This window comes from Fundulus heteroclitus, unplaced genomic scaffold (genome assembly GCF_011125445.2).
Source record: "Fundulus heteroclitus isolate FHET01 unplaced genomic scaffold, MU-UCD_Fhet_4.1 scaffold_47, whole genome shotgun sequence".
NCBI classification, from domain to species: Eukaryota; Metazoa; Chordata; class Actinopteri; order Cyprinodontiformes; family Fundulidae; genus Fundulus; species Fundulus heteroclitus.
In genome coordinates this window covers 1913718-2037615 of record NW_023396890.1, presented here as the reverse complement: position 1 = coordinate 2037615, position 123898 = coordinate 1913718, and the positions used below count along the sequence as shown (strand labels likewise).

At 43.9% G+C, this 123898-nt stretch overlaps 2 protein-coding genes across 3 annotated transcripts; one reads left to right on the top strand and one right to left on the bottom strand.

Moving 5' to 3' along the window:
- Window positions 1–19486: 19486 nt before the first annotated feature.
- Window positions 19487–49905, bottom strand: cpped1 (calcineurin-like phosphoesterase domain containing 1). Of its 2 annotated transcripts, none has more exons than XM_036132117.1 (6): window positions 49434–49905; window positions 45039–45257; window positions 38872–39044; window positions 36490–36633; window positions 36251–36383; window positions 19487–20244 (listed from the first exon to the last, which is right to left on the bottom strand). In XM_036132117.1, exons 1-6 carry the CDS (start codon window positions 49495–49497, stop codon window positions 20018–20020), a joined length of 960 nt encoding a protein of 319 aa, XP_035988010.1. In that variant the 5' UTR covers window positions 49498–49905; the 3' UTR covers window positions 19487–20017. The 2 variants fall into 2 exon arrangements, with proteins under 2 accessions (XP_035988010.1, XP_035988009.1); XM_036132116.1 differs by lacking the exon at window positions 19487–20244 and adding an exon at window positions 34706–34953.
- Window positions 49906–54578: 4673 nt separating this feature from the next.
- Window positions 54579–121191, top strand: shisa9a (shisa family member 9a). The gene is made up of 4 exons (XM_036132040.1): window positions 54579–55522; window positions 57621–57727; window positions 109892–110074; window positions 119632–121191. The coding sequence occupies exons 1-4, from the start codon at window positions 55008–55010 to the stop codon at window positions 120498–120500; spliced, it is 1674 nt and encodes a 557-aa protein (XP_035987933.1). The 5' UTR covers window positions 54579–55007; the 3' UTR covers window positions 120501–121191.
- The last annotated feature ends 2707 nt before the right edge of the window (window positions 121192–123898 follow it).

Below are 123898 nucleotides of genomic sequence, written 5' to 3'. Positions count from 1 at the left end.
AGACCACAAACTTCTCAGCAGGGGACGATGGCCCTCACAGCTTTGGGAAAGAAGCCTTTTCTGAGTCTATTAGTTTTTGATTTATTTGATCGTCTTTTAATTGTAGTTGGGAGGAGGAAGAACGTCACCCCTATCCTAGCTCCACTGGCTCCCTGCGCTTCTTATAGTTAATTTTAAGATTCTTTTATTTGTTTTTAAACATGCTCTGGCCCCATCTTACCTCTCTGAGCTGCTTCCCCACACTCTCCTGCTGCTCGTGGCCTCAGGTTGACCAGCTGCTCCTGCAGATCTGCTTAAGCTCAGGGGAGACATCCACAAACTTCTTCACCGTGTCTGTGTGTGTGTGTGTGTGTGTGGGGTGGGGGGGGGGGGGGGGGGCTGGGGACAGCAGGACAGTCCTGGGTGAAAAGGTGAGGAGAGCTGGGCTGAGGACACAGCCCTGTGGTGTTCCTGAGGATCAGTGGTGATCATGTACTCAATATAAGTTAATTTGAATCCTTCAGTGTGATTGGGTTAGTCTAATTATATTTTTCTGTGTGTGAATTCTAAGTGTTTTTCAAATAAATAAACTAAATTAAATTGTAAGGCGATTTCACACAGCACGCCACTGTTTATAAAATGAATAAACAATGCTAAAATTACAATAACAAGGGCAATGCAGAAATTAATCCTCAACTGGTAAAATCCCTGCAGTTATATATTTTAATCATGTTAATAATTCTCACCATTTCTATTTGTTTTTCAGAAAACCATATGTTTGATTCTGGTTTTCTCGCTTCTACTCACAGTATATTATGTTTACGTTGCCCATCTTTAATGATTTATGTTTCCGTCTCTTACTGTATATTATAATACATTTTTCTTTGGTGTTGACCTCAATGAGACCTAGCAATAATAATCTTTATTTTTATCCTGCAGCAGGCTGTCATTGTCCCAGGGTGGAGCATCATAGGAAACAGAAAGGTCTAAAAGAATAGTTCATTTGAATAACTTAAATGAGATCCTACACTGCAAAAACAGATGAAACATAACTAAAAATAAGTTAAAATTTTCTTGAAATGAGTGTATTTGCACTTTATTTGAGTAGGTAAATAAGATAATCTGCCAATGAATAAGATTTTTGAACTTAAAATAGGAATAACTCATATCCATCAACTTATTTTAAGTGCATTATATCTAATTATCTTAATTTAGGGGTAAAATTACTCTTTCCATTGGTAGATAACTCTTTACCTTCTCAAATCAATGACAAATCCACTCATTTCAAGAAAATTTTACTCATTTTTAGTTCTGTTTTTGTAGTGTAAGCAGCTGGACTATCGAATGAGTAAGGAACTTATTACTAAGAAGATTGGAAAAACATGAAGGAGCTGAACCAGTGAGGGGAAAAGCAGAGAAGAACGTCCAGGAGAAATAAAACCTAAAAGTTTATGTGAAAACATGGCAACAAGTGAACCAGCTGAGTAGGAGAGCCAATAAAAAGACTTCACTAATAAAAATGTTGGAACAAGAAACACTGGAAGGATCCATAAAACACACAAAATCCCAAAGAAACTCTAGAATAAAACCCTTCAGATCATGACGGGTCCAGTGATCTGCAAAGCGAGAACTTTTCTTTATTTTGTGACGTTCCAACCTCAGACTTCAGTGCTTTTCACTGGGATTATATGTGTCAGAGCAACACCAGCATGAACAAACCCTCTCACTGTGAGACACGGTGGAGGCAGCATCATGCTGTGGGAATCAGGTCAGAGCCGATGGAGCAGAACCAGAACCGTCCTGCAGGAAAACAGCGTTTATCATTCCTGCAGTACAGTTCAGATGAAGGACAGCACAGGAATCTCACATTCTACAGCCTTCAGTGCGTCAGCGATAAACAGAAGATGACGAACGGCTCTGCTGGCATCACCTCGCCGACGAGCCAGCACAAACACATCAACAACTGTGCCCACATACGCTGAGGACTCGCTGGATGCACCTGCATGACCGGGCCAACAGAGCGCACTGGAGCGCTTCGCTTCACCCTGCAGGACGAGCCTTCCTCTGGCTGAGGGAGCACGCCTGTCCGGACAATCAGCAGCCAGACGTCCGCATGAAAACGAAGTGGCCAGGATGAGACCGTCAGCGGAGATCAGACAGAGGGAGAGAAATGCAGCATCTTTGTTTTGACTTCATGATGAATGAAATGGAATCAAATGATCCATAAACCAGCTTGTTGGGCACGTCCTGCTTCCCCAGATGACGCGTCAAATCAGTGGGCAGATGTGAAAGATGGTGCTGAGAAATGGGCCCTGCTTCTGCTTCGCACCGAGCGAGACGAGTGAGAAGCTCCTGGTTTGGCAGCTGAGGTGCATCTTGATATCACGGTTGGTGTGGCAGCGCTGTAAATGAGAGGAGAACAGCTTGAAATTGATGGCAGCCTGGAGGATAAAATAAGATGAGATATTTAACACTGCCTGACTGACTGCAGAGTAGGAGGAGGGGAGAGAGACGTAAGAAGAGAAAAGAGCTGAAAGGCGCGTGCATCCCTCCAGCCATTAACAGGGAAACCAGAAAACAGCCTGGTTTAGCTGAGAAGGGAAGGCTGAGGCAGAGAGACAACTGGGCTCTATTAGGGCCTTCCCTCTGAGGTTAAAACATTTCTCTGGACCATAAATCAGCTGTTAGCGTCTGTTTTTAGGCTCCCAGGAGCCCGTCTTCCTCAGAAATAAACTGAATGAATAGTTTTCCCATGCAGGAAATAGCAGCTTCTGATGCTCCCAGTGTTGGTGACCTTTACTGCTCACATCGTGTGTGACAGCGCTGTCCGTTACACCCAAGGTGGTTTAGTAGGAATTATTGGAACCATTTTTTAAAGGGTAGGTGGAACATTTAGTCAGTGAGAGAGAGGAGATCAGAGGAGACTGAAGTCAGAGTGGGACTCTGTACCCGAACCCTAATCAACCAGTTCAGCTTGATTTTTATTTCCAAAGCGAAGAGGAAGAGCGTTCGTTGTCTGAGATCAACGGCACTGAGTGAAATGTTGACGATGGCAGGCGTAGTGACCACCAACACCTCAGCTCTGACCTTTGTAGTGATATCAGCACAAACCATCTTCCACTCTGATTAAGAATGAGCAGAAGACCTTCATGGTGACATCATGTCAGGCTAAAATAAACCTTCATCTCACAGCTTTACGTCTGAGGCTGTTTGTGACGGAAGCTGTTATGATGAACTGAGACACCTGTGGACATCATGTCTAAGCATTTCTTGAAGGGAACGATCTTTTTCGACTCAGTCAGCTTTGAAATGAATGCATTCTTGTCTGTTTCTTGGCCGGATTGCTTGTCAGGGAGTCAGACTTTGAGCTGATTGGTGCTCTAACCAGCGGTAGATCCTACCTAGTTTGGTTTGGCACCCTCTGAAAATACAAACAGAATTTTTCTCAGGATGCCGCTGGTGTGTGGTGGCTTTGTCTAGGAGAGAAACCCAGCTAAACATCTGCGCTCTGAGACAGCAATACAACATCAAGATGAAAAACAGAGAACATATAGAAGAAGCTTCTTTGGGCCCCTTTGAATTTGGACTAAGTCACCAAAAGAGGTATTCTTTAAAAGGAGACAAGAAAGACAGGAAAATGTTCTCTATAGAGGCAGAACATGAAGTTACTGGCAGCAGTAGATCAGCCAAAACAGAAAGGTGAGGCTGGATGTAACTTCTGTAGAGAGAAAAAACAGGGAGAGAACATCAAGTTAATCTCTGCAAAACCTGCAAATAATAATTAACTGGAGAGCAGTAGGAGAACTCAGCAGAGAGAGAGAAATAGACCCTGATGTCCTCCAGCAGCCTAAGCCTATAGCAGCATAACTATAGAGGTAGCTCAGGGTAACATGAGCCACTCTGACTAGAAGCTTTGTCACAAAGGAAAGTTTTAAGATTAGTCTTAAAAGTAGACGGGGTGTCTGCCTCACGGACCAAAACTGGGAGTTGGTTCCACAGGAGAGGAGCCTGATAGCTAAAGGATCTGCCTCCCATTCTACTTTTAGAGACTCTAGGAACCACCAGCAGACCTGCAGTCTGAGAGCGAAGTGCTCTGTTAGGAACATACGGGGTAATCAGAGCTCTGATATATGATGGAGCTTGATTATTAAGGGCTTTATACGTTAGAAGAAGAATTTTAAATTCTATTCTTGATTTAACAGGAAAGTCTTAACCCTTGTATAAAGCCTGGTGTTCACATAAGTTATCATGATTGCCGTTCAATCAGTCTAACAAAAAAACAGCCAAACATCCGCCCTTACAGCCAACAATCATTTAACAACACAATAAAAAGGATATTTTTTTTTATTTATGTGTGATTCGTCCTCCAAGCTGTGAAAGTTGTGGTGCCCAAAGTCCTCAAGATAAAAACGGTGGCAGTCCAAGACTTAAAGTTGTGGCTTTAGTGGGGGGGGGGGGGGGGGGGGGGGGGGGGTGATTGCTGCTGGTGTTGATGGAGGAGCCTCCTCCTGTTGTTTCTCCTCTGTTTCTCCAACCAATGGCTTTGGCTTTAAAGACGCTCTGTTTGAATCTCAGTGCCTTCTTGTTGCCTCCACCAGGGCTTTGTGATTGGCTGGGTGTGTTTGTAATTTAAAGGATTAACTGAAAAGCTCTTGATCTGCTCGGATTTATTCGTTAAAACATTTGCGATTGTCTCCATTTCCAGATGATATCACCTACTGCTGCTGCTGTAGTACAGCATTAAAGAGCCGGGCCCTGCGGCCGGCTGGACCAACCATCTCAGGGTCAAATTCAGAGAAGCGTGACTCACTGAAAGCCTTTCAGCTCTGAGAGGGGTCACTAAGAATACAAACTAAAATAACAGCTGAGAGGACGTTCAGCAGCCCAGGAGCTGCTGCACAAAGGATGGCTCAGCCCTTCTTTTCCTGAAATGTGTCTCCAGATCCTGGTTGTCTGAAGCGGTGAAGTGGCAGAGCTGCTGTAAAACCCCAGATATCTGCAGACCACCCTCACCGCGCCGACGCTCTGATAAGGCAGAGGAGCGTTCAGCTCTCAGAAGCAGGTCAATCAGCCTCGGCTGTAATTACACACACAAAGCGACGTCTTTGTTTATTCATAATGCCGGGCATTGATTACCAACAGCAAAGAGACCTACGCCGTTTCCTCGGCTGTAATTTCCATATATTATCGAGGACAAAACAAGAGGAAAGACCGGCGGCGGAGAAGAAAAGGCGCTGCCTCGTGGTCGACCTCGGCTCGCAGAAGCAGCGCGGGAAACAATGGCGGCGAGGCGAACGCGTGGCCAGCACCGAGGACACAAAGAGGATGGGCTGCCAGTCACAGACGCCGCGGCAAATCACAGCGACAATAGCAGCTGATAAAGGGAGCGCTTGTGAAAACCATGAGGAATAGAAGTGAAGCGGAGAGCTGATGGATGATAAACGTGGAGAGTGAGGAAGAGACATGGAGTCCAGCGGCCGAGTCTGTTGGACGGCCGTCTGCTGAAGGCTGGAGGCGTCGCAGCTTCACTTCCTGCCGTTTAGTTGCTTTATTCACACCTGTGATAAAAAGCTGCCGACGTTCAGAGGCAGATTTCAGCGTAAAGTCATCAGAGATGGATCAGAGATGGTCCTGATGATGGAAAAACTACACACTCTGTTCTTTGGCTCTTTGTTTCCATCATCTATTAATTTAAAACGGTTCAGATGGAAGGCTGATAGTCAAATGAACTCGTTCTCTGCTGTGAGTTAACGTCATTAACACCAACCCCCCCGTGACATTTTCACCATTCTATCATTTCATAGCTCAACCTGTGGAAGTTGGGTCAGATGGTTTTAAAATGGCCGTCTTCTCCCTCCTCTGGGCCACAGGTTCTGACCCGATGTCTGGTTGAATCTATCCAGCAGCTCTGCCTGCAGCTTTCAGTGTGGAGCAGATTTCTAGCTCAGGCGTTTTACTTTGTTGGCGAACAGAACCAAACGGAGAAAAGGTCCGATCTTTGGAGATCCTCAGAGCTGCAGGTCTGGGAAGCCTGCAGGCCTCAGAGGAACTGCTTACATTCATTCTGACCTCAGATCAGAAACACTGAAGGAGAGAACGACGCTCAGTCTGTTTGAGAGAACGAGAGGATCATGAAAGACGTGCAGAATAAATATGATTTCTCCTAAAAACAAATCCTAGACACACCTCTGCTTTTGAGAGCCTTAGAATTTGAGAGATTGATGAAGTAAATGAAAGGCAGGAAAGGATTTGAACCAGACCCGTTTCTCCATAATCCCTCTTAATCCAACTGTTAAACAACCGTAGGAAGTTTGATGTAATTGAGAAGATGAAAGCCCAAAATATCCAGTGTTGGGGAGAAATCTGTGGATTAATTAGGATTGTTGCTGCTGTGTTTGTGCTGAACGGTGCAGCTGTTAGCGTGAACGCAGCGAGTAGCGTGTTTGTGAATTAGAGGTACATAAGAAGCTAATTGTCTCTGCGTTCCACCACCCAAGTGGAGCCGGTGAATATCCACCGCCATAAGAAGCATGTTTGATTGGATTTCCCTGCTTTGATCACACAGCCTCTATTCTTTGCCCAAGGAGGCAGAAATGAGGAGCGCTGAATACACTTAAAGTGTTAAAACACGCGTGCAGCATTCAGGGGAAGCGGCGCTTTCCCCTGAATGCTTTCCTGGATCAAGGCCCACTTTGGTCCCCAGCTTGTTCTGAAGTGATCGTTTACACGGATGTAGAGAAGTTCTCCTGACTTCATTCACCTGATAAAGCAACATCACTGCGTTCCTGCTTGTGCCGTCCATCGTTCATTCAGGTTTGATTCCTAGTACTTCACGTGTTGCTGGAGTCTTTACGTCACCAGATGTTTGACTCTCTCCTTGGACCCTGGGAGTCAGTGAAGATGTGCCAGAAGCTTCTGGTTCTTAATGAATAAAACTTGGAGAAACGTGGACCAGCTGGACTCGCTAAGATCAAGACTTGTTCTGGGTTTGACAACGAGTACCAGCATCACGACGTCTCCAGAAAGTACTCCTGGGTCAATGTGAGCTTCTGTGCTCTCTGTGTCTCTGCTCTGTCTTCTCTACCATAGAAAGTACTCCTGGGTCAGTGTGAGCTTCTGTGCTTTCTGTGTCTCTGCTCTGTCTTCTCTAACATAGAAAGTACTCCTGGGTCAATGTGAGCTTCTGAGCTTTCTGTGTCTCTGCTCTGTCTTCTCTAACATAGAAAGTACTCCTGGGTCAATGTGAGCTTCTGTGCTTTCTGTGTCTCTGCTCTGTCTTCTCTAACATAGAAAGTACTCCTGGGTCAATGTGAGCTTCTGTGCTTTCTGTGTCTCTGCTCTGTCTTCTCTAACATAGAAAGTACTCCTGGGTCAATGTGAGCTTCTGTGCTTTCTGTGTCTCTGCTCTGTCTTCTCTAACATAGAAAGTACTCCTGGGTCAATGTGAGCTTCTGAGCTTTCTGTGTCTCTGCTCTGTCTTCTCTAAGCCCCAGTGGGTGGAGGCAGATGAGCGTTCACACTGAGCCTGGTTCTGGTTCTGCTGGAGGTTCTCCTCCCTGTTAAAGGGGAGTTTTCCTCTCCACTGTCGCTTCATGCATGCTCAGTATGAGGGATTGCTGCAAAGCCATCAACAATGCAGACGACTGTCCACTGTGGCTCTACGCTCTTTCAGGAGGAGTGAATGCTGCTTGGAGAGACTTGATGCAACCTGCTGGGTTTCCTTAGAGAGGAAACTTTCTCACCAACCTGGAGGATCTGATGGAAGCTGACTCTGGAAAGAGACTTGAGATGATGGGATGTGAACTGATGCTATAATTGAATTGAATGATGCAGGGTTTAAAACGTGGCTGTAGTCTTTTTAAGCAGAGCTGCAGAACAGCTGTTCATCGGTTCACGTTCTGGTGCATCAGCAGTTTATCTTTGGGCCGGGTCTTACAGAAAGCCTTCAGGAGATCACTTCCTGATCAGAAGCCCAAACCACCTCAATGACTCTTTTCAATGCGGAGAAGCTCCACTTTGAGCTCCTCTAAGGCTGAATCCAGCCACCTGGTGAGATAAATCCAGAGCTTTGCTTTTTGGCTCGGCTCCTTCTTCACCACCACAGACCGGATCAAAGGCAGCGTTCCTGCAGACGAAGCCCGATCCGTCTGTCCATCTCCTGCCCCATCCCACCATCAGGCACGCTGACGCCAGACCCATGAAGGATAGTTGAAGCATGCGCCATTACGGCCTATTTAGCAGCATGTCGGTCAACTTTACAAAAACATGTTATAATAGAAACCCGGAACATGTTCTACGTCAGCAATAATATGTTTCCCCATAAAATTAAATCATGAATAAGTCGTTGTTCTGAGAAGTGCTTCGTGTCCCGTTTGAAGAGGCTTTTCTGACTGTGGCAATAACCCCAACCCTAATATTAGTTAATATCTGGATGACTGAGAGACTTCACCAGCATTAGTTAATATCAGACAATTAACCATCACCTACCTATAAATGCAGTTCTGGTCCAAACCTCTGTTGCATATAACTGGGCTTCAGCAGTGATGGAGGCGGTGCTCTGTAATGGTCAGATGGAAGAACTGGGCAGAAATGAGTGAAACAGAAGACAAGGTCCAAATAGAAAAAGATGCAGAACGCCTAGAGAAGCCTCGAGGGTCCATGAAAGCCCGGTATGAAGGAGTTAGAGATGGTTCAGAGCGCAGGACTGGACTCACAGAGCAGAATAACTAATAACTAAAATGTAGCTCAGAAGAACCTCAGAGTCGGTATCACTAGAGAACTCAGTGGGTTCATTCATCAAAGGTTCATCATGAAGGAGGCATTTCTGCAGCAGGAACCTTTTCCAGACCCCAGGATGGTTTTCTGGAGCATCTGCTGCAGGACGGAGGGCTAAAGGCTCGACAGCTTCACCACAGAACCGGCCCGGTTCCTGGGAAATCGCTAACTAACCAACTATCGACAGGAAATCTGCTGGAAGCACCACATAAACACAGATTATATGCGACGCTGATCAAAGCGTATCCACTGTTCTATAATCATTTGCTCCATGAATGTGAGAAGTGGACCTGAGGACAGAACATTAAATCATAGTTTGCATGAAAGCAGCCTGTGGGGAGCTAAAACACTGATTTCAGATTCATCCCAACGAGTCGTTGGGTTGGAATCCAGCCTCAGAGCGAGTGGATCTGCTAATTGTGACCTTCTGTTTATTCAGTATTTAGACGCCTCCCTGCTCTCCATCACCGTCAGCGATGCGCAGATCAGCGGCTGTCAGTCTGGTGTGTTCGCCCTCATCTCAGCTGGAAGCGTTCCTCCACAGTTCAGGGATGTAATGTCATACAGATGGGTTACCATGCAGCGCAGCCGGGCAGGTGTTAGTGGGAAAAACCCGCTGACTGACAGGCGAGAAGTGAAAATACTCTGCTGATCTGTGAGTGGAACTAAAACGCTGGGATTTTGCAGCAGAACTTACTGCTGAGCGTCTGACAGCCGGTCAATACGGCAGTTTTAATGGACGGGGCGAAGAAGTGATGATGTCTGTGAGAGTCTGAGGGAGAGGCAGGTTTCTGGGTTTTCTGTACCGCGCTCCTCCTGCTGGGTTCTGGGAGGCGTTCCCTTTAATTCTGCCGGTCCTTCTTCTTCAGGAGACTTATTGATGCCGCAGCAGAGAGCTGAGCGTTCTGATGACGGCAGGAAATCGAGCTGCAAACTGCTTTCCTCGCAAAAAAGGGAAAAACTTTAAGTGAGTTAGCTGCAGCCTGCAGAGAAAAAACAGAACTTTGCTCGTTTATCCGAAATGTTCCTGGTTCTGTTCTGGACCCCCCCTACTGTCTCATCCAGCTCCGGTTCTCGCATTTATCTGCTTTTAGTCAGCAGGTGGCTTGTTGTTGTGTCCAAAACCAACTGTTGAAACAATCTTCCCTCGTCTGTCGGAGAGAGTGGGAGTCCAGTTGGTGGTGTGAAGAACAGTATTGTGGGTAAATGTCACAGAGAGCCATCTGTTCCAGATCTGACTAAGTGAATAGAGAAATCTATCAGCATCTCTAACAGTTTGTCGGGTTCAGACAGAGACAGACAGCAACAGAGAGACGGAGACACGATTTTAGGCCCACAGTCACCGTGCAGCAGTGCTGCTCTCTTAATGTTTAACGGCATAATTACTCCTGCCTGATTCTAACCGCTGTGGCGCTGTCTGAACCCCACGCTGGCTTCTAGGAACGCCGTGATCATTCACGAAAGCTGCAGACACCAGGCCCGGTTTCTGGTTCTGTGTCGGCCATGTTGGAGAGGTTACATCATGTGGGATGGGTGGCAGAAATGAAACGTTTCTCCCCATTTAGGCTGAAATAGTTTACATTTAGCCTCAAAGTTCACATTTAAATGTATTCATTCATATTTATATGAATGAATATATTAATAATGGATGAAGTATATATATTGGGATGTATTTGTACAGCTTGAGCGTCTTCATTTAGTCACGTTAAGAACAAACTCAGTGTGTTTTACTTATGCAGCAGAAGTCTGTAACCTGCGGCTAACGTCCGCCAAAATGAAACAGAACCGAGAAACGTTTTAAAATGTAGAGGGAATAAAAAAATGCAAAATATTCCCCCAACATTTTCACAAACAATGACACTAACAGTGTAAGGAAAGGTTTTTTTTTTATTAAGTCATTCTTTTTTTGTCAGTAGGTTGCAAACCATGTGTTTAACCTCATTTCAATAAAAATAGTGTTTAGTGTATTAAACCTAAAAACATTATATATATATATATATATATATATATATATATATATATATATATATATATATATATATATATATATGTCATATTATTCATTGTCTATACCTGCTTTCCCATGCCTTGGTCCCAGGGAGGGGGGACAGTCCATCACACAGAGAACAAACAACCGCACACTCGCACCTCAGAGCAATTTAGAGTCCAATTAAAGTCTTTGGACGGTGGAAGCTGGAGTACCTGGAAAAAAAACCTGTGCATCCACCTGGAGACTCCCTGCAGAACGACCCCACACTGCAAAAAGAGAACTAAAAATAAGTAACATTTTCTTGAAATGAATGTATTTGCCCTTGATTTGAGCAGGTAAATAAGATTATCTGCCAATGGAATGAGTATTTTTACCCCTAAAATAAGATAATTAGACATCCTGCACTTGAAATAAGATGATGGAGATGAAATGTTCCTATTTTAAGTGCAAAAATCTTATTCCATTGGCAAATAGTCTTATTTACCTGCACAAATCAAGGGCAAATACATTCATTTCAAGAAAATTTTACTTATTTTTTGTTCTATTTTTGCAGTGCAGAATATAAAAACAATAAATTAGCTTGTGTGGCTCTAAATTAATTTAGTTTAGCTGGACTGAAGGCAAAATGTCTCCTGCGACTGACCAACACAGGTTAGTGCTGAAGCGGAAACGAAGAAATCAGAATATGGGAAGTGTGGCGTGTTTAGTTGTTTAACCTCTCAAAGTTCTGAATACTCGTCTCACTGCACTTCCAGCTTTGCACCTGTGGAGAAAGTCTGACTCCGTCTGACTGGATGGAAGCGCTCTCTGTCGGATTTAGGAAATAAAATGAAAATACCCTTTTCTATCCTGCTAGCAAGCTAGCGTGATTCTGGAGAGCGTGCTAAAAAACAACGCTGGCAGTAATGAGGAAGAAGAGAAAACTTTTTCTCTCTTGGTAACATTGCAGTGGCATCAAGTTAGAGAAGTTCTGAACAAAAGCAGTTTTACAGAAACAAAGTTGAGTTTAGCTTCAGCTTCAGGCTCAGCGGGCAGAAGACGCTTTTCTTTTCTCTAAGTCAGCTGTCTGAAGAGTCCAAAAGCATTTCAGCAGCAGGAAAATGGAGCAAAGTTTAGCCTAATAGCTGTTGTGTCAGTCAGCTGTCTGGCTGCAGAACAAAAGCTTTAAGAGGTGGAAAAATGTCAGCGTCTCCTTTCACACAACAGCAGGGCTCATGCTGAATGTCACAGAGGCTGAAGAACCGTCGCTCTGGACCGCTGAAAGAGAGAGAGAGCAGCAGAGACACGTCAGCTGACTCCAGACCAGCCGTCAGGTTCAGTCACACGTAGATACACTCATTTCCACAAAAAGGATTCCTGATCAGCACAAGGTGCCTGAGAAAGTAGCCAGAGGCTGCTTGTAGTGGCTCCTGTACTGAAGGTGTATTAAAGACATTTCTGATGATGATGTGGGCCGGTACCTCCACAGTTTTACTTTAACAGTGATTTAAAAAGGTGTTTCACTCTCAGCTTCAGCCGTTACTGAGATCGGATCAGTTTTCATCATCTGGATCAGGGCTCTGCAACCGGCAGCTCCAGAGCCACAAACGGCTCACTAAATAAATCATACGAGGAAATATTTAAGTTTTTTGTTTCATTTTGTTCTGTGCCCCGGGTGAATAAACCCTGGGCCCTCCCTGGTACTGGTCCAGAACCACCACTGGCTCTTGAGCTAAAGGCCGTCGCTGTGAGGCTTCATCCCTCAGATCTGGGTCGATATTTCCAACAACAGGATTCCAATTATTCCTTCGGCCTAAAGGTGTTTTCAGCAGAGATTGCTGACTCCGCCCACTTCCTGTATAGTCAATAAGATGCCAAAAGTCCACAAACGTCCACAAACTTCTCATGAAAAGGTATTTTCAAACAGGAAAACAGTCTGTTGCTGTGATGGACTGGGGGCTTGTCCAGGATGCCCCCCCCCCCCGTAGCAGGGATAGCTAATGGACGACGGACGGAAACCTTCTGACTTTTTGGATCCAGGCTGACTTTCAGCATCCCTCTATGCCTCCTGTTTTAAAAGTAGTCGTGTTACAGAGGTGTTTTTTTGTTGTTGTCAAAAAGTATAAAATTACACATATGATCTGAAAACCATGTAGATTATATTTATGTTTCATATTTTCTACCTTTTAGGTCTCAGACACACAGGTGAGCTCCTGTGTTTATCGGGAAAACGGCGTATTTTCCTATCATCTGCTGACAGATTCATAGAGAATGAGTCATTTTTAAAGCGCTAATGAAACACTCAGCATACAGCTGCAGCCAGTCAGTTGGGCTGAAACTGATCTGAAGCATTAAATGAAGTGAATCATGCAGAACATTGACCCGACCGAAGGCTGAATGATGAGAGCACGCTCCAGCTTGGCGGGCCATCGCCGAGCACCGATCCTCACCGGCTCCCCCCGTCTGCCCCGCTGGGCGGGGGCCCGGGGGACAGGGCCCAGATGGCTGGCTCTGTCAGTGGGCTCACCTCCATGATGGTGGCAACCTGACGTCAGGCCGGGGCTGCGAGCGCCAGCTTTCATTTGGTTCCCCCAGAACACCTGTGGGCTGTGTGGAGAAGGCGAAGGGGCGGTGGCGCCGGAGTCGGACCCAGCATGTGTCCCTCAGTCCTTCAGAACGCTGCGCTTTACTCTGGTTGCATGAAGACAACAATCCTGTTTTAGATGCACTCTTTATCCCGCCAAGATTTAGTTTGTTTGCCTGTAAACACTCATTTCCTTCTTTCAAAGCACCATAAATGTGACATATGTACAGAAAGTTGATCAAAAATACATTTTTATACTTCCTTTAATGCATTTTTGTTCAAACCTTTGCAAATGGTTGGTTTTTCTGAGTCTCCAGGTATTTAAGGTTAAAAAGGTTTTAGGATTTGTACGCTGAGATCCACCAGGCTGGAGTCGCCACATTTCATCTCCTGACTTTAGGTTACGATGCGTTCAGGTGTCAGACTGTGTGAGGGACACAGATTACATCTAAATCTGGCTGATGGTGTTGATTCGCTGGCTTTGCAGCAATCGTCTGCCCTGAGCAAGCACGTGGCGACAGTGGAGAGAATCCGCTCCCTTGGGACAGAAAGGAACCCTCCAGTAGAACCAGGCTCAGAGGTAGCTGTGGCCTCCTGCAACCAGCTGGGAGGAATGAAAGGAGGCAGGAAAAAACAACGGAAGCACTGAACCAGGAGTACTTTCTACTGGGCCACGGAAGCAATAGGACACACAGAAACATTGAGCCAGCAGTGCTATCACAGAACAGCAGAGAGAGAACGCGTTAATTAAACAGCAGCAATAATTATAAGTAAAGCGTCATGGAGACGTGACGCTAACTGTTCCCTGAGTAGATCTAGAGTTAGTAGATTTTCTGCACTGCAAAAATGATGTCAAACAAAACTTCCTGTAATATTTGTCACTATAAATGTTGCTGTGGGGAAAAGTTTCCTTGCTGTGAGGTTCATGTGGGACATTTATTGAGTTAAAGTTCTTCATAACGGAGGTTTTCAAGGCGACATCTTGAGCAGCGGTTCTATTCCCAGAGGTCTGAGGTGAAAACGGATCAACTGGAGGATGCGTCAGCCGCCGGGCAAGTGATCAATTCAGCCAATTTCCCCTAACCGGCAGAGACTGGTGAACGGCACGTCAACCTGAGGTTAGCATAAAAAGTTACCCCCCCCCCCCCCCAATCAGGCCGTACATGAAGGCGTCTGACCTGAGACCTTAATGCAGTTCAGACATGTGGGAATAATTCCAGTGTTGCAGGAATCTGTTTTTAAAGCATTGAGGTTCACGTTGATTCAGTAAACAGGAAGCAGCTTTCTTCTGTCACAGCTGAGCAGCAGGAAGGGCAGCCGACTGCTGCCTGCTAACACGGATCCCTGGGATCGCTCTGCTGCCGGCTCAGCCAGAGACTTTGGAGTCCTGCAGCAGTTCTGCAGTCAGATAACGTCTGAACCAACAGATAAAAAGGATTATTTTAATATGCATATGTGTGCTAAACTTCTTCAGGTTTGGTGCTTTGCAAACACCTGCTAATTTTCTCTTGAGCCCAACTGTTAGACAGAAACATCCATCCTTCACCTCCTGCAGGGCCCACTTTCTGTTTCTTTTGATTCAAGCAGAACCGGGACTTTTGTGCACCGTTAAATCCCGACTAGATGGTTCTAGCTTTCCTAGTTTGTAAATGAAGATAAATTAGTAGCAATAAGTAATAATCTTAATCATAAATCCAAATCAAAAAGACAAAGCCTCGACCATTTCATCCATGAACCTCAGATGAATAAATTCAACCCTAACTGGGTCAGAGCTCGGTGCTGAAACCGGTCCATTTGAAATTTTCCTCCAGTAGTTTGGGTTCTGCTCTACAGGAAGGAAGATCTCATCATTTATGGCTGAGCTCGGTACCGAATGGCAGCAGAAGTTCTGGTAGAGCTAAACCCTGACCATGACGATGAGACACGTATTACTGTTACTGATTCAGGCAGAAATCTCATTTTACAGGAATGCAAACCAAGTCAAAATAGAAAAGTGAATCAGTATTCTGTTTATTTTGGGACAAATTTGCTGAATTTCTGTTTAGTTGAATATAAAATGTTTGTTTAGCTCAGGGCTGGACGATAATTCAATAACGATGTACATCTATGAGAGTCAATAAAAAGTTCAATAGAATAACAGTTTTCCTTCCTTTTGCATTCTAGTCACGTAGGCTAATAAGACATAATTATTCCTCCCAACCAATCACAACACAGACCCAGGGAGGCTCCGCCCCCTTCAGAGTTCAGAGAGCACGCATTCTTTATTCTTTTTTAAAAACTTGGAGTTTTGGTAAAATGTTGGTTGAATAAAGGATTGAGTTTGAATTCAGTGTTTATTGGTACTTTATCTAAAAATAGGTTGCTAAGCAACAGCATAAAATGGTCAGGGATGCACTTAAAATAGATGTTTTGAATTTGTTGATAATTATCTATATCGATCAATATTTCAATTTTATCATTTTTTTTTTCTATACCGTCCAGCCCTAGTTTAGTTGATATAAACTTTATTGCCATTAAACCAGATCTTTATTTCCACCCGTTTATTCTTTATTGTTTAGATTGATTTGTTTTCTGTTTCCTACAGATGAGGAAGATTATTTCATACGCAGTAAAATTAATCAGTGGTTTTAAAATTCAGCTTTTGGTCCATGGCGTTCTGAATGGGTTCTGGTCCGGTAGGATCCATGTAGACCCCTCAGTGTTTCCAGAACCAGAACCAAACATCAGGAGGAAGCATTTGGTTCCTCTGCTCCTCAGATCTGGAACAAACCTCCGATGTTCAGAAACTGCTGGTTTCCCTAAATCTCTCCTGAAAACATTTTGATCTGCAGAAGCTTTCGACCCATTTTAACGCCTTTTCTCTTTATTTTTACCCAACGCTTGCTAAACTTTACTGGTTTTCTTAACGTCTTTCTTTGGATCTCGTGTGCAAACGGCGCCAACTTGGTTCCTAAGGAACGGCTGGAAAAGAAGCAGAGCAACACAACGCAGTGATTAGGTAAAAATCCACATTTATTATAAAAATACATCCAACAGTCACAGTGAGTTTGGAGGTTTGTTAGTGTGAGCGAGAGCCAACCTGAGGATATAGAGACAGGACTGAGACAGGAAGTGAGGGAGACGGACACGTCAGCCCCCAACCCCCCCCCCCGTCGCTCAGGGCGAGCCGGAGTCTGGAAAGTGTCGTCGAGTCATTTAGGTCACATGGAGGAAGTCCTTTAGTTGCTGAAATGTTCCCTGGTGACCATCAACACATCCCATAATTACTGGGAAGCTCTGATCTGAACCCTTTAGACAAACAATCAACAACAAGACGACTCCTAAAGGTTCAGTTTTCTGTAAAGACTCACATTTGTACTTTTCTAGAGGATCAGACGAACAAACGTTGCAGAGCAGCTTGCATAGACGTTAAAGGGGAAGTTCACAGGTCTAAGAGGCTTCATCAGAAGAAATTCATGTCTGTAAATAATGATCCAACGTACAGAAGACAACTTAAAGGTCCATAACGTAACGTCTGCATAAAGCGCTGAAACATGTTCAGCCGTCTGGGTCCAGAATCAGAGTTTAAACTGACGGCTGCCTGACGGTGAGATCTAATATCTACAACTGGATGAATACATTATAAAGCTGCTGGTCCTCGGTTTCTCTGCAGAACCCATCCTGGCTAACGCAGCGGCCTGTTGAGCTTCTAGTGTTTCTGGGCTGCAGGTGGACGGTTCAGGAGTTACCGTCACGTCAGGATAAGCAGGACGCTGGTGGATTAATGGCGTAAAATCCTAATCTTACACATTCCTAGGCCTGATAATTAGATACAGAACCAAGTTATTTCTACAACATCAAAAGTTATAAATGTGATCTGAGCTGAAGTTTGTATCTGATTCTCCTGTCGTCGTTTTCTACCTTTTACCGCCGAACATGGAGGGAAAGTGCAGCTCCATCTGAAACGGTACCATTTAATGATTTCATTTAAAAACTACCAGCATGACTTTCTCCATCATTTTCTCATCCACTCTGTAATAAAGCCTGAGGGACGCTGAAATGCTCTAAAGTGCTAGTCAGCGTTTTTTTCACTCCGTACGCTTAGATTGTGCGTTACTGGTGGTAAAGATGTGTAAAAACTAAAAAAATAAAATGAATTCATTGCTAAGTGATCTCACCCTGGTTCCCACAGCCTCACAGATCCTCCACCAGACTAAAGGTTGGAGCTGATATTTGTTTGAAAGGAGCGTTCCCCCCTTACGTTAAAGTCCTTCAGTGAACGTAACACGTCTCCATTTGTGCCGGTAGGACAGAGAGAGCTCTGCTCTGCCATGATTCAACATGTAGTGGTTGTGAAGGAGATGCTCTCTGGCCGTGGCCTCCCTCACCCTCCTGCTCACCCTTCCTGGTAACCGGTAGCCTGGTGAGACCATCCTGATCTCGCGAGCTTTCAAGTTTTCACTCGCAGATCAGTCTGGCTACTCTCCGTTAAAGAAAATTTGGAGCCGTTCACCAAACGAACGTCCAATCAGCGTTGGCTTTGAGGCGGGTTGAGGTGTGACGCAACGAGAAGCGCGACAGTTCAGTCTAAACAACATGGCGGCTTCAGCCGATGAAACTAGCGTTAGCGTGGCTATCGAGCAAGTTTTATCGGAATTACAGAGTATTTCTTTGCTGAGCTAACGAGCCTTTACCTGCAGCAGCAAGAGTAGCTTGGCTTGTGGTTGTGTTTTCGTCGTCGCTCTGTTACGAGCGACGACGAATCTGATTGGTTCATTTGGCCCGTCTATCACCAACATAGGCCAATCAGCTAACCAGTATTTTCGCCCCTTCCCAAAATTACTTCAACGGAAGGTTTCCAGATGGATATGCGGAACAAATCTATCTGGCGGAGTCAGGTTAGGTAACCGGACCCTTCACTCTGGTTCTGGTCCGGTTCTGGTGCCAGAAACTATCGTCTGGCTGGAGAAACGAGCACATTTAGCTGAACGTCTACACCAGGGGTGTCCAGCTCCAGTCCTTGAGAGCCGGTGTCCTGCAACCTTTAGATGTGTCCCTGGTCTGAAACGCCTGAGTCAAATAATCAGTTAATTAGCAGAACTCTGAAGAACCTGACTGCAGACTGAGGAGCTAATTGTGCTATTTGATTCAGGCGTGTGGGACCAGGGAAACCTCTAAAAGTTTTAGGACTGGAGCTGGGCACCCCTGGTCTACACTAACGTGTCCTCAGCAGGGAGATGATCAGGGATCGGAACCACAATAGACCAGTTCATTGTTATTGTTTTGATGCAGGTTTTTCACGTATGCGCGGCGGACTGGTAGGCAAAAGGCGAACCCAATGGCAGACACAAACAGAGAAACTGACGAGTTCTCCAGGTATTTTTCTTCTTTAGATAACGTATCACAAGATCGTTTTAAGAGTAAGTTGATGGTTGATGGTATCAGATTACCAGATCCACACAGCAAAAGCCTGAAGGGACGGAGCGAGTCTGAAATGCTGGCCAAGGGTTTCGTACCGCGACATTTACAGCTGCCTTATAAACACAGCAGGCCAGTACAGACCAGAGAGCACGAAAGCCATGAACCCACTGGACGGCTGCAATTATTTTATATCAGGACATAGACACCAGCAACCCCCGCGACGCCATGAGGGATTAAGCGGTCAGAAAATGGATGGATGGATGTTCAGACATGTTTGTGTAACTGGAGGACACGACTTTGTGAAAGCCAAGCTATCCCCATCCCAACGGGCCAACAACCTTTTCAGGTCTGTATAAATCTCAGATCTAAATATTTTAGCGTAGTCACTGTAAAGTAGTTCTAAACCAACAATTGAATATAGATTCTGTTACTGGATATATTGTCTTATTAATCCTTTTCACAGACTAATGCCAGAGGGTTTGCATACATTGTACATGTACGTATATTATTACGAAACAAACGTTTACGTCTTAAATTAAATATATATCCTAATTTTTTTATTTATATAATGATTTAAGTAGAACAATGACTAGTGCAAAATTAAGTTGTATTTAGCGGAAATGAAGTATAGATTGCAAATTCTGTCGTGTTATGATGTCTCCCCCAGTCCATTGGGAGTGTCTGCCTGCATCCTTTTCATTGAAATTATCCATTTCTTTCTTCGTCCTTCGGTAAACGACAGAAACGTACATCCAACGATCTGGAATGCCTCTGTGTGCAACCGGGAGCACAACAAGTCGTAGGCATTGTTTAGATTCCAAAAATAAACTAAACGTACGCTCTAAATCACCCGTTTAGTCACGGTAGTAGACGGTAACAGTTCTGCTTTTGCCTACCCGCGGGACCCGGATGTAGCGCTGACGTCACGCGTGAACTGGTCTATAAATGTATAACTAATATTTTCTGACCATTTATCCGCATCATAAAAGCTGAACTCCTGCAGCCCATCATCACACCTGACTCACCTCAACGTCAGGTTTCTCCTGCTCTGACTAAATTAATTGTTAAGCATCGGGTTTCTCCGGGAGGGGGGGGGGGGTGGTGTCAGGAAATCAGGCCACTGCCACAGCAGAACTATTCATTTAAACATTTAAAAGCTTTCTGCACGTCTACCAGAGGAACAGTGGCTGTGGAGGGTGCTGCATATTTAGTTTAAAGGTTAAAGGAAGCATTAAAACAAGGAAACTTTTGGCTCAGAGACGTGAACCCCCCCCCCCTCCCGAGCTATTAAGGTGTTTTCCTGGCGGCCCTCAGGCCTGCAGGAGCTTCCTGAGCTCCTCGTCCACGCCGCGCTCTCTCAGCTGCTCCAGGCTGTGGTAGCGGTGGACGACGGCGTCGGCGGTCACCGCCACCACCCTGACGCCGTGCGGGTCGTCGCCGAGCTGGCAGCCGATGGCCGAGCTCACCACCATGTCCAGGCCGTCATGGCGGCCGCCGGCGTTGCGGTGATAGTGGCCGGAGAAGACGGCCTTCACGCCTGGAGCAAGAGACAAGCAGATGGAAGAGAGGAGGTTAAATAAAAACAGATTTAACTCTCTTCAGCAGAAGGACGGAGTATGAACAGGCAGAGCTAAATTATTCATTTCAGGCAGACCTGGACGTCTTTGACAGGAGAAGAAAAGTTGTAATTATTGCTCTGCAGCGTTCCAGCAGGGAGAACGCGCTGCAGGAAAGCCTGACCCAGACGTTTCCATGCAGGGAGAGCTGCTGCATCTTCAACGAGACGTGCAGCTGACAGGAACAACCACGGCCCCAGAAGAGGATGAAGTGCTGAGTCAGCATTAGAAACAGGCTTTGGTCTCCTAGAAGCCGGCACACGGCTTCTCCTGACAGGAAGGAGCTGTTTTTGGTGTGAAGGCCGTGATCAGCCGTCACCAGAACACAAACGTGACCCAAATCTGTGTCAGCAGCAGAAGCTCTGAGAGGACAGCGGCTCCACGCTGGGACCGCTCAATTATTAATGCTCCATAGAAGGAAGTGGATGATTTCAGCTCGCCTGTGTCCACGTTAAACTCATGACGCCTCATGGCAGGCGTCCATCTTTCTGGGCCTGCAGCCAGCAGACATGTCCTCCAGGTTTCCAGGTGAGTCCAGCATGGCCACGTCCTCCAAGTCATCCACACCTGGGTTTCCCACTTTCCCACAATAAAAATAGAAAAGGAAGGTGTGAAAGGGGCAAAAGGCATGATGGGAAACCCCAGATGGTTGGAGAAATGTTCTCCCAGACTTCCTAAGCTCAGACTAGACGGTCCCACTGGAGAAATGAGAAAGAAGTCAATCTGCAACAATGTTGACGTAGTTTTATCTCATGGTGTCAAACCTCCCACAGAGGAACCGTGCATATGTACGTGTGTGAGTACATCAGCGCGTCTCTGATGGTCCCACGCTCCCCAGAGGCATATACGACATTTTAGTGGTGCGTCTGTGTTCAGCTTTCCCTGCCTGCTGCAGATCAGTCAGACTTTCTGTTTGCTGGTAAATTCAACTAAATATCCTCCAATATAAATGCACTGTCACGCCCCTAAAGCCTTTTAAGAATTTATCTTGTTACAACCTCAAACCTTAACACCATTATTTGTGAAACTGTGGAGCCAATAGCAACACGATTCCAAATTCAATGCAAGACACTCGTTAAACGTGAGCAAAAAGCAGGATTTACTGCAACAAGTGTGCAGTAAATTGTCAAGTTTTTAATTTCCAAGCAAAGAAATGATTTCACTGCGATTAAAAATCCGCCGTTGTTCGCTCTAAGGACCTGATCTTCGGAGGATAAGACGAGCAAAGCGGATTTGGTCCGGCCCTTTAAACGAATAAACTGCAGGAACTGCTGTCAAAGATCAAATTAATCACACAAAACAGTTTTTAATAAATAGTAAACTTCTGCTATTTAACTTTTTCTTAGCGAAAAAGTCAATTATTATTAAAAAACATTAAGAAAAATGTTGTTTTGTCAGCAGAAGTTCTCTTCATAAAACGTTTTTTTGTCAGCAGAAGTTCTCTTCATAAAACTTTATTTTATGTCTGAGTTTTAATAAGAAAATATTCCAGCTGATAATTATCAGATTTATCATTATTCTACCGGTTCCTGTGTGTTAGTGACTAAACCAACAGCTGAGCAGAGCTTCTGCAGCTCCTGTTGACTGAAATTTACATAATTTTCTTCTAGTGTCTCAAAGTGCTACAAACAAGAGTAAAAAATTTTAAAAGTCCAACTTAAAAGCTTATATCAATCATAACACCTGGAAAAGCTACCGTAGGCTCACATTTACAGCGACATTTATCTCTAAACAGCTGATTTTACTCCACCAGCTGCTCACAACAGCTGCTTGAGCAAAAATATTACAAACCAAGGAAGCCCAAAATAATTTAACCCGACATTAATGCTTCTATCGCTGGAGATCCCACCAAAGCTGCTGCTCTGAAAAATGATCTTCATTATGATGCAGATAAAAAACATTACAGTATTTGGTTCATATGTGAAAAGAGTTTATTGGCTATGAATACTTATATTATATAATTAAGATGTCTGCACATGGACGGCCTGCTTGTTCCATGACAAATCAGACCGAGCATGACGTCTTAGAAGCTGCCTGAGCCATCAGAGCAGAGCTAAACACAGAGAGGCGAACTCATGGAAGCTCTTCCACTAATCAGGAGTCAGCAGGAAACACCATGAGAAGCTGAGCAGAAGCAGAGCTGACTGCAGAGACATAGACATAATATAAGAGTAGACGCGTCATTGGGTGGGTTCTGCCTATGCTGCGATGCGTCAGAGCGTCCGCCATCTTAAATGTGGCAAATCTGCAGTTACTCAGTAACTTAAACAGTATCAGAGGGACTTTAATCTCTGAATATACTTTGTATTTGTAGTATTTTTGTTTTTGTAATATTACAAGTTTATTTTCGTATCCCTTTAGCTTCACTCTCCTGAATTTATTCTCCTAAAGAATAAAATAAAATATTTAAAATAATCTAACGTGGCCCTATTACTCCAGGAGTGAAATAATTCTGCAAACTGTGACTATTCTGGAAATGTTCCCCCTTAATTCTCATAATATGATGTTTTTATCATAACATTATCACTTTTGTGTTTGTTTGTTTTTTTACTTTATTGACCTAGGACTTTTTTTTCCTCATATTATTAATTTTACCTCTTTAATACTCCCCCAAAAAGTCTGTTCCTAAAGGTTCATATATGACACGGTTTTATGAAATAATGAAGACAACAATGTTTAGATTTAACAAATTGATCCTTATATTCATAACACATACACACAATATATATATATATATATATATATATATATATATATATATATATATATATATATATATATATATATATATATATATATATATATATACACACACACATATAGACACACAATAAATAAATATATATATATATTTATTGTATGTATGTATGTATGTTTGTGTGTGTGTGTGTGTATCTTCTCTGATTCACGTTCACAATAATAGATCTCAACTTTTTTCTGCCACATACAATATGGCGGTGAGGTTGACGTGCGAACCTGCGCCCTATGACGCGTCTACGTATATGATGTCTGTGGTAGAGAGGCTGAATCCAGGAAGAGGATGATAAGCCCCTCCTTCATCCTCTTCCCACTAAAACTGCTGGAATACTTTCTGTTCGACAGACCTGATCAAACCAAGCACGTTTTAGCACTTTAATTCTGAGATGTTATTGAACTAAAGGGTTATTTAACGTCTTCGTTTCTACTAAAACCAAAAGGAAAACCAAAGGGACGACAGCGGCAGCCTTAAGCTGTAGGTTAGAAACGAGCCTCCTTCAGGAATGTGACGGGAGATTCATCGTTTCACCTCCTCTGATCACAGGGACGAGAAGCGGCTCTGAAATCCTTCTGAGAAGTGAAACTGGACCTTCTACACGGTGTGGAAATCAATCTGCTCAATGTGCCGGCTTCTTTCTGCGGCCTTTAAACAGAGAAAAACGATTCTAAAGAACCCATTTAAGTCAAAGTTCGTCCTTTCTGGAGCGGCATCATCACACGGCTTCAGGAGTCCAGCTGCTTTCAGTCGATTGTTTTCCAAAAGACGCTCTGAGGATGAAGGAAAACAAATCTGAGAGAGAAAATGATTTTCAGCGTCCAAAAGCGTCGTCTGAGTGGAGAAAAGATAAACGGGCAGGAGGAGGAAGAAACAGGCCGGCGCCGCCGTAATGGAGAGAGAAGATGGAGTTGACCTCTGAAAATGTCAGCCAGAACATATGAAGGGAAAACAGCATCGTTTCATATTTAAATGATCTCAACACATTCAGACGGTTCATATTTCTGCAACGATCCCGTCAGGCGCAGCGTCTCTGGATGGAAAAGTGTTAAAAGCCCAGCAGAGGCTACCTGATGCTGGGAGAGGAATAAAACCAGAGATACGATGGTTCTGATCAGGTGGAGATGTATTTAAATCCATCAGTGGATGCTTTTCTATGAACAGAGATGTAAAAATGTGTTTAGGTGATATTTCCCGTTTCAGACGTTCGCTCGGCTTGCTGTGAAGAGCTGTGGGGGAATATTTGCTTTAATTTAAATCTTCACGCAGCACATTGCAACATAAAGGTGCTGATTGTTGCTTTTTTGGGCCCAATAAGTTCTAAAGTCGGTCAAAGTGATACAATAATTAACCGGATCATGGCTCAGAATGGGGATGTGTGACGCTGCAGGAACCTTGTCAGCGTTTGAGGCGCCATGACCCGTCCAGAACACGAGGAGAACTCACGGTTCTCACTGAGGAACAGCAGAGTACGGCACGCCTTCATCACATCACTGGAGCGTTAACATCGTTTAAAGCCGGCCACTGGCTCGGTTCTGCCGGCTGGAGCGGCCCGGTTCATGGTGGGCCCGCTGGTACCAGCGGAGAGAGCAGAGGATTATATGCGCCTTGATCACCATGAATGAAGTTGCTCTTCTGCAGCAGAATAATCCCATTCAGCTCAGAACGGAGAACAGTTTAAAGCCCGGCTGGTTTTCTGAAGACAGAACCAGAACCCAGCAGAACGGCACCGGCACCGCTTCCCACACGCCGTTCTGTCTGGACCTTTCCAGCAGACGCCAACAGAACCATGAACCTGCGGCGCCGTCGAGTCTCAGAGGAAGCCGGCGCTCACCTGTCAGGCTGAAACGGCTCCGGATCCTTTGTGCTTTCCTCCGTTCCTGTTCATGGTGACTGAGGGGGGGGGGGGGGGGGGGGGGGGGGGGGGGTATTAGGGAAGGCAGAGAATCTCTAGCGTAAGCAGTCAGAGAGATGAAAACATATTGGATGCAAACGGAGGAAAATTACCTGGAGTCAAATTGAATTGTGAGGTGTGGGGAGAAATGCAGAGAAAGCAGCGAGGACCAATATCCAGACTATTATGTGAGCGTTAGCGCTCCTCTATGCAGCGATCATCTCAGGCTGCTGCTGCGTCTAAATACCACAATAGCACGCTGCAACTAGACGAGCAAACAACACATCTATTTAGGTCAGATCTCTAATCATCGTTTCCACAGTGATCCTTTTATCTCAAGGTCCCTGAATCTGATCAGATGGACTCTGGACTCTAAACCCTCTTCTGCATCCTGGGATCTTTAAAAGACTAATAATAGCCTTTTAAATCAAAGCTGAAGTTTTTTATTCAGGCAGGCTTTAACCCCTAAAACTGTCTCTGTTTGGTTTCATCTGGTAGTTTTTATCCTGTTTTAGTTGTTAGAAATTCATTTTATTGAGCGCTTTGGTCTCCATTGTTGTGGAAACTTCTACAAATACATGATGGATAGACTGAAAACATCCACATAGGACCACATGTGGCATCTGGGCTATAAATATGAAGAAAACCACGTCTGCCCTAAATACATTTATGGCAGAAACACTTTACCAGTATTCATAAGACCAGTCCCAACAGGACTCGCAGCTCCAATCCCATACTTCATGAAATTACGCTTAAAAGCTCAGATTTTAAAGTAAGACGTGTTATTCTAACATTTATTCCTTGCAGGAAGCAGCGTTCTCTCCTGAAGGTTTTCTTGAGTCAGTTTAATAATGTGGCGTTTATGCTCCCCTGACCGGCTGCGTCACGTCGGCCCAACGGTACCTCACAGGAAACGGTTTCACCGCGGCATTCTGGGTAACGAACAAGTCTAAGGCTACGTTCACACTGCATTTTTTTGTGAAATCAGATTTTTTTAGCGTCGTCGTTCATTTCCAAATGTATGTGATCTCCTGTGTGAACTGAATTCATACACCTTAAGTGTCCCGCATGCGCAGTAGAGGACGCGATGACGTCACACGTAGCAAAGCGTCCTCAGTGTTTGTGGAAGTAAACATGGATTATAATGCTGGTGCGTATTTTGCAGTCATTCATTTATTTTCTAACTAGAGCTTTCCCTCCATTGACTGCTCTCCTCATTGTTGTCATTTTTCTTCCAGTTTCTGCACAGTAGGATGCAGAATAGTGACGTTTGGCGAGTATCTGTGACGTACAGGTCGGATAAATGCGACGCGGCCGTACAGACACAGGTCACATTTATAAAGATCAGATACGCATCAGATTCAGGACCACATATCCAAGCAGCCTGGGTGGCATTTGAAAAAATCCAATCTGTGTTGTTCAGACTGTCATAAAAAGATCAGATCCAGGTCACACATGGGCAAAAAAGTCAGAATTGGGTCACTTCAGGCTGCAGAGTGAACGTAGCTCTGATCAGAGCAACCGAAGGCGGGATCTCTGTGCAGCTCATCTGATGTAGGCAGGGCTCTGCAGCTGTTTGCCATGAAAGGAAGTCCAATATGGCTACTCTACAAATGCAAGTACCCCCCCCCCCCCCAACATACAACATATGGACGCCACAGCATTCAACCTTTAATCGTTTAAAGTTTGTTGGAAACCACATGGTTTAATTTCCCTTTCAATGACAAGTTCACACTTTCTGTTGGTCGATTCATTGAAAACAACAAAAAAAAAAAACATAAGTCTGGTCCCGGTGCGGGGGGGAACATAGGTCTGGTACCGGTGTGTGTGTACACGCTTAAAGCCTCCAGTTCACGCGTCTATTTGCCACCAACCACATTTCTACACGCCTGTGAATCGTGATGCTGATCTGCTGAAGCCCTGAGAGCAGCGATTACTGTGATTACGGCTTTCAGCGTGAAGCTGCTGCACAGAAACATCGACGAGTGAAGAACTTCAGGGCTGAATAAAAACCTTCACAGCAGCCGGTTTACAGAAGCATCTCTGACGGATTTATTTGCACGTTTGCTGCGAGTGAAAACAAGCAATAAAAGCTGCTCTTTAATGCGAGCCACAGCACATTAGTGACTGCCGGTCCAATTAAAGGCCGACGCCGGCCCACTAACCGCGAGGAGGTCGTGGCGACAGACACTTTGACTACTGTGAGCGACGAGGCAGTGGACAGTTTCCAGAGTGGAACGCTCGCTCTGATGAACCAACCAGACTAATTACGCTCACAGCTCGTCTACGTGAAGCTGGGCCGCGGAGATAAGGCGCAGATAGCGAGGGGGTCAATACGTCACGATAAGTCACAGCATGTCTGTGGAAAACAGTCAGCACAGCAAAGATGGTTGGCTAATTCAGCAGCAACAGGCTGAGATCAGGGAATGAATGAATAAAATGACCCAACAGTGTGACGGGAACACAGAAGCAGCTCAGGAACTAAATCCTGTCTGGAACGGCCAGAACCTCGGTGATTTACTCAGTGGGCCCAGACCCGTGAGACCCACAGCGTGTGAAGGAAATAAAGAACTACCAGAAAACAACAACTGTGAGGCAGCAGAGCATGAAAAATGTCTCCGTTTTGAAGCACGCTCCTGTTTTATTGGTGCAGAGAACGGGTGCGTCATAAAGAGCGCTCAGTGATTTTACACAATAAAACTAGTAATACTTCAGCTGCTGCTAACGCCACATTCGTCTTCTGGACTGAATTATATTAGCACTAGATGCTCAAATACAGAAACGGATCCGTGTCAGCTGCTTACTTAATGAAAGCCTCGGAAGAAAAATGGGCTTTTGCTCTACGGCTTAACAACCTCCAGACTTCCTGCACACTCCTCTAAGCTGCTTTTGCATGATTCCCAACTCAAAGCGTTTATTGGAAACAGTAAACCCACGCATGCATGGCTGAACCCGAATCCACTCTGATTTATGGTAATTAAAGTGACCGCTCAGGTCAGATGAGCTTCTGTGTCTCTGCTCTGTCTTCTCTAACATAGAAAGTACTCCTGGGTCAATGTGAGCTTCTGAGCTTTCTGTGTCTCTGCTCTGTCTTCTCTAAGCCCCAGTGGGTGGAGGCAGATGAGCGTTCACACTGAGCCTGGTTCTGGTTCTGCTGGAGGTTCTCCTCCCTGTTAAAGGGGAGTTTTCCTCTCCACTGTCGCTTCATGCATGCTCAGTATGAGGGATTGCTGCAAAGCCATCAACAATGCAGACGACTGTCCACTGTGGCTCTACGCTCTTTCAGGAGGAGTGAATGCTGCTTGGAGAGACTTGATGCAACCTGCTGGGTTTCCTTAGAGAGGAAACTTTCTCACCAACCTGGAGGATCTGATGGAAGCTGACTTTGGAAAGATCTTTTAGATGATGATGCGTTGTTAACTGATGCAATATAAATACACTTTAACTTTATTGAATAGATGTTTCACACTTAGCAGCAGACAGAACTTTATTTTATTTTTTTATTATTATTATTTTTATTAGTCAGCTGGTCTGATTCTACATTCTTGAGGAAAAACAAGAATGTGCCGTTTTAACTCATTGTGAATTTTTCTCTACTCCACACAGGTTCAAAATTATACATACAGGCCTAAATGAACACATAGACCCTCAGTAATATCTGGTTAAAAAGCTTTTAGCAAGTTGGAGGGAAACCGCCTGCCTGTTGTAGAATGTATTTGTTTCTACAAAGACAAAAAGAAAATCACAAAAAAGATGACAGCCTCTAAGCAAGAATGGTCCCGATCCGTCAGAGTTTGACCCAGAAGCTGATATCCAGGACCTAAAGCCGGTGAGGGATCTGCTGACTCCAGAAATATCAACCCTTTAATCCAGAACCCAACTTTATGGCCTTTTGCATCATTATTCTGCACTGCCAACGTTGCTGAACGTTTATAATCCATTTAAATACTCAACTGAACATTTAGTGCACTTTTGCACCAATATTATTTTGCACTGACCCCATTGAACTTCTCAAATTAATGCCTTTTTTTGCACCATTATCTTTGCACTATAAACATGGTGGAACATTCTTCTGCAAACTTTTTTAAAAGCTGTTTTTCTCCTCCACTGTTACATACTTATCACTGCTGCACTCTATATTGTATTTCAATTGCAATCTCATTGCATTGCATTTAAAATGACAAAGTTTGTCTAAATCTGAGTCTGATGTGTTTCTCGATAAAAGCATTTAAACTTTTTTAATCATAGAAAAGCTGCAGGTCTAACGGCACCAGAGCAGCAGAATCTGCTGCAGAGTCCGCCATAGGAACCTTTTCCAGTCTGAACAACAAAAACCCGACGCTGACAGAACTGATGAGCAGAACAGAACCGGGGAGCGTGCACCGTGCCGGCATGACTGGGCCGAGCTGAGCCCTGAGATGACAGCTGCTGTGAACCGGCGCTACATAAATACACTCAACCAAAGTGAATAGTGTTGTGGGGGTGTCTCCAGTATATTTGGATAGGTTTTGCTTTAAAATGATTTCTTTAACAGTGTTTTCTCAGACTGTGGCGGGATGATATATGAGCCTCCGACGCCACCAGACCTAATAATATATGGCTGAAAGTCTTTATTGGCCTCTGCGGTAACGGCTGTGATGAAGAGCGGAGCGTCTGGAGGCTTCATATCCCCGGCTGCAGCACCGAGGCACCGGCAGCAGAAGCAGCAGATGATGTTTGCTCAACGGTCGGGTAATATGAAGGAAATAGCAGCGGGGCTGACGGCTCTTCAGATGTAACATCATTTACCACAGAGAGAAAATGACCCTCACACACAAACAGCAGAAGACCGCCTGATTTCCTATAAATAACCTGTCCTAGTTATCCGGGAATACTCGCTCACATCTATTCTGCTCAGGAAATGCAGCCGCTGGGATATTCTTAATTTGCTGCCACGTGTAAAAATCTGAGACATAAATCAGAGTTTATCACTTTAATTCATGTAAAAAATTAGGACACCCTGTGAAAACCTTTGTTTTTCTAACATTGTTGGACAAAATGTGTATTTAATATTCATTTTAATAAAACTAAAAGACCTTTTAAATTTTAGTGGTAAATGTAATTTTATAAATGATTTCTGGTGAGAAATAAACGAGGACACCCCCCCACATCGCTTCATGTTAAAAATGCCACTTCCTGAATGTAACAGGAAGTGCTTTTATTTTATCAGGGACAGGCTGCCTTTGCTTAGAATTATTCCGTCGGCGTCTAACTACTCCCGCATACTTTAACCGATTTCAACAATTTTTGTGTCAAAACGTTCGGCTCGTTCCCGGCATGCCTGCTATGGCTCATGGTTATGCTAACTTTTACACTTTTTAAAATATTTCACTTTTTGTGCGATTTTTTTGGCTGTTCCCATTGAAATCAATGCAAATTGCTTCAAATTCCTTCACATTCCTCCAAATTCTTCACATTCTTCCTATACTTCCAATTCTTCTAATTGTTCTTAATCTTCAAATTCTTCAAATCTTTCACATTTTTCAAATTCCTTCAAATTTTTGAAAATTTTCAAATTTCTTCAAATTCTTCAAATTTTTCAAAATCCTTCAAATTTTTTGAACTTCTCCAAATTTCTTCAAATGTTTCAAATTCTCACATTTTTTAAATTTCTTCAAATTTTTTCAAATTCTTCAAAATTTTCAAATGCTTAAAATTTTTCAAATTCCTTCAATTTTTTTTTAATTCTCCAAATTTCTTCAAAATTTTAAAATTCTTCTAATTTTTGACATTTTTCAAATTCTTCAAATCTTTCAAATTCTTCAAATTTCTTCAAATTTTTCGAAAATCTTCAAATTTTACAAATTCCTTCAAAGTTTTTCAAATTCCTTCAAATTCTTGTATTTCTTCCAATTATTCAAATTTTTCAAATTGTTCAAATCCTTTCAAATTCTTATTTTTTTTTTTAATTTTTCAAATCTGATTTCAATGTTTTCTGCATCTTCTGCTCAATCATTCTGCAGATTAGCATTCTCACTTGCTGTTACGTAGGAACAGCTTTTTCTAGTTCTTACTATTTTCTACATATTTTGTTATTTACTATGTTCATTGCATTTTTCATATATATTTACTCTTTACTACTAAGAAGTTTAAGGTTTTAGATCTCTCTTATCGTTGCAGAAGGCCTGCAGAAAGCAGAGAAATATGTTGTGACTATAAAAAGTGTTTTTATGAACTCTATTCAGCCATCTGGAGTGCTTACGAATAACTGAACTGTGTGAACTGTTTGGTTTTATCTGGAAGGTCACGGTTGTTTTGCTTCTCCCGACCCCGTAGCTCTACAGTGGAACCAGGGATTCCTCTGCCTAAATAAAAAGAGGAGGCGACGGATTTGCTTCAGAGTAGGGCTGAACGATTTTGTAAAATAATCTAAGTGCGATTTTTTTTCTTAATATTGTGATTTAATGTGATTTTTTTTCCCCAGTTTAATTTATCATGTGTTTCAAAATATATACAAACAACAAATCAATTTGTTTCCTCGCCATGTGGATTAGTTGCTAAAAGACCCACAGCATCTAAACTCAGAGCAGTAATGATTGCGTTCTGCCTACAATATATTTCAACCAAAATTGCAATTTTGATGTTTTGATTTTTCTCCTCATTAACCACAAGCAACAAAAATGGCCTCTAAATAAAGATGTTTGTAAACAAGGACTATTTTAAATATGAACTTTTAATGTTTCTATTAATCAGAATATTGTTCGAGAGAACAGCTTTTAATTTAATTAGACATCAATCCTTGTTGAAGATAAAGTGCAACCAACAAGCAAGTCTATGTATTAAACTGATTGACCTGTACTTAATGCTTTGTATGATTATATAAACTCTAAAACAAGTAATAAAATTAGATTATCTCACTGCTGCAACTGTCTTCCCTTCCATGTGGAGGCAAACCCACTTTAAACATTTTACCAACACCTAATGGACGTGTCTGATTCACTAATTGTTAAATAGCCAAAAATTGCAGACCTCTGCGATTTGGAAATTGCGTTTTTTTAAATCTCGATTATATTGAAAATGCGATTAATTGTTCAGCCCTACTTCAGAGTGAATTTGGAGATCTGTATTAAGCATCTCCGTTTAGCTCTCCTTGCAAGATTTATGAAAATTACCTCTTCTGTTGTCTCTCCCCCTTGTGTTTGTTTAATAAATGTTTTAGGTGTTTAAACCTGACATTTACCTGTTTTTAGACTCAGTGACGGCGTCCCACAGCAACATGTTCAGCCAGATTAATGAGCAGCAGGAACACGGTGGTTCTGGGTCTGAAATTAGCGCTCAGTGTGGGAAACGCTGCTGCGCCTTTCTGCCTCACAGGAGAATAAATGTTTTTCCCAAAATATTTGTGCATTTGAAGTCGTTTGTGCTCCCGCCTGCATGTGTGACTGGCTCACTTCCTGAACTAGGCTAAGCTCAACCATCTCACTGTAAGCCTGTAGTGGTGAACAGCAGCCAATTAGAACCTCACTTTTATCTTTAGTCTTTCTCAGGGTATTTTTTGAGCTTTTCTGTTCGTTACAGAGATTCATAATGATTGAGCGCCTGGTAAAATGTGTAAAAAGCCTAAATAAATTCATGCTTGAATGCAGAAGCATGATCTCACGCTGAACATTTTACAAAATAAAAAATTGGCAGTTTGAGTTCTTTTATTCGGTGGCAGAAAAATCCCACAGTCTGAAATAATTTGTGCACCAAATTTCCAGTAATTCTGGACGGTGCTATGGAAAAAAAGTTGATAAATTAAAATAAGAGCTTTCTTATAACGGCTTAGCTGCTCATTTCTTCTACTTGGCTGACTGTTCAGAACCTCCTCCACACCCTGAGGCTTCCGGCCTCCAGGTAGAAGACCAGACGTCCAGCAGAGAAGAAGACCTACGGCTGCGTTTTCATCACTTGTGGAAACATCGTTCATTTTAATCATAAAGATGTACTGATCAGAGTATAAGGGATAGACGTGTTAGAAAATCGATGGATGGATGGATGATCAGAATATTATGGCTGATTGATGATCTCAGAGCATCGACCCACCGGTTCTGATTCGGACAGCGTCTTATAATATATATATATAAAATCTGCTCTGCGCCCTCATTGGCTGGTCCTTCTGCGAATCCCAATTAACAGCCAATTAACAGCCAATTAACAGCCAATTAAAGCCGCGATGCTCCAGAGCAGTAACGCAGCACAGACAAAATCAGTGCAGGACTAGGAGAGCATAAATGGGCATTTTAGTTGTTTACAGTTGCTCAAGTAACTCAGCAAAGCTCTGTGTATGTCAGTAAATACATTGATAGATGTCATATTATCCAAATATATCATAAATTTATAAAACACATCTAAAGAAGTACTTGTTTAACCAAACCAGTGTAATGCTGCACCTTTAATCCCCATGTTCCACACGGGGTAAGAGAATACTGCGGTCAGCCGTCGGGTCTAAAAGCAGCAAATGACAGAACCTCCAGACTCACAATCAGAAATACTTTAATAATCTCAGAGGGAAATTATTTAAAGTTATTACTAAAAAGGTCAGGATTAAAAACCCAACGGTGCTGGTTCAGTGTCATGTAGAGGTTTAAAACCAGACTGGCAAACCTTCCAAATCCCAGTTCTGTTCAGAAGGATTATGTATATTATTATTATTTATAGATAAAAAATATTATTGAAGAAAATGTTCCTAGATGGACCAGAACCAGAAGATCGGATCGTTGACCCAGAATCTGATAAAAGAAGTGAAGCAAAGTGTGACAGAAAAGCCTTTTAGGTTCACGGATTACATTTAAACAGAACATGTGGATTATGACCATTTGACGCTATAAAAATACTTGTTTTAATTGATTTCAAAGTGCTTCATGTTGCATCATAATTGCTAGTTACTGAGTTACATTTAGTTTATTTTCTGACAGGTTCAGGCGCATTTGTTTGCTTGTATATTTGTGTGTATACATTTTAAAGTGATTTAAATCATTTTTGACATCTGGGGTTGAGTTTTTATTTTACTTTTTGTTATAATTGCATTGATCAAGTTAAAGAGAAAAGTTGAATAAATACTTTTTGCATTTATATCGTAATTACTTCTTTTATTGATTTATAGAGCCTTTAAACAACCAATCAGACAGCTAACGTGCTTTAAAATGAAAGATTAAAAAGCAGATACAGATTAAAAACAATAACTAAAAGTTAGCTTATTGGTGAACTTTACCTGTTTCTTTCATAGAAGCATAAGCAAAGGAAGCGTAATATGGATTAAACTGAGCAGTTTTTAGTAAAACAACTGAAATAATAGCCAAAGTCTCACCTTTACCTGGATGCCTGCAGCTTTTCACCCCAAGTCTATTTCACTTAGTGTGGTTGGGGTGAGAAAACAGGAACGACTGCCTGTTTTCCTTAGATAATGTAGATTCTCTGAGTTTTCCACCAATCAGCCAACATTTTCCCGTCCAGTGATTGAAAAACATTTGCAGCCTTCCTGTTGTCTCATTAAAGCCTTGCTCTCTCTTGCAGCCTCAACGACCCGCTGGTCTTTGTCCATCTTTGCCTTTTATGGACTCCTTCTTTATGGGATTTTCAGTTTCCCTCCACCTGCTCCCAACGCAGGCCGATGGAGCTGAAAAGCAGGCCGCTCCATTTCATCCCATTTAAAGTGACGATTACTAGAAAGTGTGGATTTTATTTACAGTTGCATGTTGTAATCCACTTCTTGTACATATGTCTGCTTTGGTCACTTCCACAGTGACTCACGGCTCTGAGTGGGAGATCTGGAGACGGTATATGACGGCACAGATGTCACAGTCGCCTGGTTTGGAAGCCGGTGGGTGTGTGTGAAGGTTCCCACACATGCTTTGTCAAACATACTGGCACCTGCTTTAAAGCAACCAATCAAACTCCACCATGGGCCGCTCATCCTGCCCAATGGCTGCAGGACATCCTCCACACACCAAGGTGTGCCGACGCCTTTTAAACATTAAACATTATTTACTCAGCATTGGACTGATGGGTTAAAAGCAAAGAAGAAATTTTGTTGTAATGTATGTTTCAATGACAATAAAGATGATATTACTATACTGTTACTACCAGATGCAGCAACCTGCGGCCCAAAATGAAGCCTTCCTGAAGTCTGCTCTGTTTTTTTTTTTTCTATGTAATAATTATATAACCATAAACTCCCTGAAAAATAACATCTGTGTTACCTTCATGCTGATGTAGATATGTAGGTCACATCCATGTCCTATATGTAGTCTGAATCTATAACTGCTGGCAGTGCATATGTGAACAACACTGCAGATAAGACCCCCCCCCCCCCATTGTAAAGAAAGCTGGTTAATTGCCCTTTAATGCTGGAACCAATGCTCCCCTGGAGGAGAAAACTATTGTGTGAGCGAAGCGCCTAGACATCTTTGTGTTGCTTTCAGCAGATGATTTATATTCAGGTTGCGTTCAGGGATAAATATGCAACACGCTGTTTGTGTTTGCATGCAGGAATACGTCTGCATGTCTTCATTTTGGTGGGAAGTCGGTAATAAATGATTCATTCAAGGGTCATCGGACCAAAACGGGCCAACACGGTCAAACAGAGGCGGCTTAATGAGACTTTACTGTCATGATGGAAGCAGATAACTGACCCGCTGAGATGGAGACCCCTGGTTCTGAGAGGGACGTAAAAACACAGGAAGAGCGAGAAATGTGAGGAATAACACGTTGTTAGGAAATTAACACCACTTCCCAACACAGAACCGGTCCGGATGAGAGGTTGTGTCACTCGTAGACTATCGTGTCAGAACCTCCCGCTGCAGGCTCACCGTCCTTGTTGGAGCTTCCTGGCTAAGTAGCCTTGTATCGCTCTCTGGTAAGCCTCCAACAATGGGTTTTGATGAAGGAATTATGGGATGTGACTGCAGTAATTGATTAGCGGTGCGGCGTGTGTGAGCCAGGAGCGTCTCTTGTTCTTCCGGCTAATGGCATATTAATTCCTTGGGCTCAGATCCCAGTTCTGCCTCTCTTAGATATGGCTGGAAGGAGGAGCTTTAGCGGCAGCGTTTGCTAAGACGTATTAAGACTGTGGCCTCAATCCATCTTCATAAAGGAAAACACAGCTGCTATTTCAGGGCTGGAAAGAAGAGCGATGGCTTTGACAATAAAACCTCGATTTACGGCCCATATGGATCAGAAACAGAACATATTTCTGCAGATTTCTCGTGGTGAGCAGACCACTGGACCACGTGAGCGCGCTCCATCAGAGCTGCAGCCTTACCGGCTCTTTTGAACCTGTCCAGCAGCCTCCGCCGGACCTCCTTCTGCAGGTTGAAGTAGTCATCTTCCTCATCGGGGCTCTTTAGGTACAGAGGAATGTGCTGGAAAACCAAGATGTGCTTTGGTTTGGGCTCCTAAGCAGAACAGAGGAAATAATGAATTTCAAACCAAGGTCCACACGCAGTCCACCAAGACATGATCTCATAGATCTGCATGAATCACGGAGTCACGCCGTCTCACCGTAGAGGAGGAGGAGGAGGAGGAGGAGGAGGCCTTGCTCAGCTGGGCTTCCAGCCACGTCTCCTGAGCCTCTTTCAGCTGAGGGCAGGCCGAGGCGTCGTAGAACAGCTGGGAGTTCAGAACCAGGCAGAGAACGCCGCCCACCTGGAGCAACAGCAGCACCAGAAGGAAAGCATTCAAACAAACTCGTGAGCCAAACCCGCCGTGCTTCGCAACACATTCACGTCTCCGGGTTCTGTGAGGTTCTGTCACGGCAGCCGAGCGTCAGCGGTCCGGCACGACAGAACAGCACAGAATGATTCTGAATCTGCATCAGAATCATTCTGGTTCTGAAAGTCTACACTCTGAAAATTCAGCCCATTCTCCTCTGAATAACTCAGACTGGATGGAGAAGATCTGCCAACATCAGCTTTTGGCTTTTGCCACAGATTCCCTGCTGAATTCAGGTCTGGACTTTGACTAGGCCATTCTAACCCATGAACCCATCCCATAATGTCTCTGGCTGCCTGATCAGATGCTAAAATCACCTGGCTCCCCGCGGCGTATTAATGGTTACGTTCTCTCTATGAAGAACGTTTTATGTGTGAACAGTGCTGAATGAATAAACGGATTTATTAGATCCAATCACACACAGATGAAAGCAATTTGCTGCACATGATTTTATTCTAGGGTATCAAAGAAAAGGGGAATGAGTGTTTTAGATTTTTATTAGTAAAAAAAGGTTTTTTACTACTCTTCCTCTCACTTGGCCCCTCACGGCCAATCAATACCCAGGAGGGAATACTGAAACCTTCTATTCTGCATTAATTTCATTTCTATCTGTTATTTTATGGCACACCTGCAGCATATTTCCCTTTTTCATCAGCTGTAATATTCTCCACGCCTGGTAGCTGGTTAACGATGAGGAGGCAGACACAGCAGATCATTTGCAGCCTACATGGGGAGACGAAGCTTTACCTTTCAGTGTTTGAGAACCATGAACATATTGAAATAAGGAAAATGAGTCCAGTGAAATAAAACTGCAGGCACACTTCAGATCTGTGACTAGAATAAAAAATAATAACAGCAGCTAGATGTTTCTCCCTGAGGCTTCTGGGGTCCATTCTTCGTACGTTGCTTAAAACATCCGAGATCAAATGAGACATCCAAGATGATTTCATCCGGCTAATCATGATCCGGCTAATTGGGTTCTTCCAACACACCTGTTGTTTATGATTAGTATGGCTGGATTGAGTTATCTGAGATAACTGCGTGTTCATGTGTTTGTTTAAAAGGGGAAATGTGTCGATAGTAGAAACAATGATCAGCAGCGCTGCTATTGGCTGTTCAGCATGAACAAAGAACGCCCACAGTTTTTCTCCCAAGCAGAACACGAGCTTGGAAGGTTATGCCGAATTTGAGTCATTAATTAAAACACCTCAAAGTCTGCTAAAGCCAGGAGAGAGGGCTGGCAAAAATCAGCAGACAGATTAATGCGTAAATACTGTCCATGGTAGATGTTTCTATCACTTTCTACAGTATTAATTTTTGCTTTTTAATAATTTCATATTTACTTTGTTCTTTTATGTCAGAGCCTCCACAGGAGCCACTAGAACATGGGGACAAGTAAAAGTGAAATACAAGAATATTCTACAAAATGGTAGCCTTTCATTATTATACTTTATTTTAAAAAGGCACTTTTTCCCCAGCCACCAAGAAAAAGGCTGAAAAACAAAAAACAGGTTATTTTACATTTGTTGCATGAGGAATGTTTCACCCTTTCTTTTTCTTTCCCAAAATTACACAGGGGGCCATCCGTTCCCTATATAAACGGCTTCTTCAACAAAAAAAATTGTATTTTGACCTGAAAAAACTGAAATTAAGAGGAGAAACTTGAAAAAGAGAAAAACTGCAGTAGAGATCGAGTTGCTTCAAAAGGACCTTCAGATTAAGTTCTAAAACACCATTTGATACATAGTAGTATTGCTGACTTTACATAACTATCTCTTATTGCAGGCAAACGATGACTTGCTGTCTTTTCTTTATAAAGAATTGTTTAAATAAAACGACAGGAACTAAGTGTATTTGTCTTGTCTTTTATTAAACATTAAAAAAATGGTGTTCCATAATTCTGTCCCGTCCTCTGCCACTAGCTGGACAGACTTCCTTATCTCCTCTGCTTATAAAGCCGCGATCTAATCCTGTTTACATGAAATAAGCCTGCTGGCCAGCACATGTTGCTATGACAACAAGTCCAGGATGAGTTTCGAAGAATCAAACGATCCAAGATCATGCCAAATCATCAACAATCAAATCCAGCTAGCTGAGTTAGCGACGTATGAAGAACGGACCCCTGGTCTCCAGCAATGATGGGTTACTCTGTTGCATCTTCTCTCTCCTTACCCAGAAGCTGAAGTAGTCGTCCCCCCAGGCGCCGCAGTACTGCTCCACCGTGCTGGGGGTCGGGGTGTTGCCCAGGTCATGGTTGCCGCTGACGAACACCAGCGGGATGGAGGGATCGGTCCCCTTTAAGGCGTCCTTCAGGTCTCGCTCCTGACCTTCTCTGAACGGCGTTCCTGTGGCGAGTAGAAAGGATCAGAGACGGACGCAGAACAGCGGTGGTTCTGCCATAAATGGAACAACGTGAACTGATGATGTTTGGTCCAGATGAAACGAGCCAAACGGAGACCGTCAGACCGTGTAAGGCGCTGCCTAAAGGAACCGGATCAGAACCGGATCATCTGCAATACTAATCACCACAGGGAGGGATCTCAAGAGCAATGTTCTGGTTCCGTCTTCTCACACTGCAAAAAGGGAACTAAAAGTAATTAAAATTTCTTGAAATTAGTTTATTTTTCCTTGATTTGAGCAGCTAAATAACCCTATTTGCCAGTGGAATGAGTATTTTTACCCCTAAAATAAGATAAATAGATATCCTGCACTTGAAATAAGATGATAGAGATGAATTGTTACTATTTTAAGTGCAAACATCTTATTCCATTGGCAGATAATCTTATTTAGCTCCTCAAATCAAGGACAAATACACTGATTTCAAGACAATTTCACTTACTTTTAGTTCCCTTTTTGCTGGGCATTCCGAACTGGATAACCTGAGCAACATTTTAGGAATTCTGCAGCATTCCATCAATTATTTGCCTAAACAGCATCAGACAGAGGAGGAATGGCGTTAAACATGTTTTAGCTAAAATAGTTTGGTTGCAGTGGAGGAGCAGACAATGCTGTACGTCTGGTAACTGATGAACAAATGAGTTATTCTCTCCTGACAGAACATCTTCAGCTTGATGCTGGGAGGAAATGTCTGAATTTTATAAAGTAAAGTTTGCATAGTGAGCTGATGTTGGCGTCTGTTAACTTTTAAAGCTAATTTAGCCTCATTCCCAGCTCCTCTCAACAAACTCTGGTTCTAAAACATGTTCACTGAATCCTTTTATTGGTTATTGGTTTCAGTTTGTTCATCTGTTCCCTTTTATAGTTTATCATAGTTTATTATTATAATAATACATTTCTGAGCTGATTGGCTTCAGCTCCTGATAATCCATCGTCTCTGGGGTTCCCTGGAGTTGGACCGGAACCAGAACTGGGAACTTTTCATCAGTAAAGGTCTAAAGAGGGGAGGAGACGCTCCATCTCTGCCTTTTTTTTTAGTTTGACAGGAAATGGTTTGGTCTGGGCCAGCGGGCCGGTCCGTGTGGAGCGCTTTAATGCAAATCAGTCCATCAGGGTTCTGCTCCAAGTTCTGTACACGAGCCGCTCTGATCCCCACTTCATCAGCGACTCTTTGATAGGGGAGCTAATTTATGAAGCGTCGCCGCTCGGCCCTTTAAGTCTGCGTTTAAAGCTCGGACCCGGCACCGGATGACCCACAATTACACAAGCAAAGCCGAGCTTTGATGCTTCCAGAGGAGGTTTAAGGGGGCTTCAAAGAGATTAATCAGAGGCGAGCATAAATTAAAGTGTTTGTATAAGCGGACGGACTTGCAAATGAGGGTTGTCAGAGTAAGGTATGAGGAAGTGAGCGCAGCTGTTGGCTAAGGACAGCCGACAGATAATAGAGAGACGGGCAAACACAATGTGAGAGCAATGAAAAGGAGCAACAGGGAGTGAAATCTCCGGCTACAGAAACACACTTGCCAATTTCCTGTCGCCGACAGGCAGCGGCGTCGACAATGCCGGGTGACAGCCAGCTTCCCTGGCCGCCACCCATTCATTTCAGATTGGAAATAAACCCTTTAAGGGGAAATGTCAGCCGAGGAACGGAGGGAGCAGCTCCAGCTGTAACCCCCCCCCCATCAGTCTGGTTACCGGCGTCATGATGGACGTGGCGAGTAATGAGGATGGCACGCACAACCTGCTCGGCGGGGGCTGACAGTAACCGGGGCTGATGCTGCGCTGCTTACAGGTCCTCCAGGCCAAAGGCTGAAGCTCCTCCTGCAGCTCCACCGGGACGACCGTCTCGCTCTGCAGTCGCCTGATGATGGGGGGGGGGCTGCAGCCGGACACGCTTCACACGGCGCAGACGGCAGGACGCCTGCAGCCCCCCCCTCACGTGACGGGACGGCCACTTCAGCGTCCTGTGCAGCTGCAAACGCGGGTCGCTGCGGCCCAAAGGAAGCCGGAGCGGTGACTCACACTGCAAAAATAGAACTAAAAATAAGTAACATTTTCTTGAAATTAATGTATTTGCCCTTGATTTGTGCAGGAAAATAAGACTATTTGCCAATGGAATAAAATGTTTGCACTTAAAATAGGAACATTTCATCTCCATCATCTTATTTCAAGTGCAGGATGTCTAATTATCTTATTTTAGGGGTAAAAATACTCATTCCATTGGCAAATAATCTTATTTACCTGCTCAAATCAAGGACAAATACATTCATTTCAAGAAAATGTTACTTATTTTTAGTTCTCTTTTTGCAGTGCAGGCGAGGCAGATCTGTGCTGAATATGAATAACTGGCCTAGAGTCAGGTTCTAAAAGCAGCGGCCAAGGACTTTACAGACAAACCGTGTTAATACCCGGCTTAACCTGCAGGACTGAGGGGAACTCTGCTACCTCTGCCTTCAGACGGGTCAGCAGATCACTGAGGCCGGGCGGCCTGCTGGCTTCTCTGCCTCTGCCTCAAGGCCAGTTAGCAAGGCAGGAACCTTACATTCGACCCCTAATTGTCATGCAAAGGTGGTTTGCTTTAGCTTGTGTGTTTTATGCATCATGCAGCATTAATTATTACGTCTGAATCACCATAGAATACAATTTTATACTAACCCCACCGGTTCATACATGAAATTATGTTCATGTGACCAAGATGAAATTTTATATTTTTGGGAAACGTAAGAAACTGAATTTTGTGTTTTCCCAAAAAAGAACTTTAAAGCAGAGCTTTATTATTATAGCATCCTGCCAAACAAACACTTCAGAAAGTGTCTAGTACAGAGTTGACTGATCAAAAATTCAACTTTATTCATGTGACAAATAAACACCATTGGCCAAAGTGCTGTGTATGCAGAGGAAAATGATACCCAACTATAAAAAGATGATTTAAACTTAAACTTCCAATAAATCGTAAAAACAAAAATTTTTGCCTCTCATGCTGTATTTAAAGCTGGTGAGTACAGATAAAAACTCCTACAAACACTAACAGCTGGAGCCTGATGAACAACCCGATCAGAATCAAACACTGGAGGCTACGCAGATATGAATGAGAAGCACTACAACTACCACTGGGTCCAAGGAAACTCTCTTCTTTATTCTGACTGAACCTGCAAAGGTTGGACCTGAATGAGACCCTGAAACAGATTTTATTAAACGGACCGGTTGGTAAATCAGAAGCTCATCAGCATATGCATAGAAAGAGATTCCCTGTGTCCTAAAACCAGAATCTTAAGGCAGAAAATAAATGAAATATCAAAGTGACTCTAGAGCGGAGCCCTGAGGAACTCCACAAGAGACGCAAAGAAGAACCGTGTCTTTATAAATGTCTTTATAAATGTCTTTATAAATGTCTTTATAAATGTCTTTATAAATGTTACGGCACAGTGCTCCAGTCTGGAGGTCAGAGTGAGTTAAACGTCTAAAATGTCTAAAAATCCTTATAGAATAGAATCAACAGCTGTTAAATAAGATCATGTCGTCACAAAAGCTTTAAATCTCCTTGGAGCTTTTGCGATATATTAATTATATTACGTTGAACTCTGCTTCACTGTAGAGAAGCTTTTTAAAGTGAACGAATGTTCTGGATGTGTTCAGTTAGTAACCAGCGTCGTATTTGTTCGGGACACCGGACCGGACCGTCTACAGACCCGTAGCATCTGGGGTTCATGACAACAGCTTAGCTTTACCAGATGAGGTGCTGATAGCACCAGGCTCATCTAGTTCTGAATAAAAAGGGCCTGAACAGAACCGTGACCCTGATCAGATGGTTCTGATGGTTCTGGCTCTCGGATCGCTGTGACTTGTCCTGCCTTAACCTGCCTTATCCAGGGCACGCTTAATAACGACATTTATAATCTCAGTGAGGTCTTTTCCTTGTTAAATAAAGGCTGAATAGTTTCTGCTGACTCTGCAGCTTTCCAGTCCATCTCAGGTCTGAGTTCTGGCTCAAACTGAAACCTGACCCGGTTCTCCTCCGGCTCCGTTTGTGAGATCATGAACAGTTTAACGACTGTCTCGTTAACGACGAGGTCTCGTTAGCGCCCGGCTACAGAGGCCCTGCTTTCTGCAGATAAATATCACATGATGCTGGAAGCTGATGTTCACGGGTTAGACTCCAACAGCAGCTGTTGATGAATCAGCCGAGAAAAGACGGAAACCTTTCAGCAACACTTGTTGGAATACGACAGAAAAATAAAGTTCCTCCATTTACAGCGACAGCCTGAGAAGCGCTAAGAGGGCCGTCGCTCTGCGTGGCTAAAAATCAGCTGGAGTCAGGAGGCTGTGCTGCTAAAACAGGAGAATGGATGGAGCAGCAGCGCGCTGAGGGAGAACCGCTGAGGGAGAACCGCTGAGGGAGAACCGCTGAGGGAGAACCGCTGAGGGAGAACCGCTGAGGGAGAACCGCTGAGGGAGAACCGCTGGCCCAAAGCTTCAGGCTGAACGAGTGAGGAGGGCCAGCTGACAGCGTTCCCTCCTGGAACCAGGAACCTTAGAGGTTTCACCACTAAAAGACGAAACGTTAAGCAGATCAGAGGAAAATATAGAACTTGGTTCCTTAGTTTGATCCAAAAGGTTCTGATTTCTGATTTCTACACGCCGTCCTGCGTATCTCAACACTTTGAAACGATTTTCTTCTTCTCCTGTTATTAAAAACGCCTCGTTAAAGATGGAATTTAGACTTTTTAAAGCAGGGGTCTCCAAAGGGGGCCCTTATTTTGTGCGGCCCTTGACCAAAAGTCCAAAAATGGCTTTAGAAAAGTTGAATTGGAGGTTTGTGCATATGTGACATATTTAAAAAAAATATTTGGAGTGAAATTTTCGTTGAGGTGGAAAGTCTTCTAAAACTAAAATGGAAAAAAACAAAATAATTTGTCTTTCATCGACCAGGTGTGAACTTTTACTTTTTACATGCTTTATAAATCAAGCTGGCGACCCCGCCGCAGTAAATAGTGAAAATAATGAAATGTTTGCATTGCACATCTAAGAGCAGGCTCCACTTCACTTGTTTAACTTTACACCAACTTAAAAAATAAGTCAATGAATAATATAAAAGGCCTCGTCTTAAAGTAAAATATTAAACATCGCTACTTTTACCAAAACAATTTCACCTTTCGGGACTAATACAGAGCAATGGCAAAAAAATGAAATAAAATCTTGATTTTTCCAAAATTAAATCATAAGTTTCAAATGCAAATTAGTCGATAAAGTCAATCACTTATTCCAGAGAGCAGCTGCTGCAGAGACAAAAACCTGAATTTTCACCTAACATATTTTAAATGTTAGTTAATCGCCTAACATTTAAAATAAAGTCCTGAAAACATCTTTAAGTAAATTAGATTTTGTTGATATCTCAGGGGTAAAAAGTCATTTTTCTGCAAGGCAATAAAGAGACAATAGAAGCTGTGCTGTGATTGGTCGGCAGAGTTGGTTCTGATTGGCCAGTCACCTGGAAGCTTTGCCTTTTTCTCCATGTGAATTAATTAAAATATTAATATCCATCATCTCCTACCCTCATTCAGAGCTTCTCCCCTCGGGCCGCGCCTCAGACCGGACCGCCACAGAAACCCGTCGGTTCCTCAGAACGGCTGCAGAACATGCAGGTTCTAACCAGCAGGGTGTTAAACTGTATTTACTGAGTTTTTTTTATTCTATCTTGATCTTATAACGTTAGTTATGGGATATCGTGCCACATACTGTGGCAGGAAGTGGATCTAAGCGGGAATATTAGGAGATGTTTATAGATTTATAAAGTATATAGTTTTTACAGCAAACAGGGTTTGTATTCAGGTTAAATGTCCTTCTGACAGTAAAATAACCTTATTTTATCTTTTATCTTAATCCTGTAGAAGCTGTGGAATTAAAGCTTGGTGGGTCTTCCTGGTGATGCTTAGCAGTCCTACCCGGCATGGCGTGGACCAGGTCTCCACACAGCACCATGAACCTGGGCCTGGGTCGGAGCCGGTTGACGGCCTCCACCGTCTGTTTGGTCAGCTCCACCTCTTCGGCCCATTCGTCCCCCCCGCCGTCACAGTCCCCCTCCCTCCAGGCCTTCATCAGCCCCAGCTGGGGGTCCGCAGCTTGGATGAAGCAGAAGGGTCCGGTCCAGGTCCGCTCTGCATCTGGGAAGAGGGACGGACAAACGGGATCACAATGCAGTGAGGATGGCTTTAAAGATGCTTCAGAGGGAGGAAAGGCAGAAAATAAATGAAAACGTCTTTATTTCACTGACTGCAGCAAAGCTTTTAATGTCGGTCACTGAACCCCGGCACCAGGTCCAGCTCAGGACTCCAGATCCGGACCGGATCCTCCAGACTGGTGTTTGGCAGCAGATTGTGAAACGTCTACAGTTTTACACAAAGTTGTTTAGTTTCCTTCCAGCAGGTTAAACGTGAATCTGTCAAATCTGCCGGTAAACATTTATTGTGGATTTCATCTTTGGGGAATGATGTGAGGAATTAAGCTTCCCTCTGGCAGCAGCGGGTAGAACCTTTCTTCCAGAAGTTTAATCTGGAAAAACTTTGGTTTTATGCATTTATTTTGATTTCCTTGTGCCAGATAATCTAAGCTTTGCAGCGGGCAGACGCCACACCTGGGGCCTCAGGTAGGAAGCGTGCGTACGCAGAAAGGTTTGGGCAAGACGATAATTCATTAACAATATATATTAATGATAGAAAAAAAGGGTCAGTAAAAAGTTCAGTAGAATAACAGTTTTCCTTCTTTAAGAATTCTAGCTTATAATGTAGGTTAATATTACATCATTACATCCTCCCAACCAATCACAACGCAGACCCAGGAGCGCTCTGTCAGTAAGCTCCGCCCCCTTCAGAGAGTTCAGAGAGCATGAGTTCTTTTTAATTTTTTAAAAGTTGGTTTGTTTTGTATATAAAAGTAGGTTGCTAAGCAACAGCAAAAAACAGCCAGGCTGCACTTAAAATGTATGCTTTGATTTTTTTGATAATTATCGATATCGATCAACACCATTTCTATTTTATAAATATGATTTTTTCAATCATATTTCTATTTTTCTATTTCTATTCTAGTTTTTTTGCCCTAAGAAAACTTGCGGTACAATGTTTAAACGACCAACTCAGCACGCACAAAAACCAGCGTTGTGTAAAGTCTGCAGCAGTCCATGCGCATTTTATTATTAATAATAATAATAATAATAATTTGACCTGCCGTGAAAATGATCAGCAACGCAAACTTCTTCCATCAACAATAAAAACACCATAAAATTCCTAAAACGGACCCAAATCTGCTGTTTTATTTAACCCAATGAAGTTTCAGCTGTTATGGTTTAAACATGGGATGCATATTAATATCATTACATCCATCAGCTGAATGCAGCAGCTAAGCGGCGCCGTTTGGACCCGACAGACAACATGTTCCTTCAATGAGTGGCTGATGTCACAGCAGAAGCCGCTGGTCCTCTGTCCCTCGCTGCATCCATCCCTGCAGGTGCTTCTCTCACAGCGGCGTTGCTGCGGTTCTTTGGACACGTGGTCGGTGCCGTCTGCTGTTTTTACTGATCTGTAGTTATGGGCGAGGAAGAGCGGCCCAGGTACATGCAACACGTCCAACTCCAGGCAAATCAGGATTTATCAAGGTGACCCGTTTACGCACGGCTTCATACATCTGAATTATGTTTTGCACCACAAATTTCAGGATTTCTCGCTACAGCCAACCTTAAGCATGACAGCCGCGCAGTCTTTCATTCACAAGGCCCCTGGGGTCACGCAGTGTTTAAACGCAGCGATAACACAAAAACTGAAGAAATATTTTAGCACTCATAGAAACCTCCTGATAATCCTCCTGTTTGTCCCACAATAGGGAATAAAACACAGAGTTACACAAAGTTTATAGTAGGAAAAAACAAGCTAATCTAACCTAAAGTTACTTCTACAGCAGAAGAGGAAGAGTTTTGTCAGAAACACGAAAATTTAAAGTAAAAAAGAAATAAATACCAGAGCAAATATTGCATAATTACTGATAATATGGCATTCTCAGGTAAAAAAGATGAACTGTTAAAGTTAACAGTGAAAATAAAGAACACCAGCCTGTTTACAGAACAAAATGAAACAATATGCCTCATAGTAAAGCAACGTTATGTTGGTTTTGTCCATATTCCCAGAATCTATCCCCAACTTCTGCGATAAATGGACCCAAAGTAAACATCTTTCTGCTGCAAGCAGGAAAGTCTGAGGACCGGCCGGCTGCTGAGCTGCCAGGCTAGTCGCCATCAGCAGCACAGAAACACGCTGGAGGAGGAGAGACGTGCTAAATAATAAACTAAATTATTAACGTTAATATAATCTCTGCAGTTTACAACACAAAGGCCACGTGATCCTCCTCCTGTTCATTAAGCAGACGAGCCGTGCCTGTTGTTGTAGTTGAGGAGCAGTGGCTGCAGCCTAGTGGTGGTAGTAACACGGCATTACTCAGAGACACTAACACAGCACCGCTAAGTGATATGCAAATGTTCTGCCTGTTGCCTGAAAACGGACAGATGTGAAGAGCAGGTGTGAACGACAGCTTTCTGCTCCACTCACTGCGTTTCCAGAGGATGGTGGGGGGGTGGGGGGGGGGGCTATGTTCAAGGCAAACCCCTGAGGGTCCGGTAGCTGCCCAGCATCCTCTGGCCTTGGCATGCCCCCCCCCCCCCTACTATCTCCATCCCAGAGTTTCTAATTACTCAGGCCTCCAGAGAAACGTGGGTGCAGACGTAAAGGAACGGGAGACAGAGAGGAAAGATGAGGGGAAAAAGCTCAACAATGATCCCTTCTGTGTAATCGACATTTAGCAAAACACGATTGGAAACACATTCTCCTTTTTACGATTACCATCTTCATCCCATAAACCGAATGAGTTTATAGCGCCTTTAGTGCCAACTAACCTCTTGTTTATCTCAACTTGTGAATGCACCCTCAGGACTCTGATAAATGTGCTGCCAACAGCGAGGACAGGCGAGGATTTCCAATTCTCAGCTCCAGACAGTTTAGCCTTGTTTTATCCCTGCTTCCTGTTTTATCTCTGTTGTAGCATTCATCCTTAGATGAATTTGGATTATTTCATGAACACATAACCCCAATATAAAAGTAATAAATTAAAGACCTATTTATACACGTGATAGGTTAAGTAGAGCGGGAGATAAATGCATGAAAGAAACACTTTACAAATGGTTTAATTTTAAAATAATTAACTAAGCACATTATTGAACAATGAAATTCAAAGCATATATATGTATTTCAGAATTTAGTTTATTTAATCGGGGTTGCGCATCAAAGTCGGTGGGTTGGGGCCAACACCACTACAGATTTATCTGCATTTGTGCTGCTGTCCTGGTTAATTAATCAGATGAATTATTTCATGATGAACCGTGGCACGGAAAATACTGAATAACTGAAAAAACACTGACATTCTGAATGTTTTTGTGAATTTAACACATTCCTCACATATTTCAATTATAATAGGTACATATTGACGAACCTAGGGTACTGAAATGATGATAATTTTTAGATTTATTCAATAAATTCTTTGCCGAGTTTCCACCACCAACCAGCAGGGGGTGCTAAACATTCTAAAAGATGGAAGGGTAATTGGTAAAAAGCAATGTGCTTAGAATTTGGGTCAAGCTTTTAAAACATTATAAACGTCATAATTAAAATTAATTTATTTTATTTGTTTACTGACGATGGTCCTCGTTTGACACACTTCTTGGTTATGGTTATCTGTTCTGGGGTTTACAACAGCCAAGCATTAATGCGTTAAACTCATAAGAAAGTTCAAAAAATATTCAAGCAAAGTATGAATTGATGTCTGAAGGTTTCAACCCAACTTTTGACTTCCACATTGACGGTTTGTCTAAATTAATACGTCACTCTAAAACTATAAATATGTAAAAACATGAATAAAGTTTCATAATTTTCTGCCAGGAACATGTCCGGTGTGGGTCCAGCTAGCCGTCACCGTGGCAACAGCGACCAACGGTGGATATAGCTGGAGAGGTGGCTAACTGGTTAGCTTCAGCCCGCTGGCTAACTGGTTAGCCTCAGCCCGGTGGCTAACTGGTTAGCTTAAAACCGGTGGCTAACTGGATAGCCTAAAGCCCGATGGCTAACTGGTTAGCCTAAAGCCCGGTGGCTAACTGGTTAGCTTCTGCCTGGTGGCTAACTGGTTAGCTTCTGCCTGGTGGCTAACTGGTTAGCTTCTGCCTGGTGGCTAACTGGTTAGCTTCTGCCTGGTGGCTAACTGGTTAGCTTCAGCCCGGGCTAAAGGAGCTAGCGGCGGGCGGATACCTTCAGTGAGTCCGCTGAAGGTCCGGTGTTTGGCTCTGAGGAACAGATCTTCCTTCTCTGACATGTCCACGGCTGGTTCCGCCAAACGAGTCAAGCCCTGCCGGACTTGTAAAGTTGTTAGCCTGACTCCGGACCAGTTGACCTGTCGCGCCGCTTGTGCTGTCTGCTGCGGACAGGCGGCTCGTCGGTGATCGACTACACAGCCTGCTTATCAGTCAGTAACTTTTACACAACAAGCTGCCACATGATCCACAACAGTTGCAGGGCAGGTTGGGTTGTGTGTACCTCTGTGAAGTTGGGATATAATCTAGAATTTCTGCATCTTTTCCATCTCCTATTACTGCCGATATAAAACGCCTTTCAGGCTTTTGTCCGGGGCGCCTAAGTCCTAACAGAAAGTTAGGCATTAATAATAATAATGAGAACCAACACCAAACGCCATCATATAAAAGGGACTTGGACCTCATGTGTACTGTTTACAATATTCATTAAAAAAAAAATCTATTACATGGCCCGTTTCTATGGAAACAAGCTTTTTTAATATTAACTGTAACTGTTGTTCGCACCCCAGATATTTGAAAAAAATAATAAAATATTTTATTATATTTAATAGCAATATAGAACTCTCTAAAATCAAGTTTAATGCTAAAGCCACCAATTTGTTTTTGACCTTATAAATGGTGTGTTGTTTAATGTTCTTATGTTTTATTTTTATGTTTCTAAATAAGCTATATTATGTCTGGTGTCTGTTTAAATAAAATCATTAAAACGCCATCATGGAGCTTCTTGAGTTTTATTATGCTGTTGGTTGATGTAAAGCTGGATAATCAAAAGTGGCAACAAATGAAAAAGCAATTTAAGTAAATAATTTCAAATAAATAAATAAATTAATAAATGGGCTACATTTGGACCCAAGAATCATCTGCACCATGTCAGCAAACGTATCTACACCCTCACCTTTTCACACATATGAACTTTAACAACATTAAACATGAGATGAACGGTTTATTTGTCATTGTAGATTTTTTCCAGCATTACAACTAACTAACTACAACTGTTGGTTACTGGACCGAGAAATAAAATTAACAAATATTCAAATATATTTTGCTTGTTTAGCATTTGAAAAAATATGTTGTTAAAATCCCTGAAGGCCGTGTGTAGAAAATATCTTCTGTGACATCCCTCTTACTATTTCTTTTTTTTTTTAAAACTGCCCCCGGCTTTCAATAGATGGTGTTTATTTATCGTAATTTCTTTGCCAAAGTCAGCGCTGCTCTTGGAGAATCCAGAGTGATTTCTTCTGAAGATAATTTACATACACAAACATAAATCTGGGTGGATTCTCACCTAAATACATGCTTGACTGTGTCAGCAAAGAGAGACACTATTTGCTCCATTTCATTCATTTATTTATTCCCATCCTTGATGCCTAGACATTCATTTCCTCCCATGCTTATGAGAATATCTAACCATTGTTTTAGGGGAGCTTTTGTGAAATCAGACACCGATGGCTGTAATTTATCCCAGAGGTCGAGGGTCTGTGGAGGCCGCTCATGTTGTTCTACAGCCAACTTGCTCACAAACTGCTTCCACAGTTTGGATGTGAAAAACGTCCCTTTAACCTTAATGCCTCTCTGCGTTGCTTCAGATCTCACCTGTCTGTATGCAGCAACTGCTTGCAGAAGAAGAATACACATTTGGTGATGTGAGGTTTGGGCAGCAGGTCTTTGTAGTAATAGTTGGGAGAAAACATCATGTATTCACAGGTGGCATCTCATCGTTGCATAAAGTTGGAATTCCCCGAGCTCCTGAGAGTGATTTAGTCTTTCACAAATGTTTGTAGTCTGCATGCCTGGCTGTTAGAGATGATACACTTGAGGCCGTGGAGGTGATTGGGTGACTTCAACGATTTGTGGGGTTGTCTCTATAGAGCAGGTTTGCTGCAGTCCATCAGCATGAAAGCATCCAACCAGGAGTATTGTTCAAAGAGGAGACAGCTTCTTCCCAATCTGTGTCTCTCTCTAGTCAAACATGTATAAAGATGCTGACTTAAATGAACCAGAATGCTACAGAGTCATTTTAAATGATCCACAGTTGTTATTCTGTTAAAATGTTGCCTTTGATGCTTACATCCTTTGTGCATAATCTGGAAAAAAGACAGTGAAATACCATGGCATCTTTTTTTAGGACTGCAGCTGCAGAAGATTTATTTGGACTTACTGATTAACTTTTTCAATAGATGAGGTGGGGAAAAAAATCCCTTTTAACGGAGTTTATCTGGCATGTTTTATCAGGCAAAATGAAAGGTAAGATGGAATAGAAAAGCCTCACAATCCAAAGCTGTTCAAACCCAACTTTAAATGACTAAACCCTCAGGCAAAAATTGAACTTATGAATGAAATTCGTCTTTCAAAAAAAAAATATGTTCCCTGGTTTCTGAATGTTCTGTCCAAATAAAGTTTACTTCTCAACCAACAGCATGGTGCAGAATCATCAAGTGTTTGTTTAGTATGTCTCATTTGGTCTTTCTATGGGTGGGATCCTTTTAAATTGTCTCCCTGTCCTTCCCTGTAGCTCAGTTTTGTTTGGTTGTTTTTGTCTTTGCAGATTTAATAGCATATCGGTTATTTCGTACATGCTTTCCCATCTTTTCTCTCTTTTTATGGTCACTGTATTGGGTAAACATTGGTTTATGATCAGGGTAACCCATGTCCTGTACTTATGGAACCACTGCTTATCCTGCACTTGCTGCTATTGCACTTCTGGTTAGACCTAAACTGCATTTCATTGCCTTGTACCTGTACCTGTGTAATGACAATAAAGTTGAATCTAATCAAAAGGGCATTTTGATTTTGCAAGAGGATGTGTTTCCTTTAGCCGGATCTCTGTCTTTGTTTCTTTATCTGGAAGTGTATCCACTTTTCTCTTAAAAGGCTTGAATGTTGACCCTTTTATTTTAAAACGATCCACAGTGAGTAAATACATGATAATAGCTTGTTGGTTTCTAAATGTACATTATGTAACTTGAAAACAAATTATGCAACAGTTTTACTCACAGATACGGCTAACAGATTTCTTGCAGAATGGCCTATATTTTCATGTGTCTCACTAATCATTAAATGTGCACTGCTTCCAAGGATAGAGCTTCGTTTGGGTATGCACATCATGAGTATTTCTGAAGCGCCTTCAGCTGCCTGATCAGAGCAGAAAAAGGACCTTGGACAGAGCCTGGAGCCTTTCAGCACCACGGACAGAGGCCATTTCCCTCCCACCTTTACACTGGTGAGCAGAAACTGCTCACCTGGTTCCTTTGAAACATTTGATACTGATGCAAAAATGATGTCATTGCCCACTGGCAATGTCAAAGAACCCTTTTTTATTTAATCATTAGAAGACAAGGTTATCATCTCTCCAAAGTAAGGGATTATTTGAGGAAAGCATTTGAAGATAATATTGTGCTAATGAGATAAAGTGATGTTTGCTTGCACAGTAGTTCTGCTGCCAACCGATAATGAGGGTAACTAATGTTATCAGGCTCCAGTGCATTTGAACTACATCCAGTTTTAGCAGCCTGTGGGTCAACATTCCTTCATTATGTTGGCTTAGAAATCTCTGGATTGTTCTGCTAAGTTATTAAGGGAAAAAACATAATTTTTAAAGTTTTGCCACCAATTGTAAACTTGAGGCTAGTCTGGACTTTGACTAGGCCATTCTAATCCATGAATCTGCCCTGATCTAAACCATCCCATAATACTTTAGGCTGCAGGTTCAGGCTGGTTCTCCTGCTGGAAGGAGAACCTCCATCTCAGTCTTGGGTTCTCCTGCAGCCTCTAACAGGTTCTCCTCCTGGATGGTCCTGGTTTATCTCCATCCATCTTCCATCAGCTCTGACCTGCTTTCCTGTAAACTGCTAACAAGACATTTTCCAACAACAGCTATTTTCTTGATACTTTTAAAATAAACACCAAATGTGTGGACTAGTAGTTGTCCTATGTACAGCTACTTCCACCTGAGCTGTGGGTCTCTGCAGCTCCTCCAGAGCCACCATGGTCCTCCTGCTTCTCTGATCAATGCTCTCCTGGTCCAGCCTGTCAATCCAGGTGGACGTCCATGTCCTGGTAGGTCTGCAGGTGGTCCATCCTCTCTCCAGGTCCACATGATGCAGTTGGATTCAGATTAAATGACACACAACTGGATTTTTTTTTTTACAAATTAGATCTTAATTAATTTTACCAAATATTCATTCACAGTAAAAATGTATCAATACAGATGCACACCACAGTTTTCAGATTTTTACTTGTGAAACATAACAAAACCCAAATATATTTTTCTTTGCTCCCAACAAAATATGCGGTTATTATTTGACAATAATTCCACTGATAATAATTCAAGGCTCTGAGTGAGAAGAGGGACAGAAGTGAATAAAACTAGTTGTAACTTTTTACATTCGTCATAATCTGCATTGCAGTACAGACACAATGAAAATCTGCCCAGTTCTGCATTCATTTAAATACATTTTCTGAAAGTTATTATGAAGATGCCTCAGTTCAAAATCATGTCCTAATATATTCGAGTGGAATGGATCTTGGAAATTACTTTTTAATCAATGAATAAATCAGTGTCGAATGTCAGAAAAAATATTCTGTTAAGCTTTAGAAGGAAAAAGTCGGAATCAGATTTGGATTAAAATGCGAAACGATGAAATAAGAGAAGAACCTGTAGGAAAATAAAAGGATGGTGTGGCTCAATAATCACAATAATATGATTAAGATATTACATTTTATTTGTTTTATCTAAAAATCATAAATAAATATTCTTCACCGTTGCTGGAAAGTGTAATTTCGACATTATATTCTATGTTCTACGAAGCTCCAGCCACAGCGGCACATTAGGCTACTTGTGATTTCTGGATTTCTCCAAAAAGCTGCCGATCGGAACGCGCAAAGTGGCAACAAAAAGGGGCTCCCACGTATTTCCTCGCATGACAGAGCCCTGATGTGGGTATTTTGAAGCTTTTATCATAATATTTCACTACGATGCCTCCCTCTCCCTGTTGTTATCCAAGCATATACTCGCACTCTCTCTCTCCCTCCCGTTTCCTCCTCCTCCTCCTCCTCTCTTTTTGCGCACCAGGCTCTCCCACCCTCAGCTCCTCCATTCGCTCACTGCGCTCTCATCCTCGGCGTGGCTTGTGTCTCTGCCTACTCCCGTGCGTAAGAGCGCACAGATGGATATGTTAACGGATGCACTCATGAAAACGCGCTATCGGAGCTCGTGAAAACGTCAAGGACGCACAAAAGCGCATCTCAGTACTAAGGAGTAACTTGATGCGCTCAAGTTCAGTCCGCGGAGATTTTATTTTAAATCATTATCATCATTCTGAGTGTCTGTTCTTTTCCCCTTTTCTTTCTTTTCGGAGGGAAGGTTGGTAAAAATGTCAATCTGCGCGGATGACGGTGCATCGCTCCTCGGCTTCACGTTTCTGGACTTCTCCGCCTGTCATGATTGCGCGCCTTTCCCCGTCTCTCCAAGTCTGCTCGTTTCTGCGTGAAGTTGAACGGACGAGAAAGCGCGATGAGAGGGAAATTCTTCCTGCTCGCCTTCTTGTTGCTCAAACTTATGGCTCTCGTGTGTAAAGCCGACGGGGAGCCAGGACTGCTCGGGGGATTCGTCATGATCGCCACGTCCAACGGCTCCCGGGAGGAGGAGAGCGTGTCGGAGGAGACGCCGCACACCGAGGACAAGTGCCGGGGCTACTACGACGTGATGGGCCAGTGGGACCCGCCGTTCATCTGCAAGACGGGAAATTATCTGTACTGCTGCGGCACCTGTGGCTTCCGCTTCTGCTGCTCCTTCAAACAATCACGGCTGGACCAGAGCACCTGTAAGAACTACGACACCCCGATGTGGATGAAGACCGGACAGACCCCCTACAAGAAAATGAACAAGCTGCACGACAGCACCAAAGACAAGACCAACCTTATTGTTTACATCATTTGTGGAGTGGTGGCCATCATGGCTCTGGTTGGGATTTTCACCAAGCTGGGATTGGAGAAGGCGCACCGGCCCCAGAGAGAGAACATGTCCAGGTGAGACCCTCTTCTCTCAGTGCGCTTGTTTACAAAGACGCAGGCGGCTGTAGCCTGAGTACGCACAGATCGGAGCGCTCAGCTTGAGGTCTGCCTCAGTTCCTCCTCCAAGATGTCAACCATCCATTGGACTATTTCAGGTCCCTGTCCTCATTTAGCTGAGGAAAATAGGTCTGAACAGTTATTCAGGCAGTATTCCAATTCAATTCAGTTCAATTCAATTTTATTTATGTAGTATCAATTAACAACACGTTATCTCAGTCTCGGTCTAAAGTCAGCTTCCATCAGATCCTCCAGGTTGGTGAGAAAGTTTCCTCTCTAAGGAAACCCAGCAGGTTGCATCAAGTCTCTCCAAGCAGCATTCACTCCTCCTGAAAGAGCGTAGAGCCACAGTGGACAGTCGTCTGCATTGTTGATGGCTTTGCAGCAATCCCTCATACTGAGCATGCATGAAGCGACAGTGGAGAGGAAAACTCCCCTTTAACAGGGAGGAGAACCTCCAGCAGAACCAGAACCAGGCTCAGTGTGAACGCTCATCTGCCTCCACCCAGTGGGGCTTAGAGAAGACAGAGCAGAGACACAGAAAGCTCAGAAGCTCACATTGACCCAGGAGTACTTTCTATGTTAGAGAAGACAGAGCAGAGACACAGAAAGCACAGAAGCTCACATTGACCCAGGAGTACTTTCTATGGTAGAGAAGACAGAGCAGAGACACAGAAAGCACAGAAGCTCACATTGACCCAGGAGTACTTTCTATGTTAGATGGTAATAGAGGATGATCTGCCTCCCCTGATGATGTCACAGCTAACAGAACACCAGACCAGGTGTACCTTCTATGAAGAGAAGAAAGACAGAGAACAAAAAGTTAAAAGCTGAAATAACAACAAACAATGCAGATTGGAGAGCAGTAGGAAAACTCAGCAGAGAGAGAGAAATAGACCCTGATGTCCTCCAGCAGCCTAAGCCTATAGCAGCATAACTATAGAGGTAGCTCAGGGTAACATGAGCCACTCTGACTATAAGCTTTGTCACAAAGGAAAGTTTTAAGATTAGTTTTAAAAGTAGACGGGGTGTCTGCCTCACGGACCAAAACTGGGAGTTGGTTCCACAGGAGAGGAGCCTGATAGCTAAAGGATCTGCCTCCCATTCTACTTTTAGAGACTCTAGGAACCACCAGCAGACCTGCAGTCTGAGAGCGAAGTGCTCTGTTAGGAACATACGGGGTAATCAGAGCTCTGATATATGATGGAGCTTGATTATTAAGGGCTTTATACGTTAGAAGGAGAATTTTAAATTCTATTCTTGATTTAACAGGAAGCCAATGAAGGGAAACTAAAATTGGAGAAATATGATCCCTCTTGTTGATTTTCAGTTCATTTTGCAAAATGAACTGGTTGAAGTTTGTCTTTAGATCAACGCCATGCAGGTCTCCACTGATCACATAAAGACATCAGGAGATTTCTTTATGTTGACATTCCTTTCACCTTTTACCTTTTAATGACATTTAGACATGTTCATGTAAATGTTTATTGACCTTATCCACTTTTAGACACCTTGAAGCAGATGGGTGTTCCTCTCTGTTATTCAGACACCAGCAGTTGTCTTTCTGAGGTCTTTTTTCTTTTTGCAGCCACATTTAGACATCAGCAGTTATGACATCTTTTAATTGGTTAACTTTTCTGTTTGGTCATCCGAATCTCACTTAGAGGAAACATCTTTAATTAACTGTGACTTGCTTTAACAACTTTAAGCACTTAAAGTTTACACAACAGCAGACAGCGAGTTAATGGCTTAGCGTGATGTTTGTGTAGCAGAGGGCGATTCTGCAGATGAACCTGTATGTAGTTGTGCTTTACAGACGCAGCAGCAGCAGCTGTACGCTCCGCCGTGCCTTTACTAACCAAAGACCACTGCTTTTATGTACCTTGCTAGGTGAGAATGTGCAGTGAGTGCTGTAAAAATCACATTTTGCTTTTCCAGTTTGTTGCCCCGCACAGTTTCACGAAGAGATGCAGCCAGAGTGAATAATTGAATTACCCATGTTACGCACACAGCTCTTCAGCTCGCACCTCTCTCTCCTCTTTTGTCTCGCTCGCAGGGCCGTCGCCAGCGTGCTGCAGGGCGGGTGTCCAGGTGAGCCGTTCCGGGGAGAGGAGGCCCTGGGGATGCACTCACAGCACTTTGTTTCCAGGCCTGCGAACCTCCGTGAGTTTTTAATGCTCCCCCCGGAGATGTGGACGGCTCGTTCTGGGGCTCCACTACACTGTGAACTGTGTGTGTAACTTAGGGGCAGCATATTGAAGTGTGGGAGGGGTGTGTGTCAGCGAAAAGCTGTTAATTGACTGTGTCTAGGTCGGCGGCCTCAGTGGAGGGGGATCTGGAGAGCGGTGCAGATGATTTTGGATTTAGGGACTGTTTCAGCTGGATTTAGACATTTAATGATCCCTGAAATACTTTCCTTTTTTTTGGTCACATATTTCTCCATTTCATGCAGGAAAGTCTGTTTTCGCCTGTCTTTTCAGCTGCTTTTTAACTGACTCTTTATTTTGGCTCGTGCCCTTGTGATATAATGAGACACTGAAAGAGGGAAGTGGGAGTGTGTGCATGAGTCGGCGATGAAGAGTGGCTGCCGGTGGTAGTGTGCTGTTTACATGTTGTTTATCTTTTGGAGGGCTTGATACAAAGGATCTGAATGCAGTCTATTTCTGCCGTGTCCCGTGGGCCGCTACAGTACGAGCCCAGCTTCTTTGTGTCTTTAGCAGCAAAGATCAAACAGATGAATCCACTGGAAAAAACACGTAAATATGCTGAGGCCAGCATCCATATACAATAAAAAAACCTGTAAAGACAGAATACTGGGGTGTGCTTCAAAGTCGCGGATGATTCTTTTAATTTCTGTGTTCAGACAACAAACAGATCCAGGCTGCTGTTAATCAGAAGGATTTCATCGTATTTTGGGTTAAATGTGTGCAGCTTCATGTGAAAAGCTTATCGAATCGCTCCAGTTTAAATTCAAACAGTAAATAGGAAGATTTCAGTATTTCTGGACGTTTTGGACAGCGTTGAGACAGAGAATCTTCTGATGGCTTTCTTATATTTCATTTTTGTTGCACTTTAATGCTTCAGACCATGGAACTAATTTTATTAGCAGTCAAAAGATGACCTGAATACAAAATCTACATGCAACCACGCCTTATCTGCCCATGTTCTGGTCCAGTTTCACCATCTACACCCAGACCTGCAGAACCAATGCATCACTAAAACAGAACCAGCCTGACGTGATGAAGTAGGCTAAAAGAACCCAAACAGCAACACATCGTTCCCCATGTAAGGAACTTCAAGAACAGATGAGAGTCAACGTCTCTGACATCCAACAGGTTGGAACGGGTTCTAGATCCGTTTCTGAGGCTCTGGACTCCAGAGAACCTCAGAGGGAACCAGAACCCCCCGCTGAATCCTGACATAATCTGCCTCAGCGTGAGGCTCCACTCCCACCGACGCCAGGAGAGTCCAGAAGAGATTCTGTCAGGGCTACAGCCATACTTATCCTTTTTCATAGTGTTGTGTGTGGGGGGTGCGGGGGGGGGGGGGGGGGTCCTTCAAAAGGGATAAAGGAAATGAGCCTGTCTGTCTGTTTTCGGTCCTCTGTGGGAGATTTGATGCCGTCTCTCCACCTGGAGTGGCCACGGATCACCGGCTGTGGAATGGCGATGTTTGTCTGCAGTGAGAAGAGCGGTAGTCAGGTGTAGCGCAGAGTTGTCTTTAAAAATCTGTTTTTAAGGGATCACACAGCAGCTTCTGGTCAGACTGCCATGTTGGATCTGATCTGACCCACTTCTGTCGCTTTTATCAGGAGAACAAATTCTCAAGGGTTGGAGAGCTGCTGTTCTACACAGAAACCTTGGCGTTAGGCTTCATGAGGTTCTACAGACTTTGTATTAACTATTTAACATCAGCAGCCCTGGTAAAGATGCCATAAATCTTTCCATTGTGGTAGCATCACCCCAGAGTAAGAAAAGAGAAAAATCGGACCTTTAACTGAGTAAGTTTATTCAGAGGGGAAAATATTCCACCTTAAGAAAAATTTCTTTGTGACATAAATTCACTATAATCATGAGGATCTTTAAAAAAAGCACTTTTCTCTGTAGGATAGTACTTAGTCACATGGTTGGATGATACAGTACCAGGATGGTCCAGGTCCTGTCTTATCTCCTCTCTGCTAATCTGAGGTCAGAGGTGACAGTGGAAGGAGGCGGATTTTGTCTCAGGTCAAGCGTTTCTGTGCTTCTATTGCTGCGTGTTTCAGACCTTTATCCTGCTGTTTGCCGACAAATGACACCAAATTGTCACCAAAAAGGTTCCCAGGACCCGTGGAGGAGAAACAGGAATTACTGATCTGCCACTGCACTGCAAAAACGGATTTAAAAATAAGTAAAATGTGCTTAAAATGAGTGTTTTTTTCCTAGATATGAGCAGGTAAATACGATTATTTGCCAATGGAATGAGTATTTTGACCCCTAAAATAAGATAATTAGATATACTGCACTTGAAATAAGATGATGGAGATAAATTGTTCCTGCTTTAAGAGCAAAAATCTTATTCTATTGGCAGATCATTTTATTTACCTGCTCAAATCAAGGAAAAATACACAAATTTTAAGAACATTTTAGTTATTTTTAGTTCAGTGTTTGCAGTGTGTGCTTAACGCTGAGCGAGAGACGCGTTTCCACATGTTCATCCTCAGGTAGAGGTCAGTAAGCTCCACATATTTAACAGGTGAGACTTTAGGACAGGTAGGGCTCTTAATGAGCCCCAGTCTCCAGCACAGCCGAGGAACATCACTGTTTTATTACTTTAAAGAGTTTTTTCCAGCAATTACTAACTCTATTTAAATAAGGATTTTGTTTATAATTATGCTTTTTAAACAATTTTGACATTTCTGTGGATTCCACACATGTTTATGTTTAAATGGAGTTTGAAATAGCTGGAAAAAAAGGATGTTAAGCACAAATTCATGAAGACGGAGCCTGATGGAGGGAATCAGTGACCCAAAGACGAAACTGTTTGCTGAGACGTTCCTCCCTTAATGTCCTCAATGTTACTGTACTTTTAGACAGGAAGTCATTAATTATTCATTCAACTTTACTAGATGATCTACTTAGATTAAGAGATAATTTATAAACTGTAAACACTTTAGATAAAAGTATTTTTTTAACGGTTAGATATGCCAGGAGGTGTTACTGCTGAACATGATGCCAGACAATCTAACAAGGAGCGAGGTTTAAATGAGTTACTATTTTCTTCCAGCCATTTCCTCTTTCATGAGGATTCACACCAATCTGCTCCACCTGGATGCAGAGTTCTCACGTCTTTCCCATTTTGTAGAACAGCTGTCCCAACCTGGATGTGAGCTCATGACAAAGAAGGAGAAGCTCTGATTTTAAAAACAAGTCACATGTGTTTTTTTAAACAATTTAAACCAGCTTGAGTTTAAACAACTAAAACAGGAATAATTAAAGCATTGCATGCGAGTATGAGCAAATCGGTTCTGTTGGGTGTGGATGTTTATGGAAGAGTGAATGTGCAGTTGGTGCGTTGTGTAACACAAACCAACCCAAAGCTGACCGGGACCATTGGGCCCAGGTGCCCCAGGAAGCAGCTGGATCCAAACCATCAACCCCTACTTTACCTGTTTACCTGAGAGCCAGGATGCCAGACAGCACCGCAGGCAAAGACACGAGTCGTCACTTTTGTTTCCCAGGAAAAGGAAAGGCATTCACCATTAATTAGACGTTTTCTTTACGCTCTGATCAACGTAAAAAGTAAAATATACGTTTAAAAAATGGTTCTGTGTCATATTTCTATAGGAGTTGTGATGGGGGCCAATAAGTGTGTTACTAGCAGTGGCGGCTTGTCAATAGGGGGCGCCCTATCAACATTTCAGGGAAAAACGTGTAGACAGAGTAAACATAAATTATGAAATAAAAAGAGATTATCACATCTGTTCTTTCATAAAATGTCCCTGACGTTTGATTTTTCATCAGTCCTAATGCAGTTTGGGCTGGTTTGTGGTATTTTGGTGTGGTGGACCCCTGACCTTAAGGGGGGGGGGGGGGGGGGGGATTGGTGCCGGACACACGAGCGTGTGTGTAACCTTTTGGCTGCCATGTGACTTCACGCTGGTCTCCTATTGGTTACCTAAAGAGTCTTCCGTGGCCAATCAGCGCTTTTTGTGTCATTCTTCATCCAATCAAATTAATCCATCAGATCTGTCAATCAAAGCCTCTCCCCCTGGCAGCTCAGATGTACGAATATCCCTCAGACAGAGGGACAGTCAGACAACAACAAGAAGACAGGAGAGAACGCTGAGGAAGATGAAAATTAAATTATTCATTTACAAAATAAGAAAGACAAAAAGTGTGACTAAATAAAATCTATGTGATAACACATTCATATCCAGAGAAAAAGGAAGTAATAAATTACTCGTTAAAACAATCTGATCAACCTTTAAAAGTAAATTAAAAAGGGATTAAGTTGCAGTTGTGTTCTAGGAATTGAGATGTTTTACCTTCTAATTACTCAAATTAAAGGTGGGACATTTGTGTGTGAGAAATGACGCTACTGTAATAAAAAGCTAGTTAAACATCTTTACCAAGGGAGCCGAAGCTCGTGATGGACCCTATAAATACCGTAGAACATTAAGGATAATTATGTTGTGGTTTGTTGTTGATTTCCCATCATTTTGGGTTAGTACCACAATTAACTAACAGCTGAGACACTTAAAATATTGACCCTACCATAACTTCCTTTATGCTTGAAGCCATAATATTAGAAAAGCTCCCTGCCAACCTCGTGTTCATTCAAAACAAACTCTGGTGTCTCTTTGTGAACCAAGGCTCTCCATCCCATAAAATCTCCCAGTTTGGCAGACTTTCATGTCGCCTGAAAATCAGAGACATAGTCTGAAGCCCTAAAAGTCTCAGAATCCAGCGTCTCCTTCACATCCAGCATCAAAGGGCAGGGGGGACAGAGACGTGGGAAACGGGGGGGGGGGGTCAGAACGGGGCCGGAGAGGAAGTGCTGCAAAGGAGGCAGTCAGATGATCTAACCGGCAACCTTCTAACTAATGGCAGCAGTGATTGTTGAGGGAAGAGCCTTTTTAAGTGTCCCTCTCTGTGTCAAAGCTTTTTCTCACTCATTGATAGGAATTAGGCAGGAAAATCTTGAGCCTGCACCATTTATGATGAATTTAGCCTGCGTTACAAACTGGCACTTCTTCTTATAGTGAACTGACAGTCTTTGTTTCCTCATAATGAAACAAACAAGCTAAAATATGTGGATTACTGCACTGAAAACATCTCCCAGCCAAATAATGTCCCATAATTGTCACTAAAGGCATCAAATGAAGAGGTGGGCAGCACTAAACACACACATGCACAATAAACACCTTCCTCTGTGTTCACCGTCTGCAGGCCTAATTACTTCTGCTGTTGTAATGTGTTCCTAAACATTCAGACGGGGAAGGATGGACATTTTAATAGCTAATTGCTTCTGAGATTGCAACGGGCCGAGGAAAGACGGCGTCTGCAAACATACCTGCAGTGCCTCGGTGGCTGTATGAGAAGGAGAGAGTGCAGCGGAGCGAAGATGCTGCGTGGAGAAGTTGTACGTCCTTCGTTAAAAGTCCTCGCCTGTCGTGTGAAGCTTCGGCTCATCTGATTGCAGAACGCAGCGAGGAGCTGAAACCCGGGGCAAAGAGTCGTTATCTGAGAGGTCTCACTCTGTTTGAAAGTGTGACGCTGGACTGGGTTCACAGAGAACTTCCATGCCTGACTTTGTCCTTCAGGCTCCCAGCTGACTGGTGAAGTCCTGGAGTTTTTGTTCTGAGCCGTTTATTCACGACTTTAGGCGTCTTCAGGCTGCAGGTTTTTTCCAAACAGTCCTTACCCTCTGAACCTTCTAGACCTGATCTAAACCACATCACAGCGACACACTTTAGTTTGTCTAAGAGGGTTTAATGATTGATTGATTTATAAAATGCTTTGAAACAACTAAGGTGACCAGAGCAGTAAAATCACAACAGATAAAAGCACACATGGAAAATAAAGGCATTTCCCTCAGCCTCCCAGATTTAATGCTTTGCAGAACCCTTCACTGAAATTGAGATTATTGTGGGCTTGTGGAGAACCCCCCCCCCCCCCCCATCATTCAGCATACAGATGTATATCAGCTGCTGAGATGTAGGACCAGATGTAAAACTGACAGAAAAAAACAATGAAATGTCTCCTGGGGGACGGCCGAACTCCCCATATTAACACCATGACCACCTTTACTCAGTTTACTCTTGATGTTTAAAAGCCTAGATGCTGGATAATGTAGTTCGTTTGTAAACCTCCTAAATCTTCTTCCTGTTTTCACAACAGAGGAGACAGAAAGTTACAGGCAAAGATTCTCCTAAAACAGCCGAGTGTTTCCTCTGTGGAGCCCCGTCTCACAGCCTCTTTGTCTAATTCTCTTAATGTGCCGGCCCTCTGCAGCCCTGGGACGCCATTAGGCTCCTACTTATTAGGACTCCACGGACAGCGAGCGGGGAGCAGCAGCGCACTGCACAGACCGCTCAGCACAGGCGAGGAGGGAAGGAGAGAGGAGGACGTAGAGGTGGAAGGAGGAGAAGAGCAAATATGCTTTAGAAAATGAGAGGCAGGGAATCCAGAGAGATAAAGAGTGTTTCATCGTCTTTTCTGAAACCTTAATCGTAACGAAGCAGCGGAGCGCGCCTTGGAGCAAACATTCAACCCTTCCAGCGACTGGCAGCAACTGGAACCGTTTACAACATTTTAACCTCAGACTTCTGTTTCTGATGGGGGAGTTTATGTGATTTAAACAACACAAAGAGGAGCATGACTGCAAATTACAGGTAAAATTAGTCATGGGTATCAAAAATTGTGTGTATGGCATCCATTTGAATCCAGTCCCTTCACCGTGATACCATAAAACTCAAACTCTGGGTTCTGAAGTCTCCTAATCAGGAACCAGAGTCCAACTGCAGCTGTTCTGGTTCTGGCCTCAGAGGTTCTTCAGAGAACAACCAGCAGACGGGTCAGAAAGTTCTGATCCAGTTTCCAGCAGGGTCAGGTTCTACAGAACCTCCCAGAGCTCTGATCATCATGTGGACCTGGAGAGAGGATGGACCACCTGCAGACCTACCAGGACATGGAAGTCCACCTGGACTGACAGGCTGGACCAGGAGAGCATTGATCAGAGAAGCAGGAGGACCATGGTGGCTCTGGAGGAGCTGCAGAGACCCACAGCTCAGGTGGAGGTTAACCAGGAGGACCATGGTGGCTCTGGAGGAGCTGCAGAGACCCACAGCTCAGGTGGAAGTTAACCAGGAGGACCATGGTGGCTCTGGAGGAGCTGCAGCTTAAATCAGACCAAAATTACTATTTTTGGTCTACATGCAAAGTTCTATGTGTGGTGGAAAGATAACAGTTCTAATCGGTCACATCATCCTCCACAGTGAGACACGGTGGAGGCAGCATCATGCTGTGGGAAGATGGATGGAGCTGAACCAGGACCATAAAGGAGGAGAACCTGAGACTGAGGTGGAGGTTCTCCTTCCAGCAGGAGAACCAGCCTGAACATGCAGAGATATTATGGGATGGATCAGATCAAAGAACGCTCCATCTATGTACAAATCTAGAAGAGATGTACCTCTGAAACTTTCAACAAGTCTTTCTTTTTAATTTTGAGGATTTAAAAAAATTGCTTTAGTCTCATGTTTTATATTACTCAGTCAAGCCGTTGGTCATATTTTCATCAGTATATTAATTTACTTAATTAATTCAACAGACCTGCAGCCGTCATTAAAGCAAAGGGGGTTCAATGAGACTTGAATCAGGGGTGCTGACTAAAAATGCACGCCACACTTTTCAGAACTTGATCTGTAAAAAATGTTCATTTCTGCTCCTGTTTACAGTTATGTCTTACTTTTTACGGGTCTGTCAGGTTAAAAGCAAATAAACGACATTAAGGTTTGTCATAATTTGACTAAATATGAATAGTTTTACACAATGTGGAGTTTTGCAGCTTTTCTTTGTGGAGCGGTGAGTAAAGGAAGCAGCGGGGACAGAGGATATCTTCTAATCAGTGGAAAACTCCACCCCTCCTCAGGAATATTAATCTCTTCATTTTCTGCCAGGAAGTCCCATCCTGCACTTGACAGGCAATTATATTCATGTCTCTGTGCGCCGACGTCCACGTCTGCGTTCCCCTGCATGTTTGGGACGCTGTGTGTCACAAACTCCGACTGCAGCCGGGAATATTACGCCCATCCATCTTCATCGTTTTCAGTCTCATTAATTTCTGACTATCTGTAATGATACGCCGCTCACTGGCAGTCAGTGGGAAAGCCTTCCCATCTGTATGTTTGAGCAGGTAGTTATCATCACCACTGCTTTCTAATTAACTGCAACACTAATCTCTCTAAATCATCGATTCAAACTAATGAGCCGAGCCTCTGCAAATATTGAGGCATTTTCTGCTGTTTTGAGTTCAATCACAAAGTTTTTAATTAATATTCCTGACAATTATGGAAACCTTTTTAATCCTTTATTATTTCGGACACATTTCCAATGGTTTGCTGGGTTTAAGCTCATATCCGTTACAGCAGAGGAGCTCTGGAGCAAACATCTGCGTTGCTCAGAACAATAGCAAGCTTACTGTTGACATGAAAGCCTCTGAAGCCCATAGCTGGATTGGAAGTGTATTCAGGCGCCCTAACAGAAATGTGTTAACACGGTGTAATATGGAGTGTTAAATCCTCTATAATCTGCAGCATTTCTGACACACTTTTCCTTTTTTTTAGTCTTTTTATAACAGCAAAGTGAACCCTTGCTTCTCTGCACCAGTCAGGCTATAATTGTAGAAGGTGTACATTAGTAGAAATGCCAAAGTTTGTTTAGCTGGGGTTGAAGTCTCCACTGTTTAGTGAACGACAGGCGGCCAGACGTCAGAAACAGCTGGAAAAATGGATTTTAATATTTCCATCCAAACGCCTTTGATGCCATAAAAGTGAAAAGATCTGAAAGAAAGGTGACCGCCCTTTTGGAAAGTATCACAACCAACTTCCTGCTCCTGGTTCTTGTTATTTTCAACTTTTCCTGTGAAATCTTTCCAATTCTTTGAGATTCTCCATCCTGTTTGTGCTGCTTTCTTTAAGTTAATGTATAATCTGATTATTCTTACTTTTGGGGATGGTGAGAGCTTCCAAGTAACCATAAATATCAGAAATTTACACTCAGGTACCACTTAATGGGTTGGCCCTCCTTTTCCCTTCAGAACCGCTTTATTCCTTTATGCCACAGCTTCAACACGGTGATTCTGGTCCAGATGAACATGATAGCGTCGCACAGCTGCTGCACATCTGTTGGCTGAAGGTCCACTATAAGGATCTTCTGCTTCACCACATCTCAAAGATGTTCTGTCGCACTAAGATCTGGTGGCTGTGGTGGCCATCATCATCAGACATCATCCTCTATTACCATCTAACATAGAAAGTACTCCTGGGTTAATGTGAGCTTCTGTGCTTTCTGTGTCTCTGCTCTGTCTTCTCTAACATAGAAAGTACTCCTGGGTCAATGTGAGCTTCTGTGCTTTCTGTGTCTCTGCTCTGTCTTCTCTAACATAGAAAGTACTCCTGGATCAATGTGAGCTTCTGAGCTTTCTGTGTCTCTGCTCTGTCTTCTCTACCATAGAAAGTACTCCTGGGTCAATGTGAGCTTCTGAGCTTTCTGTGTCTCTGCTCTGTCTTCTCTAACATAGAAAGTACTCCTGGGTCAATGTGAGCTTCTGAGCTTTCTGTGTCTCTGCTCTGTCTTCTCTAAGCCCCAGTGGGTGGAGGCAGATGAGCGTTCACACTGAGCCTGGTTCTGGTTCTGCTGGAGGTTCTCCTCCCTGTTAAAGGGGAGTTTTCCTCTCCACTGTCGCTTCATGCATGCTCAGTATGAGGGATTGCTGCAAAGCCATCAACAATGCAGACGACTGTCCACTGTGGCTCTACGCTCTTTCAGGAGGAGTGAATGCTGCTTGGAGAGACTTGATGCAACCTGCTGGGTTTCCTTAGAGAGGAAACTTTCTCACCAACCTGGAGGATCTGATGGAGTCTGACTTTGGAAAGAGACTTGAGATGAGATGTTATGAATTAGTGCTATATAAAAAACTGAACTGAATTGAATTGAAGTTGCAGCAGTCTCCAGGTCCGGCGTCACTGCTTCAGCTTTGACGTCAGCCCTCCAGCGCTGTGTTCAGGTTTGTCAGGTTTGTCAGCAGAGCCACCACTATCTGTCCAGGCAGAGCGATGCTGCAGCGTCCTGCTGGATTCAGAGATGTTTCTGTGGAGACGGTCACAAACATAAAGACAGCAATCTCCTACCTTCAGCTGAAATTACCTCATCGCGTTATTCAAGTGACAAGTCTGAGCCGCAGGCAGCAGCTGTGATGTTGCTTCATGCGCCCCACCCTGAAAAATAGTGCAATCATTCATCCTTGGAGGTTTTCTAAAATTCTGAGCATTAGCTTCTGCTTCTGTAAAGATGGATCAAGTTATTTTGACCCTTAGACACATATTTCCCAACAGTTATGCAGGGTGCACTTTGAAAAAGGGGACTACGGATCACTTTCTACTTTCCCATGTGCGTAGCTTTCTTCTCCGTCTGTCCTTCTCATGTACCAACGTGCCCATGAGCAACACACGCGGCCCTGTCGTGTACGAGTCCCATTTAGACCGAGCCGCTCTGTTCCGGGCTCCCTGCAGCCTGGGGGCAGCCTGCAGAGCTGCTTGGCTGGTTGACCGATGCCACCAGCGTGAGAGGCAGGGAAAGCTGGTGGTGAGGGAGCACGTTTGGTGAAGCCCTCCTCTTCGCCTGCCGAGGCGTTAGCAGCTCCTCCTCCTCGGGGGCAGCAGTCTTCAGAGAGGCAGCCCCACCTGTTTCCCTGTCCTCCGCCTGCAGGCCTCAGTATGGCCTGGCTCGCTCAGCAGCGTCCCCTGAGGAGGTCAGGACGCGTTTGGCTCGCCCTCCCAGGCCCTCCCCGTGCATATGGACGCACACAAACAGCAAAAGGCAGAAAAGCGTGGACAGGCTTTCAGCCCCCACACCCACCCGGCCCCCTCCTCCACCATCCTGCCGGGTGCTGGCCCGTGGAAAGGGGACATGTGGCTGGGTGAAGTACGTCACGACGCGCTGCTCCGCTGACATATCTACAGTCTGCCTGAGAATTAGCAGCCTGGAACGGCTCACAGTTTGGTTTTGCTCTGCATGGACCAGAGCAACCTGCGCTGCTCTCTGCGCCGCCTGGTTTCAGAATACTTTGTCCTTTTCTCTTGGCATCTCTGGCCTTTTATGACAATAGTCACTCACAGGATCTTCAGTCGACTGCCAGCTTTGTGTTTTGAGAAGCTGAAATGTTTACAGCTTTCTCCTGAGAAAAGGAGGGACGTCCGTCCGTCCGTCCGTCCGTTGTCTTCCGCTTATCCGGGGTCGGGTCGCGGGGGTAGCAGCTTCAGTAGGGAGGCCCAGACGTCCCTCTCCCCAGCCACTTGGGCCAGCTCCTCAGGAGGAATCCTGAGGAAAAGGAGGGACGTATTTCTGTCTAATGCTGATGCAGACGTAGCAGAGGAAAACCTGCAGCTCTTCTCAGGAGCTGAGCTGCAAATGAGCAAAAGGGTGAAGACCTAGGAGGGTTTAAACTGCAAGCTTAAATATCCTTTTTTTCCCAGAAACATCTCTTCCAGGAAAGGTTATGTAAAGGTTTTACCTTCTCTTTCCCCTGCAGAATAAAAATCCCTCAGCTGAACTTGTGTCAGTGTCAAACTGACTCAAGGAGAGCAAACTAACTGAATAAAAGCACCAGAGCTCAGATTGTCAACCGTTCTCAAAACTACTGACTGAAAAGCGGAGATTTTACTTCCTTCTAGCCTGGAGGGTGAAGATGCAGAAAAGCTCACGCCTGCTTCCTATTTAAACTGTTATTTGGACCGTTTAGATGATGTATGCTGCTGTTTCATCTGTTCTTCGTCTCTGCTGACACCTTTTAAGCTCTTAGAAAAACAGTTTAGGTACACAATGCAGTGCAGCTGCATCGGTTCTGACCTGCTTCCTTTAACGAGAACGATTCTCTGGTTAGTTTTCTGTTGGCTGACTTTTTCTCTAATCCAAGTTGCTTTTGTCTTTAGGCAAGGTACGGCTAATTTATTAGTAAAGCACATTTCTACAAAGACAATGCAAAGTGTTTTACATGATTAAAACATTGGGAAATATAAGCAAGTTGGAATAAAATGTAGAAAAAATTTTAACAAAAAAACATGGAAAAATAAAAACTAAAAGTAAACATTAAAAACATTTGGACTACAAACTTAAACTAATGATGTTTCAGTAAAACAGTTGAACTAGAACAGTTAAAATCCTAAACAAATGTGTTTTTAATCTTGATTTAAAGGAACTCAGGCTTTCAGCACTTTTCCAGTTTTCTGGGAGTTTGTTCCAGATCAGTGGAGCATAGGAACTAAATGCTGCTTCTCCATGTCTGGTTCTGGTTCTGGTTCTGCAGAGCAGGCTGGATCCAGAAGACCTGAGTGGTCTGGAGGGTTGATGCCCTGATAACAAGTCTGTGATGGATTTAGGTGCTAATTCAGGGATTTATAGACTAACAGAAGGATTTTAAAGTCTATTCTCTGAGATCCAGGGAGCCATGGAAGGACTTCAGAACCGGGTCCATGTTCTCTACGTTCTTAGTCTTAGTGGAAGGACTTCAGAACCGGGTCCATGTTCTCTATGTTCTTAGTCTTAGTGGAAGGACTTCAGAACCGGGTCCATGTTCTCTATGTTCTTAGTCTTAGTGGAAGGACTTCAGAACCGAGTCCATGTTCTCTACGTTCTTAGTCTTAGTGAGGACTTCAGAACCGGGTCCATGTTCTCTACGTTCTTAGTCTTAGTGAGGACTTCAGAACCGGGTCCATGTTCTCTACGTTCTTAGTCTTAGTGAGGACTTCAGAACCGGGTCCATGTTCTCTACGTTCTTAGTCTTAGTGAGGACTTCAGAACCGGGTCCATGTTCTCTACGTTCTTAGTCTTAGTGAGGACTTCAGAACCGGGTCCATGTTCTCTACGTTCTTAGTCTTAGTGAGGACTTCAGAACCGGGTCCATGTTCTCTACGTTCTTAGTCTTAGTGGAAGGACTTCAGAACCGGGTCCATGTTCTCTACGTTCTTAGTCTTAGTGAGGACTTCAGAACCGGGTCCATGTTCTCTATGTTCTTAGTCTTAGTGGAAGGACTTTAGAACCAGGTCCATGTTCTCTATGTTCTTAGTCTTAGTGGAAGGACTTCAGAACCGGGTCCATGTTCTCTACGTTCTTAGTCTTAGTGGAAGGACTTTAGAACCAGGTCCATGTTCTCTATGTTCTTAGTCTTAGTGGAAGGACTTCAGAACCGGGTCCATGTTCTCTACGTTCTTAGTCTTAGTGAGGACTTCAGAACCGGGTCCATGTTCTCTATGTTCTTAGTCTTAGTGGAAGGACTTTAGAACCAGGTCCATGTTCTCTATGTTCTTAGTCTTAGTTCTTAATTTAACCAGACTCGCCTGTTTCATGTTCATGACTGAACCTTATCAGTATTTGGGATCATTTCTTTAATAATTTTTTTCATTCTGTTTCTGAGTTTCTGTGAATTATTTCCAGTATTTGTTCTCCCTTTGAGATTCATTGAGAACGTCTTAGTTCTCTGGACCATCGTGATCCCGCCTGCTTCTTGCTTCGGGTTTGTCTCGTACAAATAAAGCCGAGCTGCTGCAAATGATCTGCAAGGAAAAGAAATGAGGCTAAAAATGGCGACGTGTGTTGTTTCCTTTCCCTTTTTGTAGGTCAATGTGTTTCCTCCCGTTATATATAAATAGATGTATATATATTTGACTGCCTTGCTGTCAGATCAGAGGCAGCAGCATGACACTGCGTCTGAGCTCAGAGTGACTTAATCAGCTTCTCACCTTATTTAAAAAGTGAGTGAGTGCATTCATTTAGGTGGATGCCCAGTAGTGCTGATATAAACCACTGAGATGAGGCCCTGGGCTCATATCTGCCTCTGCCATGAGGATCAGAAGATCTGCTTCTCTGAGTCCTCGCTGAAATAAGACTTTTCAGCACAATGAGACGGGGAGTCAGTCAACGGCTGCGGTGGAAGGAGGAGGAGTGATTCCTGGGGAACAAGAGGTGCCTTTAGATGTCAGAGTCACCCTGACCGGCCGGCATTGATTAAATCAGTCACCCTTTAAAGGAAAAGCCTTTTCCCAGCTCCCTCTGTGGACGCAGGAGTGGAGAGGGAGTGAAAGAAGGCAAAATGACAGGAGAGCACGTGAAGGACAAAAGATGGGAACGTCTAAATGTGAGGAAGAAGGTGACGGAGGTGAGCGGGACTCTCTGTAGGAGTGGATCGATCTTCTGGGCCTTTCCTGCTAATAAAGCGGAAGATAGAGCCAAGTTCAGATGAAGCCCCCTGCTGAGCGTCGTCTGAAAGCACACAATGGCCGCCTCCTTCTCGTCAGGCTCTGCGCCTCCTATGGGAGCTAAATCCCCGGTTGGTGTTTCACTGGAAGAACGCAGGATAAGGAGCATCAGCTCCGTGTTGCTCAGAGGCGGAAGAAAAGCCAGTTGTCCTGTTTCTGAAGGTGGGCAGAGAGCAGTAATGTAGGAAAATAAAGAGCAATTAGAGAATTTAGTGCTTTTGATGAGTTATTAGAATGACTATTAATGGTTGGATAGAGATGCACCAATCAGTGAATGTACTGGAAAATATGAATTCATTATTAATTACATAGATCAAATCACAGCAGCTGATGCACTTTATGTTTGACTGAAATCAGAGGAAGACCTGATCCTAAAAACTGATTATTTAAGTTTTGGTTCTTGTATTTCTGTTCATTCTTTGTTGATGATGTTTTATTATTTTAGTGTCTGATCATTCTTAGCTGTGTTCAGTTTTATTCATATAGCACCGATTCACATCACACGTCATGTCAAGGTTCTTTCCAAAGTCAGACTCCATCAGATCCTCCAGGTTGGTGAGAAAGTTTCCTCTCTAAGGAAACCCAGCAGGTTGCATCAAGTCTCTCCAAGCAGCATTCACTCCTCCTGAAAGAGCGTAGAGCCACAGTGGACAGTCGTCTGCATTGTTGATGGCTTTGCAGCAATCCCTCATACTGAGCATGCATGAAGCGACAGTGGAGAGGAAAACTCCCCTTTAACAGGGAGGAGAACCTCCAGCAGAACCAGAACCAGGCTCAGTGTGAACGCTCATCTGCCTCCACCCACTGGGGCTTAGAGAAGACAGAGCAGAGACACAGAAAGCTCAGAAGCTCACATTGACCCAGGAGTACTTTCTATGTTAGAGAAGACAGAGCAGAGACACAGAAAGCTCAGAAGCTCACACTGACCCAGGAGTACTTTCTATGTTAGATGGTAATAGTGGTTTCCCTGCCAAGTCCATCTGTTGTCTTCCACGCATCTGAGATCGGGTCACAGGTCCAGGGAGAAACCCACTTCCTCTCTCCATGTTCCTGCTGATTCTGGAGCAAGAAGGGATGCTCAGTCCTCAGCAGGTTATGGGTTTCCCCGTGGTCTTCATCCAGTAGGATGTCCCTGGACAACTTCCAGAAGGAGCATCCTGAACCTTCTCAGAAGACTGATGGATTCTTTGCTTCTAGCTCCCCCAGGAACTCCTCACCTGCAAACTGAGCCGGGCCGCTTGTAGCAGGTTTCTCTCAGTCATGGTCCAGATTTCCTGACCATAGGTGAGCACTGGAATGTGGGAGGTCTGGTAAATGGAGAGCCTAGACCTAATATTTAACAAGCAGCTCTGTAAATCTGGCTCTAAACATCATCCACATAAATATGGTTGGAGAAATTGAGACGGTTCTTAAAACCTCCCAAAGGATCCGGCGGATTCTGTTCTGGAGAATCGGATGGTGTCATCAACACTTCGGACGTATTCGTCTGATCCTTTCTTGAACCCTCATGTGTTGCGGCACGGAGGATTATCTGTTTCCATGAAAGGTTCCCGTCCAGAGTGTCAACCTGCCATCCTGCTCCAGCACCGCTGATTGAAATGTCTGGAAGGTTGCCTCTGCGTGCCACCAGAGGCCCGATAACACGCCGCTCATCTGACTCGGTGTGCCGAGGCAAACATCTTAAAACCTGCAGGCCCTGAAAGGAGAACCAAATGTGAATACCAGGAGCACATGCTTGGTTCTGAGAATTTAATCATGAGAATAAGTCATCATCTGGTCACTAATTCATTCAAAAGGACCAGAGAAATGTTGGTCCATTACATCTGCCAGTGGCATGGACAATTTATCTGGACCTGGTCCTGAACCAGCTAATACCTAGATGCTAAAAAGCTAACGGCTACTAGATTCAGCAAAGAAGCTGACGTTCTTTGTTGGCGGCGTTGATCCGACGGCTCCTTCATGGAGAGAAATGAAGGAGGACTGAAAGGGAAAGAGCTCTTTAATACCTGGAGATGAGAGACACTGCACAGGTCAAAGCAGCGCTAATTATTAAATATTCAACTTCTGCCTGACGGCCTCTGACACATTTTTTTAATCTGCAGGTTGAAATCGTCTTCAGCTCCTGTCTTCAGGCAGCGGAGTCTGAACTCCTCGTTAAGACGGAGGTCCACTTCCAGTCTATATTTGCACATCTCTGCGTAGTTTATGCGCTTTAATGTGTTGGCATGTGGGACAACAATGCCCCCCCCCCCCCCCCAGCTGCCTTTTATGTGCTTTGGGATATTTTAGGAGCGTATTGGATTTCATCTTGCAGGACCTGAGTCATTTAGTCCAGCTGTATGTTTGTATCGATTTTAATCCGCTCCCTCAGTGGATCCTCAGCAGCAGCTACTTCCTCTGCATCCGTCTTCATCCTTCGTTCTCCTCCTCGCCTCGCCTCTCACAGCGTTTCATTGTTCCTGCAGCGGCGGTAAAAACCTTACATTGACAGCTGGAGCTATAAATGATGTAGCAGTTATTGCACAGAGTAATGTGAGTGCAACGGCTCAGATTTACGTATGCAGGCCTGGAAGGACCCGAAACAACAGCGTGATTCACCAGATGACCTCTGTTAACGTAAAGCTTGGTTAAACACGCCGCGTATCTCTATCCAGCTGCAGTCCGGCTCATCGTCCGGTTTCTCTGTGATTGTGGTGAAATTTTATAGAACCTCCACCTCAGCCTCAGGTTCTCCAGGATGGTCCTGGTTTATCTCCATCCATCTTCCATCAGCTCTGACCTGCTTCCCCCCAGCATGATGCTGCCATCACTATGTTTGGTTTAAGGTTTTGCATGCATAGAAATCATTTTTTATACAGTATCATTATTATTTACCCAAAGCCATTCATTTCCAGACTGGGTGAAATGTTATGACATCATAAGAATCCTGTTTTTTTGCACATCTTTCTTTAACGCTGTCAGCAGCTGATATCCGGGCTCGGTTCACAGCTTTGCATCAATAAGACCCAAACACGTGTATGGAAACACTGCTGTGATCAGACTGAAGCACATGGTGTCAAAAAAGAATCTGGTTTGCAGAGATGTTCATCTTGCTGGTGTTTTATCTCACCTTCAGCTGTGCTCTGTGGCTTTTATACCTGCAGCATTTGGAACGACGGTTCTCTTCAGAATAATTCAGACAGGTTCTGCATGTGCAGCTCCCTGATCTGGATCCAGATCCACTCTGACAGGTAACCGGGAGACGAGAGGAAGAGCCGCTGAGGTGTAGCCTGCTGGAGTGTCAACACGAGACGGCTGACTTCTGATTAAATTTACAACATGTCTTAAACTTTTATGGAAAACTATTGGCTTGCAAATTGACACACGGTTGTGATACGACTGGCTCTCAGCCAGCCACCTGTCCAGCCAGAACCGGCACCATCCCCGGCATTATCTGCGCCCTAAATTATTTAATGTCTTCTGATTATATTCACCAACTGCCATTTCAGGTTCCTCTGCAGCTTTAGGCTTCCTCCTCCCGTCCGCTCCTGATGGCAGTTTAGGGACGCATCTTCTGCGAGCGCTTCGCTTGCAGCAGCAGCAGCAGCAGCAGAGATTGTTCACAGCACGGCGTATTTATTTTTCTGCTATGATTTGTGAACAGCAGGCGGGGGCCACACAGGTTGATGGAGGTAATGAGCAAAGCAGAGGGAGAAAGAAAAAAGAGAGAGACAGAGAGGAAGGCTGTTTTTATGAGGGATCATTTTCCTCCCCAGAAGGCAGTGATTGGCATTAATTACCTAACAGGTGCTAACAGCGAGGAATCTCATAATTAACCAGTTTAGATTCAGTTGGTTTTGGGTATACGGCCGTCGGTGGGTGGGGAAATGTGTTTTTGTCTCTGAAAGAGAAAATAAAACTCTGTCCATTCAGATAAAGACAAGGAGGAGGTTTCTCTGAAGGTTTTCAGCTTCTTCTCAGGATTGCTGTGTTCTGCTCTCATCCTGGAGCTGGTGGTTCTCTCTGGTGTTGGCATCAGGGCCGCCTTCACACACCAGACCTACGCCACTGATTTCATTTCAGGATGTGAGATAAGATTCAAACGAGGAAAATAAAAACAGCCCAGCATTATCAGCACTGAACCATAAACACATTCATTAAAACCAGAAGATAAAACGACAGAACAAAACTGGAAACATACTGGAAATATGGTAGAAAAAACAGGAACACAGAGCTGGGTTAGTTTGGACCTGCTGAGAAGCTGGTACCTCTGTAGCAGCGTCCAGACAGTACCAGGCGGTACCAGGCAGTACCAGGCAGAGCTATCAGGCAGTTCCTCTAGCACCCGACAGCTGGAAGGAACCAAACTGCCTCCAGCTTCTGTAGAAGGTTCTGGTCCTCCTCCTGTTTTTATTCTGCGGTTCATAATGGAGACCATTAAACCGCGCTAACAACATATTAAATATTCACCGCTGAATTTATTAACGCTGTTTTAAACAAGCAGCGGCGCTGATGAATCCTTCACAGCCCAATCAGCTGATCTCTGATCAGCACCTGGAAAACTAGACACAACCTTTGGTGCTTTAAAGACCAACACAGGTTAAAGGTGGAGTAACCATCTGTGATCGGCTCGCTGACCTGATACCATCCCTGCTGATGTCCCCAGAACCTGCAGGAAGATCAGAGAGCGTCAGCTCCGGTTACTCTGATGAAAAATCATCTGACATCTATCCTCATTTAAAGGCTGTTTTTGCTGTTTTTCTGCTAAAGTTAACAGGAAAACGCCTTTAGCTCCTGGCCTGAACTTTTTCCTCTGGTCCGCCTGCAAACTGGTGCCTCATGGGACAGGACAGTAATTTGTTACTGTGTCATTTCTATTGTTTAGTCGTTAAAATACCAGAATATGTACATAATTTAATATTTTGCCTGACCGATTACATCATTTTTTTCTAAATATTTGCTCACTAGCCTTCTAACCGAATACTTTTTTACTCTTGCTTGAGTAATTTCTTGGTTGGGTACTTTTTACTTTTACTTGAGTAAAATTTCTGGCTACTCAACCCACCTCTGATTTTTATATCTCCGTGTGTCAGCGTAGACTATTTTATCGGAACAGCAAACGTTTGTGAAGCGGCGTGCTGATGGTGCCTGTCAGAAAATACAATTTATGAAAGGGAATGCTGTTTGGACACATTTTGACACGTTTAATCTCGATGAGTTTGGGGGAAGCTGCTAAATGCAAAGAACTCCATCCAACAGCAGAGTGAACAATTTAACAGGAGATTAAATGATTTTATGGCTCCACTTGCCAAAGAAATTAGAGAAAACTTTATTGCACATTTCTAACAACGCATGCAGTTAAGTAATGTGTATTAATACACAATATAATACGTTTAAATCAGTCGTAGGTGTAGGTGTGCTGTGCATAACCGATGGGAACGGTGAACCGACGGGAGACGCTGGTGAGAACGCTCCAGTGAAGATTTAGCCAGAAAGTCTAATCTATCTTTGTTGTCCATAATCCTGAGGAAAGTCTGATATTTCTGGCATGGAGTGTTGCCTGATGATCGACCTGATTGGGGTCGTGTGAACGACCCTGAAGGTGTCCGTCAGCCGGCTGCAGACTCTTTGCCATCTAGAGTTTTTCAGCCATGCGCAGCGCTTCGTGACAACACCGGAGCATTCTCTCTTTTTCTTTGAGAGTAAGAAAGTGCTGATTTGTTCGTGCTTAATGCTCCTGCTTCCTCTCAGACTGATTAGTTTTCTTTCCTAAATGAGAGCGAGTTCAGCCTCCGAATGCAAATGATGCACTTAGAGTCAACACCAGAACTTTTACCTTCCTAGCTGATGAATAAAGCCTCAAGAGAAAAGATTCAGTAGATTTATGGAGCTGTGAAACGAGACGACATGCCCCCAATCTGGATGGGAAAACCAAACAAGTAAAAAAATGAAGTCAAAATCCATATTTGTCAAAATTATGCAGTGCATTTCATGTCAGATGATATCTTCTGGTCCAGAGCTCTGGGCTGTCTTTGCCCAGGGGATTGTAATCCAGTGGCGTAGGGTCGCCCATACGGGGATTTCCTTGTGACCCGTTTTTACACCCCCCCCCCTGCACAGAAGTCCTGTTTGGCCCGTCTGCCTGCCTCTCCGCTCCGCTGCAACCAGCAGCCAGATGGAGGTGTCTTTGTCTGCTCTTCCTTCACTATTCCCCCGTTGCCAAGACACGCAGCGCTGCAGAAGAGAAGACAGTTTCTCTGCCGCTCAGCAGAACCGTTGCGTTGCATGGACCCCCTTCACTGGTGCCACAGAAACATGCTCCTGACTTTGAGGTCAAAGGAAAAAGGCACTCAGGAAAAGAGAAGTGTTACAACAGCTCATGTTACATATAAGCAGCCATTCATTATTCAACGCTCACGGTTTGTCCACTTCCATGCATCCCTTGCTGCGTCTGTGTTGTTCTTTCTGCAGAACTTTAACGGTCCTGGTCTAAATATTCCTGCTGAAGGCCCAGTGACACAGATTAGGAGCAGCTCAGTGAGACCCGGTCACACTTCCGCCCGGCGCTTCTGTTCTGCTAAACGCAGCGAGGCAGCCGCTCTTTCTTCTCTAACCCACTTTTACCTTTTTCCCTTCCATGCCCAACTCTGGCTGGTATCCCTGCAGCTGTGGCTATCAATAAGCCCCGTGTTTATTTTAGCTTTTCTATGAATAGATTGCAAACAGGGCCGTCTTTGTGGATGAATCCACAGGTCCGGTGGCGCTGGGAGAGATTCATTTATAGGAAGAAAATATTCTTTGGGTAAAAAAGCATTTTCCAGAGCTCATAAGATCCGCTCCGCAGGGGTTTAATGATATTCACCAGACCGGGTTCACAACAATGAGACGACATTTTAACCATTTTGGGAATTTTTAAGTCTGAACTACTGTAGACCAGGCCTGGGTTATTGATTCATCCAAATGGATGTTCCTGTGAATCAGATCATTGGCTGAAACTAGTAATTATAAATATATGCACTTCATAAGAAAGTCTAAATAGAATTTTTATTGTTGGCTGTTGGTAAAAGCATTCATGGAAACTCAATGACTAAAAGTGACACAGAACTGACAACTGAATTGTAGCCGACCTTCCGTCCTATAATTATTTTTTAAAAACATGACAAATATTCAGTTTTTGTGTATTTTACTGCGTGTTTGGTCTGATGGAGTTAAATTAATGTATAATCCCTGAGATCAGTGGTCTACCCTGTCCTAATAGCTGCACCCAACCCTCCTGGTGACCTTTGGCCTCCTGCACGCGTCCACCAGCGCCTGCTGTGAGCTTCTCCTGCGACATGCTGTACCAGCAGTGGCTGCAACATTCCCAGCAGCCACTGCTGGTACAGTTAACGCACACGCTGATGTTAATCTGATGACTGATGATAAAAACTTTATTCTGTCTGTTTGCATTTAGCGTGAGGTCACACTGTTGCATACGTAAAGCTGCAAACAAAGCAGCCAAAAAAAAAGAAGCTTCACTCGCCTTCAACATAAAAATCAGTTTAAGACTTATTAACACTTTAGACGTATTTATTTCCAGTTTACTGCTGGGGGACGTCCGTCTGGTGCAGAATATGCAGTTTAAGCTGGAGAGGTCCGTCTTGTTTGATGCTTTGCCTTAACTGTGTTTTCCAACTTCCAAACCAGCTCTCTTAAATGTAGATAGTTTCTTTCAGCGCAAATATGCAGTAAACATGTGGAAAATCAGATTTAACATTTTAAACATGGAATATTATCATAATTACACCTTCATCTGTCGAAGATTAGGAGGATTACCTGAAGCATATTCAGCTGCTTCATCAACTCCTCATAGAACAGAAAATATGAAAATATTAGATATGCAGCTTTCATTAAGAGCTGATTAATTGTGTGTTTGACCTTTTTTAAACTAAGATGTTCTACTACAGGCTGAGAACGCTGCGCGGGGAGAAACAAACATTCATCTTGTCAAACATTACTGGTTTCTTATCAGGGGTCACCAACATGGTTCCCGTGGGCACCAAGTAAACCCCCCCCCCCCCCCTCGCCCCCCTGAGGGCCACATGTGGTTCCCAGGAGCCTGTTCTAAAAAAAGCATAATCTAAAAGCTGCATCTACAACTTTATTTTACTCTGTTACTCTTCTTGTTTATTCACAGTTGCATTTATATAGATTTAAAAACGACAATATCTATAAAAAAGCATGAAAATTAGTTTATTTTACATAAAGTTACAACAGCAGCAGCTCAGAAGACCTGAATCCCCCCCCCCCCCCCCCCCCCCCCCCCCCCCCCCCCATGGATACACGACAGAACACCAGACCAGGTGTACCTTCTATGAAGAGAAAAATGACAGAGAACAAAAAGTTAAAAGCTGAAATAACAACAAACAATGCAGATTGGAGAGCAGTAGGAGAACTCAGCAGAGTGAGAGAAATAGACCCTGATGTCCTCCAGCAGCCTAAGCCTATAGCAGCATAACTATAGAGGTAGCTCAGAGTAACATGAGCCACTCTGACTAGAAGCTTTGTCAAAAAGGAAAGTTTTAAGATTAGTCTTAAAAGTAGACGGGGTGTCTGCCTCACGGACCAAAACTGGGAGTTGGTTCCACAGGAGAGGAGCCTGATAGCTAAAGGATCTGCCTCCCATTCTACTTTTAGAGACTCTAGGAACCACCAGCAGACCTGCAGTCTGAGAGCGAAATGCTCTGTTAGGAACATACGGGGTAATCAGAGCTCTGATATATGATGGAGCTTGATTATTAAGGGCTTTATACGTTAGAAGAAGAATTTTAAATTCTATTCTTGATTTAACAGGAAGCCAATGAAGGGAAGCTAAAATAGGAGAAATATGATCCCTCTGGTTGGTTTTCACCATCTGGCTGCAGCATTTTGTACGCACCTTTACATCTGTGGAAAATAACATCGTACAATTAATTCACCAGAGACACATTCTGACAGCAGCATGAAACAGACCTGACCTTGATGAGAAATAATAATTTTTTTTTAATGTAAAAGTTCATGAAATGTGTTTGCTAGCCCACAGTGGGGCTAACGGTCATGCTGACCTTGTTGCTGTATCAGGCAGAAAGAAGGAAAATAACCTCGGGATGCTTCTGACAGCAGCTGGACTGAAGCAGAGAGGAGCTGCAGAGGTAAAAAGCAGCAGATAAACAGGTGGACACACAGACAGGCTCATGGAGCAGAGCGGGTTTGCTACCAGCTCCTGATATCAGGCACACATGCAGCAGAGGGGAAGCATCACAATCTGGCCTTGCAAAGGCCTTTTGCTCTCTGGTAACTAACACCACTTTCAGAGAAAAAGCAGCACACTCACTTCAGATTTTCAAATCGCCTCTGAGAGCAAACAGAAGGTGAGTTTTTCACTCCCAAATGGGAAAAAGGGGAAGAAATGCAGCTTGTAGTGAGGAGGACGGCCCGGATGTTTGCTTTCTGCAGGACGAGCGTGACAGTGGCGGCCGAGTGGTCTTCAGCTCTAAATGTCAGAAAGTTATGAGTCTGGAAGCTAAACAGATTACGTCTGAGGACGGCGTTATTGAGCTGCTTTGCTTTGAGCCAATTCTGTGAAGTGCTATGTTGCCTCGCTAGACCTTCACCAACAAGCCCTTCCTTTGTTCATCAAAGATAAAAAAGCGTCTGGCAACAGCAGAGCGGCTATTGATTGGATCGCTGCGACGTTGAGCGGACTACGCGTAGCTGGAGCCCAAAGTGCTCAGGTTTAACTCTTTATCTGCATCTATCAGTAAATATTCTGGGTTTCTGGCTGTGTGTGTGTGTGTGTGTGTGTGTGGGGGGGGGGGGGGGGGGGGCCTCGTCTTCGTGCTTTAACCTGCCAGGACCCAGCGGGCCTGGAGCAGCAGGCCGAGGCTTTGGACACGCAAAGGTCCGGTTCAGAGAGGCCGCGCGGCGGGTCAGAGGGTCGGATCCATTAAACACAACCAGCGATCAGAACCTTTCCTTTAATTCTGCGGCTGGATTAAAGGGCAAAGGCTCGTTTGAATTGTCCATAAAACCTTTTTGTCGTTAAAGCGAAAGTGGAGCTAATTAAAGGGCAGACATTGAACTGGTTTACGTGTCCGTGGGCTCATTTAAACCTTTTTTAAAATGTTTCTCCTGCAGGATAAACTCCAGTTGAAACACCAGGCTTCTACTGCATGTGCACAATATCTTAACGACAGAACTCTACAAATTGATATAATTACTTTAGTGGTCAACAGAAAAGCAAAAAAGTATTCTCACTTCTGCAACAATTAATATAGCATTTATTATTACAGCTAAAACAACAGAAGCAACTGATAAAGACTCCTTTAAACGATACTCATGCATTAAAAGGTCATCAGTCTCATATCTTCATTTATCAATATAAAATAGAATCAGAGAATTCAGTGGAAATTTAAAGAACATTGCAGTTCATCAGTAACAGAACCAGGATCACAAGTAATGAAAAAAGACAACAATAGAGGCTGATATCGATTTCTGATATTAATATTGCTGTTATGTCCGATAACCGATATTCACCGATGTATGTTCACACGTTCACGTTTCTGTGATGGTTCCATTTTATCAAAGTTTGTATCGACTGAAAACTATTCTGACTGAATTTTTGAATGTGGGTTACAGTCCAGACTTACGCGCTGCTTTTTTATAATCTCTGCTTCATTAAAAAACAAAAACAATCCTGGCTGTGATGCATCTCTGCCACTTTAACATGAACCTGAACAGCTGCATAGCCCAGATGTTGTCTGGCAGGTTCACCTTTTTATTTACAGCCGGATCTCAAACAGACTTGCTGTGATTGGTTGAGCAGAACTTGGTGGTGCTGTGGTTCTGTTGCTGGTTCCTATCAGCAACCCGCCCTGTTACAGAACTCAGCGCTGGGCCGGGGGCCATGAAGGCTGGGGGTGTCGTCCCCTGGAGGCTGGAACCGGACCATCGGAGCACAAACAGCTCCGCTTGTGGATGAGAAGTTCTGCTGGAGCTGCTCTCTGCTTCTAACGACCCGAGGCCCGAGACGTGAAGTCATTACGGAGGAACTAAAGCACAAGTGTGCAGTTAGAGTTCATAATCTCTAATTAAAGCTACGCCAGCTCGTAAATTAATTACGCATCATTAAAAAAGCTCGGTTCTAACCCAGTAGAGTGAGATCGGCTCCTTTAAGAAATGCTCTGATATTTATTCACGGGCCTCCAAACAGCGTCTTGATCATAAATCTTCAGGCTTTTAAACTCGACATGTTTGGAGAATCTGAGGAATATCATCAGGAGGATAAAACATGACTTTAGCTCAAGCTGAAGCCTTGTCAGCACCAGTCTACATGTGGAAAACGTCCCGGTTCCTGAGGGTTCCTGTCACTAAACAACGTTCTCTAAGATATTTGGGTTTTATTTCAGGATCACATGCAGACTCCAGCTAATTAAAACCCACTAAATCTGGGTAAACCTTCAGTGAAACATAATTTAAAAAAAATAAAAATTCTGCTCCTCATAGAAGAACAAAAGCACCACAGGTAGCAGGTTATTAGTTGGCTTATCTGCTCTGGTAGCCACTAAAGTCCCTCCTTTAGCTTTTAGCACTTTTACTATCTTGTAAGTAAAGAGAAAATCCTTCAGCCAGCTGACCAGCAGTGCACAGCAACAGGTGGCTGCTGGGCAGGAACAACCAGAACTTTTCCTTTGTCATATCTGTGGACCGTGGGCCTGCGTTGTTGTAGCGCTGATGCGTGCAGCACATTTATAAGCTAACACGGCGCTGGTGGAGTTCAGGTCTGAGACACAGCTCCACTCCAGGAGATCCAGCACCACCAGAATAACCACTAATAACCACTTTAACGAGTTTAACGAGTTAAAGAACAGTCCCAGCAGACACCTGAGTGTGTTAGCATGGCTGGTGGCTTTGCTGCAGTCTGCATTAGAACGACAGGCGACACTTTCTGCCGTATTTACCTGATTTATGCTGAGTTTTTATTTATTTTATTATAACAAAGACGGATTTAGGTTCTGTTCACTTCACCTTTCCTGTTGGTTCAGAATCAGCCGGTGCCGTTGAGTGGTGAACTGGATCAGCTCAGATATGGAGGAGGAAATGAGGAGGAATTATTCATATTTTGCTTGCTGGTTAAAAAGGATTATGAAGAGAAACAATAGAGACTTTGTACATTTATGGGATGTGCAGGGAGGGCTCAGATTTCTTTGGGTCAGAAAAGCAGAAACTGACATTTGCTCCATTTTTCTGCGCTTGAACTGCAGATCTTCTCGTTGTTTAACTGTCGGCAGCAGCAGTATAGCTTGTTTTGACAAGTAAACTAAACTTTTTGTGCTAAAGTCCAATTTTGAATCATGCCCAAGCCGCAGCTTAGTGGAATATGCTTTTAGAATAATCTGACATCTTCTGCGCCGGACAGGTTCTCATAAGAGCCATGCTGACTGATCCAGGGTGGTATCTGGGTCAGCACTCCTGACATGCTGTCAGCGGTGTCGTGTGAAGACATACGTCGTCCTCATCACCTTCCTGGGCTGCTTTCCTCCTGGCCTTTGTGACTCCGCCTGCCGGGCTCTGTCTCCAGCAGCATGTGGGCCTCCGCTGATGGAAGCCGGCCTCACTGCCGACTCGTGACGAAAGACGAGGGGAGAAACTCTGCAGCCAAGCAGGTGAAGGCTGCATGCATCCTGCAGGACGGTCAGGGCGACTGGGACGGGTTTTCACAGCGAGGCGTTCCAGGACAGCGTCGCTTCAGAGGGATCAAACACAAAAACACAACCAGCTTGATTAAAGCGGCTTTTTGTGGAGGAGGAGAATAAACACGATGAATTAGGGCTCCCCTCTGTCAGCCATGTGCTGCATGGAACAGGTATTTATTTCCTAGTGGCGCCTGTGGTCCGGTGACGGATGAGCCGGGTACCGCCCAGTCGGCACAGCTCTGAGACAGAAACCTGGCCGGCGATATTTAGGAAACTTCAGGGAAACTTTGCTCACATTTCCAGGATAAATTCAATTCAAATGAGACAGAAGAAAACGTTTAAAACAGCAGATGAGCTTTTCTACCCACTGATCCATAAACCTCCATCTATTTTATTTTGGTTTATGTGACGCACAAACACAAGGTGGTGCATACGCAGAAATAAAGTAAAGCTGGGTTTCCAGTGAAAAACTAAAGATTGAGGCTAATATTTGTAGAACCAGAACCAGAACCTTTGAGTTTCTCTACCAGAACCTTCACGCATCTGGAGATGAACATTTCTACTCATTGTTCTCTGAAAGCAGCTGAAGCTCAATCAGACACACATTCTCCTGGTTTAGGTCTGAACTTTGACTAGGCCGTTCTAACCCATTAATAAATTTAACCTCAGCCATTAATGGGGGAAATTTTCTTTCATAAAAAACAAACCTTTTCATCTTCTAAGCAAAATGCTGACTCTGATTTATATCCAAATAAACTAGACTAGTTTATCAGTTAGGGGTTTCTTAAAGGCAGAGGTGTATTTTATGCAGTCTTGTCAGAGTTCAGGGGTTAAGGTTAAACATGACAACACTTTTTAGCTTTTTATCTACATCCAGTTTTGATCTAGGGCATAAAGTCCCAGTAAAGCACAAAGAAGTTTGTGGTTATAAAGAAGATAAAAGTTCAAAAAGTGTGAATACTTTGTCAACGCTCTTTAAAAGCCATATTTCTTATCTTTCCACATATTTTTTTGATCTCCTTATACATTAAATTGTTTCCAAAGTTCCCAAGCTGAGAAAAGAAGGGGCCATGCATCTTTTCTTTTTAAATGACCAAACTGCACATAAACCCTTTTTTTCTCTTTATATCTTGATGTTCCCAGCCGCTGCCGGACAAAAGAAAATGTGTTTTATTTTATGATTTGCTCCTATAACCACAGATTGGAGGCCAGGAGTTGCTGCGCCGTTTCAGTTTAATTAATCAGCGGTTTGGCGGCGGCGTGCAGCACGCAGGCTTTATGCGCTCTGGATCTGCTACCTGCGCTGGTATTTGCACAGATCCATGTGGGACCACATCCACCACTCAGAGACCTTTACACCCCTTCCAATTGGTTTCCTGTCATGTTACTAATTCCTTAACTGAAGCTTATTAAAATGTTGCGCTGTGAGCAGTAAAACACGAGGCTAATTAAGTGTCTGATTTCTTGTTGGTGTAAAACGGGCGATGAAGGTTATCAGCTCCCTCTCCTTCCTGACACCTTGTGTTTCTGCTTTATTGCTCATCCTGTTTTCTACCTGGTGCTCAGGGCGCAGCAGGTGAAACATTCACGGCCGAGAGCTTTTATTCCGTCATTCTGCGTTCTGTGCACATTGGTAGAAAGGTTCAGACGCAGATGTGAGGCTGCGATGCTTCACATGCGTCTTTACCTTCCACGTCTGAGCATGAAGGCATGCAGCGCCCTGCAGGAGTCCTCGTAGCACTTCAGCTCTTTCCCCTGATGTTTTCACACCCACTGAGCTCCATCTGTTTTACTGGAACTTAATGTTACAGACCAACTCAGAGTGCTGATTGATCGTCAAGTGGAAGGAAATTAATTAGCTTTTTACGGTGTGCATTTTTTTTTAATCGGGCCTCTCTAAGTTAATGTCTGTGAATTTTAGCTGCATGTCTGAAATTTCTTCTTCTATGTCAGACTGGAGGTGTCTGAAATCATCACTTGATTCTCATTTAGATTTTTTGTTAATTTTCATTCTAAAAATCAGATTTTTAACTTGAAATAAAAGTTTTTGATTGTTTACTCTCTCACACACTCTAAAAAGTCTTGACGCTTCCAACCGTGCTCTGCTCTTTCTCAAACCTAGCCTGGTGAGACCATCCTGATCTCGCGAGCTTTCAAGGTTTCACTCGCAGATCAGTCTGGCTACACTCCGTTAAAGAAAATTTGGAGCCGTTCACCAAACGAACGTCCAATCAGCGTTGGCTTTGAGGCGGGTTGAGGTGTGACGCAACGGGAAGCGCGACAGTTCAGTCTAAAGAACATGGCGGCTTCAGCCGATGAAACTAGCGTTAGCGTGGCTATCGAGCAAGTTTTATCGGAATTACAGAGTATTTCTTTGCTGAGCTAACGAGCCTTTACCTGCAGCAGCAAGAGTAGCTTGGCTTGTGGTTGTGTTTTCATGTTGACGAGTACGTCATATGCTTCATTGATCTGATTGGTTTATTTGGCCCGTCTATCACCAACATAGGCCAATCAGCTAACCAGTATTTTCGCCCCTTCCCAAAATTACTTCAACGGAAGGTTTCCAGATGGATATGCGGAGCAAATCTATCTGGCGGTGTCAGGTGATCTCAAACCTGCCCTGCAGTCAGATTTAATGCCACCGGTATCTCGTGTTCCAGCTTGAATCCTGCTCCTCACTGAATTCCAGATAAAAGTCAGAAAAACGATCACAAAAAGCAACAATGGAAGGAGAGATTGAACACAACGGCGCCATCCTGAACATTTTGAGATCTTCCTCTCTTAAATCACGCTTTAACCCAAGAGAGGAAGTTAAAGCGTGAGGGAGAAAATATTTTATAAAGAGACGTTGAGTCTGGTTTATGCAGAACATCTTTGCTGCTCCATACATCTTCACAGCAACTCTCAGCATGATGCTGCCACCACCATGCTTTATCCTGGAACCTGAGTCTACCCAGCAACAGGCCCGGGTGGCTAACCAGGAGGTCTGATATTCAGGCTGTGTTTTTTTAGTCATGACACTGAGTGGATCACGCTGCTGCCTCCTCCTCCACTGGTAGCTCCGCTTTCTCCCCCACGCACCCTGATGTAACGTCAGCTACTCGGTCAATGGTGTAGAAAGAGCCGGGCGGCACGGCGACGGACGCTAGGATAAAAGAGGAAAGCTCTGAAAACAGACGCTGCTGAATGAGCAAAACTTTAGAGCGTTTTCATTAAAATGAACTGCTGGTCTGAAACGTCAAGGAGGAACGATGAGGAGGAAAGATGCAGAACTTTACCTGCAAACAAGCCTAAAAGTTACAAAAGTAATGTTACATGAGGTAATACTTCCTGAAGTCTTTTTCAGGAAGCCGCATGGCTGTGACTGCATGTAAATTATTGCCCAATAAGCTCCAATACCGTCCTTAAAACATTTAAAAATGTAGCATATATTAAAATAAACTGCTAAATATGTTTCATTGGGGCTTAGGTTACACTAAGAAGTGTGATTTTTTTATTAGCTTACAGCACACAGTAGCTGCATTTAATTATATTTTTGAATTTATAATATTTATTGATGCTCTCATTGAACCAACAGTGGGAAAATAGCAAAAATAACAATCCTGACAATATAGTGGCTGTTTTGGGGGTTTTCAGACACCACTGGTTGGATTTTATCGTTGTCTAGATATCCAGATTCTTATCGCAATAAGGAAATTTTCTAAGATAACCATAAAACGATACGATAAAGACTCATTTTAAAATGTGATGTAGTGTCAGAAGCCTGCAGTGATGATTGGAAGAAACAGGCGAGCTGCTGGAAGTGTGAACCAACAAGCTTTGGCTCCAATATAACTGCTTTCTAGACCCAAACCATATCGGTGACACGTCACATATATTTATATCGTTAAAAGAAAGATAATAAATACACAAAGCCCGAAGCTGAAAGGGAATAGGATGAAATATGAAATAAATCTGCATATTCTTTTAATAATTATAGGTCATTAATTTCAGTCTCTGGCCCTGCCTAGTAATGTCAGCGGTAAAGTCTTTACATACTAAAATAAATAAATAACTTTTCTCATTTACTGGAGGTGCCAAGAACCAGAACTTCTGGTCTGTTGGGAAACAGGGACAAACCCCCAGGATGTCCTCAGAGGCTCGTCCCTCAGCACATTGCATCACTTTTATTTGATCCATTTTTTGCACTAAGCACTTCACTTCAAAAACCCGCCTGATCACAGAGAAGGAAAACATTTTGGCCAGAAAAGCTGCAAGAAGACGTGAACCCAGCGCTGCAGCCTCATTTTCCTCTGGCAGCGCTGAAGAACGATCCAGGTCCTTCCTGAGGAGATGATTCTGCAGACAGCGGGTCTGATGGACTCTATGTTAGGACTCTGGATGAGCTGGAATACAAAGCTATGCCACGCTTTTCATGTTTTTCTCTGTAAAACAGTTTCTAGACCATTTATCAATCCTTTTCGTTCCACTGTGACGCACCACGTTGTGTTGATCATTTACACAAAATCCTAATAAACTAGCCTAAGGTTTGTGTCTGTAGGGCGTCTCCAGGGTTAAAAAAGCTCTTCTGTGTTTTCCTGCCCCTCCAGATCTCAGGCCTGAGAGTTTAGATAAGCAGCAGGAAGGAAGGTAATAAACTGAAGTGTTTGGTAGAAGTTTCTCGGGGGACAGAGATGATGGTTATCTGAATGTGTGTGGGCTGAGCTCCCACACGTCTTTAAAACAACATTAGGAGCGAGCCGCTTCTTGTTTAAACAGCTATCAAATCATTTCTGGCCAAATATTCAGCTGCTAGCAGCCACGACACTATGGGCCCTGACGTTCCAGGATAAAACAGAGCGACGCGGCGGCTGAGATCTGCCGCTGATCCTCCAGCAACAGATGGTGAATAAAAGCAGGAGATCAAATTCCCACATCCAGGAGCTAAGAGTCAAAGATAAAGCGACGAGAGGAACAGTGAGGGCCAGAGATGTTCTCACTTCCCTCCGCCGTGCCCCATGTGGCCTTTCCAACAACGCAGCCTGTGCATGGCGCTGCCGTCTCTTTAATGCTCAGTCCTGGTGGGGATCCCTCTCAGAGCCCTGATCAGGCTGCTAATGCGAGCTGGCGCTGGCTCTCTGCAGCTCCGACCCCTCCGCCGGCGCTGGTCCCAAACGGCAGCACCGCGCACTAATGAGTGAAGACAAAGCTAGCAGCATATGGCGGCGATAATGAGACGAACGATGTTTGGGAAAACACGGCGGCAGATGAGGCTGGTGATGTGACTCAGTGCTGGGGGGCCAACAGACGACGTCGTGGTCTGAATACTATACAGCTGCCTTCTGGCTAAACTATAGAACTTATATAATTCATGAGTGTTTCTGGGCCGATGAGTCTCACTACATGTGGATAGAGCCTGCTGCTGAGAAGGTTTTACATGGAAGAAGCTGCTTTTCTGTAATCTCACTGATGCACAGGGAGACACGTCTTAAACACATCCTACATTAAATGGATTTTAACGTTTGGTTCTCATCTGTTTTAGCTTTCCGTGGGATTTATTTTAGCCAACAGTTTACCCATTTAATGCTGCAGCCATCTGGCTGGCTGTCCTGAATGTAAAAGACGGATGCTGCCTCTGGGTCAGAACCGGTACCAATAAAACAGAACCTTCAACCTGCAAGATGTTGATTTTCATGAAGTCCTGTATTTATTTTAAGCTCAGCTGCTCTATGAAGGCCTCAGATGTTTGTTAGAGCTTACTGCACACAGTAGCTGCATTTAATTATACTTTAAAAATTTATGATATTTATTGATGCTCTCATTGAACCAACAGTTGGAAAATAGCAAAAATAACAATCCTGACAATATAGTGGCGGTTTTGGGGGGTTTCAGACACGACTGGTTGGATTTTATTGTTGTCAAGATATCCAGATTCTTATGGCAATAAGGATTTTTTCAAGATAACCATAAAACGATATGATAAAGGCTCATTTTAAAATGTGATGTAGTGTCAGAAGCCTGCAGTGATGATTGCTCCTGTTCGTCTGGAAGAAACAGGCGAGCTGCTGGAAGTGTGAACCAACAAGCTTTGGCTCCAATATAACTGCTTTCTAGACCCAAACCATATCGGTGACACGTCACATATATTTATATCGTTAAGAGAAAGATAGTAAATACACAAAGCCAGAAGCTGAAAGGGAATAGGATGAAATATGAAATAAATCTGCATAATCTTTTAATAATTATAGGTTGTTATTTTCAGTCTCTGACCCTGCCTGGTAATGTCAGCATTAAAGTCTTTACATACTAAAATAAATAAATAACTTTTCTCATTTACTGGAGGTGCCAAGAACCAGAACTTCTGGCTGGGCGTCCTGAAATGCTGCCTCTGGGTCAGAACCGGTACCAATAGGACAAATGTTGAGAGAGACGTTGATTTTCATGAAGTCCTGTAGGTGATGAAGAGCCGTCCGTGGTGAGCAGAGATAGTCAAAGACAGACCTGTCACTCCTTCAGGAATTCGGAGCTGGGAAGTTTTAGGAAGTTTTCCGTCTCTTCTGAATAAACCAAAAAACACTTGATTTATTTCTTTTAATTCCAAACGATGTTGAGACGGAAACGCAGTGACGGTTGTAGATATTAATACCGGCCTGCTCCTGCTGAGCTCTAAAAGGCCCATTCTTACCCCGGTTTAAGATAAGATCAGAGGTAAAACATTGTAATATGCATATTTAATTCATTAGAAATTAAATATGGAGACAGAGTATTACATTACCATTATAAGATGATTTCACAGCGCGATGTAGGAGTCTGTCTGAAGTAACTTTTGGAAAGACATCCTTTTTATCAACTTAGTTCTCCTTCTAATCTCAGGGGAGGGTGGTTAAGCCCCTCTGTTTGGAACAAAGACATACTTCTGGTTCTGACCAACCCCCCCAACCCCCCCCCCCCCTGGCAATATACCTTCATGATGTTATTCTACCCAGCAACAGGGAGGAGACACACCTTCTGCCTGACTAAGATATTTTCTTAAAACGGTCCATGAGAAACAAACAGAAACGCTGAGATGAAGCTGGGGCTGACATGCAGACGTGTCCTCAGAAATAAAGCTGCTTTTCTCTTTTTGGTTTGTTTTCTTATTAAAATGTTAATAAAGTTTCACTGCGGCGCTGTCCTGTCCATCAGTCTCCCTTCATGAATAACCTGTTTCCACTCACTTCCTCGTGGTTTCCTCATCCAGGTGTTGAAGCCTCTCTTCTTCTTCTGCTGCTCCTCGTCGTCAGCTGTCCTCCTGCCTGTGTTGACTCCGTCTGCTGGTCCTGATCCAGCCTCCAGCTCGTCTGCAGAGCAGCGAAGAAGCAGCGCTTCATCAAGCCTTGACATTTATGAATGCAGCCCAGAAAGTTCTGCAGCGGCGCCGAACAAACTGTTAGAAGTTGAAGAGGAGGGAAGGAGCAGCCAATCACGGGCTGTAACAGCTGACATGTGTTGAGTCAGACTGGATCAGTATTCCTCCCTCCCTGGTTTCCAGTAACTAGACAGAGTCGTGTCTGACTCAATGCCGATGTAAGGGCAGACTTTCCTTTTTAATCCTCAAAAGGCAACAGATATAAGTTCTCAAACTGTTTGTGAAAAGGTCGTCCAAGGTACTGCCTGAAAAAAACTCACACCTCAGCTCTGCAGCCAGGAAGAAGGAATTAATCAGGATTTGAAAAGCTTTGAACTGGAATATTGAGCTGTGATGGATAGGTAGCGAAGGGTCAGGTTCCTGGATAACTGTTTAAATTATGAAGCTGGATAAAACCTTTCACATCATTAAATATTCAGGTCTTCATCGGGAGACGCTCACATGTTGATGTCTCGTCTGATTGATTCTCAGTTTTGCTCATCAGAGGACATAAACAATAAGATACTTCCTGGTTGGGATAAACAAACATCTGGGTTTGTCCCTTTAACTGAAACAACTTCATGTCACCCCACAGCATCTCCATGAGATCCAGATCTGGGCTTTGACTAGGCCATCCATTCCTATTTAACCCACCCCTCAGCGTTGCTCAGGGACCCAGAGTAGCTGTCAGTGGGATTTGAACTTGCAATCCCTGCTGTCTAACCACTCGGCCACGCTCCACTGCTGATGTCAGGTTATTTTCATGAATTCTGATCTTCTAATCGTCTCTGAAGACCTCCCAGATCTTTGGGCCGTCGTGTTCATCCTCGCTTCAGCAGTCAGACCTCCATCAGGTCCTCCTGAGGCGTACTAACCTGATGCTCACCAGAAATAGCTTTTATAGTTACTTTCTAGAGAATATTTTCAATCATGTCGTTACTTTGTGTCACTCAGTAATGTTAATATTGAAATATTTTGTCCATATGACATAATAAATAGAAATAGAAACACAGACTTTGTGTTTATTAACATAGAAGCATTTCTAGGTAGACAGAACAGGTTTTCTATGTTTCACATTTCTGAGCCTGTTGGCCCAAAAAACAGCTGGTGACTGATGGAGGGAGGGATGAATGAATGAATGAATTGATGGATGAATGATGATGCTGGGATGCATGGATGGAGAGAAAAGGGGATGGATAAATTAATGAATGATGGAGGGATGCATAGATAATGGATGAATGAATGAATGAATGGGTGGTTGAATAAATGAATGAAGGATGGACAAATGGATGATAGATGATGAATGAATGAATGAACGAATGGATGAATGAGTGAAGGATGGATGGATGAATGAACAAATGAATGATAGCTGGATGAATAAATGAATGAATGAATGAACAAATGGATGATAGATGGATGAAGGGGTGTTGTAGTTGTAATTTTATCCATTTCCTTTATTCTTAATTTGATCTTCATAGAAACAGGAATAAAAGCACGTCTGCAAGACTGAAGTAAATAACACCTCCTGGTTCTCCTTGGTTCTCCTTGGTTCTCCCTGGTCCTCCCTGGTTCTCTCTGGTCCTCCCTGGTTCTCCCTGGTTCTCCCTGGTTCTCTCTGGTTCTCCCTGGTTCTCCCTGGTTCTCCCTGGTTCTCTCTGGTTCTCTCTGGTTCTCTCTGGTTCTCCCTGGTTCTCCTTGGTCCTCCCTGGTCCTCCCTGGTCCTCCCTGGTTCTCTCTGGTTCTCCCTGGTTCTCCTTGGTTCTCCTTGGTTCTCCTCTCTGCCACCAGCTGATCTCAGCGGAACGTTAGTCAGGCTGCCTGCTCCGGTCACTCAGCAGTCAGCATGGAGGACTGACGGCTGAACATCCTGTGGTTTGCTCTCACGCCGTCTCTGTCCCTCAAACATTTTCTTTATACGCAGCAACAGGTGGGGGAGGGGCCACGCTCCACCGCCTTCTCTGGCATCTTTTATACAAACTTTAACGCCTTAAACCGACTCTATGGGCAGACGGTGATGTTTTAAACTGAGAGCTTCCTGCTTCCTGTTGACTGTCTGGTTCTGTCTCACTCACTCTGTTTTTTTTTTGGGTTCTGACCCAAACCCACAGAGTCCCACACAGAGAGCAGGCGGTGTGGAGGCTTCTAATAACTGAGGGAGCCGGTTAGCGGCCTGCAGGGACGTCTGGAGCCGCTGTTGTCTCTGCTGACAGCAGGAAGAGACGTTTTGTCAGAAACAAGCAGCAGCAGCAGCAGCAGCATTTGTGTTTGCCTCTCATTTCTGTCTCCGTCTTCTCCGCGTTTCATTGTCAGCTTTGTGTCAATATTGATCCCAGTGTTCTTTTACACAAAGACGACTCACATAAAACGCCTGTTTTAACCACAGAAAGCGGCTCTTTGAATCAAGCACGGCTGACTTTTTTTTTTATCCGGAGGTGAGCTGCAGCAGGACCCAGAGGAAGGCAGCAGAACCGGGCCGAGCAGAACCGGGCCACAGAGCAGAACCGGGCCGAGCAGAACCGGGCCGAGCAGAACCGGGCCGAGCAGAACCGGGCCACAGAGCAGAACCGGGCCACAGAGCAGCAGGCAGCTTAACATAGGTTGCATAACAATGACTTTCTCAGTACAGTACAGCCAGCCTGCGTGTTAATATGTGGGCGCCGGTGACAATGCCAAGCCGCCGTGTGCTGCCGAGCAAATACTACAGCAGAGAACGCTGTTGCCATGACGAGAGATGAGGAGAGGAAGAGGAGAGGAAGAGGAGAGGAAGGGAGGAAGGCTTTATCCGCTCGCAGAGTGAGGAGAAACGGAGAATAATAGATGAGTCAGCTGCGGGCCGAATCAAACAGGCGGTGAAATTATACTGTACAGCCAGTGGCGGTGGAGCCGCGCCAAGCAGCAGTAGGAGCCCCCCCTCATGCTTTACATGCTTTACATGCTTTACATGCTTTACATGCTGCCATGCGGCTCTGCCTCTGTGCTGCTGCTGCTGCTGCCTGGTTCCGTCTATCCGCCGTGCCCACAGTGCGCATCGCTGTCTGGCGCAGGAAGAACGCGCAGCTTCCTCTCCAGCCTCAGAGCTTTAGGTGCGGCGCGCCTCTCCAGCGCTCCCCTGTGCGCCCTGACGCCACGCACGGCTGACTGCTCTGTCATCAGCTCATCATCCACATGCTGTCTCATCAGCGCAGTCACACTTAATGTAATCCCAGCATTCATGCTCCGCGCACTGTAAATTCATGTAAACATGCCCTTCAGCACTCAAACCCAGAGCGAAACGCCTCTGCACATCCTCCTGCGATTCCTTAAGCGGAGCTCTGTCGCCTTTTTTTTTTTTGATAAATGTCCTATTTCCAGCCCCAAGACTAGCACTGGTTCAACCTAAAGCAAATGTACGGAACGCTTTCTGCAGAGGTTTGGTGGTGAGAGCAGAAAAGCTGCATGTTTCATATCTTAACTCAGACTCCATCTTATCAGAGGTCCAGGGAAAATGAAAAGCACAAACAGGCCGCCCTGCAGTCTCACTCCTGACCCTGCATGTGTTCAGCCTGACGGGATTAAATTAAGGAAAAACTATCTTTGGGATCAGTGTAGCGCCGGTGTGACGCTCACACGTGACGATATGAGTAAAAATGTCACCGATAAAAAACTGTGACGTTCCAGGAGAAAACCAGGAACAGCAGCAGAGCACAAAGGCGAGGCACATTTATTATTATCGCACATTACAGTACAAAGAAAACGCAAAGTGCTTTGCATGATTAAAACAGAATAAAAGCAAGTTGGAATAAAATGTAGAAACAAAATAAAACATGGGAGAATAGAAACTAAAAGCAAATATTAAAAAAGGCAGATAACAGAAAAAAACTTACATTTCTGAGAAAAATTGTGATTTTCATGTAAAACAGAAAATCAACAATTTTTGATGCTTTTCTGGTTTCCTGCTGCTAAAATAAGCGGCCATTTTTATCCTAAACAGTTAAAGAAACGTTTTCTACAACCTGTTTCATAAACATCTCATTGGCGTTAAAGATTAGAGCTCTTCCTATCTGAAAGATGCTGGTTCAATTCTGGGTAATGATATTGACTCAGTGGTTAGACAGGGCCTGCATTTTGAGCAGGCCCCAAGTTGCCGGTTTGAATCCGCCTGCCGCTCCCTGAGGGACGGGTTAGACGCACAGAACACGTTTTATAGGAATGTACAAAGTAGCAATTACAAATAAAGATGATTATTATATTATTATTTCCCCATTTTTACAGACGTTTTTAGTTTTTCCCATTTCCCGTGAGGCTCTCGGTGCTCCACTGTCTGCATGAAAGGGCTCCAGAAATGAGGATTAACTGATGTAGCAGGGAATAGCAGTTTTGTCCCTTCTGCTTTCCGTAGGGAAACAGTTAGCTGGGCTGTAGCCGGGGTTCTGCTCGGGTAGCTAGCCTGCAGTCCGCTGCTGAACAGTATTCCACTCACAGCTGCTGACTTTTTCATACATTGTTATATTAAAAAGAGGAGCAGGTGGTGCTTCTTTAGGTTCATATGCTGCCGTCTGTTTTCTACTTACCAAAAACATTTCCCAAACGGCTGATTTTGTCCTCTTTGTGCTCTTTTATAAGAGCAGAAGTGCAGCAGCCGCTCCTCAGGAGGATAACAGGCTGCTGGTCATTCCTGCACCGTTCTGCAGCTCTTTAATAGGACTTTAAATCAGTGTTCATCAACCAGCTGACAGTTTTTAAACTGACTTTAAAACCCTGTTGTCCTGCTGTATTTCTGTTACGCTATAAAAAAAACTTAATGGATAATAATTTAACTGCAACAGAATTTCAGATTATTTTAGAAATGATGAAAATACGTTTTAAAAGGAATAAATGAAACCTAATGTTAAATGTTTTGTTGCTTCTGTTAATTGCATGATGCAGTGAAACTGGCCCAGATCCTGGTGCTAGACTCTCGGGTTTGCTTGTGATTTACTGACCAGATTTAGGCTCTCCCATGCAAACCATTGAAGAATGCGCGTTTTTATTCCCACGTTTTCCAGAGCGGGAGACGGGCCGTCCTGTGGTGGGATCTCTGCAGAGCATCCTGCAACGGACGCCCTGCTGCACCAACACACTCTGATTGAAATAAAGCAGGGGAATCCTGTGATCCCCATCCATTGTTGGAGTGAAAGCCCTTTTACAGGATTACTGAACATCCCATACAGGATTACATCCATGCGCAACAATGAGTATTTTAAATAGCTTCTGAGTGGGCCACTTCAGATGCCACTGAGGCAGCTTTGCTGAGAATCGCTATCTGTGAAATAATTCATGGCCTTTTGTAGATGCGCATGTAAGCGAATGGAGACATGGACCGGGACGTAACGACAGAACAAAGTTTAGCTTCCATTAAAGGAGCAAGAGGAAAGCTACTTTCTGCATCCAGAGTTTGTCTTTGAACTTGGAGGCTAGGAGAGTGTCTGGTTTTCTCCACCTTTCTTCCTGAAACGGATGTCCTTGTGTTGTTTTTGCTTGTTGTGACTCTCTGGAGACATTATGGCTGCAGGAAGATAAGTCCGGCTGTCTGTGGAGCTGAGCTGCGGTGACCTCAGAGGATCCGTTTGTTCGTGGTTCTGCTCGGCGGGGCGCCCTGACCGCATCAGCACCGTCCCGCTGCATCGCCCTCATCATGCTGACAGCTGTCAGTCATCCTGGAGGATGAGTTCAGACTCAGACGAGGTCACCTGGGCGCCCCTTAGCCTCACATGGAGGGGGGATATTTTCCATAAAGCCAGTGACTCAGCCATCCTGAACATCCAGGATGCATTTGCATCTTATTGTTCAATTTTTCCTTATTTACACTCTCAGAATTGCATCAGGCAAGGAGGCTTGGGTTCATCTTTCTTCGTTTTTGTCACTCTTGTTATCGTCAGACGTCAAACGGTTTTAGAAATTCTGAGAACATGATCACCCTTTTGTGGCAAACAGGACTGAGGCGTGTTTCTGCGCTGAAACAGAGCCGGAGCCGTGCAGCAGGCTCAGACAGGCAGTCGGTGTGATTAACAGACAGAGGCTGTTTGCTCTATTATTCTCATGCATACGCAATGAAGGGAAACTGACCAAGAATGGCTGCTCAGAGATAATAAGCAGCGGGAGTTATACACTGAAACCTAATATGATAATCTGTCCCTTCAAATTTAAAAGTGGTTTTCCAATAAACCCTCCAGCAGCAGTAACTCTGGGAGCAAAGCCACAGTTTCTGCTACCAATCCTCATCCTTATTCTAGGACATATTGTTGAATTAGTCCTTTCTAACGTGGCTTGCTCCTTAAAATGGAGACTTCAAAACTCCCATTATATGACGGAATTGGTACCAACGCCACAATCTGGCGCATTCAGCACGGCCACAGCAATCCATTTCATGCTAGAATTACAATCTGTTGCAAACCCATTGTTGGGTCCAGCAGGAGATTCGTCACAACACAATGACATTAGATAAATTATTATGCTTTTACAATATTTACACAAAATGGATCATTTATCCTGTTAACAGATGCTGCTTAATGCTTCCCAACTGTAGTTTTAAATCAGCGTTGCAGTAATAACAGTGAAGAGTGGCGCTCATGCAACAACTGGAAAGAGCTCAGTGAAAATATTCCCCGTCTGCTTTGTCTGGCCAGCAGTGAATGAGTGTAATAACGTGACAGCCAAGGAAACTGCAGCATTTCTGACCCTCAGATGCTGATGCAGAGGATGCTGAGACTTTATCAATAAACTCACTTCTGCAGGCAGAATATTCTGAATTGGTTCTGAATTGCATCCTAAGTTTTATAAATTGTGGTAAAAAAAAAAAAAAATAAGGTCATCAGGAGAAATAAGAATCTCTGACTACAAGATTAAATCCCTGCTGTATCGATTTTTGCTCTTAATTATGAAAGCAATACCTTCAGAGTATAGATAAACATGATGCAAATTTAAATCTGCATTTTTATCCTCAAAACCAGCAAATGGACATCCAGGGGAAAAAATCCAGAATACATTTATGAAGAATCGAGAATCTTCATTGATTCTATACCATAGGGACAGTTTTGATGAGACAAACTAACTTATGCCCTTCCTGTTAAGCATTTCCATATAAACACACATATTTACAGTATATTCAGATTTTTTTCTGCAGATCTGTCAGCCCCCTCGCTGCCTAGGCCTGGTTGACCTTTCTGGAACAGTAAAAATATTTCACCTCAGCAGACTGATTAATAAATAAACAGAGGATTCATTCTTCCATAGGAAGACGGTTAAGCTATTAGCATGTGGTGGTTGTTGGTTCTGCTGCTACTGTTTTTGTTAAAAAGGCATTCCTGGACTTAATGCTGTGAGGATTACCACTGCCATGTTCCTGGTGTTTGTGTGCATGGTGCCACTGCTCTTTCCAAACAGGGGACCTCTACTGGAAGAATAATTATGTTCTGTCTGAATATCCTGTCATATTGAATAAATTAGAACATCCTTTTAGAATATTTTTTGGTCTAAAAAGTAAGAGTATCTTTTGAAATTAACCTTAATGCAGGTGCCAAACTTCTCCTTAAACCTGAATTATTGTATTTCCTTTACCGCTATCATGTAATATTCTAATCTTAAATCTCATTTTCGTTAGCTGTAAGCAGAAACTCATGACAGAAATCAAGACAAAAAAAAACAACTAATAATACTCACTGGATTGAGTTACTGAAATAATGTTCCATATTTTTATTTTTTGAGACTTACTTCTAGTGTTCAAATAAGGCAGGGGTTACAAATGTTAACGTTATGACCTTTTTTTTGGACCGTTTTGGCTTTTTTCCCCCATGTTATTCTGACGTCTACCATTGGAACGGCTCTAGGAAAAGAAGTGGAAACAGCGCCCCCAAAATGAAGCTTGTGGCCGAAAAGTGTATTACATCCGAACTGGTTTAGGACCATAGGAAATGAATGGGAAACGGTTTAGGGCTGTTTAGCCTGTAAAATCGTTGGGGGCTTCTTTCAGCCATCTGACAGGCAGTGTGCAGGAAGGACCTGATTACAGCGTGTCCTGGCTGTTAAAATCAGCACCAAGAAATCTGTGTTAAATATTTAGCTTCACACCACAGGAGACTGCAGGCTGCATGTGGTGTGGAGGTAAAATCCTGATACAGACAAATGAAGTAAATGTGTGTGTGTCTGGCTTTTTGAGTCAGGAAATGGCAAAAGGGAATAAGAACTCACGTAGTAATAATAATAATCATCATCATCTGTATTTGTTGTTGCAACATGCATCCCAATGAAATGTGCATTTAACCCGTCCCTCAGGGACCAGTGGGTCGCCTCTGGGCCCGGAGAGCATTGCTTGCTCAGGGACCCAGAGTGGCAGTCTAAGGGATTAGAACCAGGAACCTTGCAGCCTGGGGTTAGATTTAGGACACCACTCTCCCCCCCCCCCCCCCCCCCCCCCCCCCCCGCGCCCGCTCATAGCCCCAGTCAGAGCGATTAGTTCAAATAACTGAAGCTGCAGGGTTGAATTATTGCGTCACATGAATTCTGCGTCAGAAGACATAAATGCTGATAAAAAATGTTTTTTTAACATTTCTGCCAAACGTAGTGAGATTAATCACTGAGAACAAACCAGGATCAGCTGGATTTTTACCATGGATTCCTGCGTTTAGATGCTCAGCTGATGGAGGCTGCATACTGGGCTCCTCCATAGCAACAGGCTGTGATAAGAGGCGGCTGATGTCCGCGGTGCCGTCCTAACATTCCTGCTAATCTAACCAACGTTTGGCTCGTGCATCAAGGCGGACTGGCGACGTAAAAAGACAAAAAGCAAGCATCAGGTGGATGTTCATCATTTTTCAGCTGTTTTTCTCCGGTTCTGTCTGAGAGCTGCTGCGTGGCACGCTGCCCTGAGAAGAAAGGGGAGATGAGATAATGTCCTGCTAAAGCAGACAAAGCCCATTATGAAACGAGAAGCCCGCTGACCTCACGTTGGCCCATTTTTCTCTGGCTATGGGAAACCCGGCAGAGCAGCAGCTGCTTTCACGGCTGGATTGAACTCCTGCTGAATTTATGAGAGCGATGCTGCAGCATCATAATGACACGAGGCCATTAGCTCCGTTTCTCACCAACTCCTTCCAGCCGCCGATGTCTCACTTCCTCTTTTGTCTCACGTTGCTGAAGTCCACTTAGCTTTCAGTGACCTACACTTCCAGGCTGTATAACCCATTAGGAGCTTTTGCTTACGCAGGTCTTATAAAGTTAGTCATTTCACCTGGCCGTTACTGAATTACTTCCATTCTTTCATTTCCGTCTCGTTTCTCCCTCTTTGTCGGTCACGGTGGAGGTTTTTGTGTGATTTGAGTTGGTGCCAGGGCTAATTGTTTAATTAGTACAGACACAATCTGCTTTCGTCGTGCCATTTGAGCTGTGCAGGTTTATAAGGCCCCTCGAGTGCAGCGCTGAGATAGAACAGAGCGTTTGCTGAGGGAAATCGATTTTCTTCTGCACAACACCCTCGTCTGTGTTTGCTGTAAGCCCTGAAAGGCTGCGGCAGCAACACCTCTCAGGGAGGTGCTGAAAGTTTAGAAAGGAGGAGACGATGCATATGCATTGCTGCACAGACAGCGCTGTGAGTACGGTCCTGGCCTCGGCTCGTAAATGTGTCAGATCAGACTATCTTAGCATTTCAGACAAAGATATCCTGATTATACACACAAGGCCATTATTAAAGTATCACTTCATGTATTGAAAAAGCGTCTAAACCAACGAAGCCACATCTTTGGGTTCAGCTTCACAACCTGCAGCCGTGCCAAAACCTGATCTACCAAACCTGCAGAACCAAAACATGCCTTAAACAGAACCTGTCTGACATCATGAAGTAGGCGTGATACGTTGCTCAAAAAGCAGCACAACATTAACCTGACCCTAGCCATATGAATGTCTGGGACATCTCCATAGGAATTGCCTTTATTGAAGGCTGGGCCTTATTAAAAATCCTTGCATATGATTGGATAAGCCACTTGTCTGTCATCTTTATCGACGTGCTATTTCAACCACTCACACCAAAGCTAACCCGTGGCGCTGTGAGAGCGACGCAGGAAAAAAAAATACTTTTTAAAAAAAAAATTTTATGTGTTTGCGGCTCGAGAGGCACGCGTTTTATTGACAGTGAGCTGACAGGAAGAGGGGGGAAGACAGGCGGCAAAGCGCTGCGGGTCGGAGTCGATCCCGGGCCGACCGCGTTGAGGACTAAAGGCCTCCCAATATGGTTCACGCTAACTGCTCCGGGGAAAACAAAACTTGCCAAATCCGGCCAGGAGAAGGGCGAAAACATGGTTTCCACCAACAAAAGCCTTCAGAGGCGTTCTCTGATGTTCTTTTAATGAAACAATATCAGATAGATTGGACAACACGGAAGAAATAGCAGCATCAATGCTAACGCTTGCTTCCTCGATGCGAGCCGCCATTGCTGTCTGAATCAAGTCACGGTCGCTTCTCCACTACGTCACATCTATGAAACTCCAGCCCTGCGACCTGATTGGCTAGACAAAAAAATTGGTTGAAGAAATCACTTCCTATGGGCGATGTCCCAGATGTATGTGAGTGAAGCTAGGCGGAGTGAAATCCAGCTGACTAGAGTCAGGTTTGCACATCATGCCCCGATCTAAAGAACAGATGAGGAACAAAATCCCCAACAGTCTGGAAAGGGCCCCAGATCCACTGCTAAAGAAAACCAAGAGCCACACATGGACAGAACATGGAGAACCTTCCCAGCAGAGGCCGACCCAGCAGAATTAGTCCGAGAGCTCATCACCCACTCGTCCAGAAGGTCCCAGAAGCTCTGCAGACCTCACTGCCTCAGTTAAGGTCAGAGGTCAGGATTCAGCAAGAAGAAAGAGAGAGAGAGAGACTGGGCAAACATGGCCTCATTGGAGATTTCTGAGACCAGAACCACTGCTGACCCAGAAGGCCCGACTCACATGTGCCTAAACTACAAAAGTGGAGCTTTAGAAGGGTCCATCCTGCCATAATTAGAAAATAAACATCCAATTTACAGCCAAACACGGAGGTGGTCGTGTGATGATGTGGGACAGCTCAGTTCCTGCTGGGCCTGGACGGCTCGCTGTGAATAACAGAACCATGCATTCAAAACCCATGAAGATCTAACCAACTGGTTCACACAAACATCACATCTGTAGGGGTGAATACTTTTCCCCACGCCTTACTGGGCCTCACTAAAGTATTCTCATCATCTGACCATTAGGTGGGCGGGGCTAAATTAATTACCAGAACCCATCTGTGTTTGCTGCGGAGGAAACCCTTCAGAAAAAAAACCTGATTAGAACCGCTGTTCTTTGCAACACTTCTCCACCTCTTCATCTTTTCCATCCTTCGGTCTCGGTCATGTGGCAGCATCAGAGCTTTCAGTCGCATGTTTCCTCTGAGGAAGACATCCTTCACGTCCAGAAACAGGAGTTTACGACTATCTGTTCAGACGAGGCCCAGATCGGTTCTGCCGTCACGTTTCTAGAGCAGGCAGCTCTGCAACACTATTGCTCCATCGTTTAGGCCACAAATCTTAAATCTAATCACCACTTATTTAATTAGAGGCCGACTTTATTAGCCAATTATGAAACGGCCATATTAGGATCAATGGAAGACTTCTGTTTCTCCCTCCATCATAACCCAGCACAGCAGCAGAGGACAGAAAATCACTGCATGACCTGAAATGTGAGCAGATCCCAGGAGACGTGAGAACATGCGGGATTAGCTCATCGTTCACAGCCTTTTCATGTGGAGCGTTCAGGTGTCACCGCGACTGCGTGGATGCTTAAGGTGGGGGTTGTGTGGAGAACCTTTGAGCCTGACTCTGAGTTTGAAGGATTAGGGTTCAGGAATCATTCCCAGGAGCTGAGGTGGTTTTCTGGTTCTTCTAGTTTCTAACCCAGGGTCCACAAACTGGCCATTTAAAATAATTTACATTTACACGTTTCCATAAAGTTTGGAATGACTTTATTGAGCTTTGCTGTGACCATAGAGTAATTATAGGATGGGTAAAAGTTGTTTCAACTCATTCTGGACACAGACGCTGCATTAATGACTGTTTTAAAAGTGACGTTTGCAAACAGTAACGTTTTTTTCCAGACCAAGCAAAAGTACAAGGTCTTCAGTTTAGATTCTTGCTGATTCCAAGTCCAGACACTGAGTATTTTATTAGAATGGGACTTACAGAAGGCCCGGTGGCGCCGTTTTATGGCAGCCTCGCCTCCGTCAGTCTGCCCCAGGGCAGCTGTGGCTACTAACACAGCTCACCACTGTCAGGGTGTGGATGGGTGAATGACTAAGACTGTAGTGTAAAGCACTTTGGAGGTCGTCAAGACTAGTTAAAAAGCGCTATACAAGTACAAGCCATTTACCATTTACAGATCACACATAACTTATTTACTGTCATGAATCAGAGACAGAGGACCCTGGATTCAGCCAGACAAGCAGAGGTTGAAATAAAAAGGTGATTACCAGAGCAAAAACAGGCAGAAAACCCAAGCCAACACAGTCCACAGCCAACAACCTAAAATAAACTGGTCAGGCTGGTCTAATAACAAAAAGAGCAAAACAGGTAAAATAATCCAGGGAAAAACTTACAGAATCAGGTTGGGTTACAGGCAGACAGGCAAAACTGAAAACTGGCAGGATCAAACTTACCCCAGGCAGGAAAAACACACAATGATCTCACAGAGTGCAGGGGGCAGAGGCAGGTATAAGTAGGGAAGTGAGCAGGTGAACAGAATTAAACTAATTACCAGATTAGGTGGAGCTGATCAGGGGAAGTGGCTGGAGGTGGAACTGAGCTGGTATGTGAAAACAGTTTAAACTAAAACAGTTCAAGAACCAATCTGGAACACAAAATAAATGACAAGACCCAACCTAAGATGGAATCAAACTAAGACTGAAACATGACACAAGCTAAAAGAGAAAACAGGAACCCAAAAAAAGAAAACTACACCAAGGCAGGAACTCAAACTATGACAATTTACCACTGAAAGAGACTGACCATCAAGGGCAATGAATCCAGGTTTGTTTCTGGAGTACTTGTTGCCATCTTGGTCGTGCTGCAGAAAACTCTTTGAATTCTGTCTCATGTTTAGTCTTGAAATGCTTTATCTAATTTTTATGGTAAAAGGCGCCGTCTTTGCCCCTCTTCACAGCCTGGCTGAGCACAGCAGTAAGTCTGCTTTTTTAATATCCCCCGTGTTTACCTTGAAATAAAACCACAGACATATTCTCGCCCCCTTCTGCTCGCTAATTTATTGCTTCTTTCTTCTTCTTTCAAACAACCTCAAAGCTAGACGCCTGAAATGAAAAGGAAAATCAAGCACAAGTATCCAGTTGCTTTTACAAGCACGAGTAAGAGTAGTTGATGCTGGTATCGTGACGCCACTAGTAACAAGGATTATTGCTGCTCGTCTGTAATTTACCAGATTAACAGTGGAATGGATGGACAGAGTAAATTAAAACGTACCGGGGGTAAAAGTCCCAGAACCCCGAGCTGAAATGCATCTTGAGTCCAACTAGCCTGTCAGGTTTGATGGTGTCGTCTGGACCAAAGTGCAGAAGAGTAGAGAAGCTGCACGTTGGGTTGAGGTGTGATTTAAAAAAGAAAAATAAAGGACAAACTTACAGGTTTATTGGCAAAACAAGGAATCATTGCAGCCTGACTGCTCAGTGTGGCTAGCTGGCTGCTACTTAGGAGGAGCGATCAAGCACAGGTGGACTGAGTGAAGGTAATTAGGCTGCGGGAGAAGCAGGAGCAGGAATTAACAGAACCTAGCAGGAGATGGAGAAAGGACCAGATAACAGGGAGAAATCTAGATAAACCAAGAAAGCACAGATAGAGCTACGAAAACAGAAACCAGATCTTACAGATACAAGAATCTGATTTTGTCTCTCATGCTGTGTCTCTGCTCTGTCTTCTCTAACATAGAAAGTACTCCTGGGTCAATGTGAGCTTCTGTGCTTTCTGTGTCTCTGCTCTGTCTTCTCTAACATAGAAAGTACTCCTGGGTCAATGTGAGCTTCTGTGCTTTCTGTGTCTCTGCTCTGTCTTCTCTACCATAGAAAGTACTCCTGGGTCAATGTGACCTTCTGTGCTTTCTGTGTCTCTGCTCTGTCTTCTCTAACATAGAAAGTACTCCTGGGTCAATGTGAGCTTCTGAGCTTTCTGTGTCTCTGCTCTGTCTTCTCTAACATAGAAAGTACTCCTGGGTCAATGTGAGCTTCTGTGCTTTCTGTGTCTCTGCTCTGTCTTCTCTACCATAGAAAGTACTCCTGGGTCAATGTGAGCTTCTGAGCTTTCTGTGTCTCTGCTCTGTCTTCTCTAACATAGAAAGTACTCCTGGGTCAATGTGAGCTTCTGTGCTTTCTGTGTCTCTGCTCTGTCTTCTCTAAGCCCCAGTGGGTGGAGGCAGATGAGCGTTCACACTGAGCCTGGTTCTGGTTCTGCTGGAGGTTCTCCTCCCTGTTAAAGGGGAGCTTTCCTCTCCACTGTCGCTTCATGCATGCTCAGTATGAGGGATTGCTGCAAAGCCATCAACAATGCAGACGACTGTCCCTGTACTGGACACACCATGAGGCTGTTTTATATTTTCATTTCTGTTGCTTCAGACGTTTATTTGTCTGATAACTGCGAGTTTGAACCTCCTCATGAACATCCAAACTGAGATGTCTGTGTATTTTTCCCACAGTGGTTCTGGTTCTTAAGTTCTTTACTGGCTCTGTGCAACTGAACGTTAAACAACGTGTTTAATGTTCAGTTATTAACGTTTAATAGCGGGGTTATTAAACGTTAATAACTGGACATTAAACACCGTGTTTATTACAGGGGTTGTTAAAGCTACATGGCTGTATTAAAGATATTCAGGAACTAAGTTAGAAACAGTGTTTGTGGTGGAAATGATGTGTGCAACCAGAACTCTTTTTGGATCACTGACCTCTTAAAACTCTGTGACAGACAAGATAATAAACCACGAAAAAGATGAGAAAGTCTGAGTCTTTATTCACGTTGAGGGTTTTTATTGCTTCCAGTCGTGCCTCCTACTGGCACAGCAGGAGCTTAGATACTGACGACCCGTTACTACTCTGCACCACCCCACAGAAAACTTAATTATCCCTTTTTTTGCTCTGACTGAACTTCAGGGAAATCCTCTAAGGATTAATTTGATCTGGAATAATCAGGAAGGAGGATAAACAGAACGTTTCGCGTCTTGCTTGACTCACGCGTGCTTCCTGTTTGTTGCTGGGCTGCCAAAGCAGCAGAAGACTGACGGTAAAATCAGGAGAAAATGGAGAAAAGCAGCATTGGAGTCTTGGTGCGCTGAGATTTATTAAAGCATCTGTTTCTTTAAGTGGTTCGTGTTTGGTCCTGGGTCCAGTTGACGAAGCCTTGATCAGTCTGCAGGCTTTGCTTCAATCGTGTTGCTGAACTGGACCAAACGTGGCGCAGAGGAAGATCCAGCTCAATGCATTCTGTGTTTAATGTATAATGTTTTAAACATAAACCTCTTCCGAGAAGAGGAGATCAGGGCATGATGATGTTAGCACGGCATTTATTAATGTACAATAAGGGCAACGTGTGATCACTGCAGCTGGAATGTTAATGCCTGGGTGCTGGGGGGGTGCAGCTTCTTAGACGTAAAGGTGGAATCACAGCTTTGACTCCATCGGAGCGATTTTAAGACCATCTGGTGATTTTTAGAAACTAGCAAATATTTAAAGGTTGCAGTGATTAAAAATGATGATTTTATGCTTGGATTAAATATTTATTGTGCTGTAATTACACCAGCGATAGGCTAACAAAATGTGGTGGTTAATGTAAGGGAATAACAGGAGAGGTATTTAAAAGTAATGAGTGTAAAAGTTAGTTAAAACACACGTTTGACTGTAATAACAGGTGGCATGAGGTAGGAAAGCTGCATTTGTCATTAATGTTACAACATTTCATAGATCAGATGGAGGGTTAGCCTGAGCCACTGATGGCCGACCTGACCAGCAGGTCTTTATCTTTTTTATTTTATTTTATTTTTTGGTCTTTAGTGGTAGAGGAAACCTGCGCAGACACGAGGAGAACATGCACCTCCACACAGAAAGGCGGCTGCTGAGCCGGGGACTCAAACCCGGGACCTTGTTGCTGTGAGGCAAGAGCGCTAACCACAGCGACACTGTGCCACACAGCTGGAAGCTAAAAACAAGTTTATTTATGGTGATATAACATAAGCTTTGATAGTTATGTGGTAGAAGATTATGTTAGATGTTAAAGGAGCAAACCAAGCCGACCCAATGGTTCCATGAAGAACATGAAGAACAATGGAGTTATTCTCCAGCTGGCTGCAGACACAGAGGGAGATGAGAGGATTTCTCTTTGATGCAGCCCTAAAACCTTTATAAAGACGCTTCCTGCTCAGAAATGGCTCCGCATGGCTGTTAATTCAGGGACTGAAACCTTTTACACTTATTTCTCTTCCTCCCTTAAAATGGTAAAAAAAAAAAAAAAAACATTATGTTGATCATTGGTTTTAAACTGGTTGTTTTGTTTAGCTTGTATTTGTCATTTTTGTACAAACAAGTTTTTGTTAAATATTTGCTGTTATGTTGAGATAATATGCTAATTATATTAAACTGAGGTTATTGAATCCTGTTTGGGTTTCTATTCACACAAGAGTCTTTACACACAAAATAAAACCTTTAAAAGTTAAAACTTGTGAAGCAATCTTTGACCTTTCATCTCCAAAGACTCACTTCAGCTGAATTACATCATTTAGTTAAAATAAAGTCTTAAATGAGGCATTTCTCTCCAGGATAAAGGTTTTTCAGACATTTTGATCTGTTTTTGTTCTGTTTATATGAAAACCATCTGCTGCTCTGAGCTCTCTTGTTAGCTAAGATACAGGATCATGAAACTTAACTGCTTCATTTCCTTTTTAAAAAATAATCTTAGTTAAAAATCCCAATCAGATGCTGGTAAGGTTGAACGCTGAATGTCAAAATCGGGACCAAAAAAATCATGTTTTATTCAGTAAAATGTTTTAAACTTCCCTTTAAACAGTTAAACAAACCTGATCATTGACCAAATGACATCACATAAGTCTCTGATGATTTACTGTTAGCTGTTTTTCTGCTTAGATCAGCAGTTGTTGTTTTATCCCTTATAATAAGTGGACCTCATTTACTGACGTTACATGTAAATGTCATTTATGAAAACATTTTTTTCAAGATTCCCCTAACTATAAATGTTAACTATGGTTAATCTTCCTCCTTTTAAAGTGTTTAAACTCCAAATGTCATCATCAGAGGAAGCGGGTTTATTAATTAGCTACAGCGCTGATGTGGTTTTTAGAATCAGTGAAACTTCTTGGTTCAGGAACATTAAAATGTTTAAAAGCGGCTGATGAACACCGGTTTGCATCAGAAAATCATTGCCTATGTAACATAGCTCCTGCTTCTGCGCTGGATTGTTTCCAGCCGTGTTTTGAGGCAGAACCATGCAGGACAAGCTGCAGATGCAGAGTGATGGCAGGAGGCCATGATTGGATGCACACCAGAAGCGTGGAGCATGTGTAGGATTGATGAAGCAGCAGCTCGTGTGCGATGAGGTTATGTAAATGATGCTGGGCGTCGTCTCTGACCATTGTTCCTGCTCAGGCTCTCTTTTTGTCCGCCGTTGGCCAGCCAACCACGGTGAGGCTCTAACACGATGCTAACCTTGTCCTGTCCTGTGTCCTTGTCCACAGAAGGCGGACAGATTAACAACAATCTGTCCGCAGCGGGCTCCGGCGCTGGCCAGCAGCACCCGTACCCTGGCCTGAGCCAGCTGGCCCAGGCCTACGAGCAGCAGCAGCAGCAGCAGCAGCAGCAGCAGCAGCAGCAGCAGCAGAACATGGATCTGAACAAGTATGCCTCCCTGAAGGCTGTAGGTGAGTGCTTCCTTCTCTCTCACCTTCACTACATCTCTCCATCAGCGCATTACAGAGAAAAGGAGATAAATTTATTGCTCAATACGGGCAGTGAAAGGACTATTTGTTGTTGGGACAACATAATAATTAGGCTTTGATTGATTCTTTGCTTCCTTTCAGTGCGATTTATTGAAGGTTTTGTGACCTGAACACTGAGGGCCGCTGTAGATGTGACTCCTATCAGAGTCTGCATGGCGGGTTCACCTGACAGGTGTTATTGATCGCACCGGACGCGCCGTAAGACACAAAGCGCTCGCTGAGCCGTCAGACTGCTCAATGCACGCCGCCGACGTTGATGAGGCAGCTGCCAGTGCAGGCGATTGGATTTCTCCGAGCTTTATTTGGCAGCGGCCTGACTATTTCACAACCGGCATCGTCTGAGACTGACGGGCAGCTTTCAGTTTGTGTTTGTCTCCTTCTTCGTGCTGGACAGGTAAAAGGCCTCCAGCTTATTTATTATTCAGGCCAGATACCACAGCATCTCCAACCAGGAAATGGACGATGCTTTTTGGATGCTTGACCAACGAATAGAGCCTATCTTCAAAAATGTTGTTTTTCATCACATATTCAGTCGCAACCTGCAAATATACCCAAATATTTAACATATTTGGGTATTATGACAAAGTGGGAACACCTGGCTGAGTTGCATCGCTGTGCAGCGACCAATCATGCTGCGACGTCCGGCGATCCAGAGGAGGAATCGGGTTCAACCGGGGCCAGAACAGCACTTCCCTGACTAGCACTGCGTGATATGGAAAGTTTGGTGGAAGGAGGACCGTGGTGTGGGGCTGGCATGTCAGTCAAGAGTTTAAACCCAGTGAATGAAAGTCGCTCTGGTTCTGAAACTGAGCTCAGGTTAATAAAACTCACTTTTTTAAGACCCTCATTAACGATTTAACCAAACTGAGACTAAGTGTTGGTGAGGAGGATATTTTTATGACGCTCTGAAGATCAGCTGAATGCATTGGCAGATGCTCGGCGTACATTTTTTTCTTTCTTTATTGCATTAAAGTGTTTTGTTCAGTAAAATAGCACCAGAGTACCTCCTGATGTCAGGCTTTGAAGATCAAAGAACAAATGGATTCTCTCTTAACTCAACATTTCACACCTGCATCGAACACGCGGTAAAAATCATCAGGGGAGACGCAGACGGGCCGATTTCCAGCGTGCAGAGCGAAGGAAGGAAAGGCTGAACGGCCGTGGATGGGGCAGCGTCCCTCTGTGACACGAAGCTCCCGCTTCCTTTCATCTCGTCACACAGACGCGTGGAAGCTGCTCCTGCTCTGGGTTTACCAATAAAATCTCTGTCTGCAGGGGAAACAGGGGGTTACAGCGACTGAGCGGCAGGTACAGCTGGTTCTAGCATAGCAGAGGTTTGTCATCTAGTGACGGGTGAGCAGGTTTCACTGCGTGCCTCCATGTTCAGGAGATCAGCTGCTTTATAATTTGTTATAAAAAAAACAGCAAGTAGAGCACAATGGTGGAGGGAATCAGTGTTTTAGACGCGTCAACATTTGTCCCAGATAAAAATCTGAAAAGTGGGGCTTACATTTGTACTCCACCCCCTGCATCAGTACTTAGTAGAACCACAGCAGGTCCGGCTGCAGGCCAGGTGTGTTTCTCCTCACACATAATTAATAACTTATCCGTTCATTTTTAGCAACTTGCTTAAACTTAGTGAAACGGGATGAAGATAATCTGGAAACATCAAGTCTTTGTAATGAATTATGAGGAGATGAACCCGGTATTCAGCCAGACACTAAAATAATGCTTGACCGGATTTATTGAGGAGAAGATGGGTCAGGAAGGCAGACAAAAAAAAAAAAACAATCCAAAATGGTGTACAGAGCAAACATCCAGGTGGCAACAAAAACTGGGACAGACTCAAAAAACAAAAGAACTGGTCAGGTAATCAGAATACACAAAACTGCTGAAGGGCTCTTACCAATGAAACGTGTGTGAGGAGTTCTGGCAACAAACAGAAAACTGAGGAGGGTTTAAATAGACAGGTGGACAGGTGAAACCAAGTGACTTCTAATTAACTAGGAACAGGTGAGAGTGATCAAGGAAGGGGAAGTGACAGAGAGGCTGATGGGACAGAAACTAAGATGACCAACTACAGAGCAAAAATAGCCATAAAGAGAAAACCCAAGATAGAAAGCAAGGCTAAGACTGAACAGAACACAAGCTTTAATCAAATCTAATAAAGACCAGATAACTAAAACAGTTAAGGCTAAACATGAATCCAATACAAAACTAGAAACAGAAACAAACCCTAAGGCAGGAAAGTTAACTTAACCAAAAACAACAACAACAACATCATGAACCAGAACAGAACATTATGGTCTTGCCGCAGTTTCCCAGTAGGATCCATGTCTGGACTTTGACTAGGCCATTCTAGAGCATGGATGTGCTTTGATCTAGACTATTTCATCGTAGCTCTGGTCGCATGTTTAGGATCATTAGCTCCACCCGTCTTCCCATCAGCTGAGAGCCGATGGTCCATCTTTGCTGGAGAATCTCAGCCCCACAGCATGACGCTGCCACCACTGTGTGCCGCCATCAGCACCGAGTGTCTCCTTTCTGCTACATCTTAACATTTGGTCGTATACATGATAATTCTGCTGGTTGTTCTCTGATGCTGCGAGAACCTCTGATACCAGAAGCAGAACATCTGCAGCTCAGATTAAATCTCACACAGCTGGACTCTGCTTACTGATTACTGGACCTCTGGAGGCTGTTGATCGCACTGGATTTTATTTAAGAGCATCTCAGGAAAGGAGGCTGAAACACAGATTAACGTTTCCCCTTTTTTCTTCCTCTGAACAACGATCAGTTTTAATGTGACAAACTGTGCTGAAGGTCAAGCTTCCTGTGAGAGGCTGTGTGTGCAAACATGAGCTGAGCGCGTCTTTGTCTGCTGGCAGAGAGACGAGCTGCAATCAGAGGAACTTCTCCTGCGCTGACATTTTGCCCGGCGGTAACCTGTCTGCTGCGGCGCTTCGCCTCCTGCCGAGGCTGCTGTGTACACACTGCAACGATGATGGGGAGTAAAGAGGAGAGTCGTTTTCAATCCGTGACAAACCAAATTTCCTGGAAGCTCGTGACAAACTGCAGAGAAGGAGGCGCAGGAAGAGGCAGCAGACAGACGTGGTGTTCCTCAGGCTCTGCTTTACCGGCTCGTCTCCTCAGACAGTCACAAAATGAGAATCTTAGCTGAAGGTGGCGCAGACGGCGGCAGCCTGCAGGCCACACAATCAATCTGAAGACGTCTGCAAATCATTTCTACTTCTCATTTTGTCTTGTTAACGGGAAGAAAGATGCTGCACCCCCGTTGTGGCTCGCTCACAAAAAGACAATTATTTTATATGTAAAACTTTTGATCCTAAAGGTGAGCTCAGGGAGCAATTTTAAAGTCAAATCTGCCAATATTAATCTGGCTTCTTTTGAACCAGCTTCTGTGTGTTTACATTCACCACTCCCTCCATAATGTTGGTTTCCTAACCTTTAAGGTTAGGAAACCTTTTTCACCTTCTGTTGCTCCCTAACCCGCCGTGCTCCATGTCCTTCATCAAAGAATCATTTCAGGGCTAATTGTGAACGTCTCCTTCAGGCTCAGACAGGACTGAGGAAAGTCGCCCTGTTAAAGGGGAGTCCCACATGCTATATAAATAAAGTTTTATTGAATTTAATTGAACTCATTACAACATTGTTGGCACCACTTCACTGGGTGCTTTTAATGGTTCTAAACAACGTTTCTCCAATTCTGTAATTTAGCTTTTACCTTTTAACGTCAACGCTTTTTTCTAATTTGTTGATTTCCCTTTTATAAAGAGCTCTGGGGAACTATTCACACCCTTTAGTGAAAAACTGAAGCGCTCAGACATAATGCTGCAGGAGGGACTGGTGCACTTCATGATATATATGATGAAGAAAGGAAAATATGTGGAAATATTGAAGCGTTTCCCCCAAATACTGAAGAAAAGCGTCCTTCATATAAAGCATGTGTTGTTCAATTTCTAAATACATAAAATATTAAGTAGAGCTTCTACATTTAAGTCCAAAACCTATTTATATTATTCCACGTATTTCAATTCATTTATTCAATCTCATAAATATTTGTTTATCACAAAACAAGCCATTCTTCATAGAAATACATAAAACATTCTTCCCATAGTGTTTACACTGAGTTCCTTGACTTTATTTTATAAAATGCCACAGCAGAAGCCCATTTTACTAAAATATTTCTAATATATTTTAGACAAGAAAACATCAGAAGGTTGAGATGCGCTGCTCTGGTTGGATTTCTGCCCCCTTACAGCAAATCTTAATGCACGTTTTGGGGATTTTATAAGACAGGCCAACAAAAAGCAGCGCAGTGAAAGGATACATGATGTGTTTTACATTAATCTATTAAATCTGCCTCCCTTTACTCCTCAGAGCCTTAACAGCCTCCAGTGCAGCCCTGGTGTTATGTGGCAAAATGCAAGAGAAGTCTAAAAACTTCTCCAAAATGCTATATGTGAGCAGCGGTTCTGTTCCCTCTGGGATTATTAAAGTATTTCTGATTCTGATTCTGATTCTGACCCATAAGGCGGCAGCTCACAGCAGTAAAGTCTGGTTGGTGGAGCCGTTTCTACCTGAGGAAAGGCAGCAGGGTGGCAGCGTCCTCTGCAGCCCACACCGTGTTTCCACATGTTTCTGGATGAGGCGTGGAACCAGCACCTCCTCATCTGCCCCCCCCCCCCCCCCCCCCCCCCCCCCCGTTCTTTAATTGCCCCCGCTGCTTTCCCGGCGGCCTGATGAGCCTCGCTCCTGTCAGTCAGTAAGCGACTCCTCCATCCCCCGGGACATTTATATAAGGTCACTTTATTGGATTCTAACAGAAACCACGGCACAGAACCAACTAATGGTCTCTCTTAGATTTACTACTTGCTCTTCTGCGAGTACAAATGACCAATTATGGCCTCTGTGTTATGTACAAATGTTCTGGTGGGTCTCACCGCACTCATTTCTGCTCTAAATTCAAACTACTTCAGTTCTCACTGACAGGACCAAAAGTAAATCCCTTGTATTTAAAAGAAAAAGGAACTCCTTGACATTGTTACCTTTTAGTGAATAACCTAGTGAACAGAACCTGAGTGGAAATCACCTTCAGTGTATTCTCCATCCCTCCTGAGCGGCGCTTTAACTTCTACACAAACAACAGAATTAGAGGTTATTTTTCATGGTGATTAAACCCAGTGGCTGCAGAACCTGCAGGAAACGTTGCTCAACTCTACAAAGACTTACAAAAAAATCACAGCAGACACATTTATATTTAAACTCTGAAATGCAAATAAAGATGTGGTGGAAAAAAACACAACTTCGTCTAAAATATATTAGTAATATTTTAGTAAAATGAGCTTTTGCTGTGGCATTTTATAAAATAAAGTCAAGGAACTCAATGTAAACACTATGGGAAGGATGTTTTATGTATTTCTATGAAGAATGGCTTGTTTTGTGATAAAGAAATATTTATGAGATTGAATAAATTAATGGAAATACATAGAATGATATAAATAGGTTTTGGACTTAAATGTAGAAGCTCTACTTAAGGTTTTATGTATTTAGAAATTGAACAACACATGCTTTATATGAAGGACGCATTTCCTCAGTATTTGGAGGAAACGCTTCAATATTTCCACATATTTTCCTTTCTTCATCATATATATCATGAAGTGCACCAGTCCCTCCAGCAGCATTATGTCTGAGCGCTTCAGTTCTTTACTAAAGGGTGTGAATAGTTCCCCAGAGCTCTTTATAAAAGGGAAATCAACAAATTAGAAATAAGCGTCAACATTAAAAGGTAAAAGCTAAATTACAGAATTGGAAAAAGCACCCGGAGAAGTGGTGCCAACAACGTTGTAATGTCTGCGTTGTTGATGGCTTTGCAGCAATCCCTCATACTGAGCATGCATGAAGCCACAGTGGAGAGGAAAACTCCCCTTTAACAGGGAGGAGAACCTCCAGCAGAACCAGAACCAGGCTCAGTGTGAACGCTCATCTGCCTCCACCCACTGGGGCTTAGAGAAGACAGAGCAGAGACACAGAAAGCTCAGAAGCTCACATTGACCCAGGAGTACTTTCTATGTTAGAGAAGACAGAGCAGAGACACAGAAAGCACAGAAGCTCACATTGACCCAGGAGTACTTTCTATGGTAGAGAAGACAGAGCAGAGACACAGAAAGCTCAGAAGCTCACATTGACCCAGGAGTACTTTCTATGTTAGAGAAGACAGAGCAGAGACACAGAAAGCACAGAAGCTCACATTGACCCAGGAGTACTTTCTATGTTAGAGAAGACAGAGCAGAGACACAGAAAGCTCAGAAGCTCACATTGACCCAGGAGTACTTTCTATGTTAGATGGTAATAGAGGATGATCTGCCTCCCCTGATGATGTCACAGCTAACAGAACACCAGACCAGGTGTACCTTCTATGAAGAGAAAAATGACAGAGAACAAAAAGTTAAAAGCTGAAATAACAACAAACAATGCAGATTGGAGAGCAGTAGGAGAACTCAGCAGAGAGAGAGAAATAGACCCTGATATCCTCCAGCAGCCTAAGCCTATAGCAGCATAACTATAGAGGTAGCTCAGGGTAACATGAGCCACTCTGACTAGAAGCTTTGTCACAAAGGAAAGTTTTAAGATTAGTTAAATTAAATAAGAGGTTTTAAATGTCGGCTTTAGAGAACCGGACATTTAAAGGAAGGTAAAAAAGCAGGACATTTATGGCAAATAAAGCAATAAACATACAGATTTCAGCTAAAAGGATGTTAAAAGCAGCGTTTAAATGTAAACATATCCCGACAGGCTGAGAAAAAGCAGATTCAACCCGGGTTTAACCCTAGGAAGGGTTTTCTGTGGGGCTTCAGAGGATCAGAGGTGCTGTTCCTCCCCCTGATGCAGCGTTTGTCTCTGCGGGTCGCTGCCTCCCCCCCGTAGAGCCCACACAGCGAAGCAGCGGCGTTTTATGTTTCCCCTCACGTACCCTGCTGGATGTTTGCACCGCCGGCTTGACTAGCTCCAGATTGATTCACCTGTCGCCTGAGCAAGTTTGATCCCAGGAGGTGGTCTGGCAGCGACTCGGCGGGTGAGATGCTGCATCCCCCCCCCCCAATCCTCACCCGTAGCCGGGCTCCGCTGTAGCCTCACTCATTCACGATAAACTAGATTTATAGCTACAGCAGCAAAGCAAACTCACTGAGTGTGTTAACTTTATCTCTAAGGACAGGGAGGCAACGAGGAGCTGAGGAGTAATGAGGCGACTGTGAGCGAGCATCGGACGGGGAAAAAGGTCACATTTTGCAGAGATAAGGAGGGACTGTAGCTTGGTGACACTAACTGACAGAGGAGGGAATAAATATCAGGCTTTAAAGCTGACGGCTCGGAGGATAAACACACATCTGAGCAGGAAGATGCCCACACCACCAAACTGGATCTGCTGTCCGTCTGAAACGAGACAAAGTTATCAACAAAAACTGCTTCCTTCAGTCTAAAAGCTCCCAGAGCTGCAGGAAAGTTAGAACCTCCTGACAGATCTGTCCTGTTTGCTGTTTTTATTGGACACTTGAACGCGTCTGATTACATTTATTAAGAGAACAGAGCTTCCCAAACCGGCCTGGCCTGAAACATCATGGCCTCTTCATGAGCAGCCGTCAGGATTCAGGTGAACGAGGCGGGACCGAGGCGGGGCGGGGGGGGGGCTTTGGACCGGGCCTGGGAGGACGGGCCTCCATGTGGATCTACAGCAGCGCTCCAACTGCAGGTTGCTCCTGCATGGGGGTCCAAACGTTTTCAGAACAACTGAACAAAAGTCCAGCTGCCTCCGATCCCGTCTTAGTTTGCCGGCACCATGATCCGGATCACTGAGAATTTCCACAGGCAGGTCGGTTCTGGTAGCTTTTCGCCCCAAAAGGAATGAAACCAGGGTTACAGGAAATCTGCACTGCAAAAACGGATCTAAAAATAACTAAAATGTTCTTAAAGTTAGTGTATTTGTCCTTGATTTGAGCAGGTAAATAAGATTATTTGCCAATGGAATGAGTATTTTGACCTCTAAAATAAGATAATTAGACATCCAGCACTTGAAATAGGATGATGGAGATGAATTGTTCCTATTTTAAGTGCAAAAATCTTGTTCCATTGGCAAATCATCTTATTTACCCACTCAAATCCAGGACAATTACACTAACTTTAAGAACATTTGACTTATTTTTAGATCCATTTTTGCAGTGTGTAAAGCGGTAAAAACATTTTACCAACACCATAACACGGGTCAGTTTAAAGCAGCTCAACCGAGATCAGAACTAAAGTTATTTCAATAGATATCAAGGTACAACATCTAACCTGATAGCTGCACTGAAAAGATCCAGAACCTATTCAGAGACACGGTTCTGTGAATCTGGACTCAAACCTTTGCTTCTCTCATTTTTCATGTTTTTATGAGGCAAAGCAAAGACAGATTCTGGGCTTTTCCTTTGATTTCACTCCTCCAGCAGCACAACAAGCCTCGTCTTGCAGGCGTCAGCAGAGGACCTCTGCTCCCTGCTTGGCCACTTCCATAACAAGAGGCTGACTAACAAAGTTAAAGTACATCCTGTTTGTTATTTGGGCTTTTTGTGGAAGTAAGTCAGGTTTTCATGCTTTGCTTTCTGCAAAAAAGGCAAGATTCATATTCTGTGAGGTTTTTTATAAGAAGCACTTTGACTCTAAGGCAGGGGTGTCAAACATACGGCCCGCGGGCCGGATCCGGCCCGCCGAACAATTTAGTCCGGCCCTGTGGCTAAATGCATTATCATTATAAAAAAAAAAAAAAAAAAAAACATTTTTTTTTCCCCCCAGTGTCCTGTCTGACAATGTGGCAATAAGATGCCACAAAGAGCTCATCAGATTTGACCTTCACAAGTGGACAAGATAAAAGGAAGAGAATGATAAAACAATTATTGAAAAAAACATTTACTTCGTTAATTGAAAATATGCAGTTCCTATATTGTCCACGAGAGGCGCTGTGTTTTAATTAGCAGATTAAGCTTCAGGTGTGGAAAAATTCAAATCATTTCTTAATTTTTATCTGTTTGATGTATTTTGTCATGCAGGACAGTGTGAATAAATGTTTTTCAACATTGTATAATCACTGTGATCAGTTGTTATGCATAATGCACAAGTAAATGTTTAACTGAGTAAAAGTATTGTTGAAATTGCACATACTTTTCTTAAAAACGCTGAGGTTATTCATAATATATTGTGTAAAAGTGAAATTAACTTCATATAAAAATCAACAACAAGTCCACATTTATTAGTTCTATTTAATCTTGCAGTGAGTTAACTCGTGTGGCCCTCTTGAGATCAGATTAAGCTGAATGCGGCCCCTAAACCAAAACGAGTTTGACACCCCTGCATTAAGGTATTAATTTGCTCGTCAGCCGCTGGTTTGCGTCGACTTCAAACTATTTTGTCTTTTTCTGTCCCGCCAGCTGCCAAGTACAACGGTGAACTCTACAACAAGCGGCGGCTGATGGTGCAGCTGCCCACAAAAGGCGGCCTTCCTCTCCAGCCAATGGGCAACTCCCGGGCCTCCATGGGCAACATGGCGTCGATGACTCTCCCCATGGCCTCCAACACCATGGCTTCAAACCCCATGACCTCCAGCCACATGAACCCCTCCATGTCGCAGATGGCTTCAATGACTCCCATGACGTCGATGACAGCCATGACCTCCATGCCTCAGATGACGTCGCTGACCCAGATGACTTCCATGACTCCCATGACGTCTTTAGGTCCACTGACTCCAGAGCCTGTGGCCACCTATGTGACGGAGAGGCCCGGCGTCTCGTCCGTCTCCACGCTGCCGACGGAGAGGCACATAGCGAGCGTAGGAGGCGGCGGACTCAAGCCCAACGGTCAAAAACCCAAAGGCAGCCACAGCCACGCTGCCCACAGCTCCCACAGCTCCCACAGTCACGCTCACAGCCACAGTAGCAAGGCGCCAGGACTCGGGGCTTCTTCCCTGGCACATATGGTGGGGACCATGCCAGGCGGCACTTCCCTGGGCATCTCCAGGGCCGCCGAGACCGCCTTTGGCTCCAGCTCAGCCACCATGGGCCGCCCCTTTGCCTACAGCTCCAACACAATCGCAACTGGGCAGGCGATGGGGTTTGGGATAAAGGGCTGGGACGGGACTGAGACGGTGGGCAGGAGGAAGAGCTACGGGCACAAGAGGCCCCAGTGTACCGTGCTGGAGCCCAACCAGCTCCACAGCACCAGGGGCCAGAGTCACAGCCAGCACTTCCTCCCCACACAGCCCTACTTTGTGACCAACAGCAAGACAGAGGTGACTGTGTGAGAGCGACGAACGAGAGTGATGAACGAGAGGATGCGTGTGGACTGGTGCACAAGTAATCTCTGAGGGGAGGCACCGACTCCTGGGGGGGTTCAGAGCTCCGGGAAACAACCGAGCTTCATCGCCGTGGCGCGTCTGGCTGAACGTTGCCTTGAAAACAGAGCTAACCAATCAGATCACCCGACAGACCTCGATGGTGGCAACGGACAATAAGCGCCCGAGAGCCTCAAGGTGATGTTTGTGCGTTTGTGCCGATGTTGCAGTGTTGTCTCCTCCCTGTGCTGATGAGTCTGTCTGCGTGTTAGAGAGAGGCTGAGATCACACGTCCCCAAACCCGAGCAGCAATATCCCGACTGAAGAGTAAAGCTTTCAGAACCACGGTAACAAAACCAGCGCCAACGTCCACCAACCTTCCTGCAAGGGTTCCTCAGAGGAATAAGTCCCCGTTCTCCACCGTATGTCCTGAGGGCTTTGAGGCAGAGCATGATGATGATGATGATGATGATGAGGATGAGGATGATTGTTAAGCTCTGCAGCAGAAGGTTTGGCCAGTTGGCTGTCGCGGCACCGACGCTGCAAGTCATCATCTGACATTTTCCCCCAAATGCAAAGATGCAAACAATTTAGACATTTGATTCGATTCCAAAGATTCAAACTGTGAAAATAATTCTCCTCGACTCCCAAAAAAAAAAAACGTCAGAAGAGCCTTTAGTTTTAATGAAGTGGCAGCTATTTTAACACAATACAACTGCACACCAAAAGGTTGCTGAAAGTAGATATTTTCATGCTGGATGAGGAATTATTGACTTTTTTTAGGCCTTTACCTGAATAACAAGAGGCAACAGGTGAGCTGGAAGACAAAACTAATTTCCAGTAATAAGGAAATGAGACGTGTCGTCACACACAGAGAAGCATCAGATAATAACCTGGATATGGAAACATTCAGGCTGATTACGTCTCAAAATGATACAGCATACAGTTACAGAAACAGCCCTATAATTAGCCCCATTTTCTGCCATAACAAAATTCTTTTCTGCCCCTAAAATCTGCTAAATTCTGCTTTTGACTTGAATAAATGTATTCAGAGGGGAAAGTTTCTGTCCTGTAATACCTGAGAAGGACGGAGCAGGTAAAGGGAGGGACCTCTGTAGGAGGATTATTTAACCTGAACATGTTGCAGAACTGAAGTCAGGTCCTGTGAAGTTATTAATTGTTGGAAATGTAATAAATCCTCAGAGTGGTGGCAGCTATCAGCCCGCCGGTCCGAGCTGATTTCAGCTGTTTAACACCAAATCAACATGGAGACGGTGAACACCATCGCTCCAAACACAACCCGACTGTTTAAGGCTGAAAGGTTCGGATTAACCAACCGGATCAAAGCGCACGGTTTAGCAAACTCCTCTGAAAACAGAGCGAATAAATTCAACTTAAAGGTTGGATTTATCCCCAGTAAACTAAGAATTTAATTGACTTGAAGGCCTTTTGCCAGAGGGTGCAGTGCAACACCAACATTCTGCAGGACGTGGACCAAATGGGCCATTTAGTTAAAGGACGTGTTTAAAGTTTAAGTGGAGCGACATTCCTGAATCATTTCTATCAGGGGACCAAATGTAAGCTTAAGTTGCTTTAGAGATTCAGACGGCTGGACTCATGCTGTCCAATGTGATGCTAGCAAAATACTATAAGACGTATTTAAAACAATCTGTGTAACCTTTTTAAAACACTGCCACAAGGAGCTTTCTCTATTAGATCACCGTCATCGAGCTTTAGCCCCAGAAGGAGAAAAAAAAAAAAAGATCTATGTGGGTTAAATGACGCAAATATAAAAATAAAGCTGTGAGTGTGACAAATAGGCCAAATCTTCGAAGGGCTTCTTCAAGCCTATTTGCATGTTTCCGTCTTATTTGAACTTAGCAGCCACCGTTCTCTCGTCTAGAGCGCCGCTTCCGCCTCTGTGATTAAATGAAGGTTTTAGCAGAGCTGAAGTGACAACCTGGAAGCACAAACAGCTGTCGAGCGGCTTGGACCGACAATAACCGGCGTGGAGAGAAGAAGCTGCGGAGAAATGAGACGAAGAGGTGCACGTGGCAATCTGGTGAGAGAAAAACATGTGAGATTCTAAGGTGTCTGTCAGAGACACGCTTTACTGCCGGCGCCTGTGGATCCGAGGTGCAAAGGAGCACCTGATGTTGCAGCGTCTAAATCACCAAGAACCGAGCTGAGGAGGATATTTCTGACTAATGCTGTGCAACACCCCGCTGCCTTCGAGGGTCACATGACCTCAGACCTGGGACCTGATGAAGGCACGGATTAAAAAGAGCGCGTCACGTATATGCAGGACGCCCACCACATTCACACACCTTATACTGGGGAGGGGGAGGGGGGGGGTTCATGTGCTCCCACAATGCCAAGCGGCAGGTGTCATCACAGCAGAGAGGCAAAGAGTCAGCGCTGTTTCTGCACCTGTTGTACGAGAAAGACTGTGAAACTCCAGATCTCTGTAGCTCTTACTGACAATATGCTTTTTATACGGAATAGAAATATAGCCTTTCTCTCTTTTTATCTGTTTCTATTTATCCTTTCTCCCTTTATACTCGGTGTGAAGGGAAATATCAGAAACTGCCCTGGATTGTGGTGAATATTTCCCGTCAATACGATGAGAAATAATGTTTCACTTCCAGAGATGTCTTTCTTTAAGTTTTTTCTTTCTTTCGCTGTTTGGGCTAAAAAATGTAAAAGGTAAAACATATAAATAAAAACTGTCATTTTATTTTGGCTTTTGTACCTCCTCCTGTCCCTCTGAACACCACGCAGACTTTGCTTTGGCCCCGGCGGTGTGTGAATCCATCTTTAGGGTCCAGTTGTCCAAAATTAAACCAATAACACTCAGATTGCGAGATCTCTCGCCGTTTTCTCATCAGCCTGCAGATTTAGCTCTAGACTCGAGCTAAACGCTCATTTTCCTTCTGCTGAACCCATTCTCTGCTCAGCTTGGCAGCTTGCACAGACTCACCGACGGTTTCATCCACCTTGATATAACCGCTGTTCCCCAGTTGACCCATGGTGCAGCCGCCGCCGTGCTTTACTGTGGGTGTGAGGTTCTTTTGGATGAATTTCGGGGCAGAAATGGGAGAAACATGCTGCTGTTGCGGTCAATACAGCCTGGTTTCAGACGACGCAGCTGGAAGGAGACACAGAGTGGTGATATCTCACATCCAGAGATGTTTTTGGTTCTCTAAGCTGTTAAAATGAGAAATAAAAGTGTTTTGTTCTGCGAGGCAGAGAAAAAGTTATTTTCTTTGCTGCTTCCGTCCCTTTGAACACGGCATATTTTTGGCTTCATTGACATTCGCCACGGCTGTGTGTGAGAATCCATCTTCAGTCTCTGAAGACAATCCAAA

Excerpts from the sequence above, each read along its gene's own strand:
- cpped1 (XM_036132116.1), bottom strand. The coding sequence starts at position 49,497 with ATGTCAGAGAAGGAAGATCTGTTCCTCAGAGCCAAACACCGGACCTTC. Across the intron at positions 36,634-38,871 it reads ACGACTACTTCAGCTTCTGG|GTGGGCGGCGTTCTCTGCCT; the intron begins GTAAGGAGAGAG and ends CTGTTGCTCCAG. Across the intron at positions 36,384-36,489 it reads CCTCCTCCTCCTCCTCTACG|GAGCCCAAACCAAAGCACAT; the intron begins GTGAGACGGCGT and ends TGTTCTGCTTAG.
- shisa9a (XM_036132040.1), top strand. The coding sequence starts at position 55,008 with ATGAGAGGGAAATTCTTCCTGCTCGCCTTCTTGTTGCTCAAACTTATG. Across the intron at positions 55,523-57,620 it reads CAGAGAGAGAACATGTCCAG|GGCCGTCGCCAGCGTGCTGC; the intron begins GTGAGACCCTCT and ends TCTCGCTCGCAG. Across the intron at positions 57,728-109,891 it reads TTCCAGGCCTGCGAACCTCC|AAGGCGGACAGATTAACAAC; the intron begins GTGAGTTTTTAA and ends CCTTGTCCACAG.